Raw genomic sequence first — 144,179 nt, 5'->3', positions numbered from 1 at the left:
TTTCAACGCTTCGTTTGCTATCTTATGAAAATTGACTCGATGAAATCTAATTCCGTCCGTCTACGTGACTTTAATACGGATGGCGATGTCGAATTAACAAAATTTTGCTTTGGAAATTGGAAAACTGTTACAGATATTAAACGTTTCCTAGTTTCGCTAGCTGCATGTTTGTGCCTCTTTGTAAATAAACCACTTTCAAAACATGCGGTTGCTTTCGTTTGGTTGAAATTGAGATAAAGTAAGTACCTACTGACGGCCGAGTGGCGAGGGGGCAGCGACCCTGTTTTATGAGTCCAATGCCGTGGGTTCGATTCCCAGAACTGGAAAATTTTTGTGTGATGAACATAAATGTTTGTAAATTGTACTCTCTTGATTTGTATTTATATCTTTGTAACTACTTTTTGTTTCTTTGGTGTACAATAAAAGTGTATTCATTCATTCATTCATTCATTCATGTTTCTCAATGTCTGGGTTTTTATCTGTATATAATAAGTATTTATCTAAATTATTCATAAAAATATTCATCAGTCATCTTAGTACCTATAACACAAGCTATTAAGCAAGGCTAGATGTCGATGTGTGTACTGTCGTAGTGTATATTTATATTTATTATTATATTTATTGATTCAGCGCTAAATAAAAGCATTATTCTCAAACAGTAACAAGTTAAATCTGTACGGATTTAAAATAGCGAAACGTATGCATATTTCGGATTCCGCGTGCAGAGATCTGCAGATTTGATCACCGACTGCATTCACTCGACTCTACTCGACGGCTTTTGTATTCAACGTAAATACTCGTAAATCCACGATCAGCAAGTGTAAGGCTTCTTGTACAGGGTTTATATTATTAAATATACCTGTTAAAATTAATATTGTATACTTCCTATCTTTTCCTGATGCTATATTAAAATATAATGTTTTAACGGTAACATTTGACAGTACTTCGATGTATAATTCGATAACAAAAATATGCTTTATCATCGTCCTACACTACTAATATCTCAACGATGGACATAACGCTTCACTCATAGGACGGAGGGAATACGAGCTTAGACCCACCACGCTGCTCCAATGCGTATTGGTGGACTTTAACTGTTATGATCACATGTTAGTGGTAATAATCGGAATATCGGCTCAACATGAATACTACTCTGCAATATTGTGGTATTCTTAACAGGAATACGCAATAGAAATTAAATATAAAAGCGGTCTTTCTGCAAACGAGTTAATCTTCAAGAACGCGGGGATCCATTGATAGTTGTCATAGTTTTTTTGATAGTCTGATGAAGACTCAATATTTGTAGGAAGCCCGGATGACTGAGTGATTTTATATTAATACATACTAGGTTGGAAGGTTTGAGTTGTAGCAGATCTTTATATAACAAACCTCGTCCGGAGAAGTACTATCGCCTTGCTTGTTTCTGCTGCTAAGCAGCATTGTTGCAATGAGCTCTGGGGAAGTACTATCGCCACGCTTATTTAAGCAGCACTGTTGCAATGCTGTGTTCCGGTCTGAAGGTCGTGGTTGCCGGTGTTATTTGTTTTTTTTTTACACACATCGCCACCTAGCCCCAAAGTAAGCGTAGCTTGTGTTATGGGTACTAAGATAGTTGATGAATATTTCTATGAATATAATACACAGAATTAAATATAATATATGATTGAGCTAAACACCCAGACACTGAAAAACATTCATGTTCATCACACAAACATTTTCCAGTTGTGGTAGTCAAACCCACGGCCACGACTACGAAAACTACCAATTGACATCTTGGAGATGTCTCTTAAAAAGTTCAAAGTTTGTATTAAACGTAAGCTTATAGAAAAGTCCTATTATAGTATAAAGGACTACGTAAACGATAAAAAAGCTTGGGTGTAAATTATTGCTCTAACCAGGTTGCTCTTCTAATAATTTAAAATGACATTGTGAGATGGCGATAACAAAAAAAAATAAAAACACCCGGCTAAGTTTGTTGTGGGCTTCTTCTTAGACCGGGACGCGTTTGGAACCCTCGTAGCTTTAGTTTTAAGTTTACGAATGTGGTTATCGCCATCATCTCACTACCGTGTAATTTTTATGTACGCATCAAAAGTGCCACCTGTGGGCCTACTTGAATAAAGTATAAACAATAAACAGACTCAGAAAGCAGGTTCGCTGCCCACAGCGCCAGTCGGCCGTCAATTACTGGCACATGAGGCTTAAAACGTACTCCTCAAATTGATGGACACAGGGCGGCATGTAGCAGGACGTGCTTGCCATGCCTTGTGTGAAGTGTTGCTCTGTTTATTGGCAATGGGTTTCCACTTACAATAAGGTGGGCCATTTGGTTGGCCAATATTTACTACAAAATAAAAGAATTTATTTTAAGATTGTAATTTAGTGGTTTGTTTATATCATCAACATTAATACTCAATAGCCTATAACAGTCCACTCCAGATTCACTCATAACCACCACGCTGGGCAGACTGGTTGAAGGTTTACGATATTCTTTATATTTTTTGATCTGCAGTCACCACACGGCAATTTTGTGGTATGAGCCATTGTTTTTATTGAGTTGAATGAAGCAAGTACCTTAAAAAAAAACAAAACATAACGTTGAAATTTTCAATAGAGTTAACAACAATAAATAAAATATAAAAAAAATAAATAATAATATAATAATAAAAAAAATGTCACCTGCCACCCGTCGAATATGTCAAATTTTTTCTCAGTTATTTATTACAACAAAATTATAATATTTTACACAATTTTAATACAAGAAATCAAATAGTAAACAATAGAAAAATAATTAATAATGTACAAGATTGAAAAAAATGAGACGCGGTGGTGGCAGAACGAGATGCGCACAACCGAGATCCAAACATGAGTCATCGTCGTCGTCGTCGTCGTCGTTGGATGAATTTAAAACCCCACCAACATCTGCGGGGGATGTGACGCCTCCTCCAGTACGAAGGACATGCAGGGGCGGCACCACGCGATGACATCAATATAAAAAGGACGACGACCATTCAACATCGGCTAGCTTGGAGCAACAGGGGCTACGGGCTCCTGCGAATGCTCCCGTTACCGGTGGTGTAGTGCGTCGCATGAGATGGTCTCAATCCATCAATGAGAGCGTCATGCGTGCGTACTATGGGGCGACAGAGGGGGGAACTAACCTCACTTCGTACCGATCAAGGATGCTGTCTATGTTTCAGGCGCTTCAACCAACAATGACCGTGACTGCCCAACGATTGTCGGATCAGGTGCGGGCTATCCAGCGACGTCCTGCTGGATGAGGCTCAACTTGAGCGGCTGCGCTTAGCCTTACCACAGATAAATGCCATCCGTAGCTTACCTCAGCAAACAGTGCAAACACACATCCAAGAGGAGTTACAGGATGGTGTTGATCTAGCAGTAAGTACTGACCAGGATGATGTGCTTTTGAGGAGTGCTTTAGAAGATGCGATTTTGATGTATAGGTATAAACCTCTTCATTTAAGACCAAAACTGCCTCGGTTGCCCATACATAGACGAAATATGGCGTTAGTGGGAGTTCTAGACCAGATATTAGGTGAATACCTCATAACATCTGAGGACCTAAGTGATACGCATTCGATTCTATTCTGCGGAGCCGTTTCGGCGTGTCGTATTGCAGGTATTAAATTCCCTGAACCACGTACGACTCCGCAGCGGACGGATCAAGCTCCAGCTTGGTGGATCAGAATTGAAAGGCGTATCACACTGGCTAGAACACTCATTGCTAAGCTTATCTGCTTTAGAGAGGGTAATAATCGCCCTAGAGTCATGCGATTTGTGAGCCAGGCTTTTGTTGGGAGTAACATACATCCGTCCCAGTACTTAGTCTGTGTTACAGATCGCATGGACTTCCTGAAGCAGAAAGTTTATGCATGGGCACAACGTATCAGGCGATACAAAGAGCGTTATGACCGATACCATCAGAATCGTATTTTTCAAAGAGACCAACGGAAAGTGTATAGGAACTGGGAACGATCTGGTGCTAGTGTGTCAGATGGGGAACCACCGACTTCCGATGCTATGTCAGACTTCTGGCGTAGTATCTGGTCGGCCCCTGTATGTCACACTAATGGTATTTGGATGAACGTTGTCAAGGAAAAATGTGCAGCGGTGGAACCAATGATTCCAATTACTATTACGGCGGATAACGTAAGTTGTGCAATTCGACTGGCATCAAACTGGAACTGCCCAGGATTGCACAACTTCTGGCTAAAATGGTTCCGTAGTGCGCATTTTGTCTTGGCAGCGCAATTTCAAAATGCCATTGACACTAAGTCGTTACCGACATTTATGACAACTGGTGTCACGTTCCTACTACACAAATCCGGAAATACCACGGACCCTAAAAACTTCCGACCGATTACATGCTTACCCACCATCTATAAGCTACTTACATCCATTTTGACATCAAAAATAACGACGCATATCAATGCAAATAATATTTTGGCCAATACTCAGAATGGATGTAAGTCCCGGTCTCGTGGTACAAAGGAACTCCTCATCATTGATACTGCTATTTGCCAGCAGGTTCGGCGAAACAGAAAAACCTCACGGCTGCTTGGATTGATTACAAGAAGGCCTATGATTCGGTGCCTCATTCGTGGCTCATGGAAGTCATTCGGTTGTATAAAGTCGATGCAACTCTATGCTCTTTTCTTGAGTCATGCATGAGGCAGTGGATGACAGTCCTTCGTCACCCAGGAGCTGTTGAGAACTCTGAATCGACTGAACCGATAGGAATTAGGCGGGGTATTTTCCAGGGCGATAGTTTGAGTCCTCTATGGTTTTGCCTAGCCCTTAATCCTCTCAGTAACTTGCTGATGGACTCAGGACTAGGATTTCGCCTTCGCAGGGGTGGTGAGCTCATATCTCACTTACTGTATATGGATGACCTCAAGCTGTATGCATCAAAACGATCAGACCTTATGGCATTGTTAAAGATAACTCAGACCTTTAGCAATGACATAGGGATGGAATTTGGTGTAGACAAGTGTGCGGTAATCAATGTAGAGCGAGGTAGGGTTGTGAGCTCTGAGAATATAGTTCTTTCAGAAACTATTATTCTCAAATCACTTCGTGAAGGGGAGACCTATAAATATCTTGGAATGTCAGAAGCACTTGGTATTGAGGTAGGGCACATGAAACAGGTAGTGCAGGAACGCTTCTTTAGCCGCCTGAAAAAAGTACTAAAGAGTCTTTTATCAGGTGGTAATAAGGTACGTGCCTTTAATAGCTGGGTCATGCCCTTACTCATATACACTTTTGGCATTCTAAAGTGGACTCAAACTGAACTGGACACCCTGGACTGTAAAGTTCGCTAACTGTTGACGGCTTACCGTATGCATCACCCGCGTTCCTCTGTAATGAGGTTGTACATCCCACGCAAGTGTGGAGGACGTGGTCTTCTGAATGCCAAGAACCTTCATAATCGTGAGGTGTGCAATCTTAGAGATCATTTTCTTAGAATGAATATGGGTATCTGTAAGGATGTCGTTGCAGTAGATAAGGGTCTTACTCCACTATTCCCTGGCAAAGAGAACTGGCGCAAGCCAAAAGTACTTAGCAACTCAGATCGTGTGGCGGTATGGAAGAGTAAGGAGTTGCATGGCAGATTCTACAAGGCCTTGTCGGGACCAGATGTAGATCAAATCGCATCTGTATCCTGGTTACAGTTCGGTGACCTATTTGGGGAAACCGACGAAGTCACCAAGACGAGAAACTACCGGAAACACATTATGAAAGATGGCACTCTAGACATAATATGTCGAGCGTGTCATCGTCCTGGGGAGTCCCTCAGGCATATAGTTTCCGGGTGTTCTCATCTTGCTAACGGCGAATACTTGCACAGACATAATCAAGTAGCCAGGATAGTTCATCAACAACTTGCTCTTCGGTTTGGCCTTATCGATTTTGAGATGCCTTACTATAGGTACGACCCAGCGTCAGTTCTTGAAAATAGCAGTGCATTGCTCTACTGGGATCGAACGATTATCACTGACAGGTATATTGCAGCTAATAGACCTGATATAGTGCTAGTCGATCGTTCAGTGCGCCGTGCAATAATTGTTGACATAACTATTCCACATGACGATAATCTGGTGAAAGCTGAAAAGGAAAAAGTATCTAAATACTTGGACCTTGCTCACGAGATTACCGCCATGTGGAATGTTGAGTCGACCGTTGTTGTTCCGATAGTCGTTTCAGTCAATGGTCTTCTCGCGAAAAGCTTCGACCAACATCTCAAGAAGCTTTCGCTTGGTTGTTGGATAAAGGGTCGGATACAGAAGGCAGTAGTCCTTGAAACGGCGCGTATTGTGAGGAGGTTTCTCACTCTGGAGCCCTGACCACCGGTTGCTTGGGCATTCAAAAGCCCCGCAAGCGGAGGGTGGAAGTTTTTTTTTTTTTTTATAAATTTTTAATAGTGTTTTTTAATTTATTCTTAAGCATTGTTAATAATTTAAAAAAAAAAAAGAAAAATAATAAATGATAGAAATATAAATAATAAAGATTTAACGCTTGAAATGTCACAGAAGACAACGTGAGTGCCACAAAAAATACGATGCGTGTATTCAGTTATACTCCGACGGGAGAACCGGTTCATTTAGCCCATGTATCACTGCAGACGTCAGTCCCAGTTAATTGACTACGTGCGTTTTCAGCTGAATTGGTCACGTACTAACGTTATTCCCTTTCGTATTTTTAACGAATATATGCGTCTACAGTTAGCACAAGAACACTTTTTTGTTACTTTTATTTTATTCAAAAGTTTTTGGCATCTCTGTGATATTGTTTGTTACAATACCAGCTTAAATAGTTATCAAGACCTATTGGCAAGTGTGTTTTACCCCGTATGTTGCACAACATGGTATTTAGCTAATAATACAGTTTTTGGTTATTAGTTCGGTCATTTTGCACCAATAAAGCCACATCGGGAATTAAAATTGTCTTGGTTTTATAAGCATTATGCATTTAGCATTAAGATCTTAAAACTCTTTGTTTTAATGAATGGAACGTTAAGTTAATTTTACTCATTTTTATATGCCAATATGAACCTCTATTGTACTCGAAGAAAAACGTACAATATTAACAAATTACACATAGGTATTTTGCGATGTAAATGTACCTACCTAATAACTATAATCTTCTATAGGTTATTATACATCTAAATAACAAATTGAGAAGTTTTCACGTATTTGTATTTCGTAGTTACTATGTGTACAATATGTAATTAATTAAATAAATAAATAAATTAATTAATTAATTGTATAAGAATAACTAAGAAAATAATATTACGACGCATACCAAACTTCACAAGTTATACGTATTTCCCTCCTTAATAATTCCTTTATACATTATTTATTATAATAGAATACGTATATGCTCAGCTCCTATCACTAAAAAGAAAAATATTAAAGAATCGTCAAAGGAATAATCAATGACGGCAGGACAGAGAACTTAACCGTTACCAAATATAAATTCAAATAAAGTAAACTGCTTTTTTTTCCAATGTTCATTTCGGCAATCGGAAACGTATGGTTTACAGTCAAAAGCGCGCGAAATGTCGTTTCTTGATGTTTTCATTAAATGAAAAAACTGATAATCTGTAACTCTTTACATAAACTGACTTCTATATATTTCTAATACACCATAAAGCCTGATAGACGTTACTTGTGGATTTTTTAATCGAATAGGCGGTCTGCAACTGCTATTTACTTTGAAACATAAATAGTGCTATGAAACTGCAAACTTTTATTTTAGTTTCATGCAAATTCAAAAACCAATTCACGTGAAATTTATTCTGCGGTAAAAAGTAAGCATTGCGCTCATTGAATCAACGCTGTTGTTAGTTGCACGTGTACCCAGTTATTCAAATTTTCAAATAAAACACTATTTTTTGACGGCTGAAGATCGCATTGGGCAGTAGCCTTGCTTTCTGAGTCCAAGGATGTGGGTTCGATTCTGACAACTGGAAGATGTGTGTGATGCACATATTTTTTTTTCAGTTTCTAGGTATTCATATATATATTCTAATTTTTATGTATATTGTTGTTACAAATATTAATCAGCAATCTTAATTTACCCTTACAAAAAGCTACGCTTCGTTTAGGGCTAGATGGCGATGTATTGTCGTAGTATATTTATTTTATTTTTAACCGTCTATTATCTTATAAAAGTAGGAAAAAAATACTTTCATGAAGTTAAATTATATCAGAACAAAACTTTAATGAATTATGCAGTAAATTATCCAGAAAAGATTGAGAGGTCACTATTTACACTACAATTTGTAAATAGTAAACATTTTTTTGAATGAAACGTACGGGTTGCTGGCTTATATATTTTTGTTAGTTTTGATCCTTATGTTATTTATTTTGTAAATTTTCAAATTTTAAATATAAAAAAGATAAAGAAGCTACAACAATAAATAAGCGTCTCATCTTGTTTCGATATAATATATATTTTTGCAAGTGTAGGTTAACTATTTCCTGTTTATGCATGCCATGCTAAATACGATTACCTACTCCGTGCACTCATGAATATATTAGAATAATTTCCACTTGAGTTGTAAAATATGACACAAGATGCATCTAAAAACGTCATAATGAATCTTCGCTGAAAATTTAAGCAACTATTATAACGAATGTAATTTACATACTGAACTTAAATGGAGCCATCGTTATAAAAAAGTTATTGAAAATTCTTTATTCTTCTACATACATTTTTGTCTGGTGAGAAGTTTCGGCTGTGTTTAATTACCTGTGTCAAGTGGTTTAGCGTTTTGTTTTTGTTACTATCACAGCACCATGTTTTTTACAAGCGGTTAGTATTTATACTATTATTTTGTATACCTACTAAAATAATTGAGGAAAATTACACTCCCATGATACATTTTTATTTTGCTTACTCGTAAATTAGTCTTCTACCAGAATGAGAGGGGTTTATGCCGTAGTCCGCTGGCTTAATGTGGATTTTTGGACACCACACGAATTTGACAAAGTTAGGAAGAGCTCTCAGGCTTGCAGGTTTCTCACGATTCTTTACTTTACCGTTAAATCAAGTGAAATTTAAGAGGTGTGTTCTGGGATTCGTACTCAGCCCCGCGAAAATGAAGTCGAAGTCCACCACTAGGCTATCACAGCTTCATTTCAAGTTATAATATTTTGTCTAGTTTCACGGAAATTTGTAGCGTAGAAACTCCATCACGTATCACGTATAATAATTAAAGGTAAACAATCTGCCCTGTCCACGGTTGTTGCAGGTGGTTTTGTTTATTTTGGATATCCTTCCGTAAAATCGTGATCATGTTTGTCGGCACGAAGCGATATCCATCGGACAAATCGAACCTGCTATCAAAAAATGGAGAAGGTTATCAATTTATAATATACAGATAAACACCCAGACACTGAAAAACATTCATGTTCATCACACAAACATTTTCCAGTTGTGGGAATCGAAACCACGACCTTGGACTCAGAAAGCAGGGTCGCTGCCCACTGTGCCACTCAGTCGTCGAACGATGATGTGCCATCTTCTTCAATACCGAATAGGTATGTCCGGTCCACTCTCCTATATCGTCGAACCACTTCTTACTCGGTCTCCCAGGTGCTCTTTTCCCGGTAATTCTCCCTTCAAGGATCAACCTTGGAAACTCTCTGTAGGTGACCGAAAAACGCAACCTTCCTTTGTATGACGGTTGTCAGTAGTTTCCGTTGGCATTTGGCCCTTCGTTATACTTGAGCGTTTGAGATGAATTGTCTCCATGATATTTTAAACATTTTTCGTAATGACCACATCTCAAACGCTTGCAACCGTCTACAACTAAAAATTTAAATCCACGTTTCGCTTCCATATAAAAGACTAGACATAGCACTTGAGAACACTATACCTCCTGGGAAATAGAATTTTAAGGTCACACAAAACTTTTGAAATTTTGTAATGGTGGTCTAAATCCGATGTAAAATACTTGCCTAAAGTTTTAAATGCTTTTCAGTGTCTGGGTGTATCTTATAAGTATTAATGAAGAATATATTATAAGCATTTAAATATTCCTCTGCTATCTTAGCGCCTTTGAAAGCATGTTAAGTCCTCGGTCTCAGTTTTTATGGTCATCATTGCCATCATTATTAACCCACAACCTATAAACTGTAGGGGTCAAGGGTCACCTATAAGCATGAAAAGGTTGTATTATTATGGTAATAATATATAAATTTTATCTATCCGCCTTGTAGCTGGGTAATTAGTCTATGCTATAAAATTATCACTCTTATGGGAGAAAAGGCTTCTGCTCTGCCTTTGGATACTCCCACCGGAATCGTAATGTGCATCTCACAAAGTCAAAGTCAAATATTTCTTTATTCAAATAGGCACATATATGGCACTTTTGAAACGCACTGGTATAATATAAAATAGAAGTGACTTGATGACAATAACTAAATTCGTCAACGTAAAACTAAAGCTAAGACGGTTCCAAACGCACCCTGGTTTATAAGCATACGTCGGTCAACGGACTCTAAAAGATTAAGAATGACGATGATGATGATGTTGATTGTTTAGTTCGTAATTTCTCATAGCATTTAAGCTGTTTACTTCCTAATAGTGATAAGCTTTTCCCACTCTAGGCAGAGTCGACTACCGGTGTACTACCGGTCTCCGGACTTGTGATATTAAAACGGTCAAACACTCATTAAGAGAACGCGCCCCCGCGGGAATATCCTGAACATAACCGAGTTTTAAAGCTACGCTGTGAATTTTAAAGAGAAACCTCCTCGGGGTATAAGTGTGAGACTGATAACTAAACGGAACTGATATCTGAGCACTTTGTAATAATTATACAAAATTAAATGCATCTAAAATAATTACTCTAACCATTACCTTGTTACATTTGGCTGAGATTAAATCCCAGAAGTTAGTCCCAAAGCAAAGCTAATAATCGTGGTAAAAATAGCTGCTACGTCCTTTTTTTTTATTATTCGAACATTGAAAAAAATATAACTTTCACAAAATATAATTCAAGGGTAAATTTATTTGTAATCGTATTTAAAAGACAGGCAATAATTACCTTACGTTGTTTCTTACGGCCACTTCACTTCAAAATATGACGCATATTATTAAAGAAATTTTAACAATTAAAAAAAAGTAACAATTAAAAATAAGTTTAACCGGATTGTATCAAAATTCCAGGGCCTAATTCAAGAGATCAAAGTATCTAGATGTTGGTAAACGTTATGTCGTTATCATAAGTGCCATCTGTGGGCTTGAATAAATATATATTTTAACTTAGAATTTCACCCAGATTGTTCTTTTCTTTAGATTTTTTTAAATAAGTTAATGTTGTGGAACGGCATGTAATTTCCCTCAGATGTCAAAAGCTTTTTTAAATTGATTTATCATTTTGAAAACAATAATAAGTTTTGAAATCGATGCTAATCTGCGCTTACTATTAATTACATTACAAAAAACTTAAGAGCAATTATATAGCGCGGGATAAACTTAGGACTTCGTCGATTCTTATGAAAATAATTATTTATATAAAAGAAATAACACTATGATCGTCAGTAAAACTTTTATTTGTTAGGTTTATAAAATAGCAGCGGCCGTTTCCCACGGGATATAAGAAAAATATTTGCAATACAAAAAGGTTTTACATGTTTGGATTTTGGTACTTTATGAAGTAAGAACAGGGTCGCTAAACCAATTCTCAAACACAGCGACTAAACAAAAGACTTCTTAATAAAAGCCTGACCCCGGTGTTCCGCGGGTCCCGAAGGATCGACTCATTTGGACGTGGGACAAATTTACACGAGCCAATCTAATACAAGCACGGGGCACAATATTGCGACAGAATTCTAGTATATTGCTTTCATTTCGACAAAAGTATCCGTAAACAACTAAATTAACTTACAATGTCGTAAAAGGTTGGGTAAATAATTTATCCATGGATAAATGGTAAGATACCGGCAGGGCGACAGGCTTTTGACAGGCGTAAATCTCGCGATCTTCGCTGTCAAACGTCCTTTTGTATTTACTTTAAATCGCGTTATTATAACTGGGAACTTATCAGTAATCTTTACAGCCCTTCAACTCATATTGGAACAGCGTGGAGAGTGTAGGCTCTATCCCTCTCTCTTATGAGAGGAGAGATCTATGCCCAGGCCAGAGGCTGAGAAGTAATTGGTTGAAATATCTATATGTAATTTTTTCAAAGCTTAATATATCTCACAGTCACTACGCTAGTTAAAGTATGCTCGAAATAATGCAAAAGCAAAACTCAAAAAAAAAAGAACGAACGATCGACTTTTTTCAAAATTTGAAAAGTAATATCTTCAAAATTACTTTTAAATAGTATAACAATTATTCTGCACAAAAATTTCATTTGATGTAACAGCAATGATTTATTCGTAAAGCCTATCCAACATGACGTAATATACTTGTTAGCTCAGAGTTTCAATCAAGTGGAATAATTGAATGCAAACAAAATGTATCCACGGACTATTCAAATGATTACTGGGATTCGTTTGTTTTTACTTATTACCCGCTTTTTTTTTTTTGCTTTTTCGGAAGGACACTTGCCGATAACCACCTAAGGGGTTGCTACGGCGTCACCGGGGGAGTGGGGCGAGCGCGAAAGCTCGCCATGAGAAGAGCCCCAGGGCTCGACGACATCGGGGGGAGTATGGGAGACGTCGACCCGAGGGTGCCTCCTGCGAGGACTCGGACCTCGGCTCGGTTCGACGTTAATCTGACTGTTGGTGGACTTTTGGACTAATCATTGTTTAGTCCGAACGCCCCCGTGACCGTGGTAAGGATCCACGTCCGGATGACGTCAGAAATCGGGGCCCTCGTCTTCGCCGGCGAAGACGCTGTGAATGTTGCGTGTGTGTGTGTTGTTGGGACACGTTGTCGGTAGTTATTTTGTCGTCAGGGTCGTCAAGGACATGCTTCGGACGTCGCCGCTTTGGTTCGACGTCGGGGACGGGGGTATAAGTGGACGCCTCGACCACTAGGGGGTTGGGGTGTCGGACTGCATTTTCAAAGTAGGTCTTTGATAATGTTTTCATGTACTGGGCTATGGTGGGAAGATCGAGGTCTCGGTGGAGATCTACGTTGCGCATGTACCACGGACTGTCCGTGGTCATACGCATAAATTTGTTCTGCAGGACTTGAAAGCTCCTGTAAGAGCTGTGAGGGCGATGGGCGAATACGACGCTGGCGTATGTCATAATGGGACGTATGCACGTTTTATACAAGGTTACCTTGTGACGGAGGGATAATTTGCTTTTGCGGCAAATCATCGGATAGAGACGACCCATCACATACGCAGCCTTGTTGCGGGCCTTGCGAATGTGTGCGGTGAAGCTCATTCTATGATCGAACGTTACTCCCAGGTATTTGGCCTTGTCTTGCCAGGGTATGGGACGCCCGTAGAGGGTGACCTCTGCGGGGTTTACCGTGAAGCGGCCTCTCGGTTTGCCCGTGAAGAGCACCGCTGCGCTCTTCTCGGGGTTAACCTCGATCCTCCAGAGGCGGAACCACTTGCCCAGCAGGTGGAGCGCCTTTTGGAGTCGACTTGCAATGTTGCTCTTTTTGGGATCGGTCGCAAAGAGAGCGGTATCGTCGGCGAATTGGGCCAGTTTGACCGTCGCCGGTAGGTCGCGGGGAATGTCGCTCGTGAAGAGCGCGTATAGAAGTGGGGAGAGCGCGGAGCCCTGAGGGACTCCCGCTCGTATGGGTCTAGGGGAAGAGAGCGTACCGTCTAGACGATAGCGAAATGTGCGATCGGTGAGATACGCTCGCAGCAAACGAACGAGACTAGCTGGCACGCCCAGATGGTGCAGCTTGTACAACAAGCCGGCGTGCCAGACCCTGTCGAAGGCCTTGGCAATGTCTAAGAACACGGCCCCAGTGGGGCTCATGTGTCTGTATCGATTGAATCCTGCCAGTATGTGCTCCGTGAGGCGGTGCGCTTGGTGGACGCAAGAGTGCTTGGCTCGAAAGCCGAATTGCTCGTCGTTAAGGAGGTTTTTCTCCTCTACGACTGCCTTCAGTCTGTGTAATATTACCCTCTCATACACCTTTGCTAAGGTGTTGAGGAGGCTTATAGGGCGATAACTGGAGGGAAGGTCGCGGGGTTTGCCCGACTTGTGGATACCTATGACTGTTGCTTCCTTCCACTGGTTGGGGAAGTAGCAGTTTGCCAAGAATACATTAAAAATTACCACAAGTAGGTTGATAATTTGTCCTGGGAGTAACTTTAGGGTTTTATTGGTAATGCCGTCGGGGCCTGGGGCTTTCTTAGAGTGGAAACCCTTGATAATAGTATGAACTTCATCGCAGGTCGTCGGGGCGAGAGGTTCACCATCGGGAGGGGTCGAGAGGATTGTTGCGAGTTCGCTTTCGACTCGCAAGACGTGGGGCCTATCAATGGATACGGTGCTCGGAGAGCATTGGGATTCGAGGCAGTCAGCCATGCATTCAGCCTTATCGATATCTTCAAAGGCGGGCGGAAGGTCGGGCCGTGCTAACGGGGGGAGGGCGGGAGCGCGGGTCATTTTGAGAGCCTTCGCCAGTTTGTAGAACGCACTACGCGATGGCGAGAGCTCCCCCAAGAACCTGTCCCATTGTCCGTGTCGGAGTGCGGTAATGATAGACACTACCTTCCTCTGGGCTCTCCAGAGTTCTAACCGATTCTGTCGTGTCGGATATTTGTCATGCTCCCTATGGGCCCTATTCTTGTTTGTGATTAGCTCTCGCGCGTCCTCCGTGAGTACCATGCGGTAAAATCCGCACGGCATCTCGCGGGAGCATTCGCTCGTAGCGTCACAAACGTGGTTGGTCAGGTGCAGTGAGGCTGCCTGGGCTTGCTCTAATGTCTCTACGACGTCAGGAATTTTAGAGAGGTGCACAGAGTCCTTCGCTTCGAGTAGCCCGGAGAGCTTCTTGAAGTCGATGACTTTACGGGTCGGGAGGATCGCGGGGCCTACGGGGCCTAGCTGTAGTTTGACAGGTCTGTGATCCGAATATAGCTCGGATAGCACTTCCACAGAGTTCACCTGAAGGGTGATATTCTTGAGGAGCGCTATGTCGAGTATGTCCGGTCGGTCGATCGAACTATCCGACATCGGGAAGCGAGTCGGCGAGTCTGGGGCAACTACGATAAAGTTGAGGTCGGGTCGTCTGACAAGTATGTTAAGTTGTCGTCCGTGCGCGTTAGTGGAGCGGGACCAGTCGGTGTGCTTAGCGTTGAAGTCGCCAGCCAAAATGACAGAGTCACCTAAGGAGAGGAGAGCGAGTAAGTCACTCTCTAAAAAGGTTTTGTTCGGTGAGAGATAAACGGATGCTAGTATGATCGACGGATGGCCGGTCATACCCACCTGACATACGGAGGCTTCCATGTTGGTAAGCTGTGGAGGATCGAGAGGAGTGCAGTGAAGAGCCCTTCTGTAATAGATCGCGGTACCACCCAACCGGTTGGTGGTCCGATCATTTCTAATTAAGTTATAATTTCCAACTTTGGGATCGCTTCTACTAGGTTTTAAGAAGGTCTCTTGCACTAGGAAGATATCGATTTGTTGTGCACATATAAATTCACGGATTTGATGCATTTGATCGATAATGCCGTTTGCATTAAAGAAGCTGACTGCCAGGGAGTGTGGTTTTACCCTACCTTTATATGTACTACCCATTAACGGATTGCTTTTTGGATAGTCCCGATGGTTGTTAGGAGGCTAGAGTGCTCACGCATAGCCTGGTTGAGGGAGACCTTTGCCTTAGCAAAGAATACTTTTACCTCGTTCATGTCAACCGCAGACACGAGGTACTGGATGAAGTCCAGGGGGTCCATATCCGGAGATAGGTGCATGGGCGAGGGCGCTGAGGCCGGGTGGGCCGCTGCCGGTGCGGTGGCCTGAGGGGCTACCGGCACCGGTGCGGGGGCGGGGGCGGAGGCGCTAGGCGCTCCGTTAAGCGGCTTGGCCCATGCGCTGGTAGCGGGTACCGGCGCTGGGACGAAGCGTTGGGCGGGCTGTGCTGCGGGTCTCCGAGCCGGCGGCGGACCCCTGCGCCGTGTAAACTGCGGCGCCTTTGGGCATCCGCGATAATTCGCGGGGTGCCCTTGGGTGTAGCAGAGTACACAGCTCGGTGGTTCGTCGACGGTCGGGTCCCGTCGGGAGCAATCGGCGGTGCCGTGGTCGCCCAGGCACTTGACGCACCTAGGGCGGGCGAAACAATTCCTTGCGGAATGGCCGTACAGTTGGCATCGGTGGCACTGGCCGACCTTGCCTCTGTTATGGGGCTTCTCGATAGTGAGTCCTGAAAGGTGGCACACTTTTTCGAGATTGTAAATCTCTTTACCTTCGGGGGAAAGTTCTAATAAAACGAGAACCATCTCGTAGACATATTTCGTCCTGGTATTGTACATCCTATGTACCTCCAGGACAGGTAGATTTTGCGACAAAAGGTCGGCTTTTATTACCTCGGAGCTAATCTCCTTCGGTAATCCTTTAATGACGACGCGGAGAATGCGTTCGTCTCTTAGGGCGTAGGTATGAAAACCTATATTATGCTCTCTGAGCATTGAAGTTAGCCGACGGTGGTCGTCGGAGGATAGGCACTGTACTCTAATGCCTATAGCGGTGGATCGGGCACCGGTGAAGCCGATGCCGTTCGCTTCAAGAAGCGGGATGATTTTCATCCATGCGAGCTTGTCGCGGATGAAGAGAGGTGGGATTCTATCCCTGGGTTGGGGTTGCTCCTCCATAGGGGAGTCTTCGGGCTCGTCTTCGTCCGCAGGGGAAGCCTGGGACGCTGCGCGAGGCGCTGCGCGGGGCGCTTGGGACTGGGTCTTAGTTGGGCGGTCCGTTACCACTTTCTTTGGCGGGTTCGCCTTGGATTTGGAAGCCTTAAGCTTCCGCTTTTTAGCACCGACGACGGTGAAGCCGTCGTCGGTCTCGGATGATGCCGGGGAGGTAGATTCTTCGATCGCTATCGCAGGGATAGCGACCGGGTCGTCGGTAATCGGCTCTGCGGGAGCCGGGGATTGCGGGCTGTCCGTGAACACTCTAGGCCTAACAGTCCTAAAGCGGTTTAGGTAACCCGCGTTATTCTCCTGGAGGTCCTTTAAGAGGGCCTCCAGATTGAGGTCGGAGTCGGCGAGGGCCATGGCGGCCCCCGGGGTAGCGGTTGACCTCCCTGCCATGCAGGGAGGTGTGTGCCTAAAAAAAGGGTGTGGCCCTATGGGGCCTCGCCTTTAGGTGACGAGGGTGTTAAACTACGCTAATAATAACACGTGTACTTACAGGAATCCTAGACCCTGGAACTACACTGCACTACCACAACGCAGAAACGGACACTGATTTCCACTAACACTTTCACCTCGAGCAATCGGTTGCGAGACAGACATCCGTACGGGACGGATGCGCGAGTCGGAATGTCACTTATTACCCGCTTGTCACGTTGTTATCATATACTCATTCAAGAATGCGGTATTAATTTAAAATGTGGTATAATTATGTTACACGGTTTGTTTTTAGGAATTTAATTTTTATATATTCAGAGTATAAACATATAACCTTTGAAAGATTGTTATTTTGTAAAATAATACTAAGAGAGAAATAAGGGTAAGAAATAGAAATCTCTGATTCATTTCCAAACAGCGAACAGCCAAACAAGAGTTTTAATGCGATTATACTTACGTATTGTAACTTCGACCTAGAAAGTAATGTAAAAAAATGTTATTCGACTAAAAATGAGACACGGTTAAGATTGTTCAACTATTTAAAAAGGAGAGTAGCGTTCGGCTTACTTTCAATTTTTTATTTGTTTTATCAATATAATGTTCAATTAAACATACAAACTAGCCTGATTTAGCTACGTGAGTTTTTCAGTTGGTTGAATGGGACGAGAAGTGTATGTTACTTTTTGACCCAACAAAAGTTTACTATAAAAACTAGATACAAACTTACGCGTATTTGAAACGTTGTGTCAACATTTTAATGCTAAATGCAAATGTCATCTTCCGGATATTTAAGTTTATAATGACTGTATTTTTTATTAGGTAATTCTTTAAATATGAAATTTTGTATTATAAAAATAAAAACTCAAAAATTGTGGTTAAAAACAAGATAAACAATAAAAATAATTTTAGATTTACAATAAAAAGGGTTACTACAGTTTTGAAATAATAACGTGTAAATCTATAACAATGTGAATGCAATAGGTCGATATAAACTTCATTTCATCTAAACTTCTAACTACGCTAAATTATAGTAACGAGTACAAATATTGTACTTAATTTACCTACTTTAATCGGTGGAAGTAGTTAGCAATAACATTACATCCTTACTAATACTTATACCAATATTAAAAATGCCAAAGTGTCTTTGTTTGTTTTTCCCTGCTTAGCACCAATATACGTATAAACGCGGATAAATAACACGGACAACAGCTAGTTTTTATATTTTATATTAAAATAAAAACAATTCAAAAATATACATCACACACACATACAGTAAGGGTAAAAGCAATTACTTAATTTCAGTTGCACAGTGAAAAGTAACATTGGTTGATACATACGCTATAATAAATCACTAGACCTTTTCGTACAAACATTGCCGCGAAATAAAGACACTTTAATGAAAGTTCCGGCCCGTTGGTCCGCGTGTCCTATGGGATCAACTCGTTTTGAAATGGAACTTTACACGCGTCAATGGAACTAAAGCCATTAAGCACTTATGTGCAGTTTTTAGTCTATGATATAACACATGAAACGTTTTGGTGAAAAGTTATTGTTTTTATTTAGATATGGAGGTATAGTGAGGAGACGTATACTTCCATATCTATTTATTAATTTGATGTGCCACTGTCTGCGCTCGAATATATCGTAGGATGTTCCGTATCGCGGAGCGGGTGCGTGATGAGGTTCCAGACGCGCATCCGCTCCGGCGTAGACGAGTGGGAAGAACACGGCGGCATTATGCCGCTCGCCAGCTTCTCTTGGAAGGCGGTGGGTAGCTATTGGGCTAGCCTAGCCTAGCTATCCGTCACTACCCAAGCCTCTCTACGATCTGAGGGGGGGTTCAAGCTGTCCTGATCCCCTCCTTGCTAGCGCGGGAGGCCCAACATTTGGTTGGGGTGGTTGGTAGATGTCAGGGCGGTATACAGCGGGTTCTCCGGCGTCTAACAAAGCCAACAAGAGGGATATGCCGTGGTGGTTTTTAGTTCGGGTATACCCCCTTTAGAGGGGGTAGATAACCTCCGTAGGTAGCAATAAAGTTTTCCAACACGCCAAAAAAAAAGGATATTCCTTGTGGTTTGAAACAAATATTACGATGAATTATGAATCCCTCGTCAAATCCTATAAGTGAAGCTTCCTGTAAGAGTGGTGGTGAAAGTTGAAATTGCATTTGTGACTTTTGTTTGGCTTGAAATTATGCAATCTGGAGGCGGCCAGAGAATACGGTTTATCCCGAGAAAATGAGGGTTATTTCGGGATTGTAAAAAAAAAACTGCTTTCTAAGGCTGTGGGTTCGATTCCCACAACTGGTAAATTATTGTTTGATGAACATTCATATTTTTCAGTGACTGGGGATATTTTTTAACATATTTTTTAACTGTATATAGTCATAATGTTTTTAAAGGCGTATGCATTCTACCACTTGGCCAGCGTGGTTGACTACGGCAGAACCATTGTTATTCTGAGAAGACTTATGCCCTGCAGTAGCCGGTAACGCGTTCACAATGATGAACTACTTTTAAAATGGTAACGACTTATTTGGGGATAAGAATAGTCTTATTTTGTATTTATAAGTGTTTTTTTGTGTATTGGTGACGTGTAAATTGCCAATGTAATTGGTGACGTCTATGGGTTGTACTACCCATAGACGTCACCAATCGGATTACATTGACAATTTACACGCTGATTTAATTATAATAGTTTTATTGCAGTATGTATTCAATCCACCAATCCGCGCTGGGCCAGCGTGGTGGACAACGGCCTTAACCCTGTCTTATTGGGGGTGTAATTGGCCGGTAATGGGTTGTTGATAATGTATAAAATTATATACTTCCTATTAAAACTGTTGAAGTTGCATTAAACGGAATCCCTAAAACGTATGTAAAAATATTAGCTGTAGTCAAATTCTGAAAATTACGGTCGTGTTGCGTGGGAAGTCGTACGGGGTCCCAAAATTAATTTTCAACACAAGATAAGGAAATCACGGTGGGTACGGTACAGCTGTAATCCCACATTGGATCACAAGGTTGTCGTTTATGTAAATGTTTGCATTCAGAATTTCCAAGCCCCCAACAACCCGCTGATCATCCACATCGGTCACGTTGGTCAAATATAGGTTTGTTGTATAACATAAAGTTTTGATTGAAAGGTATCACAGATATGTAGTGTTTGTAATACATATACATACATTGTCTAGCCTGGTGACAGTTGTCGAGCAGTTTTTCCTTTGCTGCGTGAAAGAACACATTTCTAATAAAAAAAATGTGTACTTATGACGTATTATTAATTTTAGGGCAGAGGTATCCTCCATCAACGAGGTTATACCGTAGTCCACCACGCTAGCCCAGTGCGGATTGGTGGGCTTCAGAACATTATCGAGAACTCTCAGGCATTTCCTCATGAAGTTCCTTCACCGTTGAAGCATATGATATTTTAATTACTCAAAACACTCATAACTGATCCGCGAAAATAAAAGATAGTGAAAGATAATTATCTTCTCCATTATCAACCCATTACTGATCGTCCTTTTTAGGGCGTAGTCCACCACTTTCATTAAAAGACTTTGCAGGTATTTCGTAACATTATGGAGAACTCTCAGGTGTACCTATGTAACCTACCGAAACAGACGTGCCGCTAAGCTATTTAGCGTTCCGGTATGATGTCGCGTAGAAATAGATTAGGTGTATGCATTTAATTCAATTCTACAATAAACTACCCATTGACATCTTGGAGATGTCTCTTAAAAAATTCAGTTAAACGTAAGTTTATAGAAAAGTTCTATTATAGTATAAAGACCTACGTAATCGATAAAACAGCTTGTGTGTGAATTATTGCTCTAACCAGGTTACTCTTCTAATAATTTTAAATGACATTGTGAGATGGTGATAACAAAAAAAAACACCCGGCTAATTTTGTTGTAGGCTTCTTCTTAGACCAGGATGCATTTGGAACCCTCTTAGCTTTAGTTTTAAGTTTACAAATGTGGTTATCGCCATCATCTCACTACCGTGTAATTCTTATGTACGCATCAAAAGTGCCACCTATCGGCCGGGCCTACTTGAATAAAGATATTTTTGACTTTGACTTTGATTTTGACTATAACTGCCATACAACCTAACAGGCTAGTCCGCTACCGTCTTAGATTTAAATCAAGGCCTGATCTGTAGCGGAATAAAAAGAAGGACACCGCTATAATTATATAGGGAACTTTGTGAACTAGAATGTTTAAATAAATAGATAAATTTGCATTATATTTATAAAAGCTAGGAGTATTTGAAGGTAATCTAGTAAAAAGGTTATACAGTAGTAAACCGAGTTGATTATCTCGCCTTTCTCCAGTGTAATCTACTATGTTAATACAATTACAACCACGAAAGGGATGTCTAACATTACGGGATTAGGAAAGGTAAAGATAAAAGGTACGCGACTACTTTAATCAGCACAAATTACACGATACAAAAGAAAACGAAAACTTGTTTAAACCTAGCAAAATATATATTTTTGCTCCGACATATAAAAAAGTATTTTCAATTACGCTAAACAACTTACGAAAGTTAACGTATAGCTTAACTAAAAATACTTTTGCAGTTTTTTCTGATTTGATTTATATAAAATAGATATTGCCTGCAACTTTATTCGCGCTTGATGGCGACTGGGAACCTTTTGATGGCCACACGATAAAAATATCATACGAACGTTTCTAGGAAGCCAACAAGATTTTTGAGTAGGTAATATCCTCCTATATCCAAGATGCAAACTGTATATTATGTGCAAAGTTTTATCATAAGCAAATATTTTTGTTAATAGGTATTAATTATTTTTTTTTTTTTCTCATTTTACTTTAATAACACATTTATTGAGGAAGGTTATACGTTTTATATCATAGGTCGTTAGGTAAAAAAGAGAGATATCTGATGTAAGAAGTTCGAACTTCAATCGAATCAATCGATTTCTTCTTTCAAACATCCAGGTGAATTAGGTGAAGTATACGGCAATTTCAAGTAAACATACAGACTCTTTGTCATAAATATAGATTATGAGTATGTAACCGCATTGTTAAAACTAATGCAAAATTTATAATAAATGTAAATAAAACCACGGAGCAAAAATCAAAGTCAAAAGTGGTGCCGTCTAATGGTTTTAGAACAGGAACTTCTACGAGTATATTATACTTTGACTTTAATGTCTCATGCAAAGCTGTTTGCAATAAACATGGCGGTTTTATTTAAGTACTTAAGTGGCGCTCACTTGTTATGTGGACCGTTAGAGTATGACGATAAAAGCTTTGAGTTAAATATTAAATAAGTTTAGATATACTTTGATACTGTTGGAAAATGTTGAAATGTATTCTTTACGGCAGAAATAAGCATGGCAGCTTAATTCCCTGGACGAGCTGTAACAAAACGCTATACTATCTCTTTTTGTATCCCTTTGGGGCAAAGGGCAGATAACACTTTTCCCCTGCAAACTGTCTGTCGCGCTTAACCTCACTCCAGGTAAGGCCAATCCTCGTTACCTCCGCTATGGTAGTTCTCCACCAGGTTTGTTTTATTCTTCCCCTTTTACGCTCCCCCTGTAAGTTCCAGACAAGAGCCTGTCTGGGAATGTGGCCCTGTTTCCTACGCAAGGTAAGACCAATCCACTTCCATTTGCGCCCACGAATTTGGATTTGAATTAGTTTAAATAACATAAAATTAATACGTCGTAGCCAGCGATTAACAAATACCTGGAGAACGCGTGTCAACTTAACTGTGTTCTTCCACGTATCCATTAAGCATTAGGTATTTTACACATCAGGTAAATAATTTAAATTTCACTTTACGAGAGAGATGTTTTGACTACCAAATAGTACGAAGACGAGCAAAAGGGCTGTTGGGTTTGACTACCCGGGAAAATATATATTTATATACCTTTGTCTGACCCTCCAGACTCTGCCACGATGGTCAAAATCAAGAGAAACGAGTTACCTGATCTACTGCTTTGCCATTAATGTACAATGGGATATTTTCAAGTGCTCCTAGAGATAGTCCAATAGCCTCCACTGAATATCTTGCGAATTGCACATGTTGACTGAGGACATGACATCATCGAGCACTATAAGAAATAGAAGAGGTGAGCGAGGATAACCCTGCCTCACACCCGACTTTACCACTATCTCATCAGATAGGAGAACTTAATGACGAACTTTGCAGTAATAGTTCTGATATGCGGACTTAATCTATGTTCGGCTAACATTTTAGTAATGGTAGAGCGTTTTTTGACAGAACTCGTCCGGCGAAGTAGAAGTAATAAGCAAGGCGATGTGAAAGGCGATCAGGCTTAACACCTACGCCTCAAATTAATGGACGCGGCATGTAAAGCCCAAGTCGTCTATTGCAATTATGTATCAGCGGTCAATCAATGACAAACAGTTGAAATGAAAAAAAATATATTATTAACTAAGTATGTACAAAAAAACTATGAGTTTAAGTGAAAAAACTAAAGTTAACTTTTTAAGATTTTAATTTCGTTTTATACCCAATTTTTATGAGTTTCGTAGCTTGTGTTGTTAAAAGCAGAAAAAAAATGTAATACAGATTACACGAGGTGGTGCATACGCTCGAAGCTAAAATGTTTTGTGAGAAAGTTGTTCTAATTTCAGAGATTATTATAAATATATGTTATCTTAAATATTTATAAGTTTTAAATCTTTATCAAGTTTAGTTTAGAAGACGCTAAATGCGTAAATATTTACGTAAATGCTATAGGATATCCATGTTTATTACAATTGAACTTGTATGGCAATATTTAAAAACGTTTAGTATTTTTGTTGTTAGTGCTCTTAATAAATAAATATATAAATCTTAAATACATAATATTGTAATATACAATACATACATCTATATAAATCTTAAATAAATCAGGGGTTTCACTCATCGACGATCCTTGGAAGATGCAGAGCTACGGCTTTAGGTTAAGGCTTTAGTAAGTACTTCAAGATTCTATCGATTAGATCATTAGATGTGATAACGGTCTATTTTATTACCATTATAATCTTATCTGACCCCTATAATCGTGTTAAGCTTTTTGTTAATGAATACCGAATAATTAGTGGACCTTCGCACATCCTGCTCGCCCCGGCTACGTATTAAAGCGGCTTAAGCCTCATTTACACCTCGGTCTCCCGTGGGAATAAATATAGAATGTTACCGTTTCAAAGTTACACTATGAATTTTAACAGAGAACTATTTTGGAGTATAATTAGAAACCACGCTTCGCTGACTACTTTATTGAGTAATTATTTTTATAATAGACGCAAAATGAAAATATTTGTTTCCCCAAAAATTCATTGCAATTTTCAATCGTCCGGCCCTGGTCCACTGCAATTTTATGGGTACGACCTGACGCTCCGAAAAGAAGCATGCAAATTTCATCGGCATCTACCTCGAAGAGTATTAAAAACGGAAGAGTAGTTTATTAGCAATGCGTGATAAGAACCTCCAGGTTTACTTGAGGAAAACAAAAATAACAAGATTGGGGTTTTTTTTCATAGGAAATGTACGGTGAATATTGATTGGGATTTGGGAATATTTGTTTTTATGGAAGTGCCTATCATTCGGAGAAAAAATATGTAGATCGAGGAATTAAAATATGGGTGAGGAGCATGACCTAGGTATTAAAAGGGGCTGCTCAAACAAAAAATATTCAGAACGTCATCCAATAGTCAAAAATTCAAAGTGGCGATTATAGGACAGTGGCTATAAAAATTTTGTCGGGACTCATCTCGAAGATTATAAAAGGTGGAATAGTAGTTTCATCAGGGTGATCAAATCTCAAGGTCTACTAGATGAGAACAAAAAATAATTAAGATAGAAATAATAATGAAAGTTTAAAAAAAATTACTTCATCACATTAAATAGCAATAAAGGTGTTCTGTTTTTTAAAATATATTTGAAGAATGCTGGAAAGTGGTGGTAGCGTCAAACATTTCATAATTGCCTGTAAATTGGCTATGTGAAAGAATAAACATTTCAATTTTTTTTTTAAAAGTAGTTGTGGTTTCAGTAACTGACAAGTCCGCCCAATTGTACCTTCTGCCTTAACTTTATATTTTATTTGTATATTTGTGAAATTTTTGGCTTACAATAAAAGTGTTCTCAAATATGGTCGTGATTAGCATAAACTTTTTTTGGAAGTTATGACTCTAAATCAAGAAGAAAGCAAGAAATATATGACCAACTAAAGTTTTACATCATCCTGAATATAAAAGTATATTCTTTTATTTGTATTGCTTTCTATTGCAACCGGACGAGAACTCCGGATGTTTTGAGAAGCCTCGCTGAGAAAGTAGAGTGTATACGTTGGAACCAATACTGTTCTTTTTTATTTAATGACAAGTTGCCGAAGCTGTCACGGGTAAATGATGTTTTATATATTATATTATCATCATCCATATCATCAACCCATTATCAGCCCACTACAGCGCACGGTTCTCCTCTCAGAATAAGAAGGGTTAAGGCCATAGCCAAAAACGTTGGACCAGTGCGGATTAGTAGACTTCACACAACTTTGTGAACATTATGGAGAACTCACACGCTCACAGGCACTCACTTCCTCACTTTATTTTCCTTCAGCGTTATACGAAACAAGTGTATATATTTACAATCTTTATATAACAATAACTTTTAATACTTAGAGGTGCGTATATTATAGGAACACTAACGATTTTAAAAAAACGAATCAAACGCGAGCCACAGCTAGTGTTATACATCCCTCGAGCGCAAATGAGAGGATAGCTGGTTATTCTTGTACTGTAAACCACAATCAGGTCATTGTATTAACACATAGACCTGTATTTTAGGGATTGAATGTTGTCAGGCTTGTTAGCTAATGGGCTAGGTACGCCACGTGCGGGCGAGACTAACTTCACCAGATACTTAGAGTTAATTTTATATAACAAACTTTTAACTTAAACTGAGAGAACTTGTTTTTCTTTCATTATTAAATAGTAAATCGTCCTTTTCTCAGAACGGACATAGTTTATATTCCGAAAATACTAACGTATACCGCGGTATTTAAATAACAACGAAAGAAACGCGTAAGAAGTCGTGACTAGTGTAGAAACTGATGTATCTTTGATTGCTAAATAGAAAACTCCTTCGCCAACCTTCTTGAACGTTTAGTAACAACACGTATCTCACATTTGCTTATAGAAGCATTATAATAGTAGCAAAAGCATGCAGTATGAAATTTGCACGCTTGCAATTGCGGATAGATGAGTGAAAACATCCATATATAAATCCATACATTCATACATAGTAGGATAAGATAGGGTTTTTGCAAGTGCAGGTAAAACACTTAAGTAAAAATAAAAGAAACAATTTTAGTCAGGCGTCTCTGTATGCTCTGCGAGAATCGAGGGTAGGTAACGCAATTTCCTAAATCTGGATTGGTACCTACTCTGAACTAAACCAAGGAAGGTGATTTAAGAAATATCGTTAAAGCAAATACTGGTATGCAACATATACCTCTATCATTACATATAAGCTATGTACCTACTCAGACAGAATGTATCTACGTGTATTTTGTTCCGAGTTTCAATCATGAACAATAATTAAATGCAAACAAACTTGCGTATCCACGGGCGATTGAGCTACTCGTATTTTGAGGTTTGATGATAGTGATTATTTTTTATAGTACATCTTCAACGAATAGTAAATTTGGAAGTTCTTATTTAATGTAATATGATTATGTAATATGTACGCCAAACTGTCTTTGATTTCGGATTACAAGGTATGAGGTTTACCTCAAAAATTTTTAATTCAGTTTTACTATCATTAAATTCGCTAAGATTTATTAAATTGTTATTGATTGATCATCCATCCTTATGCCTTAGAGAGCTCGGTAAACCGTTGTTCCTAGCTATTGACACTAACATTTAATAGTAATCGTTAGAGCACGCCAACCTGCAGTGAAGCAGCTCGGTGATTTTATTAATAAACCCTATCACTTATCTCTGGCACTGTAAGTAAATTAGGATGATTATTGATCATTATCTATATGCATACTTTATTTATTTATTTATTTACAAAACTTAATTTATCATAACAAACTTAACCTAATGCGATAAATAAGCTAATTCTAAAAAGAAAGGAAACTATTAGTTTGTATCCTTTTTTAGAATTAGCTTATCATTGTGTATACTTATAATAAAACTGCAACTGGAAGATATCTGTACATTTAATATATTTTAAAAATGTTGACCGTGGGATGCTTTACAATAGATACTGAGTCCAAAACAGATTTTTATTTAATTTTTGTCTGTCTGTCTGTCTGTCCGTCTGCCTGTCTGTCTGTCAGTCTGTCTGTCTCCGGGCATCACGTGAAAACTACTGAACGGATTGAATTAAAATTTGGTACAGTGGTAGCTGATATCCCGGGTCAACATATAGGACACTTTTTATGCCCATAAACAATAAGTTAACTCCGGGAAATGGGATGATATTTTTTATCAATTATACTTCATATCTCCGTTAAATTTGCACCGATTTTATTATTTTTTTTAATTGACAGTGTATACTACCAAGCATGTATTGTCTAATTTTAATGAAGATCTGATGTATATTGTCGGAGATCAAGGACACAATTCTTCACAGATAACAGCAAGTCGCAAGGCATATGGCACAACGATCGAATGCATGCGTACCATCCTACTAATATTATAAATGCGAATGTTTGTGAGGATAGATGCATGGATGGTTGGATCTATGTATGGATATTTGTTACACTTTAACGCCACAACAAGTGAACCGATTTGGCTGAAATCTGGCACAGATACCTACAATATAGTCTGGCATAGCTCATAGGCTTCTTTTTATCCCGGAACAGCAAACAGCTTCTACAGGATAGCATCACTATTTTTTTTGTCTTTCAAAATCGGTGCAACGGAGTTTTAGATGGACGTGGTTTTTTGGATAGGCATAGTTGAAATATTATAAAGCTTTTAAATTTTGTTTGGTTGAACGCGCTAATCTCAGAAATTGCCGTTTCGTTTTTTTTTTTGATTTGTAGTCACAACTATGGCTATATAACATCACGCTACTATCCCTAATGAGAAATGTTGCAAAAACAGCAAAAAATATCCTTTTTAAGAGATTCTGATCCGTACGATGCGTGAACGGTAAACGTTACGCCAAACGAAGGAAGTATGTAGTAAGTATATCGGAATTGTCGGAATTGTTGTTTCTTTAAAGTTCTATAACACAGACGACAGCATACGACTATTTTTTTAAAGTCGACTCATTTACGGAAGAAGTCGCGCGGGTCCGCTACTAGCTTAATAAATTCGTAGTTGCTTTTATGAACTCGCCCAGTGAACAAATCCAATGTTATGAATAGATCCAGTTGTTAAGCAACCGTGTTGAAAGTGCGTGCGCGGCCGCGCCATTATCGGGGGCTTTCGTCTGCGCACCACGCTCCCGAACGATACGCGAACCATTAACTCCTGCATAGCAGGGTTACGCACCACGCCTCTTAGCACCTAAAATAGGTACAATGGCAAAGCTAGTTTCCTCCTCACTTCCAATTTGCTATATCCCATCATGCTTATTAAAAAACATCATGGAATACAAAAAAGGCTATTCCGGATATCAACGTAAAAAGTGTGTATATCGATTGTATTTGCGTATTGCAAAGAGGCACAGAAAATGAGATTGATATGTTATTCTGTATCTTCTTACGTCATTCAGATGCAATCACTATGTAGCTAAAAGATGTCAAATTATACAAACTGTGCAGCTATATTTTTGTTGTGGTTGGTATGGTGTACAAAAATGCATTAATTAATTAATTCATTAATTCCAAATTCGTCGACCTGGATAAGGTTGACGAAGTGGCGAGGCAAAATTAGTTATATTATAAGCAAAAGCCGTCGCGAAAATCACCGCGGGCCATTGGTCACGACAGACAAAGAGCTTCGTTTACTTACAATTGAACATAAAAGAAGACATCGTAAACAAACACAAAGTATATATTGTATCCCAATTTTTTAGCTTCTCACTGGATGGATGTTAGTAGAATACAACCTCCGGAAAACCTGTTTGATTTTTTTTAAATTTTGTTATTTTAAAAGGTTTATCAATTCACTTTTCTGAGATTTCGTACCACAATTGTGATGATGTTTATCATATATATGCGCGGCGGTCTGAGCTCTAGTTGAGATACGAGTTGTCAGTGGCGTGCATAGAGGGTATGCACTGGGTATGCAGATGATATAAAATGAAAAAAATCTCCAGTACGAGTCATAAAAAACTTAGGGATATGCTTTGTAAGAGATATAAAAAACCTACCCTTATGTTTTTATTACTTGTAATCGAGATTTTCTTCATTTTATATCATATGCATACCCTGTGCATACCCTCTATGTCCGCCACTGCGAGTTCTTACATTCCTATATACTGCGCTGCGCACCACTGGAAATGACATCCAAATAATATACGTGTAATAATAAACGGAGGTAAACTTCTCTTATTCCACGTTCCCGTGCTTTAGCAGGGGGGTATGGTAGTTATATGCCTTGTCAGGGGATATAATTTTACACAATGTAAAGGAGCATTATCTATCGTTGTCATAGTATATTTGTCACTGTTTACTTATTATAGATATATATTTATATTTATATTATATAAATATTTATTATATTATTTTTATGTATTTTGTATATATAGTATATTCGAATGTTATTGTATTAGTATGTAGAATTTTGTTATTATTTAGATATATTAAATATACTTAGTAGTTATGAAATATATTGTACCTTTATTTGACCTATACCACAATTAAATCATCTTACTCACATCCTGGGGTAGCTGGAAGAGATCTCTTATAGAGATAAGCTTTCCTTTGTACACTTCATGTATCTTATGTTCACAATTCATGGTACATAAATAATAAAAATAAAATAAAAATAAAAATAATTTTTGTCTTGTTCCTGTGCTAGCTAGCCCTACAGAGCACAAATTGCCAAAAGCCCTTTTGTAGGTCCGCGTCGCGTAACAACAGTATGTTGGTTTTAAACGTATTAGGAAAATAATTATAAAATACTAGCTGTTGCCCGCGACTTCGTCTGCGTTTGATTTTGTTTTTCTATATGGCATTAAATTTAGTTGTAGATCTAAAACGAAATTAAAGTATTCAGTATCGCTAAGCCTTAAATGAGGGGTTTGCTGCCGCTGTCCGCTGAGGAATTCTGTCCTCTATCTCCAACCACAGCTTGGGCGAAATTAAACACATACTTATAATTATTTAAATCGGTTATAATTTGTCGGAGTTATGGTGTAAAATCGTCAAACATTCATCCCCTCTCCTAAAGGAACCGAGCTTAATGTCGGGATAAAAAGTATCCTATATTACTTCTAACACTTCAAAGAATATGTGTACAAAGTTTCATGAGGATGGGTTAAGTAGTTTTTGCGTGAAAACGTAACAAACAAACTTACATTGACATTTAAATTATTAGTAGGGTTTATATAAGCTATTTCTATTGCTTGTGTGTTTTTTTTATATCGCGAGTAAGGGCCAAAACATTATCAGCTGAACTTGGTCCGTGAATTACATAACTGTTAAGGTTTTACGTTATAATCGCGTAGAACAATAAGTTCAATTAGAACTACAACGAATAGACGATTCATGTATTTTGAAACAAACACTAATTCCTTTAGTCTGTGTATTCAACCGCCCGGCCCATAACCAAACCACAACACATTCACACACATACACACACAAATGCACACACACTCTATAAGTTGGATACATATGAAAATGAAACTAATAATATTTTAGGATTTTAGGAAATGATTTTTTTTATTAATCAATCCTGAGTAAAAACCTACATAGGTCAATCGTTGTTCAATACGATTTTTTCTGAATTCAAATAGAGTTAGAAATTATTCAATAAGTTGGGTATGTATTCAAAGAGAAATGTTGGTTCAGCGGCATTCAAGCGTATATACGGTCTGAAACATGCCAGATGCTTTTCAAACAAACAGTAGGCTCCTTTCAAACATGGAAACTGTAACTTCAGTGAATCCAGAAGTTCACTATACGAAAACAGTTCAACGTTAGACATAAAGTTTCGTTTAGGATGATTGATTTCATTTTAATTCCTTTATCGTGAATTTGTTGTAAAATAATACGCATTAAATGTTTGTTCTGGTGGAGCCAACTGCGAATCGGGTCGTCATTGTGAAGCTGTCATCCGCGAATTTGTCTGCTTTTATTACGATCCACTAAACTATCACAATGCAAAAAAATCACTTGTTTGCCCTGTGAAAAAAAAAAAAGAAATCATATATCCCATGCCATGGTATCCGTACATTTCTAGGAGATATTCAATTGTTGGGCCGACACGGGAAGCGAATTTAGGACCTCGTGAACGGTGATCCGTAGTTTAATATGCCAACTATTTAACCAACGAATAAACTACAAAATATAAACCTTCAAATCAAGATTGAAGCAATTAGCATTTTTTATTAAATATTGTGAAGATATGCGAGTATACAATATTTATCTTACGATCTATATTTTTTTCTTTTTACGCTTTTGGTTGCCTGAAAGAGATTGATAAAGCGATAAGGTACCTTCTAACTTGTAATTTTTTTTGTGGTATACGATAAAAGAGTTTGCTTCTATTCATCGTCTGGGCTAATAAATAGTCCATATAAATAGTTTTTTATTAATAGTTTCTCTCTTCTCTCTCATAGGTGATATATTTTTAAGTAAACGTATTCCACGTTGCTTCAATGTAGATTGGCAGACTTTTTAAATAACCACGTTCATTTCATAGTCTACGCTTACCCATAAATCTGATCTGTACCCTGTACACATACGTGAATGTACAAACAGAATATTTGAATCTTACCAACGTACGTTTAATGTACCCCGCCAAGCGTTTCTACTACATTACTCGGAGCCATTAACTTCGTTTGGCGGCTTGGAATATCAAGAGGATTTATTCGCGAAGGTTATCAGGCGCATGTGCACCAAGTTATCAAACTTCCCTATAAGTCCGTCAAAAGGCTTCAGTCGCGCTACAGGTCTGTAGACAACCGCACGTAGCGGTGCTACGAAAAAATACGCTACGAACTTCTAAGCGCTACGAATATAGCGGCAAAACTATGAATTAAAAAACCATGCGTACTTCTAAATACTTTTTAATTAGTGTCAGAAGTAAGTTATAAGTGAACTGTGGTGCAATGTGAACTGAATGATGGTTGGAAAAATTTTGTTCTACATACATTTTGGACTTGTCTTCCACGTAGTGATTTGTTTTAAGGATACTGTTGGTAAGCATTTTACCTAGGAGACGTACCTAACCTAAAGTAAGAAATAACGATGATTTGTTTTAGCTACTTTCATTTATTCATATTAAAATAACATTTTCATGATATTTGTAATTAACGGAAACTTTTAAAAATTTGTTTATGTTGAACTCTGTTTTACTTTAAATTAAGCATTCATACAGATAAATTATTTTAGATTCCAAGCCATGAGCCAAAACTAGCCATAAGATAATGAAAATAAACATAAGCTTGTATTGCTTTTGTCCCCCTACGAGATTTCTGCTATAGCTCATTGGGTCATTTATTCTAAACAATCTTCAAATTACTATGTAAGTTTTTTTTATTTGTTCAATCTTCAAAAGTTCAATAGAGAAATTAAGCGTAATAATTACGAACTTGAAATATTTAATTATTCTGCAAAGTTAAAATAAATTTATGTTTCTCTTCAGAGAAAACTCCTTGTCTAAGTGGTGAGGCTATTGATTGATGAGTAACGGAGGTTCTGGGTTAAATTTACAATGTCAATTTTCAAAAATGATTATTTCCAAATATTTTTGGTCTGGTCTGGAGGAGGTTTCGTTTGTGGCTAGTTATGCACCACCTTATACACAAAGACGTGCCGCCAAGCAGTTTAGATATCGATTAGGGGTATGGATATAATAGAATTATATACGCCTAACAGGATCATGATTATTATCATCATATCAACCTATTACCGGCCCACTACAGCGCACGGGTTTCCTCCCACAAAGGAAAGGGTTAAGGCTCACCACGCTGGCCCTATACGGATTAGTAAACTTCACACACCTTTGAGAACATTACGGAGAACTCTCAGGCGTGCAGGTTCACTCACTTATCCATTGAAGCAAGTGATAATTGCTAAAACCGCACCTAACTTAGAAAAGTTAGAGGTCCGTGCCGGGTTTCAAACCCCTCGAAAGTGAAGTCGAAGTCTTACCCACTGGGCTGTTACCGCTTCTCACTATTATCTTAGCCCTTACCTGCAATCTGTGATGCAGGTAAAATGGTGGCAACCGAGATATGGATTCCACCAATAATGACGCTTGATTTTCATTTGTTTAAACTTCAATGGGACAGGCAACATCGCATTGGTAGGTATTGTGTCGCCCTTTAGCACACTCTCAACGTTTTCGTTGAGGATGTGCTAAAGGCAAGGCATAACATTGGAACTTGCTGGTTTAGTTCTCTAACTTCGTTATCATTATCATCTTCAGCCTATTTAGTCAGCATATAAAAAAACTTCCAAACTTCCAAACCGTTGCATGGCTATCTCTTTTTAAAAATTATAGTCCAGCACTTGACTGCAATGATACCTTGCACTTGACTGCAATGATTACTACTAATGTATAATAAATTAACTAACGTGGTCCGGACGTTGGCTTCACTTTCGGGGAGCCGAGTTCGAAACTAAGCACGCACCTCTAACGTAACTAATTTATGTGTTTTTTAAGGAATTAAAATATGACTTGCTTTAACGGTGATGGAAAACATCGTGAGGAAACCTGCATGCCTTAAAGTTCTTCATTAAGTTCTTAAACGCGTTTAAGCCCACCAATCCGCACTGGACCACCGAGGTCGACTACGGTTGGTATGCTGAAAATGATGTAACTTAAACTGCGCTATTATGGGATTCATTTGTTTTAGCCGGGGTCGTGGTTTTGATGCTGTCTCCCTTATATGAGATGTGGCTGTACGATAAATATACAATATCTACTGATTGTTTGTAAATGAAAAATAAATAAAATCTCCAATTACAGCATTATTCGCATTGGGAAGTATTCGTAATTTTTATCTCCCCTCATTGGGACGATTGAAACAACTTTAGGCGTCGATAATGAACTGTTTGCCAATTTGCTTTTGGCCCATTGATTACGTAAATTGGAATTCATGTTCTTTTCTAACAGTTACTCCATGCAAAGTCTTTTTCCTATAGATCTAAAAACACTGAAATCATTTCATTCTTTGTTTACGAAAGTCCTCTCAAGATTGACCTAAAAGAATAAATAGATGAAAAAATTAAATAATACATATGGGCCTGCTATCTATACTTATAATGAAACTGTAACTGGAAGATTTCTGTACATTTGATATATTTTGAAAATTTTGACCGGGGGATGCTTTATGATCGATACTGAGTCCAAAACAGATTTTATGTAATTTTTGTCTGTCTGTCTGTCTGTCGTATGTCCGGGCATCACGTGAAAACTACTGAACGGATTGAAATAAAATTTGTTATAGTGGTAGCTGATATCCCGGATCAACGTATAGACGTTTTATCCCGATAAACAATAAGTTTCCTCCGCGAAATGGGATGAACATTTTTATAAATTTTACTTCATATCTCCGTTAAATTTGCACCGATTTTAGTAATCATTTTTTTATTTGACAGTGTAAACTACGAAGCATTTATTGTCTAATTTTAATGAAGATCTGATGAATATTGTCGGAGATAAAGGACATAATTCTTCACAGATAACAGCAAGTCGCAAGGCATATGGGACAACGATCGAATGCAGGCGTACCATCCTACTAATATTATAAATGCGAACGTTTGTGAGGATAGATGTATGGATGGATGGATGTATGTATGGATTATGGATGTATGTGGTTAACGCCACAACGAATGAACCGTTGTGGCTAAAATTTGGCAGAGAAGCCTACAATATAGTCTGGAATAGCTCATAGGCTTCTCTTAATCCCGAAAAAACAAACAGCTTCTACAGGATAGCATCGTTATTTTTTTCCGCGTTCGTCTTTCAAAATCCACGCAACGGAGTTTTAGATTCACGTGGTTTTTTTGGATAGGCATAGTTGAAATATTATAAAGCTTTTAAATTTTGTTTGGTTGAACGCGCTAATCTTAGAAAATGCTGTTACGATTCTTAATTTTTTTTTGGATTGGTAGTAACTACTATGGCCATATCATATCACGCAACGACCAATGGCTACTATCATTAAAGAGTAACTATTTTTTGTAGTCAACTCCTACGCGGACGAAGTCGCGTGGGTCCGCTAGTCTTTTAAATAATCATATCAGCACATTAAGTAAATTTAATAATAATACTTAAATTAGACTCTTTAACAAACACAATTAGCAAAATAAGCTGTACTTACTTAGTTCCAGAGGTATAGATAACTATTTATTTCTAAATTAAGATTTATATGCGTTTTATCACTCTACAAGTGATTGTTTTATGAGAGTACAAATTTCGATTCTAAAATTTGGTAATATTGAATATACTTGAAAAATAATAAATATTTGTAATTTAAAAATGATGATATTCATATTGTTTTTGTTTATTTTAAGAATCCTAAAGGAACAGTTTATTTGAGACTCACTAACAACGAATAGCAACCGTTCAATTAAGAGAGAAGATACTAAAATACGTGTTCTGTAAAAAAAGTATTAAATTTAGGTGCAGTTCTACAAATATTTTAAGTGAGTTCTTTTAATTTATAAAAAGAACAAAGAAATAGAAAATTTTGATTCTTTATAATAGTATGTATAGATAAACTATCATTAATGCTTTTTCCTACGAGATCGTTACAATAGTGCAAAATCCTTTAAAGTACAATATAATAATTTTACAGTTTATCCCTGATGCGACTGTAAGCACGGCACAGAAACAGGAAATATTCGGCAGTAATTTTAGGTTTAGGTACTTCAAATTAAATTCAAACTCATAAATTCAAATCAAGGCTTATCACTGTAACGGAAATGTTATTGCTAGTAAAAAAAGCTACACAATCAATGTTCTTTAACATTTATTTATTTTTTCACACCAAAAGTTATAGTAGTTGTTAAAGTAAATTTAGAAAAAATAAAAGCGGACTTTGCAACTAAAAACAAGAAATAAATATTTTCAGCATCATTTGTCTACAACAGTAGACAATTACTGGGTATAGATCATATATTATTTTATATTTATGTAAATTTTTAACACTATTTAAAGATTATTAAAATTTATTTTCGATTTTTTAGTTCGGTTTTCTATTAAAAGCGTGTTTTTTAGTTTTTTTTAAACTATTATTTTTGAGTGGTGATTTATAGTTTTTGTTCTTTAAACGATTATTAATAATTTAAATAAAAAAATAATTATTAATAATTAAAAAAAATATATTTTCTTAACTGGTTACTTCAGTAAAAAATCACATTCATTTCATTAAATTGAGATGTCTATATAAATTGAACTCAAATAATTTAGGTAGGTATATTTTTTATAGACCCACTATTCCTATGTGCCGGGCTAAGACACTTGGCTAGAGCTCTGACAAAACGTGTAAATAAATCCGGACGGGCCATTTGTTGCTAGGCAACCCGTACGCTTGGAGTATTAATATAAATTGCACGCGAAATTGTGAAGCACATCGAAAGGTTACACAGGCAACACAAGGAATGTGACATGAACTCTCGAATCTTTGGCGTAAGTTATTCAGCCAGAAGGTTTTTCTTTGATCGAAATTTTCATGAAGATCGTATTTAATGTTTCTTTTCTTGTATTCTAACTTCTGTCTGATATTGTGTTGAGCCTCTAATATAGTCGCATGCTATATTCATGGAATTCTAAACACATTATATACTAACTGTGCTCCGCGGCTTCATCCGGGTTAATTTGGGAAAAAGACCTACTAAAGTAATATAAATATTACATTGCATTGAGGACTCAATTACCTGGGATACGTAATAAAGCTATTTTAGGTACATCATGCTATGATAGGTAACAGTGAAACTATACTGTCCTTCCCCTTCATTACCGCCCGCCTTGCAAATCATAAATGCACGCGTGCTAGTGCATTATCATTATTTTGTTGCGGAGTTATTTTAAAACTATTATATCTCCAATGATGTTCATTGAAATTAAATTATGTCAAGAGCCATTTTGTTCAAACTTTAATTTTTGTGATGAATAACGTATTTAATTGGATACAGATTAATAATATAATGTTTATAACGAAAGTTTAACCAAAGTAAAACAATAGACAGCCGCAGCTTTAATAGAGTTGAGATGTATTGCCTATTGGAACTTTAACTTTTTTCTCTAACTACTGGTGTTTTTTTATTCCCGAGCCTTTTCCCACTAGTATTTCCGAGATTCAAGTTATCAACTGTCATTAACTGTGTGTATTGACGTAGTATATTATCAAAGAGAAAAGATGTATGGATGTGTGGAAACATCCTTTCATCCTCGCAAACTTTCGCATTCATTTTATTAGTAGTATTTTGAATTCTTACTTAACTTAAAGTCAAGTATTTAATAATTCAAATCGGCCTATAAAAGGCGTTTAAAGTAAACCTATAAGGTGTCCAACCGCGTCTTTGTCTAGGATGAAGCCCACAGAAAACAAAGCCGTGTGCTCCTTTTGTTATAACCATCTGACATTATCACTTAATAATATTTAACTAACAACCTATGCAGCAATAATTTATACCCAATTTAAAAACTGACATTTGCACGCTGCAATGGTTTAACGTTATATTAATTATTATTTAAAACAACGAACATGTAAGTGGCAGCGTCCATTTCAAAGTCAAATTTAAATAACGTTACTGTTTTTGTTCGTTTGACGCGTGAAATGTGCGACAATTTTATGGAACTGAAACATGTATAATTCTTGTCGGTTCAGACCACTAGCATTCACGTAATATATATTAATTATAATTCTGCATTTTACCCCAATTATATAACGAGATATTAATAGCGCTCTCTTCTTTAGGGTTCCGTACCCAAAGGTTAAAACGAGACCATATTACTAAGACTGCGATGTCCGTCTGTCTGTCCGTCTGCCATCAGGCTGTATTTCACTAACCAACATAGTTTGACAGTAGAAATCTTCAAAAATGATATTGTATTTATGTTGTGGCTATAACAACAAATACTTAAAAACAGACTACATTAAATAATTAAGGAGACTCCCATACAGCAGATATGATTTTTTTGTCATTTTATAGATGATGTCTGACTCGCGCTCGGCTAGTTTTCTCTTGTATGGCATTATTTCATTGATAGGTTCAGAATAATGGTTCTTACACTAGGAAAATATAAGTTTGAGAGTAAATTCTAGTTAAAGTAACAGATCTGATCATTTTATCAACGATCAACTACAATAATTGTAAAACTCGACAAGAGATCAATTTTGTCGTAGTTGCGTCAATTATCATTAAATTACCCAGGGTAGCTTCAAAAATTTCAATCAACATTTGTTGAATATAACAATTGTTCAAATGCCATTTTAACCATTCAACCCAAAATACTTTAGTACAAATTATTACTTTTCCTTTTGATCACTTCTTATTAAAAATTATTAGTTTAGGAAATGTTTATTTCTAATAGGCTCACTTAATTTTTTTTTTTCCATTAAAATCAAACGCTAAGCTGCGACTTCACATGATGGTTAGTAATGTAAAATAATAGTTATGTAACACTAAATGGGTTTCTAACATATTTTACCTACGCGCTTGGTAGTAAGGTTTTACTCAAGTTCATTTTATATTTTAATTAACGATTAGTGTTTCAGAAACGGGGAGTAATCGTCCAAAGTTGAGAACACGAGACATTTTAATATTAATATCTCGAAAATTGCTTACCAGCTTGCATTTGGATCTCCGGTACTTAGCCGTCCCAAACGACGTATTTGCAATTCCAAAATACTAAGAATAACCGTAACGTTTTATATTGGAATTTAGCAAAACTTTTACGTGACGCAAGGGGACGTTAAATACAGTATATCGCATGTTCAGAGCAGTCAATAGAGTTTAAACAGACAATGCAATATTCGAACTCTATAACAAACTCGAAAATTGCTTTGGTTTATTTTGAATTCTTCTTTTGTTGTAAATATTTCTTTATTGCTATGAAATTCCTGAAAACATCGCGAAGAAACCGGCATGATTGAGAAGAGTTTTTAATAATTAATTCAAAGGGGTGTAAAGTCTACCAATCCACACTTGACCAGCGTGGTGGACGACAGCCCTATCCTTCTTTCGGAGAGAAGACCCTGAAGTGGGCCCAAAGTCATTCATCAACATCATCATCACTTCTACCGAATTCCACTGCTGGACATAGGTCTTTTGTGGGGAATTTCAAAATCCACGGTCCTGAGCCGCTTGTTTCCAACGACTCCCAGCGACTCGTTTGATGTCGTCTGTCCACCTCGTAGGGGGCCGACCATCGCTGCGTTTACATTTGGCCATTATTCCAGCACTTTGGAACCCCAACGTCCATCGGTTCTCCTAGCTATGTCCCGCCCATTTCCACTTTAGCTTTGCAACTTGCTGAACTGTGTCGTTAACTCTGTTTCTTTTAAGGATTTCCTCATTTCTGAATCACATCGGAAGGATTTGATTTGATTTCTCTCCAATTTTAAATTCAAAGTCATAACCACTACTCTATCACTTATCTATAAAGCAAATATTAGTCTTTTAAATTTGTATTCCATAGTAACTTTGAGAAATCTGTTTATTTTAACAAATCAAAGCTTTACTATAATACCATTGGGCTTATGAAACTTATTATTATTAAATGTTTGATATAAATTAGTAGTGAAACTTTAATTTGAGTAAACAGTAAATATTAATATTACCCATGCGCACTGCGGTTTTAATCGCGCGATATTTTTATTGCAATAGTAAAACGTTTGTGTTCTCATAGAAGTAAAATCATATCGCAGGACGTCGCGCGATTAATAATGGCAGTGTGTGCTAGCACTTATATTACTATGTGAAATTGAATATGATTTCAGTTCGCATTAACGTTATTTCTGCGCGAGTAAACAGCGATATGATAGTGAATATAACATTAGGAATTAAAACTGTTTCAATAACGTAAATGTACATATAAATAGGTCTAGATTTTATAGCATTTGTGAAATATTATTGCGCTATTAACGCCTTATTGGTTATTTCCAATATTTTGCATTACTTCGAATAATATGTTTAGGTTTTGGCATTCGCCATTATTTGTTTAAAGTTTTTAGTTAATTTCGATTGTAACTTTTGCTCGCTCTTTTAATGATAACTTTTTTATAGTTATAATTAAAAGAGCGAGCATTTAGTCCACGTGATGCTAAAAAGAAAAAAATTGCCTATAAAAAGAGCAACACTCCTACAAAATGACGCCCTTTGTTCATCAGCCGGAGGCGTAGGTTTCAAGCCCCATGGGTCTTTATTACACCGGCTATCAGTCCCATTTAAACGGAACATATCAATGCCATAAGGATGACCATAGTACTTTAACCTGGCTTAGTTCGTTGTGGGCTCTTCTTAGACCAGGGCGCGTTTGGAACCCTTTTAGCTTTAGTTTGAAGTTAACGAATTCATTTATCACCATCACTAACATTGTGACATTTGACGGCCGACTGGCGCAGTGGACAGCGACCCTGCTTTCTGAGTCCAAGGACGTGGGTTCGATTCCCACAACTGGAAGATATTTTTGTGATGAAAATGAATGTTTTTCAGTGTCTGGGTGTTTAACTGTATATTATAAGTATTTATGTATATTATTTATAGAAATATTCATCAGTCATCTAAGTAACCATAACACAAGCTACGCTTACTTTGGGGCTAGATGGCGATGTGTGAATTGTCGTAGTATATTTATTTATTTATTAACATGTTTAATGTATGAACGCTTCATAAGTGCCTGTTGTAAGGTCTTCACGAATAGAACATTTTTGAATTTTAATTTGAATTTACTTCTTTGGACGAGCTCTGTCACAAAAAGCTTTACTACTAATAAACATACCAGCTTAACTGCTTGCGCCTTTGTTTTATGAAAACGCGATAAACGTCTGTAGTTTTCAAAATATTGTATAATGTTGGTTACTTATTGAAGTAAAACTTCTTTAGGCGCGACTAGGGGGTAACTCAGATTTTTTGACGATGGCGACATTCTATAATATTCAATGACAAGGTAATTAATTGGCATGTGCTGATCTAACCTTCAATATTCTACTCTCAATTATTCTATTTAATAATTGAAAATATTTTTTAAATGTGATATTAATGAATAGAATATAAATTGAAAAAGTGAATATTAAATGAAATGGCGAAGTCCCAGGAACATTTTACTCTTTCATCAATAAAGTGGTCCTTATGTTTTTCTTATTTAACGCGGGATACAGATCTAAAAACGTTTCTAGTTTTGTATGTTGTATCTACACAATTTAGTATTTTGACTGTGATTTTCTTGTAACCTAAAGTTTTCCTGAAGGTTGCCTTCGTTGACACCACGGATTTTTTTTTAATCTCTGGGACATCAGATTATGTACGCAGGCAAGTTTGTGGGCATCCACTAGTAACGTTTTATTACACGGGTCCGGACCCGATTTAGTAATACACGCAAAAAAATGCTATCATATTACGTTTCAATATACTATATTAATGAAACAAGAATTAATTATTTTCTCCTATCGTCAATTCTATTACACGTTATTGGAGGAAGCTTAGCAGTAACATAATAATTTACTCCATAGCACATGAAGGTATACTCAGGCGATTGTTGTTATAACATAAGCTTGGATCTAATCCGGCTTAGCGGCGTCAACCGCCCGCCTGTCTCACTTACACTGCCAATTTAGAAAATCCCGTAACTGAAAACATAGTCCCGATTAATCTACTAGAGCCGATCGTATCTGAAGGCGAATTAACACGCAACCCGAATGGAACCTATTACGGCCTGAAAGAAAGTTCCGAATCGATTCTCTTTTGTTACACGTAGTAGTGTTTATTGAAATAAATTAAGTGAAAATAGTCACTCGGCGTGCTACGGAAGCGGGCAATATTGGGAGTAGGTACTCCCTTTTGGGGACTTTATTCCTTTATTAGATACAAATATAATCCTCGTTTAAGTGACTCTCCTTCACCAACATAGGTCAAGAATAAGTATAATAAAGTGGCAATGGACGGGTCGTGTCTGTAGTAGAACCAATGGCAGTTGGTCCCGACGTATTCTAAAGTAGAGACTGCAAAGCTGTAAGAGCAGTGTGTCCTTCAGTCCGTCGAACAGATAACCTGGAAGCGGCTAAATGAGAAAGGCAGCGGACTGTGTGTGTTGGCGCACTTCCTTAAAGAACTAAGTCCTGCCGTGGACGCTTGTTGAAGTAAAAACAGTAAATATCGTTGCTCATATAAACTTAGTTGTAAACAAACCTTTACTTAGACTAAACTTAATTCAAGGTTCTAAATATAGCTCTAAATTTCCTCCCTACACAACTCTTTGTCTCTCGGTCCAATTTCCTTTACTTCCTTCCTGTTTATTATTATATTATTTTCCGTGGCTACTTCTGTCTTCTAAATTTTTTTGTTCCTCATTTAAGTTATTATATCTATTTGTATTAATATGTATATAAATATGAATGAATGTTAATATGTAGGTGGGCATTGTCATGTATTTTTCGCATATTATTGGGTTCTTACAACCTTTATATTGTATCTCCTACTAGGTAATCACTGATATATTATAATGTTATATTATGTGCCGCTTGGTCGCCTGGCAACTGTACTAGTGTATACATAAATATCTTGTAATAAGTATTTGTTGTTGATATATTATTGGGTGTTTTCCTTACTAAAGCTTGCTTTATTTCTATCTATTCTTTTATTTAATCAAGTTTTAATACAGTTGTGAAACGGTGTTATTTTTTATTTACAAACTTCAATGTAGTTTGCCTGTCCTGCTATCAAATCTTGCCAGTTAAATTTGACATACTTCCCGGTTTCCGATAAAATATGCATAATATACACTTATTAATCGGAAATCCATGTTATATATAACATTTAAAAATGGAGCTTATCTGATGATCACCGAGCCGGAAGGTGGCCATGGAAAATCTTTAATTAAACGATACAGCCGCATCAAGTTTAGGCTCGTTTGATTAGTCAGACCTCTTTTATTTCAAATTTCTAACTAAGTTATTAAGGTACAACATTGGCACCAATAAATAATAACTAATCTTAACCTATTTCTTTTAAAACGCCCTACTTTCTTAATCTAACGTGCAAATGTCCGTAAATACAATAGGATAAGTATAATATCATACTCACAAAATAGCTATATAAACAAATATTTTTTATACGGATGCTAAAAGCTACCAACATTAACATTTAATTCAGAGCTAGAAAATAGCAGTTTAAAAATGCTTTAAGATAGAAAAGTGTGAAAAAGTTACAGCAGTTTCACGATCTCAAGGGTGGCGTTAAGAATTAGCAAAGCAAAGGAAACTCGCCGAGAGAAGGAAATTTATTGGCACACTGTAAAGTTGCGGGTGGGTACTCATTATTATCCTTACTGTTTACATAACAATATTATGTGCGAGCGTAAGTTTTGTGAAATTGTTTCTATAGAAAGACAAACTTTATTCAAACTAACAAAGAAACACTGCAAGCAAACAATGGGAGCACACATTGTTAAGGGGCAAAGGCGGTTCTATCACTAAAAGTGATATGTGTAGAGAACAAGAACATAAATCCTGTAATTACGTTATTAATACACGAATACAGTTATAGTTAAAAACATATATACATATTATATGCTACACTAAACGCTCAGCCTAAACTTATAAAAAACAGCTAAGTAACATAGATAAGTAAATTTTTTTTCTACTTTTGTTTTTTTTTTTTATAAATAAATATATTACGACAATACACACATTCCCATCTCGCCCCAAAGTAAGCGTAGCTTGTGTTTTGGGTACTAAGATGACTGTTGAATATTTTTATAAATAATATACATAAATACTTAGAATATACATATAAACACCCAGACACTGAAAAACATTCATGCTCATCACACGAACATTTTCCAGTTGTGGAAATCGAACCCAAGGCCTTAGACTCAGAAAGCAGGATCGCTGCAAACTGCGCCAATCGGCCGTCAATTTTGTCACTAGATATAATCAATGTAGGAAAACCCGGGCAAACCTGTTTGTATCTTCCTATCATTAACGCAAGATTGAGTTTGGAATGTCCTTAAATGTATATGAGTTGTTGAAAACACGCTATATTAGCTGTTGAAACTTAAGCCAGTGCTCGTATAAATTCAGAGGTGAAGAACTTAAACTGGAGAGTCCGAGTCTATGTTGATGGTTTGTTGTGTTACTCAAATTTTAGTGTCTCTTGTTTAACACAATTACGAAACTGTTATTAACTAACGCAGCCGAGAGCAAATTATTGTAATAGTCAAGGTCTATCATTTGATACCCATATGAAGAAAAAATGTAATTTGCATTTTGTTTGGCCCTCTTGGATTTGAAATTTGTCATAGTGTTTGCATCAAACGTAGCTAAGACCACTCCCATATAATTCTCTTCAAATTCAAATAAAAACACAATCAAAATAAGTTGATCCGTTCGGGAAAAACGATGCAACAGACAGGCACACACAGACACACACACACGCACACACAGACAAGTCAAGCAACCAACCGTCATTTTTGCATCGGGGGTTAAAAAAACACGTGTCAGTTATTTATTATTTTTAAATTCTCGGCGATCTCAAACCGTTTGTCCGTCACACGCTAGCCACAAACATCGGGGCAACATAACAATGCTTTTAGCTGAGTTTTAAACTGAACAAGCACTTTACCAGAGCGTTGCATTTTAAAATTGAAAATTTTCACAATTTATTAATGTTATTATAACATATGATGCGTACTGCAGTATTTTTGAATTGGCCGTTAAATTGTGCTGTGAAACTATATTTATGAAACGAACGTTGAAGTTTTTTGCTGCAGCTATAGTTTTAATAAAATCTTCGCCGCCATATGTTTTCTGTTTAACATGGTAAACAGTAGTACCTACCAAGCTTCAGAAAGTCCCATTAAAATCGGTTAAACCAAACAAAATCTGAAACAAACCTGTGATTTGTTTAAGCTATCTTTGAAATATAATATGGACCAGTTAGGTATTTAAAAATCACAAAAACACACTTTATTATGATAGCTAGAAATTTCCCGCTTATATAGCTTCTCTGACTTTCAAATTTCCCAGAGTAACTTCCATCCGCTTTTCCATACACAATATTACATAATATACCGGTACCCACTGCATCGCTCCACTTGCCTGCGATATTACTTCTTTTGCTAAGAGATCCTAAGGGTCGTAGCGTCTTGTAAACCCTACTCAAAAATTGGGCTTTGAATGCCAAAATTGATTCAAATCCGACTGGTAATTTCAAAGATCAGATGCTTACGCAAACAAAAAAATCAAACTCTTCTCTTATTTTTACTATAAATAGATAGATATATCTAGAATGAATGAATGAATGAATGAATACACTTTTATTGTACACCAAAGAAAAAAAAATAAGTAGTTACAGAGATATAAATACATATAAAGAGTACAATTTGGTGGCCTTATCGCTACATAGCGATTTCTTCCAGATTAAGTTTGGTTTAGGTTTAAAGACATTTATTCCCATAAAAAGACCTGAGTCACTTACATAGGAAACTTAGTTTTCTATAATAAATTAATACACTTCGCCATTAGACTAAACTAAATTCAATTTTACTATTACTTTATATAAGAAGCTAATTTAGTTTTGAATACATTGAATGAGTTTACATTTTTTATAAGTATAGGTATTTTATTATAAAACTTGGCGCCTTCAAAGGTAAGGGATTTTTTACCATAATTTGTTCTTGTTCTAGGTAAGGTAAGGAAACTGGCTCGACGAGTTTTATTTTTCTTTTGTGTGAAAGTGATATTAGTGTGGATTGTTTTGTTTATTGATTTTCTAATAAAGATGCACGTGCTATATATATATAATTGATGAATGTTCATTATTTTAGTATCACTATTAAAGTAGTAGTAAGTTTGCAACGGATTTTCCTGATACTATTGCATATATATTATTCTAGGAAGCCAGAGTGAAATAAGCTACAGGAGGATAATATACCTACATCTCCGCGAATGGAGTTACAAGCTAAAGCTAATAATTTATAGCAATAAATAACTCATACCTAGCAGATAGCCCACCAAAGATAAGTGCAAAACCATCGCCAAGTAACACGTCCTACAAATGGCTGCCCTGTGGCCATTAACCTGGGGCGTTGTTAAGCCTCCTGACTTGTAATTACACCGGCAACCAAGCCCTGAACACAGCAATGCTGTTTGGCAGCAGTAACAAGCATCTTTACGTTAATCATTACAATTGATTTTATTAGGGGTCACAATGATTGAAATGGCTAATAATTGGGCAATAAACGATCGAGCAACTCCGCCATCCGATCACGTCCGCCAACTTCCGACCAGCCATTAAATTAAGAACAAGCAAACTTCATTTATCTCGGCTTGTTACTTCTATGGACGATAAGGTTTGGAAACACGGCTGGATACTTCGCCGAAACTTACGGCTAACTTCGGCAGAAAAGTTGCCGAATCACGACGATCGTTCACAAATTTGCGAGGTACTTACGATACTTTAAAATACTCTGCGTCGGCTCTTATCAGCTAACTTAAGCGTCTGTAAAGTTAATGTAGCATTGTTTAAGTTTGTGCAGAATAATTAGAATCTCTTTGTTAAGATAATTGTATGATATCTTTCGAAGAGCCTAAACAAACGTCTCAAAAGAATGGTTTGAATATCAGCTTTGATAGAGCTGTTGAGTTACTGTTGGCGTTTATAAAGTAAGCTTTGTATCTGAGGCATAGTGTTTGCCCCTAATTTGCAGAATAGGCATCGATCGGGCATACAAGGGGTAGTTAAAGTAGAATAAACTTCTTACATTTAGACTGGAGCTCGCGTGACGAGAGTTACAAAGTGCGACACGGGAAGGCGGAGTGCGGCCGTGATATGATACGCAAATATTTTAAACCGATTTTCAAAATGACGAGGATACCTGTTCGACACGTATGTTTGTTTTTGGTTATTTCCCATTGATTAGTGGTCGCCTCTTTTATTTTTATTTTATTTTATAGTGGTCGCCTATTGGTCGATATTATTTAGGTTATATTGTAAAAGTCTATATATACTTCTTTAATAACAGACCTCGCAAGGCTACACTGTCAATTTGCCTATTTTTTTTCAATGATTAAAGAAGAGAGTTAATGCGTGTTTCAGTCAGATACATCGTAGTGTGTGTAACGTTTAATTTTTTTGAATTAATGTATGCTTTATGCATATAAAAAAAATATATAAGCATTCTTCGCTATGTAAACTATAAGTGTGGGAAATTTCATACACCTCCGAAATTTTCGGAAAAAGGGTATAAAGTTGTTGATACATGTTTTAATATGTAGATTATATTCTATTTAGCGTTTCGATACGATGCTGCGTTGATACCAAAAATAAGGTATGGGTTTAATATATTGATTTAACATGTAAATACGTGTTAAATATAACGATAAGATTCAGATTCAGGATTTAAAATCGATTGGTATAAAGAAGCTAATAATATGACAAAAGTGACACATATCCAGTAGACAATTTAACACGTTGAAGTTTGGTTATTTATTTTTTTAAATCCGTTTACCATGTTGCTTGAAATCATTGTCTGAAAGCATTGTCATGTATCTGAGTCGTTTTTAGGAAAATATTACCTATCAATATGTTTTACCGCAAAGTCATGTACCAACTAACTCTCGGTATGAAAGATATCGTCGTAAATTTATATTAAGTGATGTACCATGCTGTCGCGAATCGCGGAAGATGAATTGTTGTTAAGAGCTCAGTTCCTGTAATGCAAAATATTAATAAAATATACATCAGGGGCGTGAGATTTGCGTCTACGATAAGCTACTGTCTAGAAGGCAGCAAGATATATTTACTAAAGAAATAAATTATACTTGCAGCTCGCCACGGCTTTTAAAAAGTCTGTAATCATTTATTTCACTGCAACTTAAAATGCATTAATCAAAATGTTGTAATATATGTTATCTTAAATTTTAAATAAGCCATTGCATATATTATTTGTATATAACCTGCTTAATTGTATTTAACAGGATTAAACTCCGACAATGTTCAAATAATTTATTAATCTATAGTCTCATAATAATGAACGACTACTTTTGTCTTTTTTTATTAAAATACCTTAGAAATATCATTGTTTTATAAAAGTAATGTTTATTACATTAATTATTTTCTAATTGAAAAGTGTTCCTCTTTTGCTCATTGAAATGGAATAAAACATAATATATATCTATATTCTGTTTTGTTTGTTTGTTTTTATTTATTTTACATATCTGCAGCTAATGCCATTCTTGGGTAAATGCCTCTGTCGTTCTTTCACTTATTACGCTAGATATTGCATGGTTGGTTATGATATGGTTGGCCTATGTGCCTTTTATATTATGTAGGACCCATTGTAATGTCGTCTTTGCCCATAAACAAATCTACTTTCATCAAAATGTACCAAGTGCTTAAAAATAGAGTTGCAAACTATATTTATTAATCCGCTATGCGTTAAAATTTAAAAGTAAAACCTTTCAGACCTACACAATAATCTATTGACTTAACGTCCGTGGGACTGGGTGCTTCCAAGCAATATTTTTCACTGACAAGAATACAACAACCAAAATAAATTTTAAGATTTTAGAACTTATTAATATTTACAACTTTAAAGCTAAAACTAAACTAAACTTTATTGCTGGTTGTTGGCACAATCGATCGATGTACAACGAGGTTCAAAATATAAAATTATCGTGTTGGATAATTTTATTCATAAATTACTATACGTTCATCAGTACCTATTAAAATTTAAAGTTGTTTACCTCCTGAGTAAATTAAATCAAATTATATACTAAAATAGTTATTAAACTAGAACATTTATATGTTTAAATCTTGTAACACCAACTTAAGTTATTCTGGGATAATAAGTCTGACAACTTTCCTAGAAGTCTTCAAATAATAATTATTTAGTAACTGGCAGGCGAATTTATGTTTCAAATAATAATGAATATTAATTTGTGGATAAAAATTAATCACTAAAATTTCAACATTAAATTCTACATTTAATGTTGAAATTTTTTCAGACAAGTTAGAACTGTTTTCCAAAGAATTATTATTTTGTAATTAGTATACGAATTTCTGTATAATAATGCTCATTATAAATATTAACAAATCGTTATCATCAAGCGGTTACCGAACAAATATATAGCACGAGTCTCCTTCCACAATGAGAAGGGTTTTAGGACGCAGTCCACCACGCCGGCCCAGTGCTGATTGATGGACTTCAGACTCCTTTGAGAACATTACGGAGAACTCTCAAGCATGCAGGTTTCCACACTATGTTTTCCTTTACCGTTAAAGCCAGTTATATTTTAATTGCTTAAAGCGCATACACTTAGAAAAGTTAGAGGTGCTGGGATTCGAGCTCGGTCCCCCGAACGAGAACCCGAAGTCCTTATAACGACTAGGCTAGAAACGGATCCTAGACCTAGAAAAGGGTCAACGGTCAAAAAAGGTTCGATTTTTTTTAACTATTTTACTCTGTTACCTCAGTAGTATTTTGAAGTTCAAACCTACCCTGATTTGAACTGATGCAGAGTTATCAATTCGCGAGAGAACAATTCTATAGATGCCTTGTTGTGCAGTCCAAGGTGGAAAGTACCGGCTCGGAAGTTCGCCCACTCTGACAAGTGTGTTACGGTAAAGAAGCCATATCCCGAACCCCTCAGACTCTTATAGCAGATAAACCGTGTTTTTGGTTAATTAAAATCGTCCTAATGAGAAGTTGGTATATAGCTGATGATCGAAGACCCATGGTTAAACGTGAAAAAAGAATCAAGTTTCAGTAAATGGCCATATGAATTTATAGGAAAAAGTAGGGTTTTTAGAATATACACCGTGTAACTGAATTGCAAAATAATTTTGAAGGATGCATTAGTATATTTCATAAGAATCGCCTTGTGAAAATATTAAATTAAAAAGAAGCATTTATTTTTCAATACAAACTAATTCAAAACATATTACAACCCTATTGTACCTACACGCCCATAGTACCTACGCTACGCGACGCGTACTTTAGTGATAAAGTGATAGTAGTCACATGATTTTAAATTTGAATGTGATGTTAGGGCTGTATCTGAATAACTTAGTAAAAACTATTGCATTGGTTTATTCAAAAACTTTTAGGTTTTCGGTTTCACAGGGTAGTCTCAGAGACAGTACATAATGTACCTCTAAAGCTAGTGAAGTATTATTTTAGTTTTCATTTACACGTTATATATTATTATCGCAGGGTGATTTAGCTTTCTTAATAACTTTTATTCCTGAAGATAAAACTATGATAGTATAGATCTGCTTATCAAACTTACTTATTAAAACAAAGCCGGAAGGACTATGTACCTACATTTAATTTTAAATAGTTTAAAAACTTTAGTATTCCACAACACAAAAAACGTTGCATCTAAAAGATCAAATTATGCCCTCACAGCTCCAGTGCTTACATAAGATGTTTAAAAGTTTCTTTTTACAGTCTCCAAGAAAAGTAATATTCTGACATAAATTCACCCGCGCCGCTCACCCCACTCCTTGAACCCATAAAAAGATAAAGATCGTATTTTGTAGCCTCTGTTATACTTTCGTGGGGTAAAAATTATTACTTCTATGGTGTACTACGATGACTTTTTTCATGATCGAAATTGTTTTGCGACCAGCGTGCGTGTAAAAGTTACGCTTTAAAGGAAATTTGTTGGAAAATTGTTCAATAGTATTGTTGTGAGCTGACCAATAGATATTTTTATTATTTTATATCTGCCCTTATCTAGGATTTTAAATAGAATTTGTTTTAAGTCCGGTATAAACTATTTTATTCAAGATTATGTAAAATAGGACTTTTGCATTGTTTGCTGTTTTTATTTTCCTTGTAGTATAAAATAAAATAGCGTTATGTTTTCCACTTTGGTGAGGTTTACTGAAGTTCATATTTTAAGTGATTGTACATAAACCCCAACGTTCATTGGTTCTCTAAGCAATGTGTGTGCTATACTAATACATACATATACAATTTAGTTTATATTACACATTCGAATTGTCTACTACTATTTTTAGTTTCTGTTTGTCAATTATTACTGTAAAAAATATGCCATTTAGCTAATGCTTGTATTATAGAATATAATAATGGATATACAACTGTATGATGTTAGAATCTCGTATCAAGTGGTGGGCATGCACTATTTTACTTTTGACATATCAAAAATTATCACCATGAGACTCGTAAACCTCACAAAAGCATTTTATCGCCTATAAATACAGCTATTTATTGTTTCATTTCCCCTAATCTGTATTTTAACATGGTCATTCTACAGCAATTACGACTTTTAAGCTTAGTGATAAGAGCTGTTTTTGTTTGAATCGTTTCAAAGCACATGTGCGCCGTTTAACAACATTACTCAGCTATAAAATTTGAGTGCCAAGTGGAGACATAAGTGAGAAGGCTACTGGCTTTATTACACCTTTAGCGTATTGACTTCTCGTAGAAGATACGGGAAAAAAACGTTCATTATCGGCTCAGGGCGGGCAAATAAAACAGAATAGCTCCCCAAGGCCCGTTCTCTGGGATATTGCGTCCCGCAAGCAAATTTGCTCTAGGCACAATAAATGCTTAGAACCGAGCGTGCGAGAAAACAAGCAAGGATAACATTTATATTATACAACTGGCGTTTACCCGTGGTTCTGCACTTGATACCTATTAGTTTAACTCTTTCTCCAAATAATTAAATACACCGAATCATTTGACTGTAACGTGATCGATTCTTATTTAGGTTAAAATACGCAATTTGGTTGGATGGCAAATGTTTTCCATTTACTTTGATATAATAACAAAAAATTGGAATAGGTTAGGAAATTTCCATGGTACTGAAAGTTTAACTCACTAAAAAAAAATTTCCTATCAGATTATAAATGACGGGGTTCTAAGTTGACAAATATTTCTTAATAAATTACAATACAAAATATTATGTTAGTATGTTAAAAATTAACAAAAACCGGCGTTCTTGTTCTACCTTATAAAATAAAACACAAAGTTTTTCACTAGGCACGACTAGTTATAATGTTGTTAAAAGTATCTTATAATCAAATCATAAAGTTCATCAATAGGTATATTGTTTAAAGCCTGAAAATGTTGTTTTATAGAATGAAATTAAGACCACCATTACGTTTGTGTATGGAAATTTTATATTCGCATTTCCCAAACTTGTTCAGAACAATGGTTTGATTTTGAAAGCGGACGAAAGTTTTTCTGAACCCAGCATATTAATTAGGTTGGTACTTTAGGAATGTGAAATCTATTGTCGAGATAAAGTACAAATTAAAATAAACGCAAAAATTTAAGTAATTAAGATGATTTCAATTGTTTTTATTAAAATATATGATAACAACTTTGTATGTTTTATATTTTGTTTTCCTTGTAATAAAAATAAGGGATATTTGTAAAATCCAAGGTAACAGAATTTCTGCATGCAAAATGCGAGCAGCTATTTTGCTACAACTCTACGCAATTCCGTAGAACTAAGGCAATTTGTTACAGAGTGCGGTAGTGCTATGTAAGAAATGCATATTCAAAATATGCATCTTCAGAGCACTCCAAGTGGCAGACAACGCATAACTTTTGGTTTCAATATTATTTTATTTGTTTCAAATTCTTAAACCCAATCTTACAGTTTCGAGCATTTTATAGAAACAAAGCAAAAAGTCTTTGGAAACTTTATTAATTTTAATAACATTTGCAGGGGCTTTTTGCTTTGTGTGTAATAGATATAAATAATTATTGAAGCTAATGATAGAAAGAAAAAAAAACAGATAAGATAGAGAACACTCTATTTTTTTTATAATTTTGAATATTTTTCGATATCCGGTTATACCCAAGTATGCATCCAATTTCATTTTAAATGACCTTTCTAATCGTTCCTTACATAAACTATTTTATTTCTCAGGATTTCCCATTGTGTTTCGGTTATGTATTGAAACTTAACTTTTTTTTTCTTAATTGATCAAGCAATGATCAATGCAGAAAAAAGGAATTATCTTCATACTACCGCAAAGCGCATTTTATAATTTCTTCAATCTTTTTGCACACAACACTAGTAAAGAGAGAAAAAACATAGTTGGTATTTTTGACAAATGCATTGTGAACTGACAAAAGTGTAAGGCTGGAGCGGATATAAATGTATTTCCATAGTATGAATATTGTTATTCAGATATTATTTTTTCACATTCTAATAATGATAATAATAATAATAAAATCTCTTTATTGCTTTCATTACAGCTAGACACAAAAAGATAATTTGCTTTAAAAAAATATGGATGATTAAATATTATTTGTAATTTTGCGTAGCTGTAGGCAGTCGCCAGTTATTATATTTACAAAAAACACAATATTGTTTTATTCAATCGGGATTTACATAATTTTTATACATAGCATTTTCAATATTATTTGATTCAAATTGTATTCCAGATTCAGCTACAATAACTGATCCCATTACTGTAATAACTAATTTGTATTATTCAAATTTGATAAAGAGCATTTAAAATTGCTGGCAATACTCAGTATATCCATGAAACAGAATGTACATTTGACTTATTTTTATTGTATTTATTAACTAGCTGAGCAATGTGGTTTCACCCGCGTCTTTTTAAATACCTACAAGCTTCATTTAGTTACATATAAAGATAACTAAAGCGTATAAGTAAATTAAGCGTATCAATAAAAGAAGTACGTGTTGAAGATCCAGTATTGGATCTTTCTTTTTTGTTTGTTGTATATTAACGCCCTTATTAATCAACGTAGCATAACGTTGGAATGGTTACGCAGTGTTTTTTCATGTTCTGGCATTTGAAAGGTGATGTATGCACTTGAGTAAGAAAACGCAATTTAAAGTTCCGAACCACCACAATAATGAATAAGCTGCAGATGATCATGCCGTTTTCGGTAGCTTGGACTGGAATCACTCTCGCTGACTGCCAGGAGAATTTCTTGCCGACCAAGCCGCATAGAAGTTATTTTTTAAGTATTCGTAATTTTATCACAAACATACTTCCAAAATACTTAATTTATTTAGGAAAGTAGACGATTCTCTCGCACAGAACTCTCCACTTCAAAATAACACTGAAGTTAGTCGCGTTAGCAACGTCATGGCTGTTTCTAAAGCGTATTCTTATCGGATGCGTACTGTTAGTCCAGCCTACCCTAACTGTTACGTTGTTCTTCATCATCACCATTTCAAACGATATATTCCCACCACTAAACATAAAGATTTTCGTGAGGACTTCCACACTCCACGGTCCTGTGCCGCATAATATGTCCAGAGGCTACATTGACAATGTTTCGGAGCCACAAGTCTTTACTGGCAAGACTCATTTTTCGTTGAATTTGGTTTTAGTTTAGGCACTTTGGTTGTGTAGTTATTCGTCGGTATTTAAAAATATCTTGTCTGTAACGTAAAACACGTTAATTCATTAAATTGTTTCACTAATTTAACAGAAAATAGCCTGTTTTACTTTAAAATGGAGCTTCCGCCATTAAGTTAGTTAGTCCCAAAAGTAATGTATATTGCGTCCTTATCCAGTGGTTTTCAGAATCCGTTGCTATTATAATTTATGCAAATACCTGTGTTCGTGAGGACAGGCATTAAGTTAACCGAGTTAAGCCCCATTCCAGCGACCTGTATCTCTACAATTTGTGGACAACGTAGACAAAACCTGACGTTACTGCAAAATGCTAATGAATTATTTAATATGATTAAAATCAATTTCCATTTTCTTATAAAAATGATTGTTATACTGTGTATCTACTGCTAATTTATTTCACAAGACATATACACACACATATAACATTTATAGCCTCGGCCAATTTGAAGAGATTTTTAAATTTTTCTAGCGGTTTTTTATTAATAAATTCTGATATCAGCCCGGAGTCTTTTATCCCGCCCAGCCAAAATGAAGCAGCGTGGAGGGTCTGAGCTTTAAAACCCTCTCTCCCATGCAATGATATTAGAGGCAACGGTATGTGCCATGGGATAATAATAGGGTATCTAATGATGATCCTAGATGATTGAAATTTACCCTCAGATAACAAAAAATCTTAAGAACGTAAGCAGGTAAACTTTTCGAGAAGTTAAATTATAAAAAATATTGTGGTATAATTATTATTGCAACAAAAATTGAAAACATTTAATTCCATATTAAAAACTACTTGATAATTCATTCATTAACATTCGTTTGAGCTGAAAATTTAATATTTATTCGAACAATTTGCACAGTTTATTAACGGAATATGAAATGCCTATTAATTATTTATTATTCCTTATTTTAATTAAACTTCCGTGATTTAAGTACTCAATAATTGGGAGTGCTTTAGCCTACATCGAAAAGAAAGCGTCATACTCTTTAAACGAGTTATGATTTGTTGCCAACAAACCAGAATATTATAGATGGAATGGATAATTATTTTAATTTTTTACAACCCTGGCAGTGTAGACCGTTTTGGTCTTATGAGTGAGAGGTAACAGGTTTTATCCCCGTTAGGATGTGTTTGGATATCTCTCTGAATTTTGGTTTGGTCGTCTTTGGCCAAGCGATTTAACGTAAAGGTACGATGTCGCGTTGAGACCGTTTTGGGATTTCATATAACTGCCATACGTCTAACAGATTGGCCCAGTACGATCTTAGAGTGCAGTATCAGTTAACTAGTAGTGAATAAAGAAAACTAAAACACGTTAGATGTGATGCAAACTTTAGATATCACAGAAGATCGACAATTGTTGTAAAGTATGCTGACGTCATATCAATCTGCTAGGGGTTTCCTATCAACAGAGTTACATGACTTTTCACAAAAACCTAAAAAAGGATGCTATACATTAAATAGCTAGTAATCTAGTAATTTAATCTCAGTTGCAGTAGGTATTAATACAATTATTTATTAAATAGAAATTTATTCTTTTTTATTCCACTACAAGCTCTTGACTGCAATCTCAACTGGAGGTATGTGATGATACAGTATAAGATGGTAGCGGGCTAACCTGTTAGGGAGTATGGCAGTTATATAAATCCCATAACGCTCTAGTCGGTTTCTACACAACATCTTACCGGAATGCTAAACGCTTAGCGCCACATCTTTGTCGGTAGGGCCACAACTAGCCACAACCGAAGCCTCCCAGCAAACCATACTAGAATAAATTCAGAAATTCATATATTCCCAAATTGCCATTCCGGGAATCGAACAACCCTCCAACTTAAAAACACAGCGCTCACTGCTGCGCCTGGGAGGTCGTTAAAATTTTTCTCTGCCTATAGGTTCTATATTACTACCTTGTTGCAACTACAGCTCAAAAGGTGTGTTAGAATAGTATTAGCCAGGAGTTAGGAAATTGGCATTCTCTACCCCCGTCCCGCTAAGCTGTCTGCCCTTTTTATTCTTAGCAATAAATACATCACTTGCTTCAAAGGTGAACGAAAACATCGTGAGGAAACCTGCATGCCTGAGAGTTATCCATAGTTTTCTCAAAGGTTGTGGAGTCCACCAATCCACAGTCCACTCTTAGGGCTAAATCGTTTCCCATTGTAAATATACTTGAAATTAATCTCTCTTTTCTTTCAATAATACTTTTATGTGTCCTTACATAAAAGTACAAGGACCATTAAAAGTATTAATTTGATTTTCATAGATGTAAAAGATTAAGGTATGTGTTATATCAGCCTATGTAATAGTTAAACATTACATATATTGTAGACGGAAACTAAAGGAAAGGAAAAAAGAAGAAACGGGTTTTTCTTTTATTTTAGGTTATGTTGCGAACGTACGTAATTGTAGATTGCTCTTAGTGGAATTGTTTTGTTGCAGAAGTGCCACGTTTCGAAGACAGCTTAAACAACCAGACAGTGTCATTAGGAAGAGAAGCTGTGTTCACTTGTGTCGTCAATGACCTCGGATCTTACAGAGTAAGTACAAATTGGTTTTTTTGGGGACTGACTTGTTGCTGTAGTTGCTAGCGCGTTCGATCTCGTGTTATATGGTTCGATTTCCGGAACGGTCTTTAAAGGTAATGTATTAATTGTCGTCCAGAAATAATATACCATTATATAATATACCATTATTGTACGGCCAGTAGTGTGGAAATTGGCGCTGTCCATCTGGCGCTTCGGATAGCATGCATATGAAATAGTAGTCGTTAAAGCATGCCAACCGAATAAGAGCAGCGTGGTAATAACTATCTCCTTCGACAACTATGTTCGCTCGTTAGGAACGCAAAGAAAATTAGGGGAAAACAGCAGAAATATCACTTAAACTTAACGGTTTCACTGGAAAGAGTTGCGAGTGGATGTGACTATTTTGGTTTATACACAGTTTGTATACTTTTTTCGTATTTCCGGAATAGATCTAATTATCATTATACAATCAGAAGTATCTTTGTATGTTTGGGTTATCTGGAGGAGATCGCTCAAAGCGATAAGACCGCCTTCACAATTTTTTGAATGTGTTTTTTGAAGTTCTTATATATATTTATTTCTGTATTTTAATTGTGTACAATAATGAGTTTATTTATCTATCTTTTTGTCGCTGAAACTACAGCGCATAACATAGCAACCTGAACTTTGGTAAGAGAATTCCGTAGAAATCATCTACTTTCCTTATCGTATGTCTCGTATCTCCAGGATGCAAGCTTAGTGTTTAAGATTGGTTTGATGTTAATTAAGCCTTACATAAATAATATAGTTTTGTATAAAACCTCCGGAACGGTTCATGGTGATTTTCTGGAATAAAAAATCAAGTGGCCCAAACCATCTCCGTGCCAAATTTCGTCGAGATCACTGCAGTGATTGCACCAACAAACAGACAATTTAACATTAGTATGGATATATTTTACAGACATTCATAGCTCAATCCTTACTATACTTATTAATATAAATGCAAAAGAGCGTTTGTTTATTTGTAACCAATCAACTGGATTTCGGGATAGAGTTAGTTGAAAGGACGATAAGTAATATAGTCTACTTTTTTATACCAGGAAAACAAACGGTTCTCACGAGATTGGTAAAAAAACCATAATAAACGCGGACGAAGAAAGCGGAAGACAGCTAGTATTTCAATAACAAAACCATGTATACGATTTACTCTATTAGAAATGTGTATAGGTTATGTAAAATCGGGTTTAGACGTTTTATTGTGTAACCTAGCGGATGCCCGCGATTTAATCTGCATACAACTTCTGAATACATTTTTCCCATGCCAATTTTCATTCGCTATTTTAAACAATGTACCCAGACTCGCGGCGTTGTACCCACCTGCGCTTTTACTTCATTTTGACTTGTCCTTTTTTTACTTTTTCTCTTTCTGCTTGGCTCCCACAGATCTTAGCGTGATTTTAAAAAACTTAAAAACTTTCATAAGAATATTGTTATAAAATGCACAACTCAACAAGTAAAATAAAAAAAAAAAATATGAAATTAAGTAGTGTATGTTTATGAAATTAAGTAGTGTAAGCATATTGCTTATCTTATGGTAATTTTAAAACTATCGCCTAACACTTCTCAGGGCGTGCCAGAAAAATGTCCTTCAACGTGCCGCCCAATATTCATCAATCTGAGGTACCTGTAATTACACCGGCAACCGTGCCCTTCAGGCTGGAACACAGCATTGCAACAATACTGTTTAACGGCAGAAATAAGTACGGTGGTACTTCCCCGTACGAGCTCGGTCACAAAAAGGTCTACTACTACTAAATCTATATATATAAACGATAAAGTGTGTGGATATGTTCCGTATAGGCTCCGAAGCGGCAGGACCGATTTCAATGAAACTTTCAGGGAATCTCCGGATTGACCTGGCGAGTAATCCTGTAGTTTGGTGACGATTGGAGCACTCCTATTTATGAACTGTCAAATACAGCTTTTATTTACTATTATGATATTCTATTGTTGGGTATACATGGGTGTAGATAATGATCTTCACCCGCTCGAGAAGAGAATGAATACGGAGAGAAATAAATGATTTATGAGACTTAAATTAAAAATTGAATGATGGAAGTTTATTGTTTAAATAAAATAAAGCAAAATCTAGCCCGGCGAAGCGGACTGGGTACGGTAGTTTAATATAGATAAATCATTTTCTTGTACTACTGAAGATTATTATATTTATACAGGTGGCGTGGCTACGTGTGGACACGCAGACGATCCTGACAATAGCCACCCACGTGATCACAAAGAACCATCGCATCGCTGTCAATCACAGTGACAGGCGCATCTGGTTCCTACACATACACGACGTGCGACAGTCTGACCGTGGTTGGTACATGTGCCAACTCAACACAGACCCTATGAAAAGCCAAACAGCGTACCTTGACGTAGTAGGTAAGTTCTGTTAATGACATAAAGTAGCTTTGGTAAGTATGTATCTGTAATAATGAAGTGTTCGTAATGTTGACACGATGTTAATACCTGATAGTACGACCTTAAGGAGGGAGGCTCACTTATCGACACAATGCCGGCCGTCCAACACCCGTTCAACTTTCGATTCACCGTCAATAATGCGATAACTCGTCTTGTTGTCGACTGTTTTCACAGTTTTTAAAAGAATTAATATAATGTAGTAACATTCATGAGGCTCTCTGTTCCAACCATTATTTGAGTCGATTTGATGTCGAGTCGGCGTCAAGTCGGTATGGTATACGAATAGCATTATCATCACTGTTTCTATATATAAACGACAGTTGAAATTCAAACCACGATTCCAACTTAAGACGAACCACTATATTGATATTGATTGTTTTCGCATATCAATTTCTGTATAGTCTGAGTAAAATAGATGTAATGATACTAATTTTAGACGCGCAAATTCTATACTTCTTATTTGTGTTTTGTCGAAAGCCCCAACTGAATAAATGTAGGCAAATTTGAAATTTAATACAATCCTTCTAAGTTCCTTTTTACTCCTATGGTCAAGTTTTTCGAAAACGAGTCCTCGATTGCGAGGGAGTAAACACTAAGGCTACTGGTATAAAGAAAAGAAGCATATGAAGAAGTACCTACTATTACACACCTATTATCATAATACAATGCCCATGAAATTCTTATAAATACACGACAGGTGAAGTGGAAAATGGTACATGAATCAACTCTATGTAGACTCTTTGAGAAGCCAAGCAGCCTCAATCTTGTTTAAAAGTTTCTCTATTGATACACAAGATTACTGTACTTAACCGCAAAGCCAAGTTGTAAAGTGTAAAACTCGCTAAGCATTGACTGTCAACTGTAATATATATTATCCAGTAATGAAGCATCACATGTTGGTGTAAATCGGGGGTTTTATATCGACGAACAAACATCTTACAAAGTCGGATTAACGTAACCCCGGATGCACGTTTGTTAACTTAAGAACTTACACATGAGGTTCCGATAGAAGCAAGATTTATACTTGTAGTTTATATCAATATGTATACTTAGATCCTTGAAAGAATAACAAAGGTACATATAATACCTTTAGTTTTCCTCTGCGTGTTAAAACTTATAATACAGTGATCTTTTATTTTATTTAAATATCTTAATATAACTAAACCATATTAAATATCGATAACTTAAATAACAAGTCGTAAATAATTGATAATTAAATTTGTATTAGTGTTAAAGAAAAAATTGCCAAAAAAAACCGATATTGTTATAAAACTAAAAAAAAAAAAAAAATATTTACAACAACATTTTCAAGTCGCTGCCAAGTAAGTAGAGTAAAAAATTACTGTACTGTAATTTAAATATAAATTTGTAATAAGAAAACCATACAGTTCTTTCAAAATAGGTTCGCTCAGTACATTTCGCACAAAAACCAAAGAAAATCCCGTATTTTCAACAACTGTAGATGCATAGGAGTTGATTAAATATAAAGGACTTTTATACAAACATAATATTTTTACGAAAAGCCCAAATACCAAGTTAAATGGATATAATTATTTAAAAACGACAGACTTTAGTAATACTTTCTGTCGAAAAAAACTTAATCCTCTGAGGTGCTCAAAGAATGTTCTTGAAATTTCCAAGTTTAGTTGTTTCGTCTGTAGATTGTCTGTCAGTCATAAAATTAAATTCTCTTCGTAGAAAAAAGGATTTCAGATTATAGATACACCTCGCTACTCCAATGCAGGTTGCTTTAACTCGTATTACTACATGATGGCTTTCCGTGCTCACTAAGGCACGGTGGGTAAACATGGCAAACTATACCATCTCCCAGCCAGACCTGTTGTTTATTACAGAAAAACAATAAAAATATATATACCCGATCCGGGAATGTATCTTGTAAATTAATTATTAAACAGTGTGTACCAAATCACGTTAATTGTACTTAACTTTTAATGGATTTATTTCTCATGTTAGCAACCATAATTTGTTTAGCTTCAAAGCTTTAAGACTCCGCGATGCGGTTTTATGAAACTTTAAATTGAAATTATGCGCGCTACGAGCGGAAAATAACAAAAGTTGAATGCCGAAATAACCTAGTGTTGACTTTTATCGCGATAAGTTTTAAACAATTATGTGAAAAATAACAGAAAAACTCAAGAGTTATAAATAAGAGCGTCTCTAGTTTTAAATCTTCCGTATCATTTGAAAACAATTTATATATACATTGTTTTCAAATGAGACGGAAGTTTAAAATACAGTGTACTTGTTTTTAAATACAGCGTACGCTGACTTATTTTTTTTTAATGACAATAAAGCGCTGAACTGCTGTCTCACCGATAGTGACCGACAAAATAATACAGACACTCGAAATTAAGATTAGCATATTGCATGTATCTCCCTTAATCAATGTTTTTTTTTCCCCTTTTTATTTTGATTAATATTTTTGAATGTGTAATTAGGTAATTTTAAAGTTTTGGAGGTGGGCGTGATCACTGTTACGCAGTTTCATACTTTACATTACAGTGATCATCGTTTCATTCATTAGCGGTTAAGTTATGTTATTGTTCACAAATAAATGCAAATAAATAAATAACTCAAGCAATAATGAGGGTTATAGGATTTTGATAATCTTATAACCTTATTATATCCGATGTGGAAACTAAACCAAACAAAAGGCTTCAAAAAAATTTGATGAATGTATGTAGAAGTACCGGCAAAAAGCTTTGCTCAACGACTTTTTTTTCTTTATAAAATGGGTGAAAAATATTTTTTCTTAACTGTTTATTCAAAAAGTGTTTGCTTAACATAATATGGATATGAATAAGAATTTTCTGATAAAATCCAATAAAAGCAAGCGAATGACTAAGTACGTCCAAGTAGTTTCTTTTCCATTTAAAATATAGGCGAACCTGTAGTTAGCATAAACATAATATATTCCCTTACAAGCTTACAACTTTTAATATTCAGTATTTTGATACTAGCTCATAATGTTAAATTACTTAATTTATAACTTATTTCTCTAAGGTTTCTTCTCGTCTATCTTCAATAATATGCAAGCCAACACCTACTTCACTCGCCTATTTAAAGCCCATTTAAATGTTGACTTTCGTAAAATTCTTGTGATATGGTTTGCCTACTACCTAGTAATATAATTAAAATAAAATCTTAATGGAAAATTATATAGTTCGTTAAAATACGTTTACATAAAACCGTCAAAGTGCCATAAACTATATTTTTATAGCAAAAAAAATGCCGACTAATAACCACGCGCGCGTGTTGTAAGCTCAATAGTACCTAATGACTCGTAATTGCAATAATAATAGTCATAGCTGTGATATTGCAAACGGAAAATTTAGAATTAGAATTTATTTGTTTGCTCGAATGCAGGATATTTTGGCCTTAAGGTTACTTGGGTGAAAAAACACTTTGGTATATATGTGCCAATCGAGCTTGGCTTAAGAAGTGGTGATAGCCGAGTGATTTGGACTTTAGCCATTTGGGTGGAAAATCCGGAAAATCCGAAATCCGGCAAGCACCTACCTTTTCGAAGTTTTGTGAACTTTTAGCAATTAAATGTCACGTGATTTTATTCTTGTTCTCCGTAATGTTCTTCGCATTAATTTAACCCATCTGCACATCGCAAGCGTGGTAGAAATATAAAACTTTGTGGGTTAATACGTTAATAATGATGATAAAATACTATATATATGAATGCAAAACTGAGTTTATTCGACTTATTAAAAAAATAATAAAGTGAGTTAGTAGGTTTGTCCTTCTTTCACGCAGCAACAGAACAAGGGGCTGAGAAATAAGTGATAGTTGGTGGGCCGGATAGTGGCAGCTACTTTTTATACCATAACTAGCTGTTGCCCGCGACTTCGTCTGCGTTTGATTTTGTATTTTAAAGCATTCAGTATCGCTAAGCCTTAAATTAGTATAGTAGTATTATATATATATAACATGTGACTGTCAATTAATTATAGAAAAAATATTTGCAATAAAATAAAATTGCGACTATAATTAAAAATCTAAACTATCCTATCTCTTAAGTTGGAACAGACTGCTCACGGTGTACCAATTTAATTTAAAATCGGTTAAGTAGTTTAGGAGTCCATCGCGGACAAACATCGTGACAAGAGATTTATATATATTAAGATAAGATAAGGGCGATTCACCTTCTGATACTGCATAATGGATTAAATGGATTTTAGTGAAATTTTGTAGTAATTTAAGAATAACTATATACCTTATTTTATACTTTATGAACCACTGTTTATTAATTTATTTTTGTATAAATAATACAATACGTACCTACAATTTATACCGAAGAAACTACTAATACATATCATCAAAGCTAAAGTTCCTTTGCATTTCGTTTTTCGGTGCACCGACTTTTGCATTTTCAAACAGATATTTCATCAATCACGGATAATTTTCGAAAAATGCGTTTTTTTTGTTCTTAGTGCCACCGGATATTCTAGACTACCCTACAAGTAGCGACCAGGTGGCGCGGGAAGGCGCTAACGTTACACTCCGATGTGCCGCACACGGGGTTCCAACGCCTGCAGTGGTCTGGAGGAAAGAAGCGGGAGATCTGCTGCCAACATTAAACTTTACAGACAACCATAGTAAGAAAGTTATTTTCCTTCTTGAAATTTCTATTATTATTCTTCTAAGAACATTTTTATCCCTAGCAGTGTCTACTTACAATTCTACTCACGAAAACGTGCCGCCAAGCAATTTAACGTTCCGGTACGACGTGTATGGTTAGGGGTCTGGGTGTGCTGTAACTTCCAAAACTCCTTTCAGGTTAGCCCGTTAACATCTTAGACAATATCATCACATTTAAATTGTAATATAAGGTTACAGTGAACTAAAAAAAATTATGTATTTCAACCAACTTTTAGTACTGGATTTTTACGTTGACTTCATCCCCTATTTTCGAAGATTTCCATGAGATCTTCAACAAATGTCATTGGGACTTAAGCCAGTGAAACTAGTTAACGATGAAATAAACATAAAAATACTAGCCTAACATTCTCAGCCTTTTTTGAGTTCATTCACAAAGCACTACATTGTAATGTAACTCCCGCATATGCTTATACGATATATTATGGATATCTACTGTTTTACGAAATGAAAACGGGTAAAACCGAACGAAACATCGGCTTCAAAGCATGCAACATGTAAACCACAAAGACCCTACCACTTTCAATCTACGAGTAAAGGTTTACCCACACCGATGCGACCACAGAAGTGAGGGAGAGCAACTAGAAATACACTTGCCTATTTCCACGCTGTCTGATTTATCTTAATACGTCATTTTCTTACATCAATATAAGAGAAAACTTTTGTGTATTTTCATAATTTATTGAACTATCTGACCAACAATCAGCTTTGGGAATTTAACGTATCTGTTATTTATTTTAAGGCTGCGCGTATTTAGCTTTCTGTCAATCGTAAACGTTGTAATAAAAGTTGAATAGTATATTACCTAGCTAGTAGCTACGTAGTCTGGACTCATCTTTATTACACTATAAATAATGATTACATCACAAAATACTATATAAATGTCCCTTAATGCGGTTGTTGGTTGTATTACTAATTAAAGAGAACATAAATTAAATATGAATAATAGAATTATTCTATAAAATATCTGCCATGGTATTTTAAGATTGGAGTTGGTATTGTGTCAGGGTCAATATTTTAAAAACGGTTTTTTCTCAAAATGTTTGTTAAATGTTATAATTTTAGTTATATCACGTACTGGTGAAATAAATATATATTATATATTATATAAATAATCAATTAATTATCTAAATTAAAGAAGAAAAAAAAACTTTCCCATTGTTAAAATGTATAACAAATATATTTTAATTCATATTTCTTTTTCGTATAGATTTTTATGTACACCCTACATAAACAAATAAATATCTTACTTATAATTTGTACTTTGCTAGATGGCCTGGCAGAGATTACTTTTTAGCGATAAGTCCGCCTTTTGTACTTGCGTAATAGTTGTTGATGTTCATTTGATTTTCCTTGTATAATTTTTTTTATCTTTCCATTCGAATAATTTAGTACCACTTTGCACAACTATTCCAAAAAGCTTTAGTGCTAAGTGAAATAATGGGCTGCGATGGATGAGCAAACAGACGGAAAGACAAAATAGCACCATAAGGCATCTTTTCCATTACACGGTTGTTCAAACGTACGGTGTGTAAGCCGTACGGTTGAAAAAACGTGCTAGCTTGTACATGATACGGCAAAATCACCGCGCGAGACATTGGTAAGTACTGGCTAGTAGCGCTTTTTACTCGGGCTGTGTAGGACGTGCTGCGTCATGAATTTTCTTACGAAAAAAAAGATTATAGTTGCTTATTACATATATAGGAAAAAGAAAATAGAAAAAAAAAGGGAAGTAAGGTTTTGGATACATCCGATTTTAGAAAAAAGGGAGGAATATGGCGCGTTTCATACACTTGTCAAGAATCAATTGAGAGAAGATGAAGACAAGTTTTACAATTATTTTAGAATGCAGAAAACTACATTCGACAACTTGCTCCAAAAATTATCCCAGGAACTAAAACATCAAGATACTTTTATGCGAGAGAGTATATCGCCCGCAGAAAGATTGGCTGTAACTCTGAGGTAAGTAGGTACAAAATTAAATGACATATTTTAGTTTAAAATTGTTTATTGCACACAAACAAAATTATTACATGTAATTGAATTTTAATAATTATTAATTTAAGAACAAGTAAATCAAAAAATACACTACGCTGAAAATGCTACTCAAGTGCGGTACTAAAATCGAATTCGTCTTCAATAGAAACTTGAGAATCTGCCGAGATACTTTCCGCATTTACACTATGTACAGATAATTGTGATTCGGGTCGGTAGTGGATTGGCTCTAAACCAGAACCGTGTCCAAAATCATGAGAAGACGTCTGTGGACGACTTATTCCATAGCTCGATCTAGCAGCTGTAGAATATCCATATGTTGACGATTGCGCATTTGAGGATGCTGTACCACTTAAATATCCTTGATGGCCTTGATCCCATTGGTTTCTTGATGTAGGTATATACTGAGTACACTGTCTTTGTTGAATATTTTTAATTATTGAAATTACTTGAAACTGAAAGTCTATCATATTTTCATCACTGAACTTGTCAACTGTATCAGCGATTCCCATAAAAAAGTTCATACTACGGCTTTTCTTTTTCTCATCTCGTTCTGCTGAATCCATAAACTTCATAAACCTAATGTCAACTTCACTTAGTTCATTTTTTCTTTTTTTTTTAGCCCTTTGCGTCTCACTCCGTTCAGTGTATCCCGAGCTTGATTGATTCGGGACTGCACTATCAAAATTTTCATTACTGAGGCTAGAATCATGAACATGTTCAGTCATGTTAGAATCGGTCTTGCGATGCTCAACATTTTTTTTTAGGAACATCATTTCATCATAGAACATATATTTTCTTATTTTTTTTGCTGAAGAACCAGACTTACATTCATTAATTTTTTTGTCATATTTTATCCAGCTATCTTTCATATTGGTCCACTTCTTCATCACCATTTGCCCTGAAAATAAATAAATAATAATTATTAAATTCAAAATTTATGAAAACCCCCGACCTAAACTGAATCGACCCCGACCTAAAATGGGGTTTTAGTATTTGAACCTGAACCGTTTTGTTTTATATTTCAGGTATCTAGCAACAGGAGATACCTTTACTGACCTATACTACAGCTATAGAATTGGAATAAAAACCATAAGTTGCATCGTACGTGAAGTATGCCACTACATTTGGTTAGAACTGTATAAAGAATATATGAAAATGCCATCTAAAGAAGACTGGCTACACATTGCAAGCAAATTTCAAGAATCTTCCAACTTCCCGCTGTGCTTAGGAGCGGTCGATGGAAAACACATCAGACTTATTAAGCCAATTGATAGTGGCTCGATGTTTTTAAATTACAAACATTTTTTTTCTATAGTTTTGATGGCAGTAGTAGATAGCGATTACAACTTTATATTTGTTGACGTTGGCGCCTACGGAAAGGAGTGTGATTCCAGTGTGTTTAAAGAGACCCCATTTTGGAAAAATTTAACAAACAACGGATTAAATCTACCCGATGCAACACGTTTGCCTGGAATTGACTACGATTTGCCATATGTGTTCGTTGCGGACGAAGCCTTTGCTTTGCATTATCACTTGCTTCGTCCATTTGGTGGTCATCAGCTTGATCAATTAAAACGTACATTTAACTACAGACTCACAAGAGCGCGAAGATTTGTTGAATGTGCGTTTGGCATTTTATCCAATAAATGGCGAATTTTTCACCGGCCAATGAATGTGTCCATCGATTTGGCAGTTGATATTGTGAAAACATGTTGTGTTTTGCAAAATTTTATACATAAGCAGGAAAACTTTCAGTTTCACAATGCGAGTGAAAATGAGTCCACCCTTGATTCAGAATCGGAACTAATCCAGTTACCTATCACGAATGCAGTTCGCGGAAGTTTGGCGGCTAATGAAGTTCGCAACAGATTTGCACAATATTTTGTATCTAACGAAGGTCGCCTCTCCTATCAAAACAACTATGCATAAGTAAAAAGTTAATAATTAAATATCTGTAACTTACCAAACTTGTTTTTCTCATCACCACTTAAATCTTCAAATGTGGGCTGGAAATGAATAAATATTTCTTTCCAGGAATCATATTTAAGCCGCTTATTTTTATAATCGTCGATGGTCTTATCCCATATTACAGGCCTTTCTTGAATCAACGTAATTAATAATTCTTGATTTATGTTCATTTTATAATAAAATCGCGAAACAGCGTATATAAGCGGTCACGAATCCGTGCGTACGTCCGGCACCGTCGACACACCCCGATAGACTGCCATACAACACTGGTGAAAATCACGCCGTGCGTAGACGCGGCGCGCCGAGGGGCAGTCACGGCGCACGCGGCCGCGGCGCCGTGCCTTGGCGCCACCGTGCATGTCGACAAGCTCATATAGTGATCCATACCACACTGACGACCGTGCCTACACGCGGCGAATTAACCGTAGATTTTCACGGCGAGAAACCGTGTAATGGAAAAGAGGCCTAAGGGGTAATTTTTTTACCATTTCTGTAGAAAACGCAAAAAACCCATACAGTGAAGTGAGCGATACGTTTACACAAACAGACTGACAAAGCGGTACAAGTCATAAAATTTGTCTTTTTGCGTCGTGTAGGGGAGACTGAATTTGAAACGGACAATAACTGCCACACTTTCACAATATGGAATTATATTTCCTGCGACGGAAAGTGCGATTCCTGATAAAGATAATTTGCGCAATAAAAATGGAAATCGGGATTTATTTAATGCCCAACATTTGCTGTGGTTACGCACGTCATTAAAAACTTAATTTCAGGACGGGAAATAAATACATTTCCTTTGTTATTTTTACCTCATTATTCCATAGCGTTAAGAATTGATTTTATTTGAAAACTTATCTACTGGCTGTTCTGTACATGATGTTGAATTCTAACTAATCGATTTTTATAAAACTTAGCGATATAATACTGGTACTACGGTGGACAATCGGTATGTATATAAAAGTTTATATGAATTACGTGATTCGCACCCAAACATTAAAACCGAACAGAACCATTTCAAATGACTATACACTTAATTTAGTATAGCAGTCCGTTGCTTATCCTTTATTCACATACGATTTAGATATACCTTATATTAAAAAAAACATCTTGACTTGGGTAAACTTAAGTTTAAAATCGTGTATACCGTACCGCTAACGTCATAAATAAGGTTTTAAAGCAAAGCTTTATTTATGAGACCACTAGTTTTGAAGTCGCATACGTATTGCAGTGCTTCCTTCTTTCATACGGATTTCTACGGAAGATTAGCGTCCTGCGTCAGACATTTTAGGAGACATTTTTGTGTGGTAGTGGACCTTTCTATGTCAGAGTTCGTGTGGGGAAATACTACCGGCATGCCTATTTCTGTTGACAAGCAGCATAGCTGTGTTTCAGTCTGAAGGGCGTGATTGATGGCGTAATTACCATCTGATGGTAGCCCGATTCCTGGGTGGTTGGGAAATGGGAGCTATTGTATCATGATCTCATACCGCATTTGATAGTACACAATTGCCTTGTCCATTGGCGGAACAGTATAAAGTACTGACTCTCGTCATCCCCCTTTCCCCTCTTACTCTTAAAATTGAACAACGCTGCGATATGTACGCGATGTTTAGTATAAAAGGGAGTTTATAATTTATAATAACATTTCACTCCCAGCCGTTTTTTATCCCGATTTAGAGCCGAACATTCAATATTGCCCCAGTGAATGTTCGCGGGCTTTTAAGATGGTTCGCACATAACCAAGGCACATGAGAAGACAATGTATATAGTAACAAGATGATACTGAGAATTTATTGACGAACAAACTTACCTCATATTTTCTGATTGGGTTAGGAATCAAACCAGACTTCTTGAAGCTATGAAGAATACTAAGTACTAGGAAACTAGCATCATTGAAGTAATTAATCTTTGATTATTTAGACTCGTCGGTGAATGGTGCGGTGCTGCCCTTAGTGAAGGTATCCAGGCTTCACATGGGGGCGTACCTCTGCATTGCGAGCAACGGGGTGCCACCTTCCGTCAGCAAACGAGTCATGCTCGTTGTACATTGTAAGTAATAGTTGAGAAGAATTGTCACCAAAGGCGCCGAACCAACGGCTCAGTCCGAAGCCTTAGCGCCGGCGAGTTTATTTTAAGAGAATCTAGCCAGCGTTTTTTGGCAACTTGAGACAACACGTAGGCGTGATTGCTCTCAAATATACGCACGCAGTTGCCGCCGACTAAGTTTTCCAACTTGTACGAAAATGCGATGCCACCGACAACAAACCGCCGGCTAAGTCAGCTGTTTTTCTTGTTTGTTCGTTTTGCTTGTGAGATTCTTGTTTAAAGAGATTAAAATTAAATTTAATGTTACAGGAAATTAAGACATACATAGTTTTAAACAATATGTCTCAATTAAGCCCCAAGTGAAAACAATGCAATCCAAACTTACGGTCGTTATAACAATGTGCATCTATACGCGCAATAAAACTTTAAACTATTCACGGTATTCGTAAGATTCCACGCGTACAATTCATTTGATGTTCTAAAATAACATTTACTAGCCATCGCACCAGAAGAGAAAAATCAAATATCATTTTAGGATATCACTCTTTATAACTCTTATATAATACAGTTCTCTCTCTTTATATAGTTTTGCACCTACCCATGCTAAACATCGTTTGGTATTAGGTACTTGCTCTTGATATCAACCATGCTTGATGGAAAGCAATGACGAGATCGCTTGGGTAAAAAATGCCGATTTACTCTTGTCTTGCATTTACTCAATTTATACGTGGCAGAAAAAAGTGATCAGGAGGGCGTTCCACACCTTAGAGGTACTCCTCGAAAAACGTGGAAAGAAAGCATTTCGTACGTGTTTATTAAATATCGACTACAAATGGATGCCACCGCTCACGGCATCTCACTGTTCCGTGGTAGAATGGCGATGAATGAACAAGATCGTGAAGTTCCTAAGACCAGTCATTATATTATGTAAAAACACATTCCGTCGGTGCTGTGAAGTTGTATGAAAATTAATAAACATAAAAACATGTTTTACCCATATGCCAGACTAAGATACCGAAGGGCATTGAGTGGGTGCACGAAATGAGAGCACAAAAATAACTGGGTCACAAAAAAGTTCGGAAAACGCTGCAGTATAGAACTTTAGAAATTGTTTTTCATAAGCGATTTAAACAGATACATAGTAGTTCTTTTGAATAGAAAGTCAAAGAATCTCTTTAAAGTTATCCACACTGCGATTTAAGAATTAAAAAGCTTAAAAATATCATAAATTTTAGTAAAAACATGCTGGCATTCATCATTGTAAGCTCAGCATCTCATCAGCCCATTATGAGCAAAATATAAATTAAGTTCGTGCTTCGCTTACAGTGAAGCATACTATTACCAGTCTTGCCATTTTAATTTAAAATATTTGAAGCTAAGTAAAATTCTTCCTTATGATGCCGAGTATAGCAAAATAGTTAAACGTTAAAATAAAGTTTAAACAATACATATACAAATAGCTACCGAAAATAGAATTCTATGAAGTACTTCACAACAACAAAAAAGATATGTCTTTTTTGACCACATTTATTACTACCGCAATAAATGATAAAGTCAATTTTCTTGTCAAAAAATATGACAAGTTTTTCAGGGATTTTTCTAGGATGCGAGTGTAGAGACTATGTTTTGCGCAAAATTAAAATTAAAAAATCTTAGCAAACCACTTTTGAATATTGTAATATAGATATCGTTTTTACACGATAAAATTGAAACCCATAGCTGATCTGACTGTATTTTTCACGTATATGATATACATTTCCCATATTATATGAGGTAACATTTCCTAGAGTTTGTTGGTAAATCACTTGAGCTTGAGGCGTGTTTTCTCAGAGTAACACTATTAACTGACATTCTTATAGGACATTGATGGACGTGTAAAAATTGCTTTACGGTACATTTAACATTTGAGGTTAAAGAGGCATCGCATTAGCTCTTAAAACTTCTTTTAATATAATAATGTCATAATTCCTTTACGTCTTGTATTCTTGTCTGTATTTGACCGGGATGTGGTTATGTATTGACCAGACCGTGATAATATTACTACAAAACTAGGCGGAAATAATAACTAAGCTATTAGTTATCACGATTACTGTAACTATTAGGTTGAATGGTTTTACAGATGAATTATTTACTTAATTCTTAATTTTTATTATGAATGATAAAAATTCTGTGTCATGCAATTCATTTAGAATTGCGTACATTTGGTATTTTTGTGTATTCTTACTTAGAGATCATAATGATGATATTTATAGGTTTTCAAAGTATTATTTTTATCCTATTTACGTCTTATGGCTGGGCATTAGGCACATAAGAGAGAGGTATTCAAACCTTCTACCAACCATGTCGTTCCCACATCGATGTGACCGATGTAACCGATTAAATATTATTAATAAAATATAATAAGAAGAAATATAGGCGGGTTTCTCCACACCAATGTAGTCCCCAATAGTTCCTCTCTTGATAATGCCTCAAGAGTAACGCGAGTCTAGTATGACATGTCGTTATCATTTTTTATCTTCAAAAGCTAAATAATTTGGAAATCTGATCGTCTAAAATGACCAATAAATCACCTTTTTTTCAACCATCTTCAAAGTACTCAAAGACAAATATGAAAAAGATAACATGATAGAAAGAAAGAGAAACCTAGACGCAGTCTTTCTTAAAATGTTCACGCTAAAAAAAATTTAATCAGCTCATTTTTGGATGAGAAAACAGGGAAATACGAAAAATCGATCTCATAAAAAAAAAATATTGCTAAAATTGGTCTGAGCTGCAGCTGTCCATATCGCAGTCTACGGGGCAAGACAGGCTAAGCGCGACGGCAATAGTTTTTTCAAATATCTATTCATCAAATTTGTCGCAGCTATCCATCGTATTAACGTGCTCTCCGAGATGAGGACATCGCCAAGTGCCTAATTTGGACTGGGAGTTACTAAGAAATTCTTGAAACCATACCCAACTCCTAACAATTTTAAACCCGACATATTGAAAATGCTAACACTACACAAATAAAGTAGTAAGTAGTAAGTCTAAATACAAACAACAAAAATAATTTTAAACTGAAGTATTACAGTTAAGCAAACTATAAACAACTGTTGGCATGTTATTATCTATGCTAAAAGGAAAGTAATAGCCTATTAAAATCATACCGTAGGGCAAAGGCCTCTTCTACTAACAAGAGGGATCAACTTCAACCACCCCATTCCGTTGCGGATTGGCGAACGAATTTTTGAAAGTCTTTGTGGTTTTTTTTTCTCAATAAATGAGTTAAGTAGAAAAGTAAAGTATATTTAAGATTTGAACCTTTAATAACAGTCTTTAGTATTAAGGGCCATTAGTACGGCATCGTTAAGCTTGAAGACTTTTAATATTTAAAAAAAATATTCAAATTTTACAAAATCCAACTTTGCCTGCGGCTTTTATGGAATTCAGTAGGTAGCAAACGGCTTAAATTATTTCTTCTCTCGTTTAATAAATTATTTGTAAATAAAAGCGCACAATGATAACCGCTTATTTATTATATAGGAGTTCCCGAGTTTGATCCGGGGAAATTTGGAAATTTATGATTTCTTAACTTTCTCTGGCGAGAGAGAGGTTTTTGCCAAGTGCGACGTAGACGTACCGCCGAGCAATTCAGCGACCCGGTACGTCCTATTAGGGGTACGGGTGTAGTATAACTGCCAAGTTAGCCCGCAACCATCTCTGCGGCTACATACCACCAGGTGAGATAGAAGTCAAGGGCTAACTAGTATTTGAAAGAAAACGGTTATATTACCGTTAAATTAATAAGCATCATCAAAGCAAGTGTGCCACTAGACCTCAACGTGGCTTTCCATCAGGCATGAGTCTTCAAAAGAACGATTAAGATAGTCGCACAAAACTAAAATATTTGTAACAAAAAAGAAATCATAATAATAGATAGCAGGACTGGATAAATATACTAGCACTCATATAAATCAAAAATTTGTTTATTCCAAGCATAAACCGATGTTACAGTTTGACTTTATTGATCGTAAAGTATGTGGCGTCAAGGATTAAGTTTTATTTCGAGAGTAGATTCGGATTACTTTACAGTTTTTTTCTCTGCTCTCTGCTTAAAAGTAGAAACTTATAACATGGATTAGAGTTAATTACAGCGGCGTAGTGGGAACAATTCCTTTTATCATCATCTTCAAAGCTCTACAGCCCTGGGTTGGCCTTGTTCTGGTCAAGCAAATTTCTCTATTCGAGGTGGTCAGACGCTGCTTCTGTCCAGCTCCGAACTCCCAAATTCCTCTCAACTCCATCACTCGACCGATCCCTAGATCGTCATCGGCCTCTACACCCCTCCAATTTGCCGTCCATCAACTTCATTAGGGCTCTCGTGCCTTAAAGCTGTTACGTCAACCTTGTGCTGTGGAAGTTGTTGGTTGAGCAACTTAAGTCCACTAAGAACAATTCCTCCACTATGTATATATTTATTATATTAATAAGGAAATAGATGTTAATAATTAACGTTGTTCACAGTTCCACCGATAATGACAATACAAAATCAGTTGGTGGGAGCAATGGAAGGTGACACTGTGCATCTTGACTGCCATTCGGAAGCCTTCCCTAGATCTATTAACTATTGGACGATAAATGGCCAAATAATATCACAAAGTAAGTATCACATATTATTGGGCCATCTTACGTTTAATTCACAGCTTTCCAAAAACCTGTGAATCGTTTTCATGTTTATTGATTTATAGGTACTTACATTGTGCGATGTAAAATGGATGATAGTATAGGGGTTAATACTTCGGCCTTCTTTTTGTGGGGCCGAGTTTGATCCTCGACACACAGCCCCCAACTATTCCTTATTATGTGTGTTCTTTACTTATGCAATGAAATATCAGTTGTTTTTACGGTGAAGCAAAAAATGGTGAGGAAACCTGCACGCCTCAGAGTTCTCGGTAATCGAGTTCACAAAGGCATGTGAAGTCTACATTCTGCATTTTGCCAGCGTGATGGACTATGTCCTAAGAACTTCTCCTACTGATATGAGTTCCATTCCCTGTTGTAGGTCTGCAATGGGATGATAATGATAACTAGAGTGTGACCTACATACCTACATACCTACAGGGTACATACCTCGGTTGTACAGTTAAACGTGGTACCACGGTGCTGGAGCGGCGATCACGCACTTGAAAACGCTGCGTTGGTAGACCCCAACACAGACAGATAGGACACAACACAGACAACAGGGACAAATATCATCAAGTTAGTCGTTAGGAGCTAAATGCAAGCGTCACGAAGCTATGAAGTGTGGAAATATCTACAAATAACCAGTAGTAGATCGGTCCAATGCATCGGGTTAAAACAACGATCAACACATCATGTCTCCCTTGGTCTATAATCATCCCACTACTGAGCACAGACCTTCTGTCTCAGAAGAGACTCTCGAGCATAGGACCCACCACGCTGCGGCAATGCGAGCTGATGGGCTTTAACAACTTTTATACAAGTTATTGATGATAGCCGGGACTGACGGTTTAACGTGCTCTCCGAGGCGAGAGAGAAATTCGCAATGTCGACCACATTGCAAATTTCTTACTCTTTACATACTTTAACAGAAAAACCAAATACCTAACATGTTTTGGCCTAATCTGCGATTCGATCAGGATCTTGTGTAGAAACTTAAACATGCTAACCGCTAGACCAACGCGGCAGATAACAATTATTACGATAATCCGTTGTCTGCTAAATCTGTTCATGGTGGACAGATGTGGATCTATCATATGATTAGAATGTTTATTGGTTAAATTTATGACAAAACTGTTAAAAGCTTTAGCAATCGTGAACCGTCCGTTGCGTTTGTGAAAAAAACCGGGGGTTATACAAGTAAATATAACTTCACCTACTGTATCTCGTGAAAAATATAAGAGCTAAAAATAACCTTTTTCAAACAAAATAGTCCTTCAATTTTTTTCCAATGAACTACACCCCGGATCGTCCAAAGAGATTCCAATTAAATTCCTTTTTCTGCCGTTTTCAATGGCTGTGGGAGCGAGCGCTGTGCTATGAAATTCAAAAGGGCTAGAACTTAGCAGTAAAGCAATTGATTGCCTATTTATACCGACATAATTAATTATTCACCCTTTTTTATTAATTAAAGTATATGAGTTCAAATAAACCAATGCGTTACGACGATTATAAAATATGTATTTTATTCTTAACGGTTTACATATCTTATTTTGCAGCGGACAAAAAGTTTGAGGTCACGGCCGTAGAAAGAGGCTACGAAGTGGACATGAGGCTAAAAATAAAGAAAGTGGGACGTAATACCTTCGGCACATACAGTTGCATATCAAAAAACTCCCTCGGCGATACTGATGGGACTATTAAATTGTATTGTAAGTAATTACTTATATACCATTATTATAAGTAAGGTAAATAAACCCTTTATTTATCCTCTAAGCGTAAGCCGTTGATTGTAACCTCTTAGGGTAATAATTTATGATGCTGGCTACGAGTCGTAAGTAAGTAAACTATGCAACCTAACTAGGGCTTAAATGTTAGGTGTATGTCAATTACATTAAACCCGTACACGAAATCCCGGCAACTGTGGTTCCACGTATAATTTGAGTACCTTCAAGGCTAGAGTAAATAGGCTTTTTCCAGGCAAGCGTGCTCCAACCTAGACCTCATCATTGCTTTCTAACGGGCATGATTGTCGTCAAGCGCTGGCCTATCGTTAATAAAAAAAAAATAGGTTTCTACGCGACATCTACCGGAACGTTTACGCACGTCTCTGTCGCAGTGGCGTGCACTCCATACATGCACAGAAGCAATGCATACCCTAACATTGGTATATAACTCGTATAGGATGAGAATTTGTGCCGTTTTATGCAATTTTCCTGGTGTATGTATACCCTGGTAAGAAACCCAGTGCACGCCACTGCTCTGTCGGTAGGGTGGTAACTAGCCACATATAAATTCCCAAATCACTCCTTCCGAGAATCGAACCCAGGACGGAAGTAGCGTGCTAAGCTTTTAGGGATATGCAGTTATATTCAATCCCTAATCGGTTCCTGCGCGACATCATAACAGAATGCTTAATTACTCGGTGGAACGACTTTGTCAGATTGGTTATTATAATAAACCTGACAAGAGCAGAGAAAATTCAGGATTGTATTTAGTAAGTAACCAATGTTCTCCGGCTGGCAAGCAGAGACCTTCCGCTTATAAGACCCTACCCGTCTACGCCAGGAAAGTCGTAACTTTTTTTTTCGAAATAATTGACTGACGAGATGACCCACCAAATGGTAACTGGGAAACCATCGCAAATATACAGAGCAACACTCACAGGGCATGGAAAGAGCATGTCCTGCAACATGCCGCCCCGTGTCCATCGATTTGAAGCGTAGGTGTATAGCCCCATGTGCCCGTAACTACACCGGCAACCATGCCCTTCAGACTGGAACACATCATTGCAACAATGCTGCTTAGCGACAAAAATAAGCATGGCCATACGTCCTCAGACGAGCTTTGTTACAAAAAGCTCTACTATTCGCTATCTCGTCTGACATTTAGCTTAAGCTTGTAGCGTACATGACTTGATTGATATGTAATGTCAACTAATAATATACGAGTGCATATTCTAGGCGAGCGTCGTTTTTCTTTAGCTACATCATCCAACAGATGTTGCTGCAGTCAAGTGCCAGTCTACAAGTATAAATATAAATTGAAGAAAAACCTTGTGATAAAGTCTGTTGCGCTAGTGAAGTCGTCATTGTGAAATAAAAATGTGTACTGTAGTCTGGAAACATTGTTTGAAAACATTTAATCATATACATATTGTCAACACCAATGACAGCAGCACGATTTAGCTGATGGTGTGGACTAACTGAATGTTTGTGAATAGATAGTGTGAAAAGTGCTTAATTCTATTATTCTATATTGTTTATGATCAAAGTTTAAATACCAAAATTAGAATTGAATTCGTCCGCTGCAATATTTGGTCGTTTATTCTTTTTCCTAGTATCTGTAATTTTTGAGGACCTGCTGATCGGATTCGCGTGTGCTGGTTCAAATAACCAACACATACAATTAAAATTTAAGCCTGATTTGCTTTAATCCACCACTATCCGACCAATTTGTATAGTGTGTATATATATATATTTTATTTATTTTTATTTTTATGTATATTGTATATATATTTTTTTGCTACTGGTATTTGTTCCGGATAAAAGGTTCCCTTTATTCGTCCCCAAAATGCAAGCTATACAAGAGACTAATTTCATCAAAATTAGTTCACCTGAACATAGGTAACAAATACACCAACTTTCGCATTTATACTGTAAATAAGAATTTTTGTATCATGGATCTCCAAAGTGACACCTGCTTCTATCCAATAAACTATTCATAAAGTTAAATTACCTAATATTAACAAAAGTATTAAACTTTTGTGAGAGTGACATGATGCACGTTACGTAAGTTTGCATCATGCAATTTAATGTTTTTAAAACAATGATTAACTTCTGTGTAGGAACAGCGAAAGACGCCAATTATTACTTTATACTCGTAGTTTTAAAAATACGCCTGGTATTGCTGTAATTCGTAAAAAATGCTTTGTTGATATTACGCTGTAATAGCCCAAGGAAATAAAATAAAAGCAATAAAATGGAACGTAAACTTTATCACCCCGGATTAAAATATTGTTTTATTACAGCTCTCTCTGGTAAATACGAGGAGATGCAATACAACGAAGTAGATGGAAACTTCGAAGAAACTCTTATTGTAAGCGAGTTGGAAGCGTTGAAACGGAGCTCTGCCAGTATACTCGCGCCAGTACTATCTCCAGTACTAGACATTATTGCCATATTATTATTATTATTATTATAAAGCTACTTTGTATATACAAAATATATTGTTACAGTAATCTTTTTGACGTTGTTTCAATTTAGTTCCTACCATTTTTAAGACTCCCTAGTACCTTGAGTGTTTATAAACTTGAAAGCTTCTTTTTATAGCGTTCGTTAATTATTTGAAAGGTTTTTTATTGAAAAACTTTTGAGTCACAAGGTTTTGATAAAGAGGTTACAAAGTCTATATTTAATATTTGGGTCAAAAGACATTTTATTCATAAATATTTACTTTAATTAATTACACTTAAAATACTTTTAGTACCAAGCCCGATGAGACATTTAGGGAGCCATCCAACGTCGACGCTATCAGCGATTCAGTAGCTCGATTCGTTAATTTACTTATAAAACAAGACTGGTACAGTAAAATACAGGAAAACAACTTAACATATAATTGAGAATGATAAAGCCGAAAACTTTGGTGTACTTTCAAAGTTAAATATGAAAGTGCCTAAAACTAAGTGGCAACGAAAATATTTATAAAGGCGACCCACCTAACACACCAGAATGCATTAATAATGGATGTCAAACCTTTAATAACATCCTGTTTTGGGAACGCAAACTTATTTACACCATCACTTCTTCTTTGCTACACAAAAACTAATTTTACTTAGTAAAATCTTTGAATCTGCATTTCATCACCATCCCCAGATCACAGAAATAAAGAATGCCTTTGTCATTGGATCTTAATCTTAGATATACGTTAATGTTAGCGGTTAACCTTATGTTACTCTTTTGTTATCAAGTTTAAGCCTACTATTTTTTGTTAATAATCAGTGATAGTGGTTAGGCCTTCCGCCTCCCTTTCGGAGACCGAGTTTGATTCCGCCAAAACATTCTTACTTTTAAGCCATTTTAATGTCACTTGCTTTAGCGGTGAAGAAAAACATTGTCAGGAAATATGCATGCCTGAGAGTTCTCCATAACGTTTTGCAAGGCGTGTGAAGTCTGCCAATCCGCAATTGGCCAGCGTGGTGGACTACAGCCTAAACCCTTCTCATTCTTAGAAGAGAACCGTGCCCTTTAGTGGGCTGGTAATGGTTTGATGATGATGATTTTCGATTAAGTTAAATTAGAGTGGAAAAATATATTAAATACATTTTATAAGATCAGAAGTAAGAGGTCTTTCTCTTTAGTATTCAATATTGCCGATTAAAGTTGTGACAGGTCATGCACTTGGTATCCTAAACCTTTTATGTATAATATTTGTCCCTAGCGGTCGATCCGAACACCTGCGCCGCTATGCCAAGGATGTAAAATAAAACATGAGCTCAAAGTTGGCTACGTAAGCTGCAAAGGAATTTCACAAACATGAATATATCTATATCTTTATTGCGATAAGCGAGGCTTCGGCTTACTTTGTCCGTTTGTCTTTTTGACTTTCTGTTTGTTTGTCAAAGCTCTGTTACTTCTGGATTCGGGAATATAATTTCTTCAAAAATACACATGTAGATGACAGGTAAAAAACTATGAAAATTGATCTTTTTTTAAATATAACTTGGAATAAACCTAGTTAGTTTAAAAAACATTGTGCATGTCTTTCATTTCTACAGACAGAGTTCAAATAAATACAACTAAGCTCGGAAGCTTCCTGGCGCTATTTCTCTTCAGTACTGGCTTGATATTTGGACTCTTGGATCAGTTTTGTGACACTGTATTAAGAAAATATTTGGTATCATGTGGTCATTGTCCCAAAGTTCGGTACTCTCTTTAAGTAGCATAGTGGCGATACCAGACTGTGTTTTGGATATATCATGCAGGTCGTGTCCTGACCGTTTTATATTTTATGTCCCTAGTGGGCGAGCTTAGCACCTGCGTCCTTTTACTGCGAACCGAAAGTTTATATGCAAAATTTAAGGTAAAATCCGCACACCGTTATTTTCAGCTGTGGTAATTAAATGATAGAAGTGAAAAGTATAAATTGTACATGCTAATCGAAGCATAAAAAACAGAGTCATTTATCCGTAAGTATAATTACTGTATTGCAAAATCTTTTGATCAATTGGAGTTAATACAGTCATCCTTATCGATAGGGATAAGTAGGGAAAGGACTACAAAAGCTAAATTTAATTTTCGTCCTCAAGCCTTTTTGATTTTGGTTTGGATTGATTTATAATTTCTATTGATAATAACCACAGACCTATTCTTCATTCAAACGAAGATAACATTTCGATACGAAGGCTTATTAAAGAAATAAAAGTAAATAGATAATTTCTTTGTGAAAAAGTTAGTCAACATTACAATTCCATATAACACAGTACGGTACATATTAGATGACCACAAGCATGTACTGCGATAAAAGCTATAGTATTTTTTTCCACAATTCTATCCTGTAGGGAACTCTTGCATCCTGTAGGGAAACGAATTGCGACATCAATTCGCGAAAAAAATATCTTTGATTTTACACAAATTTTTCACTGTAAGTTAAATTCGCGAAGAATATTGTGCAGCACGAAGTTTCATACAGTAAGCAAATCCATTCGCAGTTGGGTAAAATTGCGTACGCGGAATATAGATAGCGAGACGAAAATCGAGCGGACGTTTTTCGCAATACGGGCTAGCTCTAGATGAGTACCTAAAACAGACTACCCCATGTTCAGCCATGTTGTGTTACCCCCATGTCAAAGCTAAGACAGAATACGCAACGGATGCCATCTTAAATTCAATAGAACGTTTGCTCCTAGGAGGCAGATTAATTTCACTTTAGACACATCTTGACATGGGTATCAAAATTTTCCCTAAGGTATAAAATGGAAGTATTTGCTGAGTAGAATATCAAAATTAGGATACATGAAAAGGAAATGATGGTCATACTTATCTGGTAAGCCTAAATAGGTACTGGAACATGAATGTATCTAAACTCACTTTAACCCTGAACCGGAGTCACGGCAACAGCTCAACGTCTTGCAATTTTGCACATAGATCGTACAAGCGACAAATATTGGAAACCCAAGGTGTTGGAATGGCGACTCCAGGTCGCAAATCTTAGTGTTCGTTGACACCCTAGTATGTGGACAGACAATATCAAAGAGATCAACAGAATTGTTTTTGCTAAATTATGTTTTAACTGGCTTTTGTCAGCTTCTACTTTCCCGTTTATGACGGTTTTATCGAAATCCCATCTGAGCCGTTAGTTTTCCTGGGATATAAAGTGCCCTATGTCTCTGTCTTTTCAACTTACTCTTTGCCAAAAAAAAAACATTATTTGCTTAGTTAGGAAGTAAAAGAAGAACACAACCAAACATACGACAATATCATTTATTTATTTAAAATATAAAAATTAAGCTTAATTTGCTATACTCCTATATTTTTTATAATATATCATGGATTTCCGCAAAGTAACTGTAAAGTGAGGAGTAACAGAACGCGATATCTATAAAACCAAATTTCAAATACATTCCAGATAAAACCCATTAATGGACATTTAAGCATGAAATCGACGATAATTGAAATTACTTTTAATAACACTTCAACAAATTTATAACTCATTAACGTCACGATTTTAATTTCACGAGGCGGTACGTGTTAATAATTATTATGTTGAACTCTTGCTTATTTTCCCAGATCTTATACTGGTATTTTGTGGTTATAATATTGGCCTTTAACTTATTATAATGAAATGAATTTTGACACGCTATTATTAATTGTATTAAGAACAATATATTCTGCTGACATCTATAGCCTTTATAATATTGAGATCTCTTTTTTATGCGTTTAAAACGTTTACCGGCTTGGTAAACGTTTAGCGAGTAGCCATGAATTTGGTACCTTTAAATAAAACGTATATTGTTGCTAATTCTGTTGTGTAGTCTAAAAATACTTTCCGTTTCTATTATGAATATTACGAAAAAGACAGCAGAACTCTTAAACATGACAATTTCGTTTCTTAAAGATTTAAGCTTTCCTTCGCATAATCCATGTTTGTAATAACAAATTCTGGTACAAAATTAATAAATAAATAAATGGGCACTAATTTTTGAAAAAAATCTGCCTCTTGAAGGGATCTCTCCTCAGACCTTTTTTTTTGACACAGCAAAATAAAAGTCTTTACTAAAGGTTTACTAAAGGTTTATTTGTAAATATTTATAAATTTGTAGTAATATTTCCGATATACTTGCTGACTTAAACCTCTTTCAGTTGTAATTATTTACAAGTGAAAAGAGAATACATTAAAAAGTTCGTTTATAAAATAAAGAGGTTAAGAACTAAAAGAAATGGTTTAGCCAAGAGTATTATAGCTTACAAGTTTTTAGATTTATTTTAATTAGATTTATAATATCAAACAACATTGGGATTTACATACGAGTACATGCATTTTCCAGACTATTTGACGTATTTAAAGATTAAAAATATACAAAGCACTAACTAAAAAGTGGTGGTCACCTATCGATTGTTAAAAAAAACGTATTTGAAAATAAACCTTCAAAAGTAGTGGTAGTAATATTGGTTTTGTCTGCTCAACCAGAACTTTAAATCACTACCAAAATATGTATAAAATCTTCCTGAACCTGCTACATAAAAATAATTAACTATCTTAATCCATTTAACGAGTAAAATACACAGTTTTATTATCGTTGAATGTCGACAGCCTCTTTAATCTTTCCGATATCCAGTTACCGTAAGCAATATACAAAATAATTATAGTTTAGTACGCTATTGTTAAAAAGACTAGACTTTTTGACATTCTACAATTAAGAAATTTAAAAGCAGCAGATCAATTTATTTAGTACCAATTCGAATGCAGAAAGAAACTTTAAATTTGAATTTTATTGTGTCACTGCATCATTCCGCTTACACCCAATATAGGATGCTCAAACATTTTTTTTGTTTATTATATATTTTCAATTAATGAAAACATAATAAATTCAAAATTCATTTATTTCAAGTAGGCCTAATATAAGCACTTTTGAAACGTCAATGCTGTCTGTGTGTAGTGACTCTACCACCGGTTCGGAAGGCAGATTCTACCGAGAAGAAGCCGGCAAGAAACTCAGCAGTTGCTCTTTTCCAAAATTAACAATTTACATTTTACATTTCAAAATTCATTTTTCTATCTTGTGAGAGATGAAAGCGGAGCCGGATGCTTCCAAGCAACCTTGTCATTAAGAAATTCATCAATTGTATAATAACCTCGCTGTAATAAATGTGTTTTAACACATTCTTTAAACTTATGCATTGGTAGGTCCAAAATTACCTTAGGAATCATATTATAAAAGCGTATACTCAGTCCCACAAATGACTTCTGCACCTTTCGCAGACGATATGCAGATGTCACTAATTTATGACCATTTCTTGTAAGTCGACTGTTTATATCCACTTTTTGTTTATAAAGACTAATATGTTGTCTTACAAATAGTATATTGTTATAAATATATTGTGAGGCTATTTCTTTAAATTTTTCACGGAGGGATTCACGTGATTTAAGTTTATATATTGACCGTACAGCTCTTTTCTGCAATATGAATATAGTTTCAATATCAGCAGCTTTGCCCCATAATAAGATCCCGTAAGACATCACACTATGAAAGTACGCAAAGTAAACAAGTCTTGCTGTTTCTACGTCAGTAATCTGTCTAATTTTCTTAACGGCGTAGGCAGCCGAGCTTAGTTTACCTGCTAGTGTATCTATATGGGTACCCCACTGAAGCTTACAATCTAAGGTCATGCCCAGAAAAACTGTGGAATCTTCCATTTTTAGTGATTCTCCATTTATTATTATATTTTTATTAACTTTCTTTACATTTGGTATAATAAATTCCACACACAATATAACTGGATCACTGTTTTATGACAAAAAAAAGTCACCTTATTTAAGTCGAATGACATAATGTTAGTTGTTGTGTGTTCCTTGAGAACTTGCCTGTGTTGCCTGGTTGTGTGCGCTTAGATTTTTTTAACTAAACCAAAAAAGCATTTTTATGTAAACGTGATGGAGACATATAACATTTTAGTAAATATTGAATAGTTACTGAGGGACACCTCGGTTAACTAGAGCGAGTAGGGGTATAAATGATTTATGGGAAGCTAGCCGAGACATAGAACCCCAAACGTGATCAACGATATTTTGAATCATATTTTTTACAACCTGATTCACCCCGGGTTCGCGTGGTTGGCCTAACCTATAATACGAGCATACAAACCTTCTCAAAGAGACACCCGTTTTATTTATGACACGTATGAATAAATTCTATAGGTACTTTTTTAGGTTTTTTTTTAGAATTTTGTAGTTAATAAAGAATTTAGATTAAAAGTTAATGTGAGCAATGAGGCAATAAAGCGTATATTTTCTGATCCCCATCTATACAAAAGGTACATAACTCGAAAACCGATGGATGTTGGGGTTCGAAAGTGCTGGCTTTCGGAAGCTACAGCACAGAAATGCTGCTTTGCGGCAAAATTAGGCCCTGCTACCCTGGACGAGCTTAGCCACGGAAAACTCTACTACTACAGGATGTTAAGTAGTATACATTTTGTGTATAAATAATATGACTTATTGACAAAGAATTATGGCAATTACAATCAATATACGGTGACTAGCAAGTCTCGACACATCTTTTGTCATCTTAAACCTTCAATTTATCCATCCAGCGCGCTAGTTTCGTCATAAGCCGGAACCGAAAAAGGTAGGTAGAGAGGGTAAGTAGAATACGGATTACTTTGAAAACAATTAAAGATATTGGCAGATTGCTAGACAATTTCAAAATTCTTTGAGTCTAAAATATAGTATCATTCGAAATTCACAATTTATTCAGTTTGCGATTTAATAAATGCATACTACCTATGAAGAGTTATATGCAGGTCCGAAAGTTTTTATTATAAAAATTTATTTCGCCTCATTGAACTTATCGTAAACAAGACGCTGTGACTTCACACGCCCAACAAATATTTCAAACTAACTCAAGTGTAACTTCTCGCAGTTGAGACGTGGAAATAATTTATGTGCCCAAACAGGGCCGTAGTCCATGAAATGAAACAGTATTCAGAACCCCGTTATTATGCCATCAACTAAGATATATAATTATTGAGCATATCAAAGTGCCGTAAGTTAGTCCCTCTGTTTATGAACTTGCATATGAACATTTACAGAGGGACTAACTTACAGCTGCCTTATATCTTTGAAAAAGGAAGAGGTTTTATGTTCATATTTATTTACATCACGTTCATGTTTGTGCACCCATTTCTGCGACAACTGCAAACGGACTTTGACAACTCTTCTCTTGGTTTAAAGTATCCACTACCGAGGTGTTCACCAAGACTGGTTCTGATAAGGGGATGCCCTGGAAAACGAGAAAAACGTGTATGCCCATATCGGTATCAAACCCGGGAACTCCCATTTATGGGACCACAATACTCATCACTGCGCCAGGAGGTCGAAGAACACATTTTAATAGCGACTAAGCGAGTCAACTTGTCTATACCCTAAAGGATGTTGTCGATAACTTCTTGCAGCAATACAATCAAATTCAAATTTAAAGCGAGATAATCATAGCTTGTCATAAAACTTCGAAAGTGTGACTTGATGGACCAAGCAGATGGCCCATCTGACCGTGAGTGGAATACCATAGACTTTAAACAGTGCAGGGTAGTCAAGGAACGCGTCCTACAATCTGTGTCCACAAACCTGATGCGTATGTGTTAATTCTCAAGGTGCCTTTTATGGCAGAATTAAGCATGGCACTAATACTTTCCCGGACGAGCACTGTCACACAAAGCTCTACCACTAATAAAGTAACTACCGCAGCTACAGCATCGAGATACACGCGTAAGCATGGACAATCGTTTGTATGGATGCAGAAGCTAAGCTGATTAGATATTATGCGATGCTCTAGCGGTCAGCTTGTTAAATAACTACTATATGGAAAAAATTATTCTGATTAGTCGTGCCGTTAAAGTAATTAAAGCATCCTTATCTTAGCCTAGCTACTTCGCTGTGTTATTAGTCTATCTTTTTCTGGAGAAAGGATAATTATTAGAAGAAAGCGTTACTTTGCGGAATTTCATTATATATCGTAAAAATGAAGAAAATAAAAATCACTTGTTTGCTGGATAATCTGTATGGTTTAGTTTATAATTTCTTTAATCTTTACACTCTACACCAAACAGATCTTCGGTTAACAGATGTTGAATTATTCATTATAAGTCAACATCTCCTGAGGATGCTTTGGTTTACTCCGAAACGTGTGTAGAGCGAAGATCGGATCGGAAGATCTGATTGGTGTGGAGTATGAAGATTGAAGAAATTAGAAATTACACCATACAGATTCTCCTGCTTTTCGCGGAGTACAGCATATTAAGCTTAATTTTCATAATAGAAAGGATAATTCATAAAATGTTCGATGCTTGGTAAGCACAAAATCTTTTTGTTAATTAGTCAAAAGTAAGCAGTCGCCACAAAAAGGCAGGTAAGCGGATTTTGCGTTTATCCCATTATTCTCCCCCTGATATCGTCTCGCACAAAGAAAATTGAGGACCTTTAACATTTTAAATATAAAATAACTTTAATATAATCTAATGTCAATACTAGGACTCCGTTTGTTAGGTTTTATATATATACTTGTAGTGCTAAAGTGTTAAGCTTAAGTTAAGATAAACTTTATTGTTCAAGAAAGTACATATATTTCGTAGTAAGTATATCACGAAAAACAATATAATGTCGATTTAGTGGAGCTCGAGTCCGAAGCGAACCTTTCGAGTCAGATCCTATATTTTGTAAGATATTTCATATGATAAACCCCAGCATGATCGCTATTTTATAGCGGTACTTTCAGCCTCAAGGTTAACATGCCTGTACAACGTCTAAAATCTACCTCGGGCCTATGATCAACCCTTCCAAGACTAATGCTTTACGTTTATAGTTTAAAATGTAGATAAAATTTTTAGACTTTAGTTGGATTTCGTAATATGAGGTTTTGATAACCTGATCGCGTTTGTGAAAAAATCATTCATCTCAGTATCAAAGTATTTAATAGTCGTTCGGACATCTTCCTTTTAATAGCTGTGACGAAAGAAGACTACAAATTGTGGCTCATTGCACCTGTATTTACACAAACTTCCCACGTAGAAACCACAAACTGCCTTGTTTAAATAAGTTTAGGAAAAAAGTTACTTCGTATTTTATATAGAGTTCGTGGACGATTAAGCTTCGCTCGGCGCATTTTTTTTGGATAATAGTATTTTTTCGTTGAAGATAACCTTGCAAAGCAAAACTACCAATGAATACCAATGTAATGAATACCAATTACTTGATATTACCATTTTCGGGATAAGTGAGACGAAAAGTGTAAGAATATGAACTGCAGTAATTTAAATTAAAAATCACAAATGCACTTAATTTAATTAGATTAAATTTTTGCCTTTTGTACTATGTTTTTCAGGAAAGATACCTGTTTAAATAATAATTCCAAGATAAACGAAACATCATCAGTCTATCATCCATATGGTTTGATGTAAATATATAATGATATTTTTCTATAAATATATAAGAAGTCTAAAATTTAATACCTGTGCTTTTTAAAAGTATACCGTGCTATTGCCAGGTGTAAATCGGTTTAATTGACAACCTATTTTTTATTAATTGAATAACGAATACTTTAATTATAAATAAAAATGTAGTAAAAGGAAAATATAAGTTCAAGATTTTAACTAAGATTTTCGTGGTTAATCAACATTTTATTAAATATAGTTCAACGGGTACATACCACGATAATCTTTGGCAACTGGGTCGAAATATCGACAAATCCAAAATATTATCGTGGTATGTACCCGTTTAACTATATTTTAAAAAAACATAAGTTCAATAATCCAGTTCCTATCAATATATAATAATTTTAAATATATTTCAAATAAAAACAAACAACAATAATTTATAAACCAAACTATTTCTAAGAGAATTTTCCATTTATAGACATTGGTACAAATAAAATAAGCTTACAATGTTTATAACTAATATACACATATAATATAAACATAAGTGCAAAATCTTGTTATATACATAAATAAAAGGTATAATAACATTAATACGGACACTGCTCTCCAAATAAGAGCAGAACATTGTATATTAGGTACACTGAAAATATCTTTGTATAAATGATATCACAGATAAACTCGAACAATCCACGTTTATCTAATGAAATGTCATATTTAGAGCAAAACTAAGCCAAGGTTATATAAACGTATCAAGTTCACAATCCGCTAATCTATAAGCCACACACGTAATACTACGTGACTTTAGAATTCCGAGTTAACGCTCATTTTCGTAAGTTAAGAGCCCTGAGAGAATTTAGTAACTATACTGACGTTAATGATCCATATCTATACTTCTACATTAATATTATAAAGAAGAATGTTTTTTTTTTGTTTGTGGTGAATTTGTAATCAATAAACATTAAAATTATTGGACCAATTTTGCGCCAATCGGCTGTCAAATGATTGATCCAGTGTAACAAAAATAAGGTCTTACACTTACATTTTACAACTGTGCTTATAATATATATTATACTATTATAAATATAATATATACGACGACATATATACAGCTTTACCTGCAGATTATTTCATTGTGAAGAATACGAGGATTTTTTTAAGCTAGAATTTTTTCCTTTCCAAATTAAGTATACAATCGAGATCTGGACAGATTTCACGAAGATATAATATGCCGTAGTCGTTTATTTGAATAAGTTTTTCAAATAAGATGAAAAATATGTACCTAAACAAATATTATTTATCCGCAAACAAGTACTAACAGCGGACGAAGATAAATTACAAAACGACAGATTAAACAAAACGACAATTAATAGGAACGCGTAAATTCATTAACACCGGACCTTCCAAGAGTTCGAGCTATGTACAAAATAATTACGTTTTATGAAGATATCGTCTCGAAATAGAGACAAGGACGAACGGAAGCTAATAAAAACGATTTTCAATTAGAGGAAATCCGCTTTCCGCGACGTTTCACTGTTCAGTGCTTAAACTTATAAAATAAAACGATAAGTATAGCTCTCAGACCGATTCATATCGAAATTAAATTAAAATTGGTAGCGTTATCAAGAACATTATTTATAGAAATAATATTAGAGCGCGATCTCACTCTCTCAATATTATGTACTGTAACTAAATAATCTCTAAATATAAAGTGTCCTACGTATCCGATAGAAGCAGGCGTTACTTTGCGGAAATCCATAATATATCGTGAAATTTAAGCTTAAGTTGCTGTACTCCGCGAACAGCAAGAGAATCAGTATGGTGTTATTTATAATTTTTTCAATCCGTATAGTCCGAAATTATAAATTACACCATACAGATTCTCCTGGATATAATCTTAAAATTGCATTGGAAAACTGCGACAAGCAGCCAAAGTAAAAAGTTTGGATATGAAGTTCAAAATCAACAACCCATAAAACATCAGAAACATTAACAAACCATAGTTATTCAAGTAAATATTTAAATCTGAGTCAGATAAAAAAGGAACTAAATAAATTTCTGCACACCTCGGTAAAAATATCGTCTTCAAGTGTCTCTAATACTAAATATTTCAGATCACGAACAGCGTAATCCTGTCTGATTCAAACCGATCCTTTCCTTGTGCTCTTTTGAATGCATCTGAGCCGTATCCTCAGGGAGCGATCGTATTCTTCATACCTTTTTATTATATTTTATTATACGTGAATAACTTTGAGATAGTAGCAGTTTATGGAGGCATTTTAAGCTTACCGCTACATTTTGTATTATAAAATAGCTAAGACTCTGTAGTAAAATTCCCGAAAGAGGTAAAACATTTGGGTACTGATCGAAAAACAAGTTATTTATTTTGTAAGGCCTTTGAATATTTGGATACAAGTATTCTTAACATCGCTACTCCTCAAAAGTCATCAGAAGTACCCACGAAGATATAACAATAATTATTATATACAGCTTAGTTGAACTAGAATCACATTTGCGTCACTAAAGCTTATCACTTTAAAATTAGGTTGGCTAGTCGAAAATAGGAGACCTAACTAAATTAACTAACATTCTGCCACCATAAATTGCAATGTTGCCGGCGCCGGCTTTATCGTACAGCATTTAACTTTGAGCTTTATTTTCTCGAGGTCAGTAGGGATTTCGCATAAGAAATACTGTACTTTAATTAAAATTATATCCATTATGTGTCACGATAATAACGTTTCTATGAAGCTGAACGTTTAAATTATTGTTACAGCTGCCGGAAGTTGAACTAAAAATTCTAAAAGTGCGACTATGTAAAAATGCTGACAAAGGTAATTAGAAACACGTTATATTTTTTTTGATATATATATATATATATAGTAAAGGAACAGGTTTGTATTGAAGTCGGCGTGACTGTGTCACCAGTCTCTCTTTAGGTGTGTCAAATAAACTCAGATTCAGAGTTTAAATATATGAATTGAGGCAACAAGAAAAACCGGAGATAGCATCGCATATGGAATATTAATAGCAAAGTCAAGGGGCATCTTCCAGACATTGTGAAGGGATGTTTCCTACGTCCTCAGTACGAGTTTCCGCACCCCCAAAGCGCTAAACCGAATTAAAAAATACGTTAGTATGGATTTGGATTGGATTAGATTAGGTACGACTTTTATATATGACAACCCATTTTCATGTCATCTCTTAGCCGATTTGCGTGTTTATTTGTTTAATCTTAAATAGGGTACAGGTAGAATTGAATTTCGTTCAGTAGTTTTTAATACCTTCTTCATTCAATATTATAAAACGAAGTCCCCCGCCGCGTTTGTCTGGCTGTCTGGGCGCGAAAAACTGAAAAAAAATCATAATTTTTTTTTAATTATTTATGGTTATTATTGGCTGAAATATAACGATGATTGTTAAAGATGTCATACCGACTTGAAGATTTACTGGTGTACGCCGTGAAAAAAAGAGTCCGCGAGGCTTTATATCTAACTGTTATGGTTAAGTCACAATCACAGCTTTTTTTATAATTTGTCAATTAAAACACGGGTACAATAAAAATATGGTCACATTCCTATCATGATAGTAATCCTTCACAGTTTCAAAACTATGTAAAGGTATAGTTAATTAATACTATATTCAAACGGAGCGGTGTCGAAGTGGCGATAGCCTAGTGGGTAAGGCTTTGGTTTTCCTTTCGTGGAGACCGAGCAATCCCGGCACGCACAACTGACTTTTTCGAGATATGTGCGTTTTTAACTTAAGCGATATAATATCACATTCTTTAAACGGTGAAGGAAAACATCGCGTGGAAACCTGCATGCCTAAGAGTTCTCCATAGGCGTGCGATGTCTACCAATCCGCACTTGGCCAGCGTGGTACGTGTAGAGTCCGGCCTAAACCCTTATCATTCTGAGAAGAGACTCGTGCCCCGTAGTGGGCCGGTAATGATGATGATGATGATGATGATGATATTAGAACGTAGTATGCGGATTATTTTAAACTGAAAGGTTATCGTTTCGTATAGTCAAAAATATTCGATATTTGCGAAGTCTATAATCTCGTGCTAAGGGTAATGCTCAACTCAACTAAGATAACAACCGTCACGTGCCCTCTGTAGACCTTTTGAGTGACAAATTTACATTCGAATCGCAACCTAAGCATCTGCGGACTCTGGGTATCTATGACACAGATGCTCCACAAAACAGTAGTTCTGTTTAGCATTTGAAATAATATATGATCAGATAAGATAAGATAGAGAAGTTGTTTGAACCAAACTAAGTTAGATAGCTAAATCTATAAATATAAAGATGAATTGCTGTTCGTCTCTCTAAAAGTCGAGAAAGGCTGGACCGATTTGAATAATTTTGCTTGAAATGTTCGCCAAAGTCCAGGGAAGTTTTAAACGGTGAGAAAAATACTAATATACATAATTATCTATGTCGTCGTGCGTGTGTTTATCACCTTGATTAGTAGCTGCATCGATCTTGATAAACTTTTGTGTGTGTATTTTAGTTTGTAAAAAATATGGTGGCGCTGCTTTACCATTGCAGTCAGGGCAATATTATTTACATCATTATGAGTTTTATGTTTATATTAAGTATATATTAGGGCTATCAGTAGTAAAAAAAAACTAAAGGTCGTATTTATATGTGTACGAAACGACATCACACATTCACATTAATAAAGTAGAGTGAATATATAACTCTGCTAATGACCACGATCACCACAAACTCTTACAATTCTGTAATAAAAAAGATAAATATAAATTGAACAATCTACTGAATCAACATCGCCTATTATTTCATCCTTTATATTAAATATAGAATAGTCTCTCTATTCGTACACATAATATTTTCATCAATCAAACGTAGCACGAATATCTGTCTTATAAGCTCCTTTTCCGCATATTTAATTATTCTTGCCCAATATTTCAAACGAAGTAAGAAAGATTTTATCTGGAGAGAATCATCTGTAAGAGGATTTACGTAATTAAATCGAAGACAGATAGCATTACAAAAAATAATTTCTTCTTTTTAAATAAACGTTCTCTTTCAATTATTATCGAAGTCTTATTCCCCTATTGGACATAGCTGTGTTCGAAAGGTTGTCGGCAAGTACTTAGTTAGGTTAGGTTATTATACAAAAAAATATTGTACTAGGATTTTTTTATGTCGTTCGGTGACGGCGGTGCAGAATATAGTTGTCACCATGCCTCCTCTACTAGCTGGTGTCGATTTTCGTCAGCTTTGACGATTTCTACCAGTTAACTCCTACCGGAAGCTGCAAGCTTCCTAGCTGCAAAAACATGAAGATTACTTCTTTCATAATGTTCCCCTTATAATCTGCGAATAATTTGCTTTTTTTATATTCATAATCAAGTTGATTAATCATTACAGGTACTAGTAGTAACATAATATAATTCAATGGTAACAATATTTATTTCATATATACCTACTGTGTTTTTTGGTTGAGACTCCTATCTCTAGTTGCAGACTTAAGCTTGATCCAGGATTAATTAGGATTGGTCAATGATAGGGTATTTTTACCGGGAGTCCAGAGATCTACCTACAACGAAAATTGATTTAGGCCAATATACCGTACATAAAGTACCATAGATATTATCACGCAGGCATTTGTTAGTAAAGCACTTTATTGTCTAGTTAGGTAGTATTTCCAAGTTCCATGTATGATTCTATCATGCATATTAAATTTGCAGCGTGGAAAATAGAAACTTTAAATGTTAGTTTTTGAATCAAGAAAGATTTGACCGTGCATCTCGGTGGAACTCTCAACTTAAGTTTTAGAAGCTTTTGTTCTCGATTTGTTAAACGTATTGTATATTAAGTAACTTATTTCAGTTTCAGTCGAATAATCGAAAGAGCTGTTCAAGTCAAGTAAAGAGTGTTCTGCGCGCTATACGGTTATAAACTTCAAATATTTGCAAAAGTAAATACGAATAGGTACAATTATTTTTATTAATATAAATTAAGCTGAATTTAAATTTCGTAGTTCATTTTTTGTGTTGAATGAAAAATGTCGTGTCATTAATTCAAAGCGTCCGATATTTATTTTCTGGTTAATTATTACCCGAAAAGTTAATAGTAGAGACGTAATGGTAAAATATAAATAAAAATTTACTAGGTTCTTTCACAAATGAATTGGAAGCCTAACTTGCCATAGATGATGATAGCAGTAGTTTAAGCTTCGTTTGCACTTTTATAGACTATATTGTTATAAACCAGCCTGGTTGGTATAAGGTAGTCTTTTTTCTTCAACAGACTTATCTTTAGATTTTGCATGCAAGTTGTATAAGATAGTTCTAGTAACGATCGGTCCCACAGGATTTGTTCGAGATGCATGCAAATGAATGCGCAAAGCAGAAGGCTTACCTACTCGCTAGAATAGGAATAGCGCTGAAACATAATATTATCATGAGAGTAAGGCAAACTTTCAAAGAAGAAGTTTACGTTAAATTAATATAGCTTGTAGTCGCATCTTGACATACTTTAAAAGTCGTTAGCGGCACGATTTCAATTTAAGGTGGAATGTGTTAAGAATTACGTCAACCATCGATTATTTCATTAAACGTAACAACTTAAGGAAAAATTAATACCTACACTATTAATTAATGAATCTGTACTTGTCACGCAAAGCTTTTACAGCGTAAGTGGTTCAATTTATGAAAATAAAATTAATTTTTATAGTAATCTTCAAAACCTTAGTAGGGCTATTCCTCTAAATAAAATTATTTTATTTAGTTTAATCGTGTTAAACAGAATTTTACCAAAACGATAAATATAATTGGTAATAAGGCTTTTGTCTCTGCTTTGGAGAACACGTAAAGCTATCAGTCGCGTTTTTTATTACTGACGCTTGAAATATTCGTTTGTTATGGGGTTTGGAGTTTGACGACTAATTTCTCGAAACTGCGTTAAAAAAGGGTGGGGAGGTTGAGGCCTCCGTAAACAGGTATTTTGATACTTACTAGGTGGTCTCCACAAGATATATAATTTACTATACACGAAACGAAATAAACAATTTTTTTTAAAGCTTTTATTGTTTTACAAAACTACCGTTATTTAATAGCGAGACTTATGCAGTAAGGAAGTATTTTATAAAGTAGAGTTTCAATGTGTTTCATTGTACAGCTCCATTACTATTAATCCAATTTGGTACACTTGATAGATTTCTAGGCACTTCGGTTTATATGAATTTACGTCAGATGAAGCCGAAGACATGAGTTACTGCATATAAAACTGCGTTTACACTTATTTTTGTATGCTTATTCTATATGCTGCATAACGGTAAAAATATTTTAACCCCACGGGATAGCAGCAATCCATGTAGGCAAACTACTTAATAAATTTAACACTCCATTTTACATTCATGCAAAAATAATATTTCCCCCTACTTTTGGGGTTTCTATTCTATTACAAAGTTAAATCAACCTTCGAAAATTTATAGAAGTGTAAACAAAACAATCGAAAGCAAACACTCACATGGCCTAAAACGAATTGGCGCTTAAAACAGAATTATAGTTTGTTGGGTTATTGCACGGTTGGGTCTTAAGTTGGGTTGTTGTTTTTTAAACTTTCTTAGCGTTTAACCTAATTTATTAGGGATTTTAAATAGTTACTTTATGCATGAATCTTTAACCACAAAGATTTTTTATGCCAAATAAAACAGCACTGTCTTTTTCTTGAATAGTAATTATTGCTTGTGTGATTCCAATATATATTTATGTCTTATTCATAATAATAAAAATATAACTTTTTTCAAGCATCAAAACCCGTTTTTTTTTGGTGGTAAAAAAACATTACTTCTATATTAGTATCGACTACGAATCATTGCAGCGCCAATCCATTTTAAATAGCAGCACAGCAGTGATTCACGTACCTGCAGTCTAACCTGCTAGCAATCATCTTCAAGATGCTGTTGGAGCCACAATGCGTAAAAGAAGCCACTACCGCTTCCGCCAACATCCATAACGCGCTAAAAAAGCGGGCAGCTTCATCAACATTAAATGCATTACTATATTAAACCCATTCAGTTTTTCGGAGTACTTGGCCCATAGGCTGCACGTGTAAAAATTAGTGCAGGCTCTGAACAACGTGACTTTAACTGCGTTAGAACACCGTGCAAACTTGTGTGAATTGAATTTTCAATCATAGATAACTTAACTTACCTCAAGAATAATTATGAGAGATTTTATATTTTCACATATAACATTGAAACTTAATTTGGTATGACCTGCGACTACTAGATATGTCTGTAATTTTTAATTTTGCTCAGAAAATTATTACATTCTAAATAAAGGTAAATGAAAGTTATAGTAAGAATTTGGTCGCATGTATAAAGTACATAACAGTAGGTAACTTGAACAAAAAGAAAACTAGAATAATTAACGTTTTCCCGAAATAAATCGCCGTTTACTATTGCCTTAACTTTGAACTTGGTAACCAAGACAATTGTAAATTGTACATTATAATATGTTCATTTTGAATTCTTATTACTTTAAAATCATTCCCCCTTCTTTAAAACCATGTTATTTTAACGTATATTTACGTTCTTATCGGTAACAAATTTAATGAAATATAAAATCTACTTACCTACAATCTGAACTAAACCAAGGTTATTTAATCCTTCCAAGTTCATAAATTGCTAATCTATAATCCACACACGTACACACACTACGTGACTTCAAACTTTCAAGTTTACGCTCGTTTTAGTGAGCTTGCTTAACGTAAACTTATCTGCTACACGGCTACTCTATAATTTATTTAACGGTGACAAAATATTAAGTGTTATTTATGTAACTATAATTGAAACCTTTATTTTTTGTTTCTCAGGTTATCGGTTAATTTATGTACCAAGGGGTACATATATTAACCGATTCGGAGTTCTATATCTCATGAAACTGAGGACTTTAACAGGCAGTCATTTAAATTTTAACCGACGGGGGTACGACAACCGCGTGGTTTTAACGGTATCTTGTTTTTAAATCTCCTCCTGTAACCGAAAAAAGGTACAGAATCATATTAGGCTCCATAGCGTAATCTGGGATGCAATTGAGATTGAAAATTGTATGATAGTCCCAAGGTCGCAAAGTTAAAAGTTATTCAAGTTTATTGGGAAATCATATTTTTACGTGTAAACCGTTGTCTGGTGAGTGGAAGAGAGTGCAAAATATTCATATTCCTCGTTTACCATTTTATTACACAGTTTGCAGTGACATTGCACGTATACAACTTTAATATATTAAACAGACAGTTGTGGTTGTTATAGTGATAATTCTGCTATCAAGATATATTCATTTCTCCTTCGAAAAAAGAGAGTCAAAAATAATAATTATAGGACTAAGTCATAGAAGAAAAACTTCATAATAAATAGAAACTATTAAAAGTGATTCTATCAAATTTATTCGCTGAAATAAAAAAAAATCAAAAAAGATTTCATATACCTTTCATGAATATCTAATTAGTTCAAATGATAATTTCGATTTAGCAAAACCAATATGAAACTACTCTAATTAACGTGTATTAGGGTACTAATGTTTTGATGAGACACCTAATCCAAATATTATCGTTTACGATACGAGTGACAGTATACCTAATGAAGGAGTTTCGAAGTGGTACCTGCTAATCCGCTTAAGTTTGCCACAAATGTAGACTGACTACGTCAACTGTTTAATTAATTTGATTGATTAAACAGTGAACATATTATAAAATTAATTGATTTAACTCGAACTCAAAGTATTATTTATTCATATATGATTCTACTAACTCGTATACACCCTTGCATATCATAAGTTAATGAACAACTTTATAGACTATGAAATTATGTTTTTAAAATCACAGGTAACACAACAGTTCTACTTTTGTATCTATCACATACTACGACAAAACTTTATTTTCACTGATGATATAATAAAATATCTCAAGAATATAGAAAAGTGGTTTTTTCCTACTTATAGCTATCTAAATACATACCCATTTAGTTACTACTTAGCAAGCGTTTATTAACATCGATGCTTTTGTCATCAACTTTTATCAATCTCTTTACCGTTCATTTAAATTTGAGCATTTTTGTGCATGAATGGGAATGAAAAATTGTGTATGGGCGGAATTCGTATAGAATTATTTTATAAGCAAAGGTATAATTGCCATTCACTTGGTACTCAAATATGTAGAGGTTTCAAAATAAGTATATTCATGCCTTTTGGGTCTAATGAAATCGTTGGTCAAATTCCGCGATGGGCCGAAAATTTGTTTGGCATTGGATCTTTCTTTTACTATAATATCAGTATCATCCTGGTGTTAGAAAATTGTTTTTTTTTTTTAAACTATTTTCTTTGTAAAATGAGGAGGAAAGTAGTTATTTTTTGTTTGGGTGCCGTTTTGTGATAATGTTGGCAAAGCTCGCCTTAAATTTAAATTTTTAAAACTCCTGCAAAACCTGTAATATCAAAAATCTTTATCGTCTAACAGTTATTAAAAGCAAGAATCTTGATGTTTAGAAAAGAACCTTGAAGAACGACCGTAAAAAAACAGTATATGCCAAAAAAACAATAGATACAAATGTTAACACTCTTTACAAATACTAGTTTTGTTTGCGTAAATCGAGCACCACTGGAGTTTTGCGGATGTTTTTAAAACTGTAGCGGTTATTTTTGTTCGCAATTGAACGCTGTTCCGCTTGATTTCCCTGTTTTTATTTCGGTAGGTACTGTGTAAAATTGGTTTTTACAAAAATTAAAAGTTAAAAGTCTCATTATCAACCCAGCATGTTCATTTAAAATTTTTTTTTTTGGTTCTGAGTTACGAGTACCGAGGTACCAACATAACTTTTAAATATAAATTTATACATGCAATCATCAAATAATTAAAAATAAATTGGCCTATTTTTAATAAATTAGGCTTCGGTTGAGGTTAGTTACTTTCTTCCTTTGGTTATTACCCTCTGGTAAGAAAAATATGCCTGCAAGCGGTTAATCGTTGTAACCAATTAGGAGCCACCACCACCAACCGATTCGGTCCACTTATTTTAGGATTTCACGTTGCATCTCTCCGGGAACCGTGACCTGAGTGTTTTCCTTGAACCGAAATTAGGCTCTTTTATTAGTCTTTTAACGACTGTTGAAAATTAGTATTTTTTTTTAATTACTTCCCATTGTTTTAGTAAAAATACTAATAAACCCATTTTGTATATTTATATAACATACATGTTTTTATAAAATAACAATAATTTGTTTTGTTTCAATTTCTTTTACATTAAAAGTTTTAGAATGAGAAACATTGCATTAAAACCATCGTATTAAACATTAGATATGTGAAAGTTAAAACATCAAAGAAAACAAAGCTATGTTCACACAGGAATCGAAAGCATATTAGCATAATAATTATCGCAAAAACTGATAACCCATTCAATTCATTTCTTGTCCTCTTAAATCATGTTTTCGTTTGCCGCTGGCGGCTCTTTGTTTTGTATGAGGGATGTTTGTTATGGAACAACAAATATGTTGCCCTCAGGTAAATTATTTATACAAATGTAAAAGTGGTTTCTTTGTTAGTCCTACATTCACGCGAGCCAAAGAAATACAATTCGACATTTTTTGCTTAGAGCTGATTAAAAATCCGGAGTTCTTGTTTTACACGGCAGCGATGAAAACGCTAAATCGTTTAAGGGCATGTCTTTATGGGGAGAGTGGACTATTCGCGGCTAATGACTCCAAACTAGACTAGAGGAAAACCAGAAATTATAAATTTCCAAAATTAGTCTTTATAAACAAAAAGTGGACATAAACAGTCGACTTACAAGAAATGGTCATAAATTAGTGTCATCTGCATATCGTCTGCGAAAGGTACAGAAGTCATTTGTGGGATTGAGTATACGCTTTTATAATATGATTCCGAAGGTGATTTTGGACCTGCCAATGCATAAGTTTAAGGGATTTGTTAAAACACATTTATTACAGCGAGGTTACGATACAATTGATGAATTTCTTAATGACAAGGTTGCTTGGAAGCATCCAGTTCCGCTTTCAGCTCTCGCAAGATAGAAAAATGAATGTTAAAATGTAAAATGTAAATTGTTGATGTTGGAAAAAGCAAATGCTGAGTTTCTTGTCGGCTTCTTCTCGGTAGAATCTGCCTTTCGAACCGGTGGTAGAGTCAATACAAACATACAGACTTGACGTTTCAAAGTGCTTATATTAGGCCTACTTGAACTAAATGAATTTTGAACGAATTTTTTGAATTTTGACCATATTTTGGTTTTTTTTCAAAAGAACATGCACAATTTCTGTAAATTACTCAAATTGCTATAGGTGTGTCTATTATATTTGAGGAGTTCCCTTGATTTCCAGGATACATCCAACATCCAATAAAATATTCACAGGATCAAATTGAAATGGGGTAGGATTTTTTTGATTGAGAAAAAAAAACATTAAGATCGTTTTGTAATTGAATGAGTAATCGCATAAGAAATATTTGAGGGCCTGGCCCTTTTTTAAGTAACTTGAAAATGCATTGAATTCGGTTTAGAACTTAAATCAAAATAACGAAAAAAATGGTACTTTGAGTATCTAAACAAACTTGATTCCTTCATAAAATTCATTCCTCAGCTTCATTCCTCATATTGATAATATATGTAAAAGAGCATCAAAAATCACTGGGTTCATTAAGCGTAGCTCCAAAGACTTCGAACAACAAAATATTGTTATTTAACGCTCTTTCAAGGAGTCTCCTTGAGTATGGTTCAGTTGCTTGGAATCCTCATTATAATTTTCACTCAATGAGAATTGAACGAATTCAAAAGCGCTTCCTGCACTATGTAAGTTTTGGTGATAAGTTATGTAATATCAATTCTAGCTACTTTTCCAGACTGCGGCACTATAAGTTACTAACTCTATTGGACCTTTGTTTTTTATATAGACTTTTTAATAATTCCCTAGATGCGTCTGATCTATATATATAAGTTTCTGTCAGAATCCCAAGGCCGTTCAGTCGTGTAAGAAATTATATGCCTTTTAAAGCTGCTGTCTCGAAAACAAATCTGGGGGTCTCAGCGCCTATTAATAGGTTGTTAACTTTGTATAACAGCATTAATAAAGTGCTTGACATAGACATAATAGAGAATAATCTTCCTAAATTTAAAAAAAAAACTAAAGGACCACTTCCTATTGCAATACTGTGGTGCTGTTTAAACTTAGTTATTTTTTATTTTTTCCTTTGCTCTTTTTTGTGTTAGTTTAGCTAGTTTTGTTCTATAGTATATATTGTCAACATTTTTACTATTATTCTATATATAATTTAAGAATTTGTTTTTGTTTTAATTTATTCTAAATGTATGTTTTTGTTCGCGGTGCTAGATTCGACAAGTTTATGTCACAGCCTGATGGATCTTACAGCTTATAAGTACTCTCATGTCTCTCATTGAGACATGTCATTTTTTGCTTAGTTTTATAAGAGTTGTTGTTGTAACCTGTTGATGATTGTCCATCAAATTCAAAAAATAAAATAAAAAATAAAAATAAAACTTGTAAGTTTTTGGGTACTGTTAAATTGCTTATTGACACTACTAAGATTCGTGGAACCTGAATGTGTTATTATTGTAAGAAAGAAAAAGCATTTCTCTAACTATTTACTCTTTTTTTTCACAATATTGTTATACAAGAAATCACATCAAGCTTTTAATTTATTGTTTTTTTTTGTTTTAATTCAAGTTACCCTTGATTGCAATCTTACCTGGTGGTAAACAAAAGTGGTGGTGGAAACAGTCTAAGATGGCCGCGGGCTAAACTGTTAGAGCTATGGGATTTCTATCAACCCCATACCCCTTTTCGGGTGCTTGAAAAAACGGCAAACAAACAACAACATAGAATCCTACATACATACCTTAATATTTAAAATATTAGTGGAGCTCTCTTGGTATTCACTGATAATAGGATATTCAATGGACAGTAGAAGAATGCGGCTGTGAGCTTACAAGAACGTGTCAAACTTTCTACGTTTCTGAATTCAAACTTATGTTAAGTTTTGCCTACTTTGCAGATTTTAAAGCTTTTAAGGTTTTCATACAATACAAACCAAAAATAGTTTTCACTAAGTTTCTGTTTGCCAAAATAACAGCTCTTTATTATCATCGTTGTCAGCTAATTACCGAAACGGCTGAACCGATAATGGTGTTGTTTTATTGAGTAATTATAGACAGTACTTCCGCGCAAAAAATTAAAACCTCACAAAGTTATATGCAAAATTAGATTTAAGTAGGTTCACGATACATAAAACATACATCCAAGATTTGTGATCGAGTGGTCAGGAGTTTGACCTAACTATCCGGGTGATTTTTCGGGGGGTTCGTTCGATCCCTGACACACACCTCTAACTTCTCAAAGTTTTTGGGTTATACGCAATTTAATATCACTTGCTTTAACCTAGCCTGAGAGTTCTCTATAATTAGGGTAACTTGTAAGATAGATTTAATTAGATCAAAAAAATACTTCATAGGTTTGTAAAGTCTATCAAAATTCACTTGGTCAGCGTGGTAGAAGCGACCTAAACTATTTGTTGACGGGTTAGGTCGGGTTGACGATGATGATAGGTATATAGGTACGTCCAATATAAATGAAACAAACACAGAAGGTTGGCGTGATTATCCATACTAATATTATAGATACCAAAGTATGTTTGTTTTTTTTCCTTTACGCCCCAACAAAGGTACCGATCAACTTGATTTTTTGCATAGAGTTAGTTACAAACATGGAGAGTAACATAGGTTTATAGGCGTAACTTTTTGTCCTAGGAAAACACAGTTTACACGGGTTTTGTAAAAAATCGTCATTAACGCGGACATAGTATCAAATAAATGAAAGAAACGCTGACGAAATCGCAGGAAACGGAATAATAGATACGTCACATAGTGTTTATTGTACTTCGCAGCGACACATAAATCCAATTCAAACTCGGAAGTACATTATGTAATTGATATCCTTATAGATGTCCGCCCGTTTCTACAGATTCTGTTTCCGAATACATATTGCAACATACATACTGAACTACTTACTGTAAAATAAATGACTAATTTAATCCACATTAGAAATAGAATATTTATTCTGACATAATTGGTAGTAGAAGTGTCCCATTTAATGCAAATAAATATTTTTAATTGTGTTTAAAATTGTTAAAATGTTTACTACCTACATACATTATTATTGTTAATAATATAGAATGAAACACAGTAAACACGCTTTTTAATACATGTCTTTTTAATAATCTCTCTTTTGGAATTTGGAAATTTACAGCAACTATTTAGTATGTTTAGCCTTAATTCAATTGTGCCTATATAAAAAGGACTTTTGATGAGTGAACTAAATTTAAGGTTATGTTGACAACTAAATTCGTTCTTTTTTTTATTTGACTACAAGTATTGATTGCATGTAATCTCACCTGAAGGTTTTCTCTCTCTCCCTAATCTTATGTACTTTTCGAAAGTTACGTTGAATTTCAGTGCCACTCCAGGAATACTGATTACATATCAACGAGAGTAAGACGTTCAGTTAAAGTTTACTTGCGACACGTAACATCCCTGGACGGTTCGAGTGACAAATTTACATTCGAAGAGCAAACTGCGGAACTGTGAGTTACACTGGCGCAGGTGTTGTGGCTATCCGAGACAAACGTGAAATATAGAAAGCTTACAATACTTGGATGATGTATAGCGAATACCAGTGCAGCGAAGATCATACTTTCGATAAATTTTAAAACATTCATATCGTATCCTTGTCTTTGTTTTCTACTTTAAGATACTAACGCTATTTTTATTGCACACCATTCTAGTGTATGACTGAATAGTTTGACCTCTTAAAATATTATTATTATTCATTTTACGTCAATCGATATAAAATAATTAAAAACTTTTCATAAGTACAATAAATGACATTAAGTTTCATTCTGTTGTGAAATATATAATTAACGTATTTATCAATTAACGTTGGCAAAAAAAAAATCATCATCATCATATCAACCCATTAACGGCCCATTACGGGGCAAAGATCTAATCCCATAATGAGAAGCGTTTAGGCCATAGTCTACCACGCTGGCCCAGTGCGGGTTGGTGGACTTCACTTCGTGGGCTTACTACCATCGCTTCGCTTATATGACATAACTTGACGACACTATAATAAGAATATAATAAATATATTAAAATAATACTACTTTGAGTGCTGACTTTGATCGATGATAGTCTGCCTCTTAAAATAAAAAACACCAATATTCCTTAGTTCAAGTGTTGGAATCTTTCAGGCTCTATTGAAATTAATGTAAATTACGTATATGTTTTTGTTTTGACTCTACCACCAGCTTGGAACGCAAATTCTACTGAGACTCTTCTCTTTCCGCCGAGAAACTTACACGTTTGAAAGTAAATTTCCCAAGCTGGCTGTACTATTAGAACCATTAAACTCTTTCATTCATAGCGAAGAAAATGCAGAGTGCAGTCTAATGCAACGCCATAGAGTTCGCAATAAAGAACTCATCAAAGTGTATACGGGCCTCACTTCGAGTACGTGTTAAGTTCCGTATCTGTGGACACTCTCTTGGGTGCGAATTAAAAAGAAGAATCCCCTTTTATCACTCTTCAAGTACGGCCGTCTCGCAGTGGAATGTAAGTAGACCATTAACAGCGCCATATGGGAACCAATGAATAGAAAACGAATATTAAATCTTGCTTCATTTAAATCGAACCTAGTCAATGTATATTTATACAATAACTGCCATCTCTATTTAGATACAAAAAGCTATTCAAGCTTTAAATCCATATATATTTTTTAAAGTATAATAAATAATATCAACGACTATTATCACAAGTTATTGATAATAACGGGGACCAACGGCTGCGCGTGCTTATAAGAGAACAAATAAATAAATAAATACATTATGTCAATACACACATCGCCATCTAGCCCCCAAATAAACGAATCTTTTGAAATGGTTACGAAGATAACTGATGAATATTAAAGATAGACTGGACTAGACGAACGGTTACTGAAAAACATTCATTTTCGATTTATGGGAATCGAACCCACAGCCTTAACACTTAACACACAACACTCAGAAAGCCAGGTAACTGCCTACTGCTCCAATCGATTTCATGTACTTACTGAGAATTCTTTAACAGAATCCAGATTTTTTTTTTTTATAGTATTTGCTAGATACGTCAATAATTACTATAATTTATTTTATGATATAATATGTATTTAAGCCTTTTAAAGGCTTAAATACATATAACATCATAAAAAAAAAATTGACGTATCAAGTAAATGGCTCTTATGGTAACCACGTTCTTCACATCGGAAGTACTGTGTCAAAAATAGCTATAACCTACTACTATATAACCGTAAAAAAATAAACATTATATCCAATAGCATAACCATGATGTCAGACCATAGGGTTAAGATGTAAGATCTGTATGTTAATAAAATAAACGAAACGAAATAAAACAGTATAATATGAAGAAATAAAAACAAGACTCTTACTCTGGTACTTATCACCTCATTTTCGTTGTTCCGACCAAGATATCCTTATAGCATAGCTCTCTACACCGTTGGGTGACACTGAGGACTATAACAATTAAAAACTTCACTATAAATAAACATGGCAGGAACTGCAAATGTGATTTTATTCAAACAGTCTATTTTCGGAACCGGTGATAGTGCATTGGGTAGAAGCTCGACTTAATTTTCGGGGGGCCGAGTTCAAATCCCATCACGCACCTCTAACTTTTCTAAGTTATGTGCGTTTTAGTTATTTAAATATCACATGCTTCATAGGTGAAGGAAAATATCGTGCGGAAACCTACATGCCAATTTAATTGACTTGTACCTTTGTTCTCTTTTATTGATTTTTTTCTTGTGTGCAATAAAGTATTTTTGATTGATGCCTTTGCACATAATATTCTCAAAGGTGTGTGGAGTCCACCGCACTGGGCCAACGTGATGGACCACTTCAAAGCACGGGTCTCCTCCCACAATGAGAAGAGCTTAAGGCCGTAGCTTAACCTCTTCTCATTGTGGAAGGAGACCCGTGTTTTGAAGTGGGCTGATGATGAGTTGATGTGAGGATAATTATATCTATTTTTAGTTTGATTTTTTAAAGGACATGCTTCTAGGCAAAGTTTAACTATTTCTTAACGTGTTATGGTTAAATTCAACGAATTTTAATAATCAACTAGCTGTTGCCCGCGACTTCGTCTGCGTTTGATTTTGTTTTTAAAGTATTCAGTATCGCTAAGCCTTAAATGAGTATAGTAGTATATAAATATAACATGTGACTGTCAATTAATAATAGACAAAAAATTTGCAATAAAATAAAATTGCGACTTTACTTAAAGATCTAAGCTATCCTATCTCTTAAGTTGGACCAGACTGCTCACGGTGTGCCAATTTAATTTAAAATCGGTTCAGTAGTTCAGGAGTCCATCGCGGACAAACATCGTGACAGGAGATTTATATATATTAAGATTTACAGATATCTGACATCCAGTTGCGTGCATAGAGGGTATGCACAAAGTATGCAGACGATATAAAATAAAGAAAATCACCAGTTCGAATTAAAAATACTGGCTTTATATAACTCTTACAATGCCTATCCTTAAGTTTTTTTTACCTCATATTGGAGATTTTCTTCATGTTATATCATCTGCATACCCTTTGCATACCCTCAGTGAAAGACTCAAAAACTTTAGCCTAAATAGATAATTTTGCATGAAGACTGAAATTCGAGATCACGGCCACCTGCTCTTAATGGAAAAACAGTATTGGATGTCGCTTGAAGCCCTCTCATAACAATCCAATATACAAACAACAAATATTATCGATGGTGTCATCTTTTGAGCTAATTGAACTTAAAAGTGTAACGGATCAGATATCTGTTTTGGGCAAGCCAGAGTTGGATTAAGACCAAAGTTTTGCAAAACTGCACATAGTGCACTTCACAATCTACACCAACAAAAAAATGCCACTACCCGTGCAATGCAATGCGGTAAGATGTCACGTAGAAACCTATTAGGATTATAACAACCATACTCCCTAACAGGTTAGCCCGCTACCATCTTAGACTGCATCATCACTTACGCCAATCTAAGGACCTGTTGGTGCGAATTAGAATTTTGTGTTGGTCTATTTATCAGCTTAAGGCTATATAAAATAACGCTACGGCCAATAGCTACCACGACTACGATACCATCTTCAATGAAAAAATGTTGCTAGAACTGAAAAATCCTTGAATGCGTGAACTTCGATGCGTGCGATGCATAAACGGTAAACGTTAAGCCAAAACGACGAAAGTATGTAGTAAGTATGTAGGAATTGTTACTCTTTAAAAGTTCGCGACAGCATATAACTATCATATAAGTGGTCCTACGCGGACGAAGTCGCGTGGGACCACTAGTGTAGCGCTGAAGCCATGCATTGTACCTTCTAAATTACAAGCCCTTGCATTCCTAATTTTCTATTATATTTATCCGTGAAGTACAATAAATGTCTATTCATTCATTTCATTCACCCTCACAATATCAATAAGTCTATAACACTACATTGCTAGACCTCAGACCTCTACCAGTTCACCCATAATCACCACGCTGCTGGGCAGGCGGGCTGGTGATCGCATTAGAAGGAAGTGGTAGCATAAAGTAGGTACGCTGCTGCCCGTTGTCCGTTTAATTCCCTTAGAAGTGGGATGGTGGTAACAGCCACCATATTCTTGTCTGCCGTCACCATCCTAATAATATAAAATTCAAAATTCAAAATTCAAAATTCATTTATTTCAAGTAGGCCTAATACAAGCACTTTTGAAACGTCAAGTCTGTCCGTGTGTAGTGACTCTCCCACCGGTTCGGAAGGCAGATTCTACCGAGAAGAAGCCGGCAAGAAACTCAGCAGTTGCTCTTTTCCAACATCAAAAATTTACATTTTATATTTTAACATTCATTTTTCTATCTTGTGAGAGATGAAATCGGAGACGGATGCTTCCAAGCAACCTTGTCATTAAGAAACTCATCAATTGTATAATAACCTCGCTGTAATAAATGTGTTTTAACACATTCTTTAAACTTATGGATTGGTAGGTCCAAAATTACCTTAGGAATCATATTATAAAAGCGTATACTCAATCCCACAAATGACATATATAATAAATAAATAAGTACTAAGATGACTGATGAATATTTTTATGAATAACTAGCGTACCCAGCCCGCTTCGCTGGGCTAGATTTTGCTTTATTTTTCTTAAACAATAAATTTACATCATTAAATTTTTTATTTAAGTCTCATTATATATTAAATCATTTATTTCTCTCCGTATTCATTCTCTTCTCGAGCGGGTGAAGATCATTATCTACACCCATGTACACACAACAATATCATATTATCATAGTAAATAAAAGCTGTATTTGACAGCTTGACAGTTCAAAAATAGGAGTGCTCCGACCGTCACCAAACTTTACAAGACTACTCGCCAGGTCAATCCCGAGATTCCCTGAAAGTTTCATTGAAATCGGTCCAGCCGTTTTGGAGCCTATACGGAACATACCGACACACTTTCTCTTTTATATATATAGATAGACATACATACATTAATACTTATAATGTGCATTTAACACTCAGACACTGGAAAACATTAAAGTTCATAACACAAAAAATTTCCAGTTGTTGGAATCGAACCCACGCCCTTGGACTCAGAAAGCACGGTCGCTGCCCACTGCGCCAATCGGCCGTCAATAATAAATGTTTACTATTTATTTACTTAGTCGATTTAAACCAAATCTTGTAAAGTATGAATATCACTATACAAAAAGCTTCATGAAACATACATACCTAGTCTTATAGCATAGAGTCTCTTTGAAATAGTGATATGAAAGACCATGGACCATGAGAAGATATTTCATGTGTGTACGCAACCATAAAGTCGCTGCAGAATGAGCAAGTGTTTTATTTTCCGTTTCAAATTCGCCCGCATAAAAGTCCGTAGAGTAAATATGAGTATTTACCTCGATGCTGCAGACAGTAATCCTTTATGTATCTCGACCGTGAACGATTTCTAGGTTTCAAACGGGTTTATGAGAGATAGGAAAATTTCCACTGCGAGTTTTATGTATTTGACTGCAACACCGTCATAGTTGCGATGAGGGCCCCTATGTAGATGAAACAAATGTCTTCTGTAAAGAATTACTTTATACACCTACCGTACCATGTCTCTTCAGATCTAGCGATACAAAACTTTCGACATATACGAGAACGTATTTAGAGTTCTTAAACTTAGCTTTTAAAACTTTGACACTGTTTTCAAATCGAGTGCTGAACAAAAGGTTTTAACTTTACTTACATAAGGTAGAAATTGATGGACATAATCCACGATAATATTATATATTGTTATTGCTTATATTAAATAATGTATATAAAACTTGTATTTAATAGTAATCGTGGCTGCCTTCTGATCAAAATTCAGTTATAATTAATTTAAATTATAAGTTTGAACATTATTAAGGTTCTATTTTCAAAGGCGATACTTATTTAACCTCAGATTTCGCCAAGGTTACACTGTTATTTTGCCCGCTAAACAAATTAAAGTGAGTATTAAGTTTTTTTTTATTGATTTAATGTATGTTTTAAACGTAACAAAAAAAAATTGCATTATGCACTCCTTCTCTATATTACTTATAAGTGTGGGAAATTTCGTACTCCGCACAATTTTCGTAAAATGTGCTACAAATTTTTGGCTTCACGTATTAATTTATAGATAACTTGTACTTTGTATAAGATATTTAATTCTTTTGAAGCGTAATGAAGATCTGCATTCATTAAATATCACCATCCCAGCAAGTCCATAAGCATGTGTATACAAATCTTTAAAGATCTATAAAGTTTGAATGTTTGCTAATAAATTAATCGATATTAGCCGTTGACTGAAATCTCACCTTCATAGACTGCATCAAGAGTCGGACTAATCGTATTAGGCAGTAAGGCAGTAATATTAAATTTTTACCTTTAGATATCTGAACAAAACTCTATTAATTTTTAATAAAACTTTTGATTCGAATGTTTCGTAAGTAATATATATTTAATCTACTTACGAACGACATGACACTAAGGTATAGATGAAACGATTTTCTCGGAACGGTTGGATTGTTTACGAGTTGGTATACAAAACAGATTTATCTTCTAAAAGGAAGATACAGGTGTGGCTGTTCTATTCGTAAGACGCTTAAACAATCTTTTCAGCGTATTGTTGCTTATTCACAAAGCAAAATCTGTAGATATTCATTTTGTTTTCTTTTCAGCGTCGTCAAATAAAAACACCGTCGTCAACCTGCGCAATGGACAAATCATACAATGGCATGCGAATAACTGCAAGAAGTTACAATGAATGTTAATTGAATGTGAAAACAACAATTTCTTATTTCCCGTGAGATGAAATATTTCAATAAATCTCATACTTTTTCAAAATTGTATATTTTTGAAGTGAAGTTGAACTTAACATATAAAATAATTTAGTGTTATTTTTTTAACATTTTATATTCAAATCAGTTATTTCGTAATACTTTTAAGTATTTTACGTAAGTAATACTCCTTTCATTCAAAAACGAAAAGGACTTAAACAATTCTGGGAGGTTAATAAATATCAATTTAATTCTCTACATCTTTTAATAATTTTAATCGTTATCAAATATGGATCCTTGAAATTGAAAAAGTAAATTGAACTATACTATTTGGAATAGTTTAATTAAATGGATATTCTATTTTCCATTGTACCGCAGATCCCAACTATAATACTGGTCTGCGCAACGGTAGTAGGACTTCCCCGGACGAGCTCTCTCACAAAATCTTTACTGCTACTAATAGTAACAGGTTTCCTACTTACAAACACAGAGTAGAGTGTGTTTGTTTTGGTGTTATTAGGTATATACGTTAAATAATCTATATACTTACGAGATCTTATTAATAAGATCATCTAACTACTAAATAAGGGACCGTTTTTTACGTAGACAGAATTCGAGGCATCTACTACACATAATAAATACGGTCATAAAATTTCGACACAGCCACAAGTTTCATAAAGTGCCTTCGTAATTTATTACAGCATTTATAACAAGAGGCAGTTAGTTACACGTGAGTAGAGCCGACATTTACATGCGGCTAGCCGTTATCAGATACTAAATCACTTTTTATTTCTTAATAAATTGCAATACACATGCAATAAACATACGGAATAGTGTGCCCGACTCTTTTTATTTTTAAACCATCTAAATAGACTGTGAATTTAGTACGTATGTCCATCTACTCATACAAGGTCATGCTATTATCATCATCATCACCGCTTCAACAAATTGACGTCCACTGATTGATATAAGCCTTTTGTAGACAGTTCCATAGTCCAGGGTCCTGGGCCGCTTGTTTCCGGTTCTTGTTCCAAGCGACTCGCTCGATATCGTCTGTCCACCTTATTGGGTGTCAGCCAAAGTTGCGTCTCCTTCACGGGGTCGCCATTCCAGCACATCAAGACCAAAGAGTTTATCGGTACTCCGAGCTTATGCTATCATTACCATCGTCATGTTCGCTTCAACCGATTGACGTCCACTGCTCGATACAAGCCTTTTGTGGAAAGTTCTAAAGTCCAGGGTCCTGGGCCGCTTTTTTCCAGCGGCTCCAAGCGACTCACTTGATGTCGTCTGTCCACCTCATCGGGTGTCGACCAAAGCTGCGTCCAGCGTGATGTTGCCATTCCAACACGTCGAGATTTTAACGTTTATCGGTGCTCCGAGCTATGTGCCCAGCCCATTGCCTCTTCAGCTTCACGACTCGTTGTCGACTCTTTCTCTTCTCGTCGATAACTCCAGTACTTCTACGGATCTCCTCGTTTCTGATTTGGTCACGTTGAGATGATACTTCCAGCATAGCTCATCGATCGCCCGCTAAGTGACTCTGAGCCTTTTTATGAGGCCCATAGTAAGCGACCATGTTTAAGACCCGTAAGTGATACCTGGCCACACGCACTGTTCGAAAATTTTGGCACGGAGGGATTTTGGACGGGGAGATGTCACGAAGTTTCCCGAATTACATCCATCCGAATTGGAGGGCGCGGTTTACCGCTTCCTCGAAATTATAGCTGATTCCAATATTAAATTAGCTTAGTACGAAGATTGGAGATCCAGGCCACGCGATGGTCAGTGTATTAATTAGAGGGATATTCGGTGAAGATTTAGTTTTTCCGCCATTATTCGAACGACAGAGTCAGCCATTAATCGGGCGGATGCGTTTCAAAACTTTCAAGGCTGGCTGGCTTGCGTACTTGCTTAGGTAAACTGCTTCCTTAGTTGTATGTTCAGAGCCGCGATGATTTTTTTATTGTATTAACTAGCGGACTAAGATGATGTTAAGTGGAACATCATCGTCTATAAACAAATCAATACTTCGCAGGGCATGCAAGGAAAAAGTCTCGCAAAGTGCCGCCCTGTGTCCATTTCTCTGAGGCAAATGTGCCACGCCACGTTTGCTTTTAATTACATCGGCAACCAAGTCCTTCAGACCAGGACATAGCAATGCTACTTAGCGGCAGAAAAAAGCATGGCGATATAACTTCTCTGGATAAGCAATGTCGAGCTACTACTACTAAGTTAAGCCTGGAGTCCCCAATCTGTTTTGCCTCACTAACACTACTTCCACTTTTTCTCTCTCAATTGCACTTATACCCACTTTCCTGTTAGATACGAGGCTGAAAATCATTACAGTGAATTCAATGTCATTAAATTGGCGACGTCCAAATTAGCGTCCATACATATTTCTCTCGCTTTTACACCTTTTAGCTTGTAGGAAAAAATATTTTAGATTCGAATCAATAGCAAATAAATTAGCAGAACGACCAATAAATCCATCATAATATTAAAAGAACAAAGAAAATGATTCTAATTTGTTTTCCAACAACGTTTCAGAATGTATAATTAATTGGTTAGATTAATATGATAAAGAGTCAATTTATTACAGCTGTTATTGCTGCGATGGAGTTATCTGTACCCTTTAGCAACGTCAAACTGACCTCGTGCCCTTAAACGGGTTTAACTCAAAAATTGCTTAGTTCAAATACTCTGACCAGCTGACAAGTTATGGACGCTGAAGGTCGGAATTCTAGGGCTTTATTCTTGAACTATAATAAATTACCTACTACTCACGCTTCATTACTTATTAGACAAGAATTAACGAATAGGGTTTGCTAAAATGTAATTAAATATATTGGAATCCAACAAATTCGTCTACGATTTTTTTTATGCAATAATGTACTCACAACTGGCTTAGTGCTCCAGTGCTTAGGATGTTCGGCGGCGTACCAAAAAAAACAATCAGGGATTGGATTAAAAAATAAATATAAATTCAACTCACGACTGCAAATTTCAACAGGAAACCCTGTTGATACTCCACTGGTACGGAGCCCTAAAAATGGGGTGCTTTATCACTTTATGTTGCTAATGTACAGTTTTTATTTTAATTTATAACTTTTTATATAATTTAAGTCATAAACAAAAATACCAAAATAATACTAAATAACACCTAAAACGTTTTAATTGCAGATTATATCAAATATTATTAACGTCATCATCCGCCTATTACTTCCCACGGCTGGGCACGCGTCTTCTACCTCATAGGTGATAAGCTTTTAGTTCCTAACTCTGATCTGGTACTAAGTTTTTTTTTAGCAAAACCCAATTCCTAATTATTCCTGCCCCAAACTGGAACTAATTCCCGTTTTTACTAACAACGGACCTGGAAATACCTAATTAAGTAACACCTATACAAAAACGATTCCTAGGCAAACATTTTCTTTTATTCCACTACAAGTTACCCCTTGACTGCAACCTCACCTGATGGTAAGTGATGATGTAGTCTAAGATGGTAGCGGGCCGACCTGTTATGGAGTATGGTAGTCATACCCCTATTCGGTTTTTTACCCGACATCGCACCGGAACATTAAATCGCTTAGCGGCACGTCTTTGTCTGTAGGGTAGGGTAGTAACTAGTTTCGGCCAAAGCCTCCCACCAGACCAGAGAAAATTAATAAATAATAAATTCCCAAATTGGGAATCTTGGGAATCGAACCCGGGACCTCATAATTAAATTCATAGCGCCGTTGATCCAGGGGGGTCGTCAAACCTTTACCTTTCACCTACCAATTTTCACTAGTAAACTCATATATGAGTTGCCTAACCTAACTTGTCTATGGTTCTTGCCACAAGGTGTGGTATTCTGTGTTTGTATTATCACATTTTCCATTTTTCGTATGGATTTTCATTTTTTTCATTTGTCAAGTGACAGTATACGGGTTCCTTGAATATTACGATCTGCTAAATCGGTGTCGTAACTCGTCGTTAGACACCACATATGAGCTCGTGAAACGGTTCATTTTCTAGGAATCATCTAAATCACTAGGCATACGGTTAAGGTTATTCCTAGGTTGAGCAAAAACGGGCATAAGACCCACAATATTACCTCACCTCTTACTCACTAGCACCTCTATCTACCTAGGACATCGGACCTCGTCATCAGTAGTTGATGTAGCAGTTTGTACAAACACCACCCTAAAATGTCCTTTAGTTTCTCAGGCCATTTTGATACTTGAAATAATATTGCTTTGGCAGTGCATTGAAACCAACTTTCGAACTAACTGTGAGCAAGCAAGTTTGCAACTTGGGGAATTAATTGTTTAAATACCCATCTGTCGCCTTCAGTTGTTACGATGACAGACGAACTGAAAGGAACCTCGAAGCTAAATTTTAGCAAGGGTCTTCAATATACGAGTATATACTGACTATATAATGGTATTGTTTTGCTTAACCAAATTTTCTTATCTTTTATCTATCTATATATAGAAAAGAGAAAGTGTGTGGGTATGTTCCGTATAGGCTCCGAAACGGCTGGACCGATTTCAATGAAACTTTCAGGGAATCGCCGGGTTGACCTGGCAAATAAACCTGTAAAGTTTGGTGACGATCGGAGCACTCCTATTTTTGAACTGTCAAACTGTCAAATACAGCTTTTATTTACTATGATGATATTCTATTGTTGGGTGTACATGGGTGTAGATAGTTTGTTATAAAAACCTACATTTAATCAACAAAATCAATAGACAATAAACCGACTTCAGGGTTCAGGAACACTAACAAATAACCGCATCGAATTGTTGCTTTGAAACAGACGTTTGCAGTTATTAGTACACACTTAAGATATCTTGAAAACTACTGAACCTATAGAGATAAAACTTGGACTATTTTCTATGAAGTTAATGTAAGCCTGTAAAAGTAAAAGTCACATTCTGATTTATGGTTTTGGAGAAATACGTGGACGAACATATATAATTTTATATTTCTGTGCAAGCCTTAATAGATTATCAATTTACATTCCGTAATTCCAATAACATTACATACCTACTGACATCTAAACAAAATTATAGCTAAAATACCGATTGTAATAATTTATGAGATAAAATCGATTTCAGTCAATAATTAAAAAAGAAGTTAATATTTATAATATTATATTCTACCTAGCCAGGGACTCGGGCCCATGGATGTGCTCGCCTATATTTGTAGTACCAACGCGCTCTCATACCAGAGCCCATGCATGGGCCGGCCGGTCCAGACGATTATAAACTGGATTATCTTTATGATTTACGATTTAGAGTTTACTTTTGTTTGAACAACTTATGACCATAGAGAAATATAATAACTTTTCCATTTATATCAACATTAAAATGACAAGTGTAAAAAGAAAAAATATGATGCTAGTTAAATGTGTGCTAACGCTGACGTAAAATGTATAAAGGAGGGACTGTTATTGGATTTTATCGCGTATTTAGTACCGCGTATCGGGCATATTAAGTACAGTGTTTTGTTTAATAACTAGGTTAGTTTATGTTTTAAACGTTAAACAAAAGAAATAACCTGGATCTTAAGATCATGCGGTTTTCGAAACCCCGCAATATTAATCCGAAAATAACGGTGGAGTAATTCTACATGTAATAGATTTGGAGAATTCTACATCTGCCTTAAGCCCAAAGCCAATACAAAAATAATATTGTTGGGCTGACAAATGTTAAAAATTTAACATTTTATTTTATAGCCTTTTCTGCTATTAACATTGATTTCGATATCGCGATACAAATCGCAATATCTGTACAGCGCTTATTAAACACGTAAACCAATAGCTTTTTTGTTTTAAATATTTTACAAGACTACTGCAATCTCACCTGATAGTAAGTGATGATGCTGTCCATGTCCTGTTAGAAGTTTGGTAGCTATAAATAACCCATACTCCTAATCGGTTTCTTAAGTCGTACTGGAACGCTAAATCGTGTCATGGCACATCTTTGTAGGTGAAGGGATTATTAGCCATGGCCAAAGCCAACCAGACTAGTTTGTGTATTAGTTTCATGCAAAATGAATACAAATTGAAATTTTTTTTGCGTAAATAAACTTTCCAGGGTTTCCATCTCTCATCGTAAAATGGTTTAACAATCAAAGAACCTAAGTTATAGAAGTCTCAAAAGCGAACCCACAAAATAAATTATAGAAATATAAATACCCACTCGTTTTAAAGGACCAAAACGAAATTAAAGCAAAAATATTAAATTAATAGATCATCTACCTACTATCGTGTTCCAAACTAAAGTGGATTTTAAGTCCAAATTTCATACTAATTATTAAATTGAAAGGATCTATTGAAATCTAAAGATCTCATTAGAAAAAAATAAATACGAATGGAATTCTTATAACTTTAGGAGATATTGTTTTTAACAATAAATTACAAGTTCAAATTTTAACAGTAAACTCAATGGCCTAATAATTTCTGGCCTTAGGGAGAAATCGAATCCCGGACCACGTGATCCGTATTTAAACATGCCAACCACTAAGCCAACAAGATAAACTACGACAATGCGTGATAATTAAATCAAAAAACGACACTGAATGGCTTATTGTACAAAAATCTAGCAGCATTACGGAAACAGTAACAAACGTTGAGTGAATGTTTCGGTTTGGCTCATATAAAACACTGCTGGCACCATTTAACGAACAAAGCTTTTCTGCCATCGTACCGCAAAGATATGAAGATATAAAATATCGTATTTTTTGGTTAAACCTTACACTGAACACTGAGAAGATTTCACAAAACTAAAAAAAAGCAAACCTCACCATTTACTGATTGAGTTAGATGGAGGGTTTTTGTGCACCCTAACGTAGTTGATATCCCATTGACAGGTATGTAGCGCTTTGATTTTCTCGTTTCTTAAACGCACTGCAAAGTGCTGAAATGCCAGACTAGCTGCCTTTTTCCCTATTGCCTTTTTAATGCGAGTATCTTCTAATCATCACTATTCTTATAGTTAGTACTACAGCCTTCCTTTCGGGAAGAATGACATCGGCGGCACGCACCTTTAACTATAGTTATGGGCCTTTTAAGAATTACATTATTATTATTATTAGTATTAATACTATATAATAGACTAAACAGCTTTTGCTGATGCATCTATATCATTTCTCGTGCTCTGTCTTTTGAATGTTTGTCCAGTCTATTCTTAAACTGATTCAGTGATACTGCAGTCACTATATCTTTAGGCAAGGCATTCCACATTTGTATAAATCTATTGTTGATAAAGTGCTTGGAAGGATTAGACGATGCCTGCGGAAATCCAAGCCCATAGACTTTGAGACCATAGCCTCTTAATCTGGGGTTACTCTTTTTTTGAAAATATTATATATCACTTGCTTTTAACATTGGAGGTAAACGAAGACACCCATACCCTATAGTGGGCTGGTAATGGGTTGATACCGATGACTGTTGATGATGGTGATGATCTCAAAATCAGAGTGAAACGTATGTTTAAGCAAGCGCGCTCCACGTAAGGCATCCTCACTTAAGATCAGATGTGATTGCAGCCAAGCGCTAGTTTATGCATTTCAAAAGAAACAAAAGGCACAGCGGATAAGCGTGCTACTGAGTGCTTAGTAACGAGTTAGTTAAAAAATAACATTAAGTTTATTTATAGGTCCGTAATAGAGTAACTCAAGTTTCTATTTTATTATGCATCATTACAGTACATTACAATACCTCTAATGGTAGTAGTTTTTATATTATTTTTCAGGTGTATTTAATATTTTTCTGTCGGCAAGTTTACGGTTTGCAAATTATAAAATACTTTTTAGCAGTAAACTTGTGTTATAACACATTGTGAGTTTACTGTAAAGTATGAATTTGTAACTATTGTAACGTATACTAATAAATAACCTAGGTATATGACGTATGTATTAATCCTATTTATATATATAAATATATATATTTATTATTGTATTTATTTTTATTTATATTATTATAAATGTGAAAGTGTGAAAGTTTGTTACTCAATCACGCAAAAGCCGCTGAACGGATTTGGATGAAATTTGGCACGCATGTAGGCTTTGACGTGAAAAAGAACATAGGCTTCCTTCTATTCCGATTCCTGAAGTAATTCCGCAGGGAAAATTGAAAATTGTTTACGAGCTAAGCCGCGGGAAGACTGCTTTTCAATTTGGTATGCATGTCACCTATTCTATTGAAAAGGACATGTGTCTTCTATACCGATCTCTCAAATAGTTCCCGTGGTAAGATTAAATTTTTTTACGAGCGACACTTTACACCCAATTCTGAAGTCCACGCAGACAAAGTCGCGGGCAGAAGCTAGTAATAAAATAAATTAATCTCATGGCCCTTTTCGTGGCGTCTTTTTACTATGAATAAGTCGGTACTGTACCGATACAAGCGTAATAAAATGTAACATATTACATTTGAATTGTTTAGTGACAAAATAAATTGCAGTCCATTTTTTACACACTTACGGCATAGGTTACGGGTACTTCCTCAAACTTTCCGTCCTCGGTGAGCAATTTGTCATGACCCCTTGCTATTTTTGTCCAATTTGTTTCGAGGAACCCACTACGTGAAATAAATTCCATAGTACCTAACTGTGAATATGGGACCATTCATATTTGTGAACTAACCATCACGCGCCTTTGCCTGGAGACCACTTTAGACGCTTTAAACACTTTTTTGAGTGAAGAAGAATAATGGAACTCGCGTCATCGTCACCTAACGCTTTCCATGAGCTATACGACTATTATATACTATGTATATATGAATTGTACTATTTGTGTTAACAAAAAGCGTGAAACTCGCCGCACCGTCACCGCACGTTTACCATGAACTATAGATTGATTAACTGTATGTTTCTACATAGATTAAGCTTCTATCGGCAGTCCTCAAAGCCTGTCCCGCATTTTTTTTTGTCTCCTTACAAAGGCGCATTGTCTCTCTCATATTTACTGACCAGCGTTTGACTGCGTGCTATGTGGTGACGGCAGATCAAAATACAGTTGTCACCACCCATCCTCTTCCCACGGATGTTGTACGAGCCGACTAAGTAATATAACAGAGAACGGGTAGAAGCGTTCTCTGGCCTACTACAACTATCTATTGCGATCACCAAACCGACACTTATCCGTTGCATGCATGCTGTTCAACTGCAAGATTTTCTGATAGTAAGTAATTAAAGAATTAAATTTTTAGTGAATCACGCTTATCAAAAACCACAAAAAGAAAATACCTCATAATAAATATAGTAAGTAGATGCTTAGTATATTAATTATTCAAATATCACTTCAAATGTCAAGCGAAGGAAAACATCGTGAGGAAACTATCATGCCTGTGTATTTTTAATAATGTTCTGAAATGTTTGCGGAGTCCACCAATCCGCACTGGGCGAGCGTGGTGGACTACGGCCTTAACCCCTTTTCCTTGTGGGAGGATAACTGTGCCAGTGTAATAGGCCGGTACTGGGTTGGCATGATGATGATGATGCCTACAAAATCTCATATTTCAAGTGATTCTAGGTAGCGGGGAAAATTTGATTGTTGAAGGTGGAACGTTTCTCTTTTGCGATATAAGCTAGCCCTCAACTGCAATCTCACATGATTATGCATTCTAAGATGGAAGTAGGCTTATCTGTAAGGGTCATGACAGGTATAATGTATATACCTATATTATACAAGGCATTGCTTCATAGAACTAAGGGATGCAGAGTTAAAATCCTCTACATAGTTCCAAAGCGAGTTATAGGGCTGAGATAGGGAAATCAGCTAAAAGTGACGATTATCATCTGCTACTAGTTATAATACTGACAGAAACTGTACTTTGAGGGGCGAAACATACCTGTCAGATATGGATTTCTAATTTGATCACTCATTCTTTGTCTAAGCTGGGTTTAACGTTGTCTGATTCCTGCTGCGGTAATTGGGCTATAACCCAAAATCTATGTGCAAAAGCAAAAACGCGAATTACCTAACAACAATGGTGTTTTTTTTTTTTTAAATAATAAAAATTTGTTTAGTAAAAACACACAGATAAATGATTCCTGGAACGAGGACTGTTTTCTTGGCTCTTTTATCTCTTGCCATTTTAAGATCGTATTGTGAGACCCTTGTAAATCGCGGTTTTTATTTTCTCCCTTTCAGATTGGTACTCGTAAATATTACAACAAATACACCGTCACACCACAAAAATAAAACTAACAATAACATTTTTTTAGGTAACTATATGGTCATGTGAACTTCTTCGTTATTTCTAGTCTAGTTATAGTAAAAGTAAATTCATCTAAAGATCACAAGTAAGACGATTTTTTATTATATTATTTTTATTAAAGTAATAATTGTGGGACTAAGTAGACGGCCCACTAAAAAGATCAACGCTTTGCAGGGCATGCAAGCTAGACGTCCTACAAAGTGGCCTTACCTGAGGCGTAGGCGTTAAGTCTCATGTGCCGTAGACGTCGGAAGACGGCAATGCTACTTGGCAGCAGAAATAAGCAATGCGGTAGTACTTCTCGGGGCAACCTCTGTGCCGCTCTGTGTCCAACAACCTGATTCGTAGGTGATAAGGCTCATGTGCCCGTAATTACACTGGCACCACGCTCTTTAGAAAGGAACACAGAATAGCAAAAATGGTGCTTGGCGGAAGAAATAAGCATGGCGATATAAATTCCCTGGACGAGCACTCCCACTATAAAACAATAAAATAAAATTAAAATTAAAAACCCAGGCCCTTTCATTTGATGCACACCTGTGGACAGTACGTGTCGAGTTTTGAAGTAGCTGACGCTTTTGTGATGAGCTGAAAGCCACTTTAAAAACGCAAATTTATTTGAGCAAAAGAGCTTTATCCGTGTCAAATTGATAATCGATTTTTTTTTAGGTCAGTTAAAAAGGGAAACTGCTTGTTCTCTTTAGGAGGTTAAAAAAACACTATGAAAGAGAATGTAACCCAAGCCAGTATTAACTTTATGTCATAGTTTATTTTACTATAATATATACAGAGAGATTTTTGCATATTAATAATACAATTGATAGGTGCCGAACTAAAAGTTACGGATTTGAAAAACAATTTATTTCCCTCGGTAAAATCCAAAAGCGTTATTTTGTCACACTGAACAATAAATTTATATGAAAAAATCTCTACTATGAAATATTCATTTATTTTGATCCCACATCGTCAAAAGAATCATCGTTGCGGGTTAGATTATAAAATATTGAACGGCTTGGTTCAAAAATGATAATACTGTAACCTCCAGTTACGTGAAAATACATAGATAAAATCAAGTCAAGTAAAATAAAATACTTCTTTATCGAAATGGCGTAAATTAATCACAAACGTTTGTATATTGGAGTAAGATGATGGTAATAACTACATTCGCACACTAAAAACGGAAGGTTTCAAGCACACCCTGGTCAATAAAGAAGCCCACAAAACATACCTGCGGGTGCTTGTCACTTAAAACATTTAAAAAACTACCTGGTTAGAGCAATAATTATATCTAAGTTTTTTTTATTATTAACGTAATCCTTTAAACTATGGTATGTAGTGTGTGGTGTGGTGTGTGGTGGTGCCCGCAGTAAGTATTATAGTGTACTTTCCTCACCAGGTAACCCATGCGATGGACTGATCAGATCACTTAGAGAAAAGTGGCGAATGATTGTGAGGCGAGTAACTACTGCCACAAACAATGTCCCACCGTGATGACCGCGACCACTCTGGCAAGAGTGTTACGACAAAGAAGAAGAAGAAGGCACTTTTCTATAAGATAAGTTAATCACAAACTTTGAGCTTTTGGCTAAAGATAAAAGAACCAAGAAAACATGTATTTTGTCTTGCACATATATTTTGGGTTATAGCCCGATTACGACAGCTCAAATTAGGCAACTTTGATTCTATCTTAGTTATTTGATGGATGATCTTATTATAAATCCATATTTGGCATTTATCTCCCCTCTAAACCTCAAAGTACGAGTCAATATATGCCGTGCGCTGACGCCTTGACGCGAGTATGCCATATCATAAGACAAAATTTTACAAGCGTTCGTTTAGCGTACGAGCTGTGGAATGCGCTTCCAATGAACATACGACGATCCAAATCACTAGCGATATTTAAAATAGCAGTTAAGGCCCATTATATTGTCGACGACTATTAATAGCATGTATATACTTCCTTATTTATTGTATGTTAAAGTATTTAAATATGTAAGTGTTGTTATTCTATATGTTCGTTTATTTTAATATTTATTTATTCTTATATTATGTACTTTTGATCCATTTGTGTACACTAGTTTATGTATTAGTATGTAGTTATTCGCATGTATGTATTTTAAAAATTTGTGCCACCAGCATATCTATTCTCCTCTTCTTTTTTTTCGTAATTCAAAGGTTGCCTGGCAGAGATCGCTATTAATCGATCGATATGGCCGCCTCCTGTATTCTTCTTCTTTCTTTATGTTTCTGTTTTTATTATGTTTTGTATATGTTAATGTTTCGGTATACAAATAAAGAGTTTAATAATATTATTTCTTGCTGACAATAATCGTTTACAAAAGCAGACTTCGCTAAGCCCGCTAACTTGCTTGGGCGCAGCGTAATGCTTTTTATCTCAATTCAATTCAATTCTTGTATTTATGGCGTATTGCTGTACCAACTGAGTGCAATTATTTCTCTAATGTTACGTGGGATGAAGGAGACACGCTTTAGAGAATGCTCGGTGTTTGCTGCTTATTAGTGTGAGTCAGACGACTAATTTGACTCTATTTTAAATCCTTTGTGAGTTAGAATCTAATCTATCTACATATTGCATATCGATTCACAACGTACTGTACATATTTTCACAAAAAAATGATAAGGGACTAAGCACAGTTATTAAGAAACATTTAAAATTTGGATAGAAGCAGGCGTTACTTTGCGAAAATCTATTATATAATATATTATGAAAATTAAGCTTAATTTGCTATACTCCGCGAACAGCAGGAGAATCTGTAAGTAATGTAATTATATAATTTCTTCAATCCTTATACTCCACACCAAACAGATCTTCGGCAATGTACCCTCTTCGCACGTTTCGTTTCATTGTTAGGTGACTTAACAATTATTCATTGTGAAGTCAACAACTCCAGAAAATGCTTCGGTTTCGGAGCGAAACGTGCGTAGAGGGTTCATTGCCGAAGATCTGTTTGGTGTTGAGTATAAGGATTGAGGAGTGGAGTATGAGGTTCGCGGAGTATAGCAAATTAAGCTTAATTTTCATAACATTTAAAATTTATTGGAAGTGGGTTTTTGGCTGGGAGCACATCATAAAGGGGATGAAAAAGTTTATGTATATAATGATAATACTGTCTTTGACTAAATTATGCAGGGTAGGTTCAGAGCTAAACGCAACACGTATTTCATTTATATTTTATAATTAATTAAGGTTTAATTTGCTATTAACACTAATTTAGTTCATTACACATCCTAAGATTCCTTAAAGTAACGCTTACTTCTATGTAATATGTCAAACATTAGATATTTATCTTATGTGAGTGATATATCTACAATACAGGTTACTTATTGAATAGGTCTCAACTAAGGTGGTTATGCTGAAACCCCAAACAGCTAATTAACCAACCACAAGATGAATGTCTGCAATCACGAACCGCCTCCGAGACAGGTCCCTAACCACTTTCCGGGATCGGTTCAAAAACAAATTACTCACAAACTGGCATCGTCTTACACGGACCCTTATAACCTATGGTTTTTATACCCTTTGGCTTTAATATTACAAGAAAGGACCGCATAAAACTTTCAATACAGTTTTATTACGCTTCCATGATAAATTATTTATTTGAAACTTGTAGGAGTTTTTTTTTCCTCTTTCGAATCCTTTGGTGAGCAGTTTGATTATTGTTTTGAATAGCAAGTTAAATCTTTTACAAGCATCTTTGAGATCATTATTTATTCCTCCACAAGTTTGCCCTTGACTACAATATCAGCTGGTGGTATGAGATGATACAGTGAAAATAAAACCCTATAACCCTAATCAGTTTCTACGCTGCATTGTACTGGGACACTTAATCTTTTAGCGGCACGTCTTTTTTAGTAGCTACGATGGAATCCTTCCACTAGACCAGACCGAAAGCATAAATTTCCAAATGGTCTCAGCTGGGATTATACTTTCCACTAATAGGACCACGATTTGTAAAAAAAGATATTAGATTGCTGTACATTATATCTTGTTTTTGTAAAGGCTTGCATCTTGACTACATGATCAATAACATATGATAGCCATCGTGTGAAGGAGTAAAATATCTGATCATTAAATAGAAGGACCCTTGTAAGCAATATAGAAAGCTAAGCGGAAACGGCCGAGGGCGGGTGGGCGGAAGTTTCATATAGTTAGTTTTTGTATGACAGCCACGGGATCCCGGTCGTGTTTATGCCCGCGGCGATATTTTATGTGATATGTTTCATACAAAAATAGTAACAACGCAAAATTTCCGGCCCGCCTCAAGCTCGCCACTGCGACCTCTGTGTTTTTTGATACTGTTGTGAACGGAGAGCCCTTTACTCACATAAAGTTTTGATATAATCGGTTCCGTGATGGCTTATAGAAATTTAGACAGTAATAAACAAGCTTTTAGGTTGCGGATTAGCAGAGTTTAATTGTAGATTATTCGACATGGGAGTAATGCAAAGTCTTACGTTACGTTCTCCGAGATAAAATGAGGGACTTAGAGTAACATGGATTGCATCAGGAATCCTGACCGTAGCAACGGGCACCCTTGAATAACATTTTGAATACAATGCTTTATCGAGCTATTGCCAAAATGGGATTTTTTGTGCATAGGAAATGCCTATGCACAAAAAATCCCATTTTGTTTGCTAATATCGTAATTAACTATTTTATACTGTAATTAACTTAATCAAACAAAATGTGCCATTTATATTTTTTCTTATTAGCATAGGAATAAGGGATTTTCACATAACAATTAACACCCACTAAACCTAAGGAATCTAATGAGGAACTAATAAACCTTTAGGTAGCTCTTGTAATAAGGGAATGTCGAGCCAATGGTGTGAAAAGTTTATTATATGTTTGTGATAATAAATAACTCTCTGCGGTTGGATGGATTACCAATGATTAAGTACCTGTAACTGGACTGCTACCTATAAGCTATTATTCTGAGCTAGTTATTATTCTTACTAAGACTTTCTAGACAATACCCAATAGTTATCTTCGATCACGAACTTCTGTGTGTGTCAGACATGAGAAACTAGGACACTATAATTATCTTCTATTATGTCATATATTTCCAACACACCATACCTTGTCAACAAACAATTGTAATCAAGTGATAGTACATTTGCATATATTTTCAACTTAGTATCATGCTACAAGAACAGACGAAAAATCTTCGACGATTCGTGATCCACACATATTAATAAATTCTAACCACAACATTAGCAATGCAACTTAGTGTGCCAATAATGGCTGTAGAGTTATTTTGGTAACAAGTAATCAACATCTCAACAACAAAACATTTCAACAAGAAATTTAATTAGAAAACTCCAACACAGGAAACTGATTTCCGTATTGAGGTAAAAAAAAATGCATTTCGCCATTATGTGGTGGCGGCCATCTTGGATTTGGCATTTTTCGTATTGTATATATTATTCTACTAGTCAAGCCCTTTCATTTTATACCCATATTAAAGGGATTGTGAAAATAAGTAATCCGCCATTTTGTGGCGGCAAATCGGTTTATCTGTTAGGAAGCTGCGATGCAACGGATAGACAGTACACACGCCAAACTAAAAACACCCCATCGTTTTTGCGTCCGGGTTCAAAACCACCGAAACAGTAAATTTATAACCATATTGAGGATGTTGTAAAAAAAAATGAAATTAGCCATTTTCTGAAGGCGTTAATCCTTGACCAATTTTCATCAAACATAGCAAAGAACACCGACTAAATCACCTTTCAAACAAAAAAGAATAATCTCGTTATCGGTTCATCCGTTCAGGACCTACGATACCTAAGAAGGACAAAAAGATATACAGAGACACTTCGACGGTAAAAAACGGTGATTGGTAATAACGGATACATAACGAACTTTTTTGGTAGGTACAATGATTTTAATGAAGTCATATCTGTATTCATCGGTCTATTTTAATAAATGCAAATTGCAGCGGCTTTCGGCCGACGCCGCGGCGTGTGTTAATGAAGGCTGTACGCGGAAGCGCCGCTCGTAAATACTGCCCCGTTTCGTTTTTCCGTTTCCGCACCAGTGTTGCCATTACTTCTGCTTCACGTCTTATTCAAATTACACGCCAACTTTATTTCACTGTAGAGGCCTGTGTGTGCTTGAAATTAAGCTGTGAAATAACTTTTTTTACCATGCACTCGCAAGTTGTACAGAATATCCAAAATGGAATTGTAGTTTCCTTAACGGTCTTCGTGGTTGAGGAAGTCCAGAAGAGGCCACTGAGCAAGATTGAAAGTGAGTCAAACCTTCTAGAAGACTATAGAATGCAAAAATATCACTACTGGTACTTTTTCTGATTTAAATAAATAAATGAATCCAATATTATCTTTTAAATTACTAGCCAAAATCACACAAACAGATAATAATTAAAAACCAAAAATTCGCAATAAATACATTATAACCACTGAAGCGGTGAAAGCCCAGTAAGTAGGACCTCGACTTCACTTTCGGGGGGCCAAGTTCGAATCCCAGCACGCCTCTAACTTTTACATAGCAAAGTTATGTGCGTTTTAAACGATTTTAATAACACTTGTTCCAACGGTGAAGCAAAACATCGTGAGGAAACCTGCATACCTGAGAGTTCTCCATAATTTCCAACCAGCACTAGGACAGCGTGATGGGCTAAGGCCTTAACCCTTTCTCATTGTGAGAGGAGACCTGGACCCTGTAGCGGGCCAGTAATGAGTTGATATGATGATGACAATGATTAATCACTAAAAAAAATGTTTGCCTTATTCCATTAGTTAAGGTAGCCTGGAAGAGATCACTTATAGTGATAAAGCCGCCTTTTGCACATAATTTAAGTTAAAATAAGTGTTCCTGAATGTGTTTCCTTTATTATGCAATAAAGTTGTTTAAATAAATAAATTGTTAACGTAGTAAACAACCTTCTACACAAACGTCTTTAAAAACAAATGTTCTAAAAATGTACAGCATAAAGTTTTGTATCTTTAAAAATTTTATTTTCCTTCATTCCTCTCCAACTCCCTAACAAACCTTAAAGTAGCTGGAAACTTAAATAAATTGAAACTTTATTTTCACACTCGTAAAAGAGACCATTTGTAAACAAGTTGTAAAAATGTTGTGTATGGCCTTCATGTAAGCTTTCAAACTTTATATACGGTTAGATATTTTATGTGTGGAGACCGAATTTTTGCTGTGAAATATTTAAAACCACAATCTGAACTGAAAAAAATAAAAACAACCACGGCTTTTCACTATCATAATAATTGAATAACTTTTTATGTGAATTTTTGTAAAGCTGGAATTAATTGTCTATTTTATCTGTTATTTGTCAATTTTGTTGGACTGATAGGAATGAAACTAACTCGTGTGGCATCCTTTTAGGAAATGATTCGGAACTCTAACAATAGAATATTCAAGGTCGTCTGTGAAGGTATTCCGAGTCCTATTTTAGATAATTGGCTATCTGTTTAAAGAGACTGGAACAGAAAATAAAATGTGTGACATCTGATATAAGTGTATTAACTTTTTCAGTTATACGTAAGTTTTAGTGTGTACATTTAATTATAGATTTGTTTGTGTTATCCCTATATAAAAGCTGATATATGAGTTTCTAATAAAACACTTTATATTTATATTATATTATTATTAATAAATAAAATAACTAATTATAGGTTTAAATATAAACTTTGAATTCTGAATAGATACTTACTCAATCCACCTTGTAACCTAGTAGGTACCTGACAATGAAAAAGTACCTCATCTGAGGATGTGATTTTAATCCGCGGCAGCAATCTATAACAATAGGTTGGTGCTTAAAAAATATGTATTTAAAAAAAAATGCATGTTTTCCACTACAAGTTAGCTTTTGACTAAAATCACCTAGTGGTAAGTAAGTGATGATACAGTCAAAGATGGTAGCGGGGTAATCTTTTTGGGGTATGGAATGCCAATAGGTTTCTACGCAGCACTATACCGGTAGTGTTGGGAAAAAAAGGAACTATAAGTTCCCAAATAGTCATCGCGGGGCCTCCACTTATGCGCAAGTATGCACCAAATGACCTTAAATATTCCTTTGTTTTTAAAAATCGTGTGTTCACTTAGGCTCTACGGTACAGAAGTGTAATATCATGGAACGGAAATAAAATTAATATCCGTTTAGGGATCCAATGGAGCGCGCCTCACATCTTGTTTCGTTCTCACGCACTTAAACCTGTAAATAAACTAGTTCACGAAGCGTGAATATCCTTTTCGACCTTTTAGTAAAAGAGAAAAACATATGATAATGAGCATACTTATATAATTTGTGAACATAACTCATCAAGCTAGCCCATACAATATAATCAATATGTGGCGTAAATATAAACAGATACATATAGAGGGATAAGATGGGATTTATAGATAAATCATCGTTACGGGCATAAGTCGACGAGTTACGAAGCTAAGAAGCAATGGGTGGGAACATAGCTCGGAAGACAAATGAACGATGGATGGACGAAGAATAGTATTTTTCAGTATTTAAAAACAAAAATTGGTTCAAACAGATAATCTACTTATTACAAACAGTCATAAAATAGCGGCATGTGCATGTCGTCTGCGAAAGGTACGGTGATAATTTGTTGGATTGAGTGAAAAATGTTTCTATAACACGATTCCTAAGGTTTTATTGGACCTACCAAAAGTTTTAACACATAATTTAAGCACTAACTTAAGCAATGTGTTAAAACTCATCTCCTACATAAAGTAAGTAAATAATCTCATCAATTTCATGATGACATAGTTGCTTGAAAGCATAATTAATTGGTAAAAATTGGATATTAGAAAAGAGAAACTGCTATGTTTTTAACCAGCTTCTTCTCGGCAAAATCTACTTGCGGAACCAGTGGTAGAGACCCTAAAAACCGACGGATTTGTTTCAAAAGTTATTATACGTGTGCTTGTAAATAATTGAATACGTGGCCTTGGCAGACCTCTCAATGTTGGCCGATAACATAAAGAGAGTAGCTGGGAGCCGTTTGGCGCAGGCACCTAACTAGACACCTATGTTGTCTGGTGGGAGGCTTTGGTCGTGGCAATTTACCACCCTACCGACAAAGACGTGCCGCTAAGCGACTTAGTGTTTCGTTGCGATGTCGCGTAGAAACAGATTAGATGTATGACTACCATACTCCAGTTCAGCCCGCTACCAACTTAAACTGCATTATTACTTACCACCAGATCAGTGGCGTGCATAGAGGGTATGCACAGGGTATGCAGATGATACAAAATGAAAAAAATCGCCAGTACAAGTTATAAAATACTCAAGCGTAGGCTTTTTATAACCCTTACAAAGCCTATCCTTAATTTTTTTGTCATTCTTACTAGAGATTTTCTTCATTTTATATCATCTGAATACCCTGTGCATACCCTCTATGCACGCCACTGCACCAGATGAGATAGCAGTCAAGGGCTAACTTGTAGTGGAATAAAAAAAATGACAAACGATGACGTAAACTTCAAGGCGTAAACGGCAAAACTTCTTGCTAAAAATAAATGTATGGAAATATATCAAGCATGCTACGAGTAGCAGCGACCGTCGTGGTGCGAGTAATTATCACTGAGAGTAATAGAGAATGTGGCCAGCACATAATGTCTTCCTATTTTACCCCAACTATCATTGAAGCAGTATGGTAGTCTAACTTCTTAATCCCTCTATTTTAAAGAAGCGGGTGCTTCATGCTGAGACACTAATAACATCGGACTTATATGATTATTAATATCTTTGATTAAACGGTAAACGGCATTAAATATGGGTTTTTTATTTTTATGCTACAAAAATAAATAAATATACTACGACAATACACACATCGCCATCTAGCCCCAAAGTAAGCGTAGCTTGTGTTATGGGTACTGAGATAGCTGATGAATATTTTTACATGAATAACATACACATAAATACTTATAATATAAAGATAAACACCCAGACACCGAAAAAAATTCATGTTCATCACACAAACATTTTCTAGTTGTAGGAATCGAACCCACGACCTTTGGACTCAGAAAGCAGAGTTGCTGCTCACTGCGCCACTCGGCCGTCACTATAGTATTTGCATGATGTTTCATCATTTCCTACCTACCTTATTATTTAAGATATCGTTAGCTTCATTGAAGCATTACGTATTAATTATTTTATAGATTGTTTACGATGTTATGATAAATCCATTTTACAGCCGGCTTTTTCAAAATAAGTAAAAAAAAAATACATTCTCGAAAAATAAATTCGTATTCAATCATAAACTGCTCTGTGGAGTGCAAAAATTATTAACGGTTTCCCCATTTACCATGCCTACGTACATACTGGTCATTAATTTGTTACTAATACAGTTTTAGACTTCAATACATCGCCAACGCCTTGTTCAGCCAATTAGGGCGCCGCCACAAGATAAATGCCAGCAATCAGGAATCTTGTCACTCCCACATTCTGTCCCCTAAATAGTCTCTGCGGAAAATCACTAGTTAATCAGGCTCTGGTACTCAGTAAAATATTAGTAGTATAATAATTCGGGCTGTTTTTACATTTTCGTTTCTAAAATGGGGAAAACTAAACGCTATGAGACTTGGATTGTCTTGCACTACTTTATTTTTAACAATGTACTACTAAAGACGGTCAAATCGATTTTGTGTTGTGAGTTTCATAGTTATAGACTCGTGAATTTAAAATAAATCACTCCCTCATTACCAACTAAAAAGCAGTACATAAATATATTCTACAATATATTAAATCAGGGCCAAGTAAAGATACTGAGTAGGAATATCAAAAATGTCTTTGGGCAATTGCTGGTAGCAGTAGAAAAAGCAACATTGACATAACATAAACGTAGCAAGTGCCGCGTGATGACGGCAGATGATAATACAGTTTTTCCATCCATCCCCACCCAGTACCATCCCTCCTTTGCCCTCGGCTGTCGTACGAGGCGACTAAGGTAATATAACGAAGAACGGAGAGCAACGTCCTCTGAGGTACTTCTACCATGTACTGCGATCACCAATTCGTGTACCCATCGCGGCGGTGACGTGCACAGGGCTTTTGACCAGGGTATGCATAAGGAAGGAAGATGCCATAAAATTTTTATACATTTTTTTTTGGGTTGGCAGAGCTTTTGTGCATTTATGACGTGCACGCTGACGTGCACGCTGTAGTGTTGTTCATAATAACCACGATGTAGTGCACGTGCACTACATCGTGGTTATTATGAACAAACCCTCCCACTGGAAGAAGCATCAAGTTCAGCAGTGGACTGTTACAGGTAAATAGATTAGTAGGTAAATAGATTTAAAAAAACTTAATAAAGTAAGTCGAGTACCTACTTAACATATACTTAACATTTAATTAACTATTACATTATCAACAGATAAGTAATATAACTATCGCAGTTAAGTGTATTTATCATCTGGCGCAAGCACTGCCGCGCTCCGATAGTATCAGCCACTTCCTTAGAAATTGCACATAGTAAATCCTCAATTCAACTAACTGCACTGTGCCTTTAAGTAATAAGAACATGCGGGCCGCTTCCAGTCTACCCCTTGCTAATTTCTGTAAATGTAGACTGGATCGATATTTTCCTTGTAAAACTGTTGTAAAACAATAGTTTTTAAGTCTATAACAGACTCTTTTTAACCGAACTACCGAATGATGCTATAGACTCACTCAGATACCAAATCTTCAACAATTAGCTGTCACAAAAAAGGGCCATAACTAAATGAACTAAATGAATGAAAACCTGAACAAGAAAAACTTCAGTTTCAATTGTAAATTTTAATACTTAAATACAAGGATATACTATACAATGAGAAGAATGCATTTTAAATAAATATTAATTTGTAATAAGAAGCTTTTGCTCATTATTTTTTGTAGTTATAACTTTAGCTGTAGCATCAACTTCAATTTGTTTATTTTAATCGCAATAAGTTTAATACGCCCTATTTATTTCATTATTCAGTTTTAAAATTTATCATAGCCAAAAGGATTTACATAGCTTTAATAAACAGAAACCATACCGTGTGGTGACGGCATATCATACAGTTTTCCCATGGAAATACTGATTTATACTATAATATATAATAGGGATATATATGGAATACCATCTACTGCGATCACCAGTGAGCCCATCGTGGTTATTATGAACAATCCCTCCCGCTGGAAGAGGCCAGTTAGTCCAGCTGTTGGATTTTGTAGGTTATTGATGATAATTTACTAGCCTACGCCTACTTTGGGGCTAATATACTACGACAATACATACACCGACTAGAGGGCAGTGTATGTATATTTATTTATTTATTTAAACATATTTATTGCGTAGTAATGGAGAAATTACAAATATACTTAAAAAAAATTAAAAGCAAAAGGCGACCTAATCACTAAAAGTGATCTCTGCCAGCTAACCTTAACGATAGTAGGTACACAATAATACATGAGAGACGGGAAATCGCAATTACAATAACAATACATAAATTTACACACTTAATTACATACTACTAATAACTAATATAATAAATTATTAAAAGGGATAAATTACATAAGATATAAATATATATATATAAAATAATAAATATTTATATATATTATTTGTTTATTATTTAATTATTACAGCGGCTAGGACGTCGGCTTAACTTAAGTTGTGTCATTCACTCTAAGTGCGTTTTAAGTAATTAAAATATCACTAGGTTCAACGCTGAAGGAAAACATCGTGAAGAAACCTGCATGCATGAGTGTTCTCCATAATGTTCTCAAAGGCGTGTGAAATACACACTTCACGCTGGCCCAATGTGGACACCAATCCACATTGGGCCAGCGTGATTAACTTACGGCCCTTCTGAAGGAGGCTCGTGGCCTTTATCATCACACATCATCATCACATCAACCGATAGACGTCCAATGCTGGACATAGGTCTTTTGTAGGGAGTTCCAAGTTCCACGATTCTGAGCCGCTTGGATCCAACGGCTACCTGCGACGCGCTTAATGTCGTCTGTCCACCTCGTTGGGGGTCGACCAACGCTGCGCTTACCAGTACGGGGCTGCCATTCCAGCACCTTGGGACCCCAACGTCCATCCTTTCTCCGAACTATGTACCCGGCCCATTGCCACTTAAGCTTCGCGACTCGTTGAGCTATGTCGGTAACTTTGGTTCTTCTACGAATCTCCACATTTCTGATTCGATCGCGTAGAGATACTCCGAGCATAGCTCTCTCCATCGCCCGCTGAGTGACTCTAAGCCGTCTTATGAGGCCCATAGTTAACGACCATGTTTCAGAGCCATAGGTCATCACTGGCAACACGCACTGTTCGAAGACTTTCGTCTTCAGGCACTGAGGGATTTTTGACGTGGCCTTTAGTTGTGCGGTAATAGGTTGATATGATGATGTAGAAAATTTCACATAGTTTTGCTAGTAGATATCTACATATATCTCATTAAATTATAAACAAGAGAAGCCAATATTCACGCTCGACTTACCAATGAGGAGATAAAGTTGTATATTTCTTTTAAATGCTCTGCTATGTCGTAAACAATATTGATGACACACCGGATGATATCGAACAAACCAGCCGTAATTAAGTTAACCAAGTAGTTTTAAACGGTTTCCAGATATATACGTTACACACCCACACTGTATTAAGATATATTACCCTTTGTTCGCCTATCCGGGAACCGTCTTAATGATTAACATGCAATGAGAGTCGGTGTGTAGATAAGTGTAATAAATTTCAACCTAATTACTGCCAAGTGTCTGAAACCATATCACGGGAACAACTTTGAGCCATAAGTCAAGTAATGTTTTAGATATTCTCTGCAGAATATTATACTGAACTTATATTGCTAAGACTAAATATAGTAAATTAATTCCAATGGTTTTTTTTTATTCTACAAGTTAGCCTTTGACTGTAATATCATTTGATTAATCTATGATGGTAGCGAGTAACCTGTTAGTTTAGAAAACAGAAATTAAAAAAAATCCAAATTACCCCTGTCGGGATTCGAACAAAGGACCTCCAACGTAAGACCACGGCACTTACTGTTGCGCCCGTCGAACAATCATTTTATTCATTGAAATACTTTTTTCAAAATTGGTTACAAAGAAAAACTGAGCTGCACAATTTACTCGTAAATTAAACTATATTCATAAATTTTAAATCAGGGTGACCATTTAGAGACGACTCTTTTTAACCCCCTAAAGTCCATAGAAGGGTGTTTGAAACATTTATATATGCGTGTGTCTGTAACATGAAAGCTCCAAAGACGCGATTTTTTTTTTTAATTCAGATTTATTTTTTTATTTACATTCATAATGGTACTTAGCTATAGATTCTAAAGATCTTATCAGGCGTTTGCAGATAATGAGCTACTTTCCTATTTTACAAAAGGGTATTATCAACTTTAACCCTTCAGATTGATTTGCAAATAGGTGTACTGTTATTTCGGCAGTATTTGAACATACAGCATCAGCTTATTCGAGAGCAGACCTGCACGTGTTGGTAATAATGATGATATAAAATCATTCAGTAATTGTACCAATATAGATACCTTTCGCAGCAAAACTGCATAACCTCGTAAGTAAGTAACGGGTTTTAAGAGCAACCGGCCGCAAATTTTAGTTGGAGTTGAGTTCGATCGAGGAGTAAAATAGCAATTTTGTGAGTAGAGTTGCAAAACTGTTATTTTAGAGACGCAGTAGTTTTCCCACAAATTGAACAGTTTGATCCTGCATTGTCTGTTATCCAAAAAATAAAACTTCTATTCCCGAATTGTGCTGTTAGTAATTTTGGACTAAAATATTTTTTTGTTATTTCTAACTTCTTTTCTAACAAAAGGGTTAATAAATCATAAGGGATAGAATACTTAATTAGGCATACGATGTTAAATATATATTTCGCAAATACGTCACAATCTAGCCCCAAAGTAAGTAAGTATATAAATACTTATAATATACAGATAAACACCTAGTACTGAAAAACATTTATGTTCATCACACATTTCCAGTTGAATCGAATCCACAGCCTTGGACTCGGAAAGCCGGGTTGTTGCCCACTGCGCCGATCGGCCGTCAAAATGTATGTAAGAAAGGAGAAATTAACATTTATATGAATGACAAAAGACCGAGAATTGCGGGCAGTTAAAAATAACAAAATAATGAATGAATGAATGAATGAATACACTTTTATTGTACACCACATAAACATAACAAATTAACAGTAAAAATTTAACAGAAGGTATACAATTTGGCGGCCTTATCGCTACATAGCGATCTCTTCCAGGCAACCAAAGGCGTTAAAAACAGCTCAAGAAGAGAGGTAGGTGGTGCATTTAACTGTACTGTGTTGCAAATAAACATGCATAAACCTATATATACAAATATAATATGTACATATAACAAACTTACAATAAAATATATAAATATATATATAATTAATATCAATAATAAATAAATATATACAATATTGTCAAACCACAAATAAAACAGAAGGGAATAGGCAAGTTAAAGATCCGCAGATGCAGACAAAAAATGATCTTTGACAAGTTTTTAAAAATGGTAATAGACTGTGCCTCTCGGATTTCAAGAGGCAAGGCATTCCAAAGCTTAACAGCCCGAACAGTGAAAGATCGGTGGAAGAAAGATGAATTATGTGAAGGCACCCTTAAGATCAATTTCCTTGCAGTACGGAGAACTTCACCAGGGCGACCAACGAATTCAAATTTTTCCTTTAAATAAGGTGGAGAAGAAGGAAAAAACAACACACAGTAGAGAATAGAAAGAATGTGCAAATTCCGGCGAAGTCGAATAGGTAACCACTTGAGACGAGAGCGAAATTGTGATACATGGTCATATTTACGTAACCCAAATATGAACCGAATGCTAATGTTTTGAAGTCTCTCAAGTTTATTTAACTGATCGTCAGTTAAATAAATCTAATCTAAATAATCTTAGTAGAATATTCGAGATATTTATACCGCAAAGAATACTTTTCAATAGAGCCCGCGGACAGAACTCAAAGCTTTGGACAGCTACAACGGGCCGTCGAATATTCAGTGTATCTACAAAATCACACAGTGATTTTTTTACTGTCAACTATCGACAGCCCTTTATATATCTCCGCTCTTTAGTAACTCTAAGCAATTTTAGTACTGATAATCTTCGAAATACTATATAAATGGATGTCAACTAAAACATCACAGTTATCAGTTTAGTTCACACGAATTTGGCTTCAAAAAACGCAACAAAAAAGTAATTCCATTATGGTAATGGAAAACCTTGGGCCTCAACGTTTAGTTTATCGCTGCCGTTGGACTGCAGTTGTAAAAATTCTCGCATCGAAATTTGTTCGCTCTGACATGAAAAATCTGTACGATTTTTTACTACAGTCTACGTCGTCTACCGGATCATCCTTTTTCATATGTTAACATAAATAAAACACTCGAGTTCTTTTCTATATTGCTAGTTGCCCTTGTGATGAAGGCAGGTCAGAATACTGTTATCACCAACCCTCCTAACATAAATAAAACACTCAAATTCTTATTAATAAATGTATAGGTAAGTTATACGATTCATCTCAACCATTTCTGCCCCACAAGTCCTACTAGTGCGAAGGCCTCGTCTCTCATAGGAGGATGGGAATACGAGCAACTCACCACACTGTTTCCACGGGGGTCGGCTCTTTAACGTTATTAACGTTATAACGTATAATATGACATTTTAGTGATAGTCATTCTATAGTATAGATTGTGGGATGTTCAACCTCTCAACAACTTACTGCAGTTAAAGCTTTTTGTGCTGTTAGAATGGACCGTAAGTGTTATATAGATAATCTCTTATTAATCCATAATCAGATAGATCAAGTCCCTTTGGTGTGGAAAAAAAGAGATAATTTTATGACCAAGTTTTTTTGTAGCTCATATCGGGAGTCATTTTAAATCAAATGTTAACAAGTTAATAATATCTTTTATATTTAAAACTTTATCGTGAGAACATTTTCTCTCTTCACAAATAAACTCTAAAATCAAAGAATTCCCATTCATGTAGCGCTCGGTATCTCTATCAAGTGTGATAGTAAATTCTTTCAAAATGGCCAAAGTTATCCAGCTGAGTTGCAGTCCGGAAGTCAAGTACAAAGTCAGCTTATGAATTGAGAAATCGTGGAGGTGGATGCATTCCTTGTTTTTTTAATTTAAAATATGGGTACGATTTGATTTACAATATTCTCTGATGTTTGTATTTGTTACATACATATACGATGAAAATTATTATTATAATAGTACAGCCCAAGTTCTGACTTGCCCCCCAAAATATATCTATATATTGCTAGTTTCCCGTGTGGTGAAGGCAGATCAGAATAAAGTTATCAACAACCCTCCTCTTCGCACGGTTTTTGTACGAGGCGACTAAGGGAACATAACCGAGAGCGGGCAACTGCAGTGCTATTATTATCATTTGCTGCGATCAACAACCCGTCTGTCCAGCATGGTGACTATGGGCAAGCCCTCGCGTTGAGAGAAGTCTATTACCAGCAGTGGACTGTTTAAAGCTACTGATAGATATTGACTATTAACAAATAAATAAATATACAAAGAAGACACACACCGCCATCTAGCCCCAAAGTAAGCGCAGCTTGTGTTATTACCCATAACATAAGCTAAGATGATGAATATTTTTAATAATATTCCCAAATACTTTAAATCTACAGACACACTCAGGCACTGAAAAATATTCATGTTCATCACACAAACAGCATTCCCACAGCCTTGGACTCAGAAAGCAATTACGCTGCCCACTGCGTCATAATGTATGTGATTTAGGAGAAATTGGCATTTCTATGACAGATGAAAGTCCAAAAATTACAGGTAGTTTAATATACAAATAATTTTATTACAATATTCGAGCTGAATAATGCCGCTAATATTAATACCTTTTAAGATTTATTGAAATTTGAATTTGAATTGAATGAGAAAGAGGTAAACCGCCGAATCCAACTCGGATGGGCAGCGTTCGGGAAACTTCGTGACATCTTCTCGTCCAAAATCCCTCAGTGCCTGAAGACTAAAGTCTTCGAACAGTGCGTGTTGCCAGTGATGACTTACGGATCAGAGACATGGTCGCTAACTATGGGCCTCATAAGAAGGCTCAGAGTCACTCAGCGGGCGATGGAGAGAGCTATGTTAAGAGTGTCTCTACGTGATCTAATCAGAAATGAGGAGATCCGTAGAAGAACTAGAGTTACCGACATAGCTCAGCGAGTTGCGAAGCTGAAGTGGCAATGGGCGGGGCACATAGCTCGGAGAACCGATGGACGTTGGGGTCTTAAGGTGCTGGAATGGCGACCCCGCACCGGTAAACGCAGCGTAGGTCGGCCCCAAACGAGGTGGACAGATGACATCAGGCGAGTAGCTGGGAGCCGTTGGAGGCAAGCGGCCCAGGACCGTGCATTGTGGAACTCCCTACAAAAGACCTATGTCCAGCAGTGGACGTCAATTGGTTGAGATGATGATGATGATAAAGATTTATTGAACTCAGTGTACAAATAATATTCTATTTTGAATGTATACCTACGAGATTCTAATGTACGATAGCAAGCGGATAAACATACGGGCTACCATGTACCTAACCTGCTCGCCCCTCTCGTAGTAGATATTGCGTTTTCCAAACAAAGGGCTGCCATCCACACACAAAACACATGATTTAAGAGTTTTTGGAACGAAGCTGAATTACCTTTTCGAGTAATTGCGCTTTGAATGGAATCGAAAGTACGTTTTATTTTGTATCAATTTTACACAAGAAATCAATCAAAATTACCCATATCGAAACTACATTTCACACGATTACCCTACGCAACAGAAAACAACAAAGAGCTATTATCAAACAAAAACATGATTAGGGGGCTTTTGAAACAAAATTTAAGAAGGATAGCTTTTTTTTAAATGTAGTAATTTTTAGCTTTTAAATATCAAGATAGAAGTGGCAAAGATGGTTTAGCTAGGCGTTTAATCGATTCTTCATGAAGTTCATGCCTCTAATAATAGTTGTACATTATTAAGTTGTGAAAAATTAAGTAATCCGCCATTTATGTGTCAGCGGCCATCTTGAAACGATTTTCATCGAACGTAAGTAAGAAAACTCCCTACTAATACCCCTTTAAACAAAAAAGAAATAGGTTCATTCGTGTGCGAAATACGGTGCACCTGACACACACACACACACACACACACACACACACACGCACTAAACTTATAATACCCCGTCGTTTTTGCGTCGGAGCTTAAAAATGGCGTTGACTACCGCTGTGCACGGCGATGGTTGATGATGATGATGATATTTTCTATGCTTAGAACATATCGTAAAAACTAAATAGAAAAAAACAAATATACACTCTTCACGGTCAAAGAATTTGGAAGTGGTTGATACCACTATCTTTCGTTCAATGATGATTTCGTTCTATCGTTTTCCTTTTACAAGTATGTACAAGAAGCTATTCTTTTCGACCCTTCTTAAAAGGGTTCCAGAGGAAAGGTTTAAGGTTTCTCTTAAAACGTTCGCACCGAGGAAAGTTAAAAGAAAATAAGTTTCTAACAAATTAACTCGGAATAATGAACCAGCCAACTCTATGTTTGTAACGTTTTATGTTTTTAGTCACAGCGTGAGAACTGAAACTAAAATTAAGAATGGATTAATACTATACATAGGTATATAGCACGGTTTTAGCGATGTATGAGATTATCAATATTTATGAAAGCCATGGGATCGTTTATGGTTTTAACTTTTTCGTGAGTATGGACCACAAGTCGGTCGATTTTATTTCCGGGTCTGTCCAAAATGTGTTTGGTACTTATTAAGTCTATCGAAAGATTCATTAAGTGCTTTTAATTAAAGGCACATGAGGCTTAATACCTATACCTCAGTTTTAAAAACCGATACCTGGTGGCATATTGTACGACGTGTTACTTGACTGCCCTGCGAAGTTTTGCTCTGCGCTTGCTTAACCATCCCGGTTATTGTCTCTCACATGTGATGCTAATCGTTAAAAGGCCGCTAAACCACGGCAGCGTTGTAGCAGCGGCGGTCTAATCTAGAGCTTAAGGATTTAGGTTGAGATCTATAGAGCGTTGTTTGAATATACTCAGTCAATGTTAGTGTTCAAACGTGACTGATTTATGTCGGACACAAATTTTTCTATTGTCTCTTTTTTTAAGAATAAGCATTGGTATAAGATTAGATAATAAAGGTACGTTATTCATGCAATTACTAAATTTGGAACTTCCCCAAAAAAACTTTGATATAAAAACGCAAGGCCACTCTTTTACAAGCATTCGATATGTAGTTCATGTAGAAATTTGATTAATTGAGAATTATAATCATATGTCCATTTGAAATAATATAAACTGCTTTCAGCATCCAATTTTTTAACCTTTCAATATATTTTGTTTAAAAAAATACAAAATAACATCAACAAACAAACAAAGCAGTGATTTAAGAGTATAAGAAATTAACTGAATGGGTAACCTGCTATCGCTATGATTATAGCTTTGAAACACGACGAAAATACTGCATTGTTTCCTTTGTGTTTAGCCCTTCCCTTTATTTTAATGTTTTACAGCAATGCTTACTTAGCGTAACATTTGCAGGTACCAAGTCTTTGTGTTGTAAAACAAAAATTTAACATTTAATCGCGAAACACAATCTAGATTAGATAAAGAATTAAAAGTAGGAATGGTGTTTTGTTTTTTTTTAATAATATACAAAGGAATATCTTATATAATGCTCACATTCGATAACGCCTAGTAGGCGTTGAACGTGGATCTTACTTTTAAGTACATTTCCTACCTACAAAATCTTATATCATGGTAATATGTCTGTTTAAAACATACGTTCAACTAAATCATTGCACGGTTTTTGACGAATTTCTTTTCTTTGTACATTCCATTTAAAAAAATACAAAAAATATCTTCGCTTCTCCAAATTTTTCAAAGCGGATATCCTGAAGTAAGTAGCGGTTCGCGTTTGTATTAAAATAGAAAAATTAAAACCAAAAAATGTTAAAAAAGCTTTTATTCGCGGTTTAGTGTTCTCAAATTATTATTTTACGAAAGTCTATTTATACATTTTATCCCAAGAATCATGGGTGATGGAGTACTTCTCGACGAACAAAAGCAATTTCACTAGTTATCTCTTCAAGTTTAGTAATTTTCAAGCTATAAGTGCTGAGTAAACTATACCTGTGAGTCGTTTTCTAGAGAGGGTAAAAACATATCTGCACATTCTATAAACATAAATTCTAATATTATTTTCATTACAGAAAGCTGTTTGCTTTCGGCACATCAAAAGCCCATAAAATCATTAAATATGGACAAAGTCAGCAGACTGTTACAGTGAATTAAATTAATGCGGCAAAGTTGTGAGGAAATTAGTTTATAATCAAATACCCAATGGTTTTTATGTTTGGTTAAGAAAAAAAAAAATTATAACTTTACACAAATTTGATGATGATCAACACCAAACCATTTCCGTTATATAATGAGAAGTTCTTAAACCGCAGTCCATCGCGCAGGCCCAGTACGTATTGGTATACTATACTTCATAAGCCTACTCACACGTAATGGAAAACTCTTAGGTATGCAGATTTCCTCACGATGTTTTCTTTGACAGTTAAAGTAAGTGGCATTTAATATCCATAGATTTACTTAAAAATTTCTTTAAAACTCAAACTGTTAGGGCAATGTTTAACAACTTAAATTCTTGCACGGATTGTTTATAGTTTAACTTATAATTTTCTGGATCAATCCGTCCGTAAAACTCAAAAACTATTATGTAAAGGAATTTCATAAAAGATTCTTAAAGTGGAGGAAATTTTACAGTAAATTGTCAATTTTTTTGTATTGATTTTAACGAATCAATCAAAACAACTATAAAAAATAATTTTATGTGATATACTGTTTCAAGCGGCGTTACCCTTATGCTATGATTGACGTGTGGATACCTATTTTCAGCGTTGTATTCAAATTATAAATAATGAGAATATAATAACAACGGGTCAGACTTTTTACTGGAAATTTCCTCCTCTTAAAGGATCTTTTTCTCAAAATTTTAATGGTTTTAGCAAAAAACGAAATGCTATATCTATTCACCTCCGTTAAAGCATTCCCTATTTAAACCTTTCATTGTTAATTTTGCCTGCGTTTGTGCATCTAACCACAGTATAACCCATAAAAACTAACTAACTAAATTTTCAGTAAATTCATTAAAGTTATCACAAGATTTTTTTAATCCTATAGGGATGGCAGTATTAAACCTATATCCCTAAGCAATTTTTCCGCGGCATCGTACTTGAACGCAAAATCGCTTTGCACCACTTCTTTCTCGGTAGGTTTGTAACTGCCACGGTGGAAGCCTCCAAAACAAAACACACAAAATTAATTAGCTCCCTTGTAAATTGTATAACCTACGTTATAACTACAAACCAAGGTAACTTACGGATTTGCTCAATCGTTCTTTCCGCATACGTGCAAAATAGACTACAACTTCCTTTTAAGGTGTTCCGTTATGGAGTTATGACATGAACGCCAGTAACATATTATTATGGTTTGGGA

General features: G+C 35.6%; 3 protein-coding genes across 3 annotated transcripts; 2 read left to right on the top strand and 1 right to left on the bottom strand.

The window, feature by feature from the left end:
- Positions 1–32,489: 32,489 nt before the first annotated feature.
- LOC120626818 (lachesin-like) lies at positions 32,490–79,456 on the top strand (the record flags this gene model as incomplete). The annotated part of the gene is made up of 8 exons (XM_039894571.1): positions 32,490–32,568; positions 57,360–57,457; positions 59,659–59,866; positions 64,369–64,533; positions 70,484–70,612; positions 75,116–75,250; positions 76,831–76,983; positions 79,302–79,456. Coding segments are annotated over exons 1-8 (1,122 nt in total), but the record flags the coding sequence as incomplete, so codon positions are not given.
- Positions 66,091–68,554, top strand: LOC120626817 (protein ANTAGONIST OF LIKE HETEROCHROMATIN PROTEIN 1-like). Its single transcript, XM_039894570.1, has 2 exons — positions 66,091–66,556; positions 67,618–68,554. Exons 1-2 carry the CDS (start codon positions 66,249–66,251, stop codon positions 68,519–68,521), a joined length of 1,212 nt encoding a protein of 403 aa, XP_039750504.1. The 5' UTR covers positions 66,091–66,248; the 3' UTR covers positions 68,522–68,554.
- Positions 66,553–69,001, bottom strand: LOC120626820. The gene is made up of 2 exons (XM_039894574.1): positions 68,556–69,001; positions 66,553–67,490 (listed from the first exon to the last, which is right to left on the bottom strand). Exons 1-2 carry the CDS (start codon positions 68,728–68,730, stop codon positions 66,697–66,699), a joined length of 969 nt encoding a protein of 322 aa, XP_039750508.1. The 5' UTR covers positions 68,731–69,001; the 3' UTR covers positions 66,553–66,696.
- Positions 79,457–144,179: the final 64,723 nt, after the last annotated feature.

Source organism: Pararge aegeria, chromosome 10 (genome assembly GCF_905163445.1).
Source record: "Pararge aegeria chromosome 10, ilParAegt1.1, whole genome shotgun sequence".
NCBI classification, from domain to species: domain Eukaryota; kingdom Metazoa; phylum Arthropoda; class Insecta; order Lepidoptera; family Nymphalidae; genus Pararge; species Pararge aegeria.
This window is presented reverse-complemented; position numbering and strand designations above follow the sequence as displayed.

Bases quoted from the DNA above. Each gene is read 5' to 3' on its own strand.
- LOC120626817 (XM_039894570.1), top strand. From the start codon at position 66,249: ATGAATTTTCTTACGAAAAAAAAGATTATAGTTGCTTATTACATATAT. The intron at 66,557-67,617 runs GTAAGTAGGTAC...TTTATATTTCAG, and splicing joins AGATTGGCTGTAACTCTGAG to GTATCTAGCAACAGGAGATA.
- LOC120626820 (XM_039894574.1), bottom strand. From the start codon at position 68,730: ATGAACATAAATCAAGAATTATTAATTACGTTGATTCAAGAAAGGCCT. The intron at 67,491-68,555 runs GTAAGTTACAGA...ATTTATTTTCAG, and splicing joins TGATGAGAAAAACAAGTTTG to GGCAAATGGTGATGAAGAAG.